We start from the raw sequence: 131,841 nt of genomic DNA, 5'->3' as shown, positions 1-131,841 counted from the left end.
AAAATCATGAAAACTAAGAGCATGGGCAACACCGATGAACATCCCTAACATTTGTATCTGAAAATTAGGACATCCCTTCATCAACAAAATAAAACAACAATGATCCTAATAAGTAAGTCTGCGATTTGACGAAATACAGGAGCACGAACATTTCTAAGTGGAAACCCTCCTAAAATACTAATAAATATGATGAAGGAAATGGAGATGAATCCGATGACATTTATAATAATTGCAAGCAAAGTGTTATTGCTCACAATCAAACGTATAGCAGCTAGAAACGCAATGGGCATTGCTACAAGGGCCAAATCAACGAAGGACTGAGCAAATCTATATGGTCCTTCTGCAAAACGAAGATCGCCAAAAGAAACCCATAGAAGAATGACAGAACCAATGGTGGAACTGTACATGGCAATAGTGTTGAAAGCCATGAATATTTTGAACAGTGTCTGATCGGCCAAAATTGCCAAGCCCCTTTGTTTTGGGATTGGCCCATCTGATGAGTAAAACCCACCTGGCACTGTGAAACCAGCAGTAAATGTCACTGTGGCTATCAGTATAGCCATTAGTGAGAGTGAATTGGCCGCATCTTTCACATTCCATTCTTCATTGTTGTATCTTGGTCGAGGTACACCCAGCATATTTGCCTTCAGAGGCACACCAACACTTTCTAAAATTGCATCTGCTAGGAACTGCAACGTAATCAAATCAAACAAGGGTATGTTTACTTGCTACTCCCTCTGGTCCCTAGTATAATTAAGTCGCTTCTAAATTAATTCACACGTATTAGGCACATATGGAGGAAAAAAATTATCTAACGCTTCTTGAAACTTGCAAGTTCTTTATATAAGGACTAAGAACACCTTCAAATCGATACCTTATAATAAGGACCAAAAGGAATATATTCTGTTATAAAATAAGATTCTAGAATAAAACCTCTTCAAATGCCATGAAAAAAAAAAAAGCAGAGTCATAGTTAATAGATACTTGTCAATCATACCTCTTGACGTGTCATTGGATGCTTACACTTTATCTGAACAACATCTCGAGCTGTGGAACCTTCGTTATTGACAATGTTAATATCAACCCTTTTGTTTTGTGATAGAAGGAGTAGAGTCCAGAGATGCAATTCTCTTGAAGCCAAATGTAAGGGAGTATCTCCATTTATGTCTCTCTCATTGATAATGTCATGATGAATCTTGGGGTGCCTCAGTAGATGTTTTATCGCACGGGTTTTTCCCTTCATTGCTGCAATGTGAAGGATGGTCTGACCTTCATTATTCAACCAAAGTCCAGCATTATTAGACCAATCCATTTCAAGCAACTTTTTGACCACTTTAACATTGCCTTTTTCGCAGGCGAGATGAATTGGAAGATTGCCATCTGAGTTTCGTTGAAAAGCAATCATGGGAGAAATTTCTAACATTACACAAACTCCTTCCATGTAACCAGCATATGCTGCATAATGAAGGGCAGTGTTGTTTTTCTCATCTCTTTGGTACAATAGCTCCATTCTTGTGTCACCTATCATCTTCAATAGATCTTCACGCGAAAAAAAAAAAGAAAAACAATAAACAAACAAGCAAGTATATATTAGGGGAAAAGTGAAACAAACACAAAAGTTGCATGTTAATTAATTATTTAAGGAGTATGCTTACCTTCATTTCGTTCAGATATAGCAGCATGAATTGGGGAGTCGCCATTTGACATGGCTTTGCCTGAGGGGATTGGAATTAACCTCAAGAGAAGATAAAGAATATCCTCGTCCCTTACCAGAACCGCTAAATACATTGGTGATTTACAACTAAAATAATAGTTCCAGGTCCAGTAGGTGGCCAGATCACTTCGCTTATGTGCAACTAAAAGGAAAAGAACCACAGAATAATCCTTACTCAAAACAGCTTCGTGCAAAGCTGTCCTCCCATAATTGTTGCGTAACATAATAAACTCCACTTTATCCACAGATTCAACCTCCACGGATGTCATGAAATGTTTTTCCATGTCGAGAATGTTCTTAATCGCCAGAAGATTCTTCGCTCTTGCTGCAACATGAAGCGGAGTATCACCTTTCATATTTGTCTTGTACAAAAGCTTAGGATAGTGAAAAGCAATAACCGATAAAACTTTCTCGCTCCCTTGTTGGGCTGCAACATGAAGCAACGAATCACCTGTGGGAGAGACCAGATTGAAAATGGTGGCCAAGTCAACCTTATTTTCTGCACATAATTGCTCCAGTACATAAACAAATCTATCTGCATCTGCATTTTTATCACAAGCCACCTCGTACAACTCATAACACATAATGTGTACCCTGTTTTCACAAAATGGCGTGTCATCAACCGATGAACTGAACTGCTTTTCCATCAGTTCACGAAATTGAAATTCATCAACTGATGAACTTTCCAGCATTGTGATCAGATTACGCATCTTTTTGCTGCGAAGAAATGCCATATCGTGGCGGGACTGCATTTCCAGAAGCTCACTAATCACTTTGCTGCTGAATGCACTGGACTCTCGGTTTGTTACACTGTTCATGTTCTCTTCCTCCTGCTTCGAGATATCTCCCATATTTTCGTCCCCCATCGCTTCATTAGCCACATCTAAGGTTATTTCAACGGAGTCCGAATCGCCCATTGCAGCTAGCTAGCGCTTCGATCAGATGCAATCCAAAACGTATGAGGAATCTCATAATCGATCAACCGGTTCAATTTAGTTTCAGCATTAGGGAAACCTTTATGCTTTATATGTATTAAACAATTCAAGCCAACAATGAAACTACACTGATAATGAGACAAATGATGGTTTGTTCGGTTAGGTTGGATCAATATGATTTTTTTTAATTGATCTTGCCACCGTCTCCTGCATGTGCGCCCGCGCAGTTCACACATTACGAGGAGAAAAGATGCGTGAACAGTTGCGTCAACTCATAAATAATTATCTATTGTATATTACCTTTAAAGCAATTTAATCTTGGAGTAAATAATTTGTTTTAAATATAACGTAACATTGCTTGTTTTGGGTAGTCAAATCCAGGGTTCATAAATGGAATCTTTTGATTCGTGGATTGGAGAAAACATCAACGTTACAATTCCTAGTTTCTCTTCTATGTTCACACTTGTTTTAATGAATTAAGAGAAGTACACATAATTTATTCGACATTTTTTATTTTCAAGTTCTTTCTATGCAGAACCAAATTTAAAAATATTAATTAGTGATTTCAGGATTTTCAATAATAGAGAGAGAAGTCCTTCCCAAATTAGAATTTTGAAATTCAGTGAAATGACAAAAATGACTTTTGTCTTCTTCTTTTTTTTAAAGAAAGGCTCAGCTCCTCACTAATTGTCCTCTTTTCTTTTGAATCAGAGTGTTTTTCTTCCTTTTTTCCTGATGTGTGATTGTGAAAAATTGGATGGAAACATATACACTCCATAGGTGCATATTTTAGAATTAAATAGGTATAAATTTAAAGATATATTTGATTAAATTTATGAATATTTAAAATTTTTATATTTTACATATCAAATTATTAAAACAATTATTTTAAAGTATACACACCAATAATGAAGAAATTAAAGTTGGAACATTTACGCCTTGGCTATATGTAGTAGTTTAGTGAAAAAAACTATTACATATCTTAGTGATGTATCGCTCATTTTAAATTAAATTGTTAATTTAAGCAGAAAGCCTTTGAAAATGGAAATTTATTAATTAATCTTATTTTATTTCTTCATGCTACAATAATGCATTTAATAATTTGATATGTTAAATGTTATATTTAAAAAAATGAAACAAAATTATTATAATTGGTAATAAAGAAATGGCAGAAAAAATGACATTGACTTTTAATGGTGACAATTATAGTCGCCTGACTTTTCAACAGCGACGGTTATAGTTGCTGTTGAAAGTATCGTGAATATTTTCATTTTAGTCTCACTTTTAGTGGCGACTTTTATTATTGCCGTTGAGAATAACTTTCAACAGGAACTATGTAAAACTGCCGCTGAAAGTTGCCATTTTCAGAAAAGTTAGGCTTTCAGGTGGTGACTTTTAAAATCACCACCAAAAGTCATCATCAAATTTTTTTTTTTTTGTAGTGCGCTTCACCACCATGTATTGCCACTTCAGACATGTGTCCATGTTACATGGAAGGATGAGGGGAAAAGTGAGGTGGGAAGGAAAATGTTTGAGGAGAGTGGAGTAGCGTGGAGAAAAGAGTGGGGATCAAGCACCAGGTGAATAGGTGGCTGCATTTTTTATAAAAAAAAAATTATTTAAAAAAAAAAAAAAGATACAGAACTCATTCTTGCGAAGAACAAGTCCCTGTATTGACTTTAGGTGCATTATCGTGATAAATAACTTTCATGGTGTAGTATCCCGATAATTAATTTTATTGTTTATAGCATTTGGCTCAAAAGGTCATTTAAAGATTTAATTATTAGTGCAACATAGACTCATGTAACTAATTGTAGGGGTAAAATAAAAACTTATCAACAGAAAATGAAAGGATCAAAACCCTATGAGATGATAGTATCGTTTAAGCAGCTGAATTAACAAGAGATACTGAGAATAATGGTTTCCACTTTCCAGTGCCAGCAGTAATATTTAAAGAAATAGAAATATGGATCATTAACAAGAAGAAATAGCGGCAGCAGAAGAAGAAGAAAGCAAGAAAATACAGAGCTCATGTCTATACAACACCAAACCCAGTAAAACTAAGCTTCCATTTCTTCAAAAACGAAGAGAGAGAGAGAGATCGTGAACCTGGAAGTAGACTCTTCTCAGAAAATGGCCTGTTGTGTTGGATGAGCAGTCTGAAATCTGAGTTGAAGGGAGTAATTTCCTTAACTCTGTAGAGAGAGAGAGAGAGAGAGAGAGAGAGAGGATCTTTAATGTGTGAAGAATTCTGAAGACGACACCATATGGTTCCTGGTTACTATATAGACCCATCTTGGTAGAGATAATGAAATAGTAGCTATTGTACTTAATATAATATAAGAGTTGGTTGACTAATTTCAGTAGATTAACGAAATTAGTTAAATTAATTATTTGTAATAAATAGATATTTTTTTGGGAGAATTACAATGAGGTCCCAAGCAAGAAAAACAATTGAAAAACAAGTCCTAGGGATTGTCACTCTCATTATAGGACTTGTCATTATAGGCTGTTGAGGTTGTTATTAGGACTTTTTAGTAATTATTTCTCTTCTGTGGGACTTGATTGTAATTCTCCCTATTTTTTCCTAAAATATCCTTACTGATCAAGTGTATTTGCTAAAACTACCATTATTACGAGAAGTACCTTGAGAAAAAATGAATAAATGTGAGAGATAAAGTAGATTGGAACATTATATTTAGGATCAAATAAAAGTCAAACAAGCTTTTATATTAAGAATTTGAGGTAGTACTCCTCCGGTCCTTAATATATGACGTAATTATTGGGTTGGTTTTGATTCTATATATAAAACCTATTTCTCATATTTAGTTAATAACTTACCTTATAGTTAAAGATTGGAGGAGAACTATTCGAGTGGGGAGATCCAGATACTTCACATCAGTGTTATTAGAGAGAAAGTCTAATATAAGGTGCTCGGGATTTGGTAAATGAAAGGACTTTTTTTTTTGGGGGTGTTGGAAGGAAGAGAAATATGAAAAAAAAACAAAAAACAAAAGGGAGGAAAGGAAAAGAAAAGAAAAGAGAACATGATTGATATGAAATGAAATGTTTAATTTGATTCAGCAAATTATGTTTGACGTGTTAAAAAAAGCGAAACATATATAATGACGTTAAATTTTTTTATACGCATATTTAAATAACGAAATGAAACTTTTGTAATAAGAAAAGAAAAATGAAATTCCTGGTTTAAAAATAATCTTTCATAAATGAATACCTATTAGCACTTCCCCGCATTCAAGGTTCAAATCCTCGTGGGAAGCAGTGCCCATATTTAGTGCATAATATTACCTCAGACACGATTACCTCCTATAAAAAAATACATGTACCTACCAAAAAAAAAAAGAACTATTAGCACGTCTTTTACTCGATGAGAGTAATTTGAATTGATGTGGAGGAAGAGAATGCAAAAAGTAGTTGGATAAGGAAAAATTCAGTTTGTCATTTGGAGCTTGATGAAGCAATAAGATAAAATGTGATTAGATATCAAGGGTATAGATTCTTTTATTGAGATAAAGAAAATATTAATGTCCTATTATGGAGTAATAGAAGAGATATGGGAGGTTAGCTATACCAAGTTTAAAGTTCCTGTCTTTAAATGTAAGTGGGTTAATAGTAATACTGTGCAAGTAAATGAAGAATTTAGATTTGTTTCGGTTGATCTTGAGAGGGATGGATATAGAGATGAGCTATTTATTTTAGTAAGTCAAGCGAAACAAGTGTTTCCCGATCTAGCAAAGAGAAAATTATCTATCGTGCTCTAAGGTAAGAGGCAAGGAGTTGGTGGAGATGACAATGACTCAGAGTTCAACCTTACTGAAACCCCGCCTTTCACAGCTACTCGACCTAAAACAGCTGAATTAGATTTGGTAGATGATGACTTTACTGCTAGGGATGATCATTGTGAAGGAATTTGGGAGGATAATCATTGTAAGGCCTAAACAAATTATTTGATGTTTCTTATTAAATTCATTTCATATTTATCATTTATTCATAATGTGATGTTTTTTGTTAAAATTACTTGATGTTTCTTATTCTTACATTTATTGGTTGTTCTTTGAATAGGAAATAGACGAATCTGGCCAACAGGGTTCTGACGATGACAGCTCCTTTACTAGCAAGAAAGGGGGTAGAGGACCAACCCGTATGAAGAAGTTGGTGTTATGTAATGAGACCACACAGCCCCTAAGGATTACAATAGAGTTTGATGATGATTTGAAAGCTGTAGGTCCTGAAGAGGCTCAATTTACTAGTTATGTGAGTTATCTAGCATGCGATAAGATTGGGATTGACATTCCTAATTAGAGGATGCTAGACAAGGACGTGAAGAATAACATTTGGGAGGATATTTTGGTACATTATGAATTCTTTTCTCTATTTGTTTCAATTATAATTGATTATTTACTTATAACTCTATTGTATTGTATTGCAGCTGACATTTGATATTCCTACAACTGAGAAAATGAAAGACCGTCTTTTAAAGCAACTTGATAAACAGTAGAGGGATTTTAAATCCATGTCTACAAGGGAGTATCTCCGTGAAAAAAGAAAGGATGAGTATCCTAAGGATCGATACTCCTTTATTAGTGACAAGGCATGAGAGAGGTTTGTGCAATAACGGGAAGACCTTTCATTTCAGGTTTGGTTTCTTCAAACTTAGTTTTTAATCAATTTATATTTTATTTAATTAAACTAATTTTGTTGAATTTGTTTCATTGTCATAGGCACTAAGTAGGAAGAACAAGCAAATATTTAAGCAGAATGTGTACCCACATACCATATCTCGTGTAGGGTATGGTGGGTTGGAAAGAAGTATGATGGAGGAGCATAAAAAGAATGCACATATGGCTACTGCTTTATATCTTACTGGAGTCATTCTACCCATCGAGCATCCTTCTCTCCAGGAAAAATAGAAAGTAGTGAGAGTTAGAAGGGGTTAATGTATCACTCCAGAGACTGCTATTGTTGCTGAGATGATTGTAAGTAATATTTATGCATTATGCTTCATTAATTGCTTTTTTCAATTATTTTAAATTGAATTTGTTGCTTTCATGTTATAGGATACACTTGAGGAACAATTATCTCAAGGTATATTCATTCCTCATGGACAGATGGATATCTTGGCCACTATGATTGGAAAGGCTGACCATCCCGGTAGAGTTAGAGGAGCCCCTAATAGGATAGGCATTCAACAATTCTTTGACCCTAGTTCGCGGAGATGCACTGAATCATCCCCTGCTGACATGGTATCTAAAGAGGAGCTTGACCAACGATTACAAGAAGAAACAGAGAAAGTTCAAGCTCAACTCAATGAAGAACACAAGGCGGAAATGCAAAATATGCATGAGGAGTTTGATGCCAAGTTTGCACAAGCTATGATGATGATGGACACGACTAGATTCCAGATGCTCCGAATGTCTGAACCTTTCCAGGTAATAATCACACATCTTCTCAAATCTTCTAAAGGTTTATTTCATCCATTTAAACTTATTTAACGTGCTTTAACTATTTTTTTTTATGTTTCACGGTTCACCTATAATGAAAAGTGGGAAGGGCAGTAATAATCAGACACAGGAGCTAACAATGTTTGACCCTGACCTTAGCCCTGACCCTGCCCAAGACAATGGAATGCCGTGTACTCTCTATGTGGACTTTGAAGATTCAACTATTCATGTCGCCAATGGTCGAGCAATCTCGAGCACAACGATCCATGGCAAGAAAGTTCTACAGGATCAAGTGAGGGTGACAGTGGATAAGATCTGTGGTGGTCAAGGTGGTACACTAGTGCCCAACCCTACTGATGAGATTTGACTACTGGCTCAGGCTAAAGGACATTGCATTTTGTGGCCAAAGAGACTTGTTGGAAAGCTAGTAACAAAGAAAGCAACAGCGAAAAAGGCGACAAAGAGGGCATCATCAGATCCTGTCCTCCTACCTCTTCCTAATGACATTGCCGTTATGTATTCCAGTTTGGCGCTTCTTCATTTCATGGTGGCAAATATAACATCCTAATTTTTTTGTTCGGGGACTTAATACGGGTAATGCTATATATAAAAATTATTGTAAAACAAAAGAGAAGGGAAACAATATATTTAGATGTAAAAATTAAATAAAAAATAAGAGTCTGAAATAATTAAAGAGGGCTACGTATAAATATTTAAAGATAAATAGAAGGGTGATAAAATGTTTAAATATATATATTTAGGAAAGAATGGTTTAAATTTTAAATTTACCATATCTGATAGGATTTTGATAATAATAAGAATAATAAGTTAAGATCAGATAAGAGAATGGAATTTAAATTTTATAAATTCTACAAATATCTAAGAACCTAGTTTCTACCTCATTTGTGGCTACTGCAATGCAAACCTGATCGCTTTGTAGCTACCTTCTCCTTGTCCTTCCTTTTCTTTTGTATTCCTTCTCTTATGTACTCTATACTTTTGAGCCAAACCATCAGTCTGCCTGTCTTTTGTTCTTTTTCTTTTTTTCCACAGCAATCTCGACCGACTTTCCTTGTCCTTTTTGCAATCAACAAAGCATTGGCGTTGTTTTCTCTCAAAGGTATATAAACATATATATTATTTTGGGAAAATGACAATAAAATACCACTTGAATTCCAAAAAGACAAATAAGGCACCTGAATAAGCAAAATGACAAATAGGGCACTGGGTACCAATCTGGAATTCATATTTTCAGCCAAAAGACCGAAATACCCTTAAGATGTTTGAAACTTGAGGAGATGGAGAAAAGGCAGAAACCGACTCCTCGGCGAAAACAACACCCCAGTCGACGAAAGAGGAACTGCTTCCACTTAGCGAAAGCAACCCTCTCCCCTAAGTGAAACAGGAATTGGAACTACCTCCCCCAGTCGGTGAAAGCAACCCGTCGACTCGACGAGAGCAACCCGCCGAAATAGAAAGTGCCCCCACTCGGCGAAACCAAATTGAAGGTCCTCTAGTAACCAAAAAGCGGTCACCGAAATCACGTTGCCACCGTCGCTTTTGAAACTAAACAGGTAGGGAACTTGAATATTGTTGTTCATAGAGCATGAATATCCTGAATAGTGTTTGATCAGCCAAAAGTGCCAAGCCTCTTTGCTTTCTGATCGGGCCATCTGATGAGTAGAACCCACCCGGTACTGTGAAACCAGCCATAAATGTCAGTGTGGCTATTAGTACGGCCATAAATGCGAGTGAATTTGGCTGCATCCTTCACATTCCACTCGTTGGTGTATGTATTGTGCGGTACGCCCAGCATATTTACCTTTAGGCCCACATCAGCACAATCTAAAATTGCATCTGCTAGGTACTGAAAGGTAATCAAATAAAAAAAGAATACTCTACTTGCTACTCCTCTAGTCTTTAATATAGGATCCAATTGTTGAGTTGATTTTGATTCTAAATATAAGACCCATTTCTCATATTTGTCAGTTTTCTCTAAATTATTCTTGTGGATACTCCCTCAACCATAATCAAGTAGAAAAAGGAGAGGGGATATTAAAAAAGATGATTATGGCATTTTAAGAAAAACATGTCATATTTTTTTATAATTAACTAACTTACCTAACTTTCTTAATCTAATCAAATTAGTTAAATGGATCTTATATTAAGAACTGGAGGAGTATATTTTATTATTAAAAAAAGATTCTAGAATTAAAGAAAACTCTTCAAATGAAATAATAATGAATATATAGTTAATAGATACTTGTCATTTGTCAATCATATCTCTCTACTACATGTCGTTGGATGCTTACTCTTCATCCGAACAACATCTCGAGCTGTGAAACCTTTGTTGTTCACAATGTTGACGTCAATCATTTTGACTTGTGACAGATGGCGTAGAGTCCAAAGATAAAGTTCTCTTGAAGGTAAATGTAAGGAAGTATCTCCATTTACATCTCTCTCATTTATCATGGTAATTTTGGGCTGCTCCACTAGATGTCTTATCATGGTAATTTTTCCCCTCATTGCCGCAATGTGAAGAACGTTCGGACCTTCATTATTCAAGAAAACTCCAGCATTGGACCAATCCATTTCAAGCAACTTTTTGACCACTTCAACATTGCCCTTTTTGCAGGCGAGATGAATTGGAAGATTGCCATCTGAGTTTCGTTGAAAAGCAATCATGGGAGATGTTTCTAACATTATACAAACTCCTTCCATGTAACTAGCGTATGCTGTATAATGAAGGGGAGTGTTGTTGTTCTCACCTCTTTGATACAACAGCTCTTTCTCTGTATCAACTATCATCTTCAATCGGTCTTCACGCCAAAAAAAAAAAAACAAAAAAAAAACAAAAAAAAACAAACTATATTAGAGAAAAGTGAAACAAACACGAAATTACTTATTTCAGTAATATGCTCACCTTTATTTCATTCTGATATAGCAGCATGAAGAGGAGAGTCGCCGTTTGAAATAGCCTTGCCTGAGGGGATTGGAGTTAACCTCAAGAGAAGATAAAGAATATCATCAGCCCTTACCAGAACTGCTAAATACATTGGTGATTTACATCCATAATAATAGTTCCAAGTCCAATAGGTGGCCAGGTCACTTCGCTTGTGTGCAACTAAAAGGAACAGAACCATAGAATAATCCTTATTCAAAACAGCTTCGTGCAAAGCTGTCCTCCCATAATTGTTGCATAACATAATAAACCCCATTTTATCTATAGATTCCACCTCTTCAGATGTCATGGAATGTTTATCCAAGTCGAGAATGTTCTTAATCACGAGAAGATTCTTAGCTCTGGCAGCAACATGCAGTGGAGTATCAACCTTTCATATTTGCCTGGTACAAAAGCTTAGGATGGTGAAAAGCAATAAGACATAAAACCTGTTCACTCCCATGTTGGGCTGCAACATGAAGCAACGAATCACCTGTGGGAGTGACATGATTGAAAATGGCGGCCACATCAACCTTATTTTCTGCACAAACTTTCTCCAGTACATAAACAAATCTATCTGCATCTGTATTTTTATCAGAAGCCGCCTCATACAACTCATAATACATAATTTGTACCATGTTGTCACAAAATGGCATATCATCGAGTGATGAACTGAACTGCTTTTCCATCAGTTCACGCATCTTTTCGTTGCCACAAAATTGAACATCATCATCAACTGATGAACTTTCCAGCATTTTGATCAGATTATGCATCTTTGTGCCGCGAACAAATGCCATATCATCGCGGAACTGCATTTCCATCAGCTCACTGATCATCACTTTGCTGCTAACACTGGACTGCCACTTTGTTTGTCTGCTCATGTTCTCTTCCTCCTACTCCCAAATATCTCCCATAACATCTAAGATTATTTCACCAGAATTCGAATCGCCCATTGCAACTAGCTCCCTCTTCAATCAAATGCAATCCAAAACCATAAACCTCTTAATTGATCACTCGATTCAACTTAATTTCAGCATTAGGGAAACCTTTATGCTTTAGGTGCATTAAACAATTCAAGTCAATGCAACCATATGGTTACGTGTATTAGTTAGCTTTCTTTTACTTAGGCATTTATGTCAACGTTACAATTCTTAATTTCCCTTCTATTCACACTTGTTTTTACGAATAGACAATAGTATGAATAACTTTTTCGACTTTTGTTATTTTCATGTTCGTTCTATACAGAACCGACTTGAAAAATATTAATAGTGACACTTTTCTAAATAAATTTGGTTAAAAAATTTTCACATTGGTTCTTTTAAGGACTGGACTTGGAATTATGTCGCCGAGAAAAAAGACTTAGAATTATGATCTCCATGTCAATTATATTCCTTGAGAAGCTGATGCGAAAATTACTTAGATTATAAGAAAATATTGATTTTTAAAAAAAAATTGAATTTTTCATCACTTGATTCCTTGAGAAATTGCCACGAAAGTTATTATTTATGCTATAACAACATTTATTTTCCCAATCTAATCGTCATGATACTTTTTACATATCACTATCAGCCAAAGTCTTTCTTTTATTCTTAATTCCACGTCAATACGAAAATGAAATACCAAACCATTCATAATTTAAACAAAATTATCACAAATAATACTAACCATCAATAAATATTATAACACGTGTTAGAGTGAGTTACTTTGAAAGCTAGTTTGATATTCAATTTAATTATAAATATAATATTTAAATCTACTTGTCTTATGCAACACCTCACTTTTATATACTAATAGGATCATTTTTAACGCTTGTGAAACACTAATGCCAGGTTTCCGTCCTGAAAAAAGACAGGGAATTTTTTTTTTTTAATATACACTGACGAGTGATTCACACACTTGAACCCTACTTCTGAAGCACGTATAACAGGCACACAGATTTAAAATAATACTACTAATGTATAAGTACTACCCTGGTCATTCAGGACAATGACCCTTACCTGAGCACTGAAAGTACACACCCCTTTAAAGAAGGATACAAAATAGTATAATTACTAGTAAGTGGGGGTTACTTGCTCTTAAACATCTAATAAGTCAGATAATTAAATATCAAAATAATTATTCTGTAGGTACAAAGGCAGCAGGCATTCCTGCTCTTCATACAAGCCCACCTTCAGCACTTATGACCTCCTTACTCTTGGAATTGCTTGCTCTAGCTGTATAATATAGGAAGGGAGGGTGAGATTCGAGCGAATCCCCGTAGTAGTAATTTCCATCAAACAAATGTGCAGATCACATAAAACATGCAAAACAAGCCATATGGAACAAAACCTTGCAAGCTAATACAATTAAGCATTTATGCGCAATGACAGATAGACAAGCTGAATAAATAATGCGCAAATAATTGGCAATCACTGCCCCATGTCTATCAGCTACACGTGATCACGGCTAAATAATCCATGCAAGGAATTAAGGATTACATGTTCTCATGCTTTTTGAATAGCAATATGGCACAAACAGACATGCAGCAATCATACACAAGTGTAAGGGAGGAAAGAACTACTACCTGAACCTTCTGCTTCAAAATCAAACCTTACTTGTTTCCTTTCTCTTAGCTTCTTCGGTGGGCTTTTGCAGATATCAAAACCTATTATTTTAGTAAGGGCAGGTTAATGCTTGATCCAACTAAAATTCATAAATTAGAAATCTCTCTTTAAATCCCAATCCTTTTTCAATCTCTATTAGCCTTTAATTACTCTTATCCCCTTGCCTTACAAGCTTACTAATCGAAAGTGTGTACACATACCCAAATATATACTTTATAGCACTTCCCATGCCAAACACCTAACACTTAAGCGCCTATGCTAGAGTATAAATTATTATTTTTGTACTTCTAACTTGCTTCTAAAATTGGCTTGGCTTAATTAACTTCATACTGTAATTTCCAAATCCATACAATTCTTCACTTTAAGTCTAAAAGAGAAATTCCAGATTGGATGCCAATAGCTAAATCATTCCACTCAACATTCTATAGATTCTTTTATCAATAAAATCCAATGATTTCTCAACACTTTGTAACAAAATATCCCTTGGTTCAAAGTTTCACATTTTAGAGTTCTAATCAATTTTCCTCTTAAAAATTCAAAAGTCCCCAAGCTTCAACCATTTCTATTCACCATTCGATCATGTAACAAATTAACTTACATAATCATCACTTATCATTCAAAACCTTAAGAACAAACCATACATGGTTCTCCTCCTAATAAATTTTTACCCTCAACTCAAAATCCTTATTTCAACATCTTGTTTCAATTGCTAACTTAAATCTGGAAATTTTCATGTTGGAGAACAATATTTAAAATAACTAGCTTAAAATCTTTAAACTTAAGTTCCAGATTTACAGCTCACACACCACTACTTCCTTCTTTCTCATATATCTCTCGCTACTCACATTCCAGCTCCCACGGTCACACTTAAGCAATTATATAAATATATAAAACCCAAACTCAACACCATTCAGCAGCAAAATCATCATCTTTCTTCATTCCATTTTAAACCCGATACATCCATGTATAAACATACATTTTCGCCACTTTAGTTTCTAAAATTTCAGTCCCATGACAGCAACATTAATCAACATATCAGTGACATCAAAATTGGAAGACCCGTAACCTCCCGTCACTAAATCAACCAGAAGATATATACTTATATGTACATATAACACAGGCCCATAAGCTAAACTTTATTCTGCTACAGATTGTGTATAATATTATATTATATTCTTCCTAACTTACAGAACCTGAAGCTACAAGTATCGAAACTATATATATACACACACACACAGAGTAGTCGGCCAACACGGAGCATATATATTTTGCATCTTCTTCCTCTATCCATGACCCGACTCCTCTCAACTCCAGAAACAAGACGCCTCTCAACTCCAGAAACAACATGCAGATAAGAAAATCAACATGCAACACTAATTTCTTTCTTCTCTTCCTTCCTTTAGCCATACCCGACGCGTTACAATGGGAAAAACATAAGCTCTGTTTCAGACAACCCAAAACAGAGCAGCAACCGAAAGTATACTTACACCGAATACCAATCTCTAGCCCTACAGATTTAACAGCAAGAACAATCAGTCAAACCTCTGATTTAGAAGTCTCACAACCCAGATTCGGACACACACACCACCACAGCGATCGGATACACACACCATTTGGGTATAAAGCAGAGGCAAAGAAAAAGACACGCAAGCTTAAAAACCAACATCAAACACTTCAATCTACCCACAGAATTCGAATCCATCGATCCATCTCTTCACTGGTTCATTTTCTCTCTCTAAGCTCATCTCTCTCTCTCTCCTCGACTTCGCCGGTAATGTGAACCAAAACCAGAAAATGAAGACAGCAATGAACTCGTGAAGCTCACCTTGTTCAGGATCCAATCTTGCATGCAATGGATACCACCTCCGGTCACTCCTCCAGTTCCGCCGAGCTTTGCTTCTCTCGTGCTCTCTCTACGGTCGCGGAAATGAAATGAAGATGGTGAGAATGATCTGATGATGTAAAGGAAGTGGCATGCGTGTGAAGCAGGCGTGGGTAGAAATGAAATGCCCATTTTGCCCTTTTACTCTATTTTCTTTCAATTTCATCCTTCCACTATAATTCTGAAATAATGAGATAAACCCAGAAATTATTCCACCATGTTTTATACGGATCTTTTTTATCCATTAGCTTCTTTGATCCATAAAATAATTTTCCTAAGAATTTCATATCAAAAGTCAACTCCTGACTATTTTTCTCTTAAAATTATCCATTAAAATTATTTAAGCCATTTTTGGGGAAATACCTTTTCCAAAATACCTCTAAACCTTAAAAATCATTATTCCATAATTTTCCCCCTTTATTTGGCAAATAAATAATTTTAATAAATTTTTCTCTTTTCTACTCATACTAAATCATAAAATTCGGGGTGTTACATCTTATTTATTTATTTATTTATTCATTCTTTTTTAAGGTATAGTAGTCATTGTAGTAGTTTTACATATTAAAGCTTTCATCAAATGGTAGTTTTAGCTAATAAACATGATTAGCAAAGATGTTTTAGAGAATATAACATTTATTTAATATAAATAACTAACTTGATTAATTTTTTTAATCTACTCAAATTAGTTAATTAGCTCTTATACTAAGGATTGAAGATAGCATAATTTTTGTATTATGAACATTCAGGAAAGAGAAAAGCCAAACTAGTAGTTTTCTGCTGAAATATTCGTATGATAATGACGACAATGTTTGATGAAATGCTGCCAAAAAAATTGAATTTATATGATGACTAAGAAGTTCTTGCTAAATATCAATATTCTAATCTCTCTATACGCATTAGTATCACACCGAGAACTGCCACATGAGACTGTTTAATGCACACGCAAATGTTGGACTTGGCTTAATGTCTTTTTTTCTTATTTAAAATTATTAATAAAATGTCAAGCTATTAAACAAATAAATAAATTCAAAAATACTAAATTTTACTCGTAATAATTTAAAATTACAGCAAGAAATATTTAAAAATAATTTTAAAAAATCAAATTTGGACCATTGAAATTTCAATCTAAGGGTAGAGATGGGTAGTGAAGGGGATGGGTAGAGGAGAGAAAACAAGTCCCAAGAAGAATCTTTAATACTACTTTGATCCTTAATATAAGAACTAATTAACTAATTTGAGTAGATTAAATATGTTAGTTAAATTCAAGGAACAAAAAACCGGACCAGATATTGAACCGGTTAAGGAAGTGGGTTAAGGGTTAATGGGTTAGACCGAGGTCGGACCGGATCAAACCGGTCATATTAAAATAATATAATTTAATTGACAATAACAAAACATAACAATATTAATAATCATTTGTAACAAAATATGAGAAAATAAAATAACAATTTAGTTACAACAAATAACAAAATAAATGAAAATATTATATTTGATATAAAAATATTGGATTATAAAATTTTTTAAATCAAAATAATATTTAAAAATATGCCTAGATGGCATAAGGATTGCATGTGTAATATATTAAAAAAACTCATTGGTCTCTTTTTCCTTTGCCAGATGTTCTTTTATATATATATATATATATATTATTACATAATATTCTATTTACATGTCATGAAAGAAAAAAAAATAAATCAAATATCAGGTTTTGGAAAGATGTTCTTTTTTTTTTATATTATTACATAATATTCTATTTACATGTCATGAGAAAAAAAAATAAATCAAATATCAGGCTTTGGAAAAACGAAAAAGGGAGAGAAAAAGTTACTCTAAGTCTGCAAAATAGAACCTATACATACATAGGGTCATTAACACTCTGCACCAACCTTTTCAGTTTTCACTTTGATATTATCCAAGACCAAGACATGGTAGCCTTCGTTCTCCTCTCTCTCTTTCTTTTTTAGAATTCTGCCCTAGCATTTTTCTCTTCTTCCTCCGCCTCTCTCTGAAAAACTCACCAGCTTTCTCTAAAAAACTCACTTCTTCGATGGATTTTAGTAAGCAAAACACAGCACAGAGGTGGCTCTCTACGGAAACAATCAGCAAGCTACTCTCCTTTTCTGTCTCTCCCTCTGGTCCTGGTCTTCCTCCTCCTTGCTTTCATACGTTTTAGTCAAATCTGAAATGTTTTACTGTCACTCTCCTCCTTTTCCTCTTCTTCCTCTCTGGGACATCAAAAAAAGAAAAAACCGGGCAACCCACTTCAACCGGCGGTTACCCGGTTTAAAACCGGTTTTTACCGGTTTAACCGGTTTGTTACCGGTTCATTTCATATCCGGTCTAATAAGCAAACCAGACCGGACTGAAGACCGGTTCACCGGTTTTCCGGTTGAACCGGCCGGTCCGGTCCTGTTTTTTTTACCTTGGTTAAATTAGTTAATATGATTATGTTTTATCTAAAACAATTTAAGCATTTTCTTTAATTTCCTCCCTCCCTTTTCCACTTGATTATTATTAGAAAATATCAATAGGGTTAATTTGGAAAGAAATTAATAAACATGTGAAATAGGTTTTATATATAAGACCAGTATTAACTCCCCAATTAATTATCTCCTATATTAAAGACCGAAGGAGAGTATTATGTAATATCACTCTATTTCTATTTATAAGTCACTTGTAGGGAAAAATTTGCTCATAAACACAAGTTGCTTAAGGGCTAATTAATGAGCTTTTTTTTCAATTTTACCTGTTGACTTAAATAGGTGAGAGAAAATATAAAACATATTCTTTTAATACCTTCCTTTAATAAGAGCAAATGTGAAAAAAAAAAAAATCAATCTAATGCATTTCTTGGTTTGTGAACTTGGCATATAAGTGACTTATAATTAGCAGTAGAGTGATATCACTACAAAAAAATTGACTTTCAGTGGCGACATATAAAAGTCACCACTGAAAGGCGACTTGTCACTACTGAAAAGTCGTTGCCGTAGTAGCCGTGGCTGAAAACTTTCAGTGATGACTAAAAAAGTCATCGCTGAAAGACACTTTCGATGGTGACAAGAATGTCATCGCTAAAAGACACTCTTTTCACTGCTAAAAGACACTTTTGACAGCGACATTCTTATTGTTGCTAAAAGAATTTTCAGCGGCGACAAATTGGGACGTTTAGCAGTGACTTTTTTGTCACCGCTGAAAGTGATGCCTAAGAAGAATTGGCTTTACGAACGCCACATCATCACTGCCGGTGCCACGTCATCACTAGCCACCTCCACCTCATCATCAACCAGGTGCCACGTCATCACTAGCCACCTCCACGTCATTGCCATATCACTCCTCCCCACCACATCATCGTCCAAATATTTTCACCGTAAATGTGTCTTCTTCAAGGTTCGAACTCGTGATCACCTCCTTTCGTGTCTAATCTTCTTACGGTTGAGCCGGATTGAATTTGTTTATTACTATTGTAAAATAAAATATATATTATTATATTAAACTTTTAGCGGGGATATTATAAAGTCACCGTTGAAAGTGAACCCAGTGATTACATCAGCTTCCGCTCAAAGGCATACTTTTAGTGGTAACCATAGAATGTCAACGCTAAAAGTGAATCCAATGATTACATCACCTTCTGCTCAAAAGTATACTTTCAGCGGCGACAAAAAAAGTCGCTGCTGAAAGTCTTAGTTTCAGCGGCAACTTTTTAGTGTCGTCGTTGAAAGTCCACTTTCAGTTGCGACTTTTTTTGTCGCCGCCAAAAATCATCGTCTAAAGTCTTTTTTTTTTTTTTTGCAGTGTGTGCTTTTTGCACTGTTAATTCATGCCCTTTTTTTTAAAAGCAATATTGAAAGAAAAAGTGGTGATATAATTGCAAATAAAACGTTTTAATCTCAAGTGTTTATGTTGATTATATTTTAAACTTACAAAGAAAATGAAACTACGTTGGTTTAAAACGCAACCGACATAAATGTCATTTTGTCCTAATTAAATTTCCGAATTTTCTTTGATGCATCAAAACTTAGAAATGGAAAACACCATCCTAGTATTCTCTCTGTTGAATAAAGTTACTCAAAAAGCAGTTTAATCCATTTGCGTTTCTGCACAGTTTGAGTAAAGAAGTTGAAATGTATGCGATCCACTATTTTAGGTTTGTACGTATCTGTGAAGCTTAATGTGCAAGCTTTGAACTGAACTTCTGGATTAATCAGGTGTAGAATACTTGGGATTTTTACTAAACCCAGATATTGGACTTTAAGTTGTGTACAGATGATGCTGAAATTCAGGATTATAAGAGCATAATATTTTTATCTTCTGTTCTATTTCTAATTTACCTTTTGTAGTTGGATGATACTGTAACAAAAAATTATAGATATGGTAATTTTCTCTTCTAATAATGTTTAATCTAGTTTTGTATCACCGTAATTAAACAAAGAAAAACTCTATTATTTTTCTCGTCTATTTTCTCTCAATTGTTTTTTCCCCTTGGTGTATTTGTTCCCATCAATTTTGATTACCACTTCATTAAAAAGCGGAAACTTCTCATCGAAACGAAGAAATACCCATACTTCATTCTCCTACTTGCTTACGAATGTAGAAACAAGAGATATTTATTCATAGTCGCATAAAATTACACTCGGATTACATGCACTATGCGTAAATGTATGATGCATAAATCATACGCAAGAATCACATAATTTCAGATCAACATCTTTAAGGCTGGCCAAAAAAATAAAAAAAGAGATCAACATCTTGAATCTAAAAGCATGGCCAACACTTTATTTATTTACCGGGCCTGAAGAGAGAACCTCCATTCAACTAAACGGGAACTACCAGAAGCAAAGTTCACAAACGCCATAACATAAGCCAAACGGCAGATACATGCACAAAAGAACAACGAAAAGCATTAACCAATCCCTTCTCGATCTTCTTTAATCTCAGGATCTTGACAATGAGCATAATCATCATGAGAATCTTAAAAAGCGTGGGTAACAATGATGATGAACATTTTTACCTGGACCTGAAAATACGATAATCATCTAATTTGATTCTTGGCATCATCTTGATCGACTTGGTCGGCTTTGCCAACAAGATCGGAGGCCCAAATGTCATAGCCTCCATAGAATAAAACAATAATGCTCCTAACAACTAAGCCTCCGATTTGACGAAGTACGGGAATGCGAATTCCAATTGGAAACAATCCTAAAAAACCAACAAATATCATTACGGAAATGAGCATTATGATGAATCCAATGACACTTATAGCGTGTGCAACTAAAGTGTTATTGCTCACGATCAAGTGTACAGTAGCTAGAAACGCAACGGGCATTGCTACAAGGGCCATAAAGACAAAGAACTGAGCATGCCTATATGCTCGTGTTGCAATACGAAGATCTCCAAGTGGGACCCACAGAAGAATGATAGAACCAATGGTGGAGCTATACATAGCAATAGTGTTAAAAGCCAAGAATATCTTGAATAGTGTTTGATCGGCCAAAAGTGCCATACCCCTTTGTTTTGGGATTGGGCTATCCGATGAGTAAAACCCACCTGGCACTATGAAACCAGCTGCAAAAGTCACTGTGGCTGACTATGGCCACGAGTATGGCCACAAGTATGAGTGTGTTGGTTGCATACGTCACATTCCATTCTAAGCGGCACGCTCAGCATATTTGTGGCCTTCAGGTCGACATCAACCATATATAAAATTCCAACTGCTAGAATTAAGCTACAAGGTAGTCAAATCAAACAGGCTTACATGTTATATTCTATTATTAAGAAAAGAAGTGTCTAGAATCAAAACCTTTTAGAAAGTTAATAGAAAGAAGACATAGATGGTTGTCAATCTTACCTCTTGAAGTGTCCTTGGAATTCTACGTTGCATCCAAACAACATCTAGAGCTGTTAAACCTTTGTTATTGACTAGGTTCACATTCATCCTTTTGTCTTGTGATAGAAGGAGTAGAGTCCAGAGACGCAATTCTCTTGAAGCCAAATGTAAGGAAGTATCTCCAATTACATCTCTCTCACTGATAGTGTCATGATGAATCTTGGGGTGCTTCGGTAGATATTTTATCACGCAAGTTTGTCCCTTCATTGTTGCAATGTGAAGAATGTTTTGACCTTTATGATTCAAGAAAAGTCCAGCATTAGCCCACTCTATTTCAAGCAACTTTTTGACCACTTTGACATTGCCCTTTTAGCAGGCGAGGTGAATTGGAAGGTTGCCATCTGAGTTTCATTGAAAAGCAATCATGGGGGATGTTTCTAACGTTATACAAACTCCTTCCATGTAACCAGAGTAAACTGCATAATGAAGGGGGGTGTTGTTGTTCTCATCTCTTTGATACAGTAGCTCTTTTCTTGTATCAACAATCTTTCTCAATAGATCTTCACACATAAAGCAAAATATATTAGGGAAAAGTGAAACAAACATGAACTTGATTATTTGAGGAGTATGCTTACCTTTAGTTCGTTCTGATATTGCAGCATGAAGTGGAGAGTCCCCATTTGATATGGCTTTGCCTGAGGGGATTGGAATTAACCTCAAGAGAAGATAAAGAATATCCTCATCCCTCATCAGAACTGCTAAATGCAGTGGCAATTTACATCCATCGTAATTGTTCCAAGTCCAATAGGTGGCCAGATCACTTCGTTTATGTGCACCTAAAAGGAAAAGAACTACAGAATAATCCTTGCTCAAAACAGCCTTGTGCAAAGCTGTCCTTCCATAATTGTTGCGTAACATAATAAACTCCACTTTGTCCACAGATTTAGCCTCCTCTTCGGATGTCGTGAAATGCTTATCCATGTCGAGAATGTTCTTAATCGCAACAACATTCTTGGCTCTGGCAACAACATGAAGCGGAGTATCACCTTTCATATTTGTCCTGTACAAAAACGTAGCATAGTGAAAAGCAATAAGACATAAAACTTGTTCACTCCCATGTTCGGCTACAACATGAAGCAACGAGTCACCTGCGGGAGTGACATGATTTGAAAATGGCGTCAACATGATTTTTCTCACACACTTGCTCCATTACATGAACAAATCCATCTGCATTTTCATTTTCATCACAAGCCGCCTGGTACAACTCATAATACATAATATGGACCATGTTGTCACAAAATGGCATATCATCAACCAATGAACTGAACTGATTTTCCATCAGTTCACGCATCTTTTCATTGCCACAAGATTGTGCATCATCAACTGATGAACTGCCCAACATATTCATCAGATTAGGCATCTTGTTGCTGCGAAGAAATGCCATATCATCACGTGATTGTATTTCCATTAGCTCACTCGTCACTTTGCTGCTAAGGCAATCCAAAACGATAAATCTCGTACTTGATCACCCGATTCAACTTTAGCGTTAGGGAAACCTTTACGCTTTTTATGCATAAAACAATTCATGTGAATGCCACTATACAGATAAGATACATGTGGTCTGGTGAGCGAGTGGAATATTGTGTGTCCTATCACCATGAATAATTTTGGTCATCTTATGAAGTCACTTTCTTAATAGCATTCCATAAGTATCTGTCTTTTGACCGTAAGAATATTTTAGCGGACTATATTAATTAAAACCCGCTTGTTCTTTTCTTTTTCTTTCTTTCTTTCACTTTTTTTGTTGTTACTTAGTGCTAATAATTGGGGTTAAGGCCTTCGTGGCTTTTGTATATCCTGTTCATGTTATGGCTTTCATTTATGTAGGGTGTTATGACAACGTTATGTTTTGGTTTATATTTAAATATTAATATGATGGAAAATACTTGAAACCATTAATTAAAATCTTCAATACGTTTAGTGATAACTATATGTGATAAATGTAAATGTAAATTTAAATTTATAAGAAATGGTATATAAAAGGGTCAGATTAGAACACTCACTCAAAAAGTTGAATACAATATTGTCTTTATTTCTCATACTAATCCAATATAGGATTGCTAGTCGAAACTTCAGTCCCCACACCTCCCCTCCGGTCACCAAAACCCACATGAAAGTTGTATTCATCTGGGACCTGTGTGGTAAAAGGAAAATAGGGGGGGCGGGGGAAGAACTTTAGTGAGCTCAACAGAGTTCAAAGCTTGTAATTAAATTTTTTCCCTTTTTTTTCTTACATCTTCTCTTTATCAAAATTTCATAAATCCACTTTTTAATATTTTAAATTTAACTCATTAAAATTTTTTCTCCACTCCAATTTTCTTGTGCCAAAAATATTGGATAAAAGACGACTCGACCTACCCTTCGGACCAGTCACTTGAAAGGTGCATTCATCGGGTCAATGTCCATTGTCCAGACGTTCGTCTGCCAACTCTCAGTCCATAAAATGGAACGCACGTGCCTTGAGTTTTTTTGATTGGGTTGTTTCTTTCTTTTCTTCTCCTCCGGGCCAAAAATTAGTAAGAGGAAGAATGACTTGTTGGCTTTTTTCGTCAAGTGAAAATTACTTGGCTAATTAATGTCCATTAGATCACAATTTTCTTTAAAATTATTAAACTTAAATAATTTCATAAACATGTTAGCTCTATTATGGTAGAAAAGAAGTAAACATGTTAAACACACTGCTCTAATAAACATGTTAGCTCTATTATGGTAGAAAAGAAGTAAACATGATCACAATTTTCTTTCTCTGTCTCTCAACTTCCTGCCAGAATTATTCCTCCCCATCTCCCCCCAAGTTTTCTCCGCTTTGGAATAATGTTACTTTGAATATTTTACTTCTGGGTTGTTGGAGGTCTTCCCTGTGATGTTTGAAGGGATTTGCTCACACTTGTGAGTTAACCAGGCCCCTCCAATAAGTAAATCAGTCTTGGCTTGAGAATCCTTTTCAGGAGATTATGAATTTCTCACATTTTGGTTGCACTTTAAGCCATGATTAAGTACATTCTTTGGTGCAGATGGTCTTATTGTAGGACATCTTTCTCTTTTCTTTGTTCAATGAAATCTTGTAAAATAAAACCACCCTTTACAAGTGTTCGCTCAGCAAGTGCGCGGGTCATTACAAGTAATAAAGTGATGAGTAGAGCATTGTTCCCACGAGGATTTGGTTATAAAACCCGATCAAGTATTGATTATCACACTTTCGCCTAATTTGAGTTACACAAATATATTAAGAGTGAAGGAAAACTATTTTCAAAATTAGAAATTAATAAAAAAGAAAAAGAAAAAGTGATTCTTCAACTCTGAGGACAAAATGGTTATCCCCCTTGTATTTCAAAAGCACTCAATTAAATCCCCATCATATACTTGCTTCTCAATTATAGGTTAAGCTAGCCAAGGACACTAAATTACCTACAAGTGCTCTCTCAACTCTCCAAATAGGTGTTTAGTTCAATTAGTTCATTAATCTCTCAATTTATTAATTAAACCCCAATTTTTATTACAAACCTTATATGACTATATGAGGTTAATGACTATATCTCTATCTTATTAACAAAACCATCCATTCAACTTGCAAACTTCAAGTTCTCACACAATTTTACTCAAGTTCTACACTCAAAGTAGCCCTCTCAAGCATCAATCAAGTGAACCCAACAATCTCATTGATGGCCAATCAACAAGAAGCATTAAGCATAGAGTAAAATCAACACAATCATATAATTAATCACAGATATAAAGGGAAAATGAGTACTTAATGCATACAAGGGTTTAAAATAATCCTAGAATAGAAGCTTAGCTACTTATGTTCAGAAAACAACCATAACTACAATGAACAACTACAGCCATATCAGAAAAATGAAGAGGAAAGAGGAAGGAGACAGCAAAACCAAAGAAAATGGGCTTGAATCTCTTTAAATCTTCAAATCTTAGCTTCCATAGCTCCAAATATCTCAAACCCTAGCAAAGCAACCTCCCAAAATGAGCCTTCAGAGGTGAAGAATGGTGCATCCCTTGAATTGTATAGCATATGGAGCCCTAAACACATGATGCCTTCAAAACGCAAAGCATCAGTAATTCTGCGTTGGCTGTAGCCAAGATTTCTCTTGGCTGCCGATCTTGGCTGCAGCCAATATTTTCCTTGGCTGTGGCCAATTGCTCTATGAAATACTGTTGGCTGAGGCCAAGAGATTCTGTTAGCTGAGGCCAACAATGCTCTGGTTTGCATCTTTTCTTTTCTTGATTTTTTCAATGTGTCATGGCTTCCTATGCATCTTTCCAACTTCATGGGACTAAAATCTGATTCAAATGGCTCCCTTAGTAAGCCTCAACCACCTAACAAAGCAAGAAAAACTATTAAAACCAAGTTGATGAACTAGGGGCAAAATATTCACAATTAACCAAAAAAGCATAATTTTAGCCCAAGTATCAACTATGCACATTTTCCTATCCTAAATGCTTGCAACTATGTATTAATGCACCAGAAAAAAATATGATAACTAAGGGAAAAGGTGCTGAAATAACATGAATTTCACAAGGTTAACAACAAGTTAGAGCAAATGACAGCTCAAGGGATGAAGTATCCCCCCTTTCCTCGTACAACCCTGTGAAAGATAATCTGCACAGAAGCTTTGGAAGTTCATTATCATTGCGTTCTTCATCAGCAAGATCTTTAAGCAGGGATCCTTTGGAAGGTTCTCGGATGAGTTTATCTTCACAAGTGGCACTTCCCCGACTCTCTGTGGCCGAGGTTTTACATGATTCTGCTGCTGGTGAGCTACATAAGTACCTGCAAATCAGTTTTAATGAAACTTGTTCTTTTTCTTGGAATAGGTTTAGTCCTGAAACTCACTGAAACTATCTTGTTTCTTAGTAGCCTCGATGAGAAGGTTTGCTTTGCCAAATAACAATTTATTGTTGAAATAGATGTCTTATCACCTCAGAAGTCATTGTCAATTGTCTCCTCAAGTCACCAACAGAAGTTCAGAAATCCTTTTTCTGCTGAAGAAGATGCAGGAGTTGCCTCTCCACCGGAAGCTGCAGCCATTAGCTCTGCTTCATGCAAATTCTTTGCATTTGTTTTTGTTTTCCAGTAATATTTTGTATGTTCGAGCGCCTTATTAGATCCAGCATGGTGATTTGAACTTGATCATTGATGATTTGAGACGTGTGGTTCATCACCAATTGAAATTTCAAATATCATATTCTATCTGCGAATCATGGAATCGCTGTAATGGTTGTAGAATTAAGTCCTATTTCAGCGATCTATGAAGAAAATACATTTCACTCTGGTTTTGCACCATATGATTGTGAGATTTACTAATTTCCTCAATTTTTTTCACAATTTTAATGTAAAATAATTAGCATGCCACATCCTATGGTTTTGATTTTATTCACTTTGCCGCCTCTTTATTTAAAAGTTGATATTCTCCAAACTGATATTTTCTCCATTAGCATAGTATTGCTGTGTAATCATAATATCATAAAGGACGGAGTTAGGCCCAATAAGTTAGTTAGATAAGGAGAAATATGACTGTTAGTTGGAATAGTGAGGCACATGATGTCTATAAATAGGTTGCCTGCTTTGGAATTCAGTTTATGATTGACTAATAAACAGTCGACTATACAGTTGCATTTTTTATATACTTTGGGCTCGAGTGAGAATTTTGGGAAGTATAGTGTCTGACTGGAAGAGAGGAGTTAGGGATTATGAAGTGGATGTGGGAGAAATTTGGGGATGGGGATAGAATTTTGGGAGTTTGGGCTTTATTAGGAAAGAGTTGAGGACTTTGAGATGAAATTGTGATAAATTGACTTGAATTTTCTGTTTGATATTTAAATGAATTAACGAACAACTCAGTGTAATGCTAATAAATCAAAGTCTAGGATGGCTGAATTTCGACTTTTGAACAGCAGCTAGAATATTATAATTTACCCCTTCTTTTTAAAGGGCAAAACTCAGGTTTAGGTTGCATCACATTTTTTCAATCATCTTGCATTGATTTCAGAGGTCACCTCGCTTTTTTTTTTTTTTTTATAAAGAACTTTAGATGAATGTTCAACAGTGATTTTTTTTTTTTTAAAATCACGTGACAATTTGCGTTAATTAATAGCTTGGACATTTGGGTATATGGCTATAATCAAATGACTTCACATGGTATGAAACATCTGTCATTAATGTCCTTCATTAATGTCTGCCACTTTTGCTTGACTTAATTTGCATGTGAAATATGCATGTCAGAATAATTTTACATCTTAAAAATAGATTATCCCTGTTTTAAAATGTAAGCCTTCTGCTTCGAGATGCAACAACTGTCTGGTTACCTAATTTTTTGCAAACATTTTCTGCAGCAGAAGGCTTCATTAGAGGAAGGTCATATAACATCAGGCTGGACGACCAAGTTCTGCTTAAATTTTCCCCAAAAAATTCCGAATCCAATTATTATTTCAGTGACACGGTAATAAAAATCATGGATGGTTTATATCAATTTTGTTGAAGCAAACGTTATAATAACCAATCCTGGACAATTTCATGTTACAGATAGGTGGGACTCTAGCTTTCTTTCATGAAGAGACAGCTAGGAGATGCCTTGAGGTTTGTCTAGAAACTGTGGAGCTTTAAGCTGTCTATGTTGTGGTTGATGCTTGAGATTTTCAAACACTATTCTATATGCTTATGTAGGTCTCAATAACACTGGAAACTTCAGCAACTATGAATCGGAGATTTGTCCACCCTTCTGGAAAGCATTCCCCTGCAATCACAAAGGTATTTACTTTTTGGTAACAACTTTAATTTAGTTGATGAACTGCACATTTTTAATTTCTCATGCTTGATGCCGCTTCTTTTCTGTGGTGTTGAATAACGCAATAGCCTTGAGGATTTCATTATTTTCTTGGAGGTAGGTTAGATTTTGTAGATAGCGCCTTCTTTTCTTTTCTTTTTTTTTTTTTTGGTGGTCTGGTTAAGAATAATTGGCATTATTTTGAAGCCTCTTCATGTTGCCTTAGCCGAAAGGTTCGTTCATTTAGCAGGGGGTTTTCCGCCTTTCCCCACTTCATGGTGAAAGTTCATCTAGTGTCTTTGTTGCCTTTGCAATGGAAACGTTAGTTTAGTAGTTTTTTTTTTTTTTTGCCCCCTTCTTCTTGTTTTCTTGCTTTTTCCCCCCTTAAAAATGAAATTTCTTTTAGCGTCCTGTGTCAAGTCTCTGTGAAAAATTGAAGATGAGAGCTGACACTGGATATCACCATTAAGTTCTTTCTATGTGCCTTTGCTAATGATGTTGGCTTCTGATACATTTGTTCTCACTTGTGTTTAGGTCCAGAGTGGCCATTATGAAGTGGTTCCAGATTTGGTGCAGACAAGTTTTCTTTTGTCTATCCCCAGGGTCCTTGCTTTGAAATGAAACAGGGCAAAACGGAAGGAGGGGGAGGGTCTTTGAGTCGATATTGGAGGAAGTAAACAAGTGTCAGGTATAAATTCATTCTGCTCCCATCTTGACCAGTGCCTTAATTTTTGGCTCATTTGTGACTTAGTCCCTTATTTTTTTTTTATATTATAATACTTATCTTATCCCATGTGGCAATGACACCCACAAAATTACTTCCAGCTTGTCTACACGGATTTTCTTATAAGATTTTTTCGTTTAAAAAACAAAAATAGAGTACACTCCGGAAGCCACGGTTGCCAGACTTGCCTCCTAGTGCGTACTAAAACTTTGCTGCACTTCGAAAATCCCCTTCCCGACCCATTTCTCCTGCCAATACTCTTCCATCAACTGGCTTCATCAATCATGAAGCACCAAAATGTGTGTATATCTATGTATGTAACTCCTTATCTCTCTCATCCATATATCCTAAGATTCTCAGGGCAGCAAAGGAGCGTGGAGTTCAAAATTTACCGCGGAGCAAACTTAAATCATATAGAGTTAGATATCCTTCCATCTCACTTCTCAAATATGGAACCCAATGCCTCTCACCCAAAACTTCTGATTTGTGATATACTTCCCCGGTTCTTATTTATAAGTTTCAAATTTGACAAGGAGTGCAATCTATTTTATAAGTTTTGATTTGGAATTTCTCTAAACATTTAATGCGTTCTTTTTTCAATTTTTTAATTATTTATTCTCTTTCTTTTGCCATATTCTCTTATGACATTTCCCCATATATTTTTTTATCTTTTTTTTATTTATTATAAAGGCATATTTGGAAACAAAACCATATTTCTAACCTATTTATTGTTTTTGAATAATTTTAACTAATTATTTGTTATCTATAAATTAGTTATCTGAAACTTATAATAAGAATAGGAGGGAGTATTTTGGAACCCCAAAATTGAAGCAAAAAGAAGAAGCCACTGGACGGAAGCACTGGACCATTTATTTATCCAGGTTGATTAATTACATCTTGTCGGAGTGACAGAGGAGGAGTTGAAGAAGCATTAATTAGTTGGGACAGCAGGTGTAATGAATTTTGAATGGAAAGCAGGTGTAATGAATTTTGAATGGAAAAGGCAAGAGAAATTTGTTGGCAAGGGGATTTTAGGAGTGCAGCAAAGTTTCGGTGGGAAGGAGGCAACCATGGCTTCGGACTCCTTGGCCTCTCATTTTTTTTAATTTTATAAAAAAAAACCTGAATGCAGCTGGGTTGAAAGTAATTTTATGGGTGTTATTACCACATAAGATAAGATGAGGATTATTATATAAAAAATAAAAAGATAAGGGACTGGATTATAAATGAGTCAAAAAGTTAGCGATTAAGTCGTACCAAGTTATAGTTAAAAAACTGAGTCATAATGAAGTTAAAAGTTAAAAGACCAAAAGATAAATTTTTTTCTTAAATATATTTATGTTTTTTTTCCCTATAAATGAAGTATTTCCTTAAAGGTCTTTTTAGTGCATCTACAATCACTGTACAAAGGTGAAAAAGATTTTTTTTTGAAAAAAATTAGTAATTATTTTTTATACAGGCTGTTCTTTTATTTTAACCGGTGCCAAAAGTATAGTTTACATGGCGTAACACATATTTTTATACACTGTATACTTACTTATTATTACCTCTAGTCCTAAACATAAGAGCATGCTTGTAGTGTTATTTATACTACAGATTAATTTTTATATTTAAAACCAGAAGTAATATAATTGTTTACAACAGAATTATAATAGGAAAGGAAGAAACCAATGGAGAAAGGCTACCATAATAGTAAAAGAAAAATTATGATTTGAAAAAGATTAATCGTAGTAGAAAAGGATGAAACTTATACTCCCTCTGGTCTTATTTATAAGCGATAAATTTGAAAAAAAGTGTTGTCCATTCTATAAGCTTTAATTTTGGTTTATCTTAAAATTTAACGTCTTTTTTCAATGTTGCCATTAATTATTTTTCTCTTATTGTATTTTTCCATATATTTTCTTTCATTCTTTTTCTCATTTATTAGAAGGGCATATTTAAAAATAAAAAAATATTTTTAACATATTTATTATTTTTAACTAATTTTAATTCATTATCTGTTATTTGTAAATTAGTTACTTAAAACTTATAATGAGCATCCGAGAGAGTAATTGACAAGTGACCATATCATAAAAATTGTCTTCATATAAATTGGCTACGTACAAGCTCGTTAACTAATTCTTGTACATTGAAGAACCATGGGATGATATATAAAGTCTCACTAACTAACAATTAATTTATAAAACATGTAAATCCAAAATACATTACACACACACACGTATACACGCACACATGTTCACAAATCATTCCAGATATAGAAAACAAATCCAGTCATGCTCTGTTTTTAAGCCAAAATCCAATCAAATTAGACTATTCCATTATTTATTTTATAAACGTTATGATTCAAATTTTAGGACTTACATACGGTTACTTAGACAATTAGTGTAGAAAATCAACAGTCACACTTCTTATTTACACAATTATATCACATCACACTTTCTTCTCTGTCTCCTTGGCAAAAATGCTAGCCTATTTATTGTAACACTCCAACCAACAGCCTTACACACTTAGCATTAAATTATATCATTAGCCACCCAAAAAAAAAAAGGGAAGAATGACATTGAAGACAAAATACTGCAAGAAAGTCTCTTCAAACTTGTTAACTGCAATAGAATCTTAAAGGGACTTGAGTACATTAATGAAAAAGGTGAGTTGACACAAATGCCCCTGCTAAAAGACACAAAACGCTGCAGAATTGATTTCCAATGTCTTCTTCATTGAGTTCCTCCATCAAAAAGAGAAACTTGCTACAAAGGAAGCAAAGTTGTGGAGCATCCTTCCTGTCATAATTAATCAAGTCAAAGCACCTTCCATCTTTATCATCATAGCCGATTTCGAGGTTCAAAACTTTCTTTCCTCTCATCTCCCAAAAAATTGTAGTTGGCAGATCAGGTTTGTAGAAATTCACTCTACCTATTAGTTATTGAAAAGCTTTCATTTTTTGTTTGCTATGAACAAGGAAAGAAATGCAAAGATTAGTTTTTGGTTTAGTGTGCGTTGGTGATTTAAATTGAGATTTCATTGTGGGTGGATAGGGTGATAATGAGTGTTTTGTTTTTGGGTATATTTTGGATGGGTTCATGGTGGATTTGCTCTGTTTGGGCATGTTTTAGTAGGAATGGATGAAAAGGATGAAGATTGGTGTGAATAGAAACCATTACACTGAAGTGAAAAAATGTGTTATCAATATAGACCGTGATATTTATCAATATAACTGCTTGACTTGTTAGTCATAACTATATTGTATAGGTTTATATTAAAGATGACGACTATGTACAAAAAGCATCTATTTTGTTTTATATATATATAGAAGTTTGTAAATAATAGAGAAGATTGTATGCGTTGTGGAAGAGCAAGAAATGTAAGTTTCGTTTCAACAAAGCTTTTATTATCATTTGTTACAATGTAGGTTGTTATTGAAGTACTGCTAAATTGTCAATGTTTTCACTATAATTTGTCATTTGCTATAGGATTGATCAATTGTTTGGAAGTGCCTATGGTGGGTTGTTACTCATAGGAGCAACTTGCATTGTGGCAAAGTGTGTTGTGTACTGTGTGCTACCAGGCAAAAGTTTGAGCAAGAAAAGAAAAGAGACACCTTCATTATTTATGTCACTTATTGCTGTAAATAGTATACGTAATATCTGATTAACTAAATGTTGGAATGAAAAAGTAGCTAATTAGATTGTGTTGACAATATAAGGGACCACTCTTGGCAATTATCAATGGCTCTTTTTTTTTTTTACCAGTGATGCTTCAGTGGCCAACAACACATTTTGTATAAAGGAAGTTGACAAGTGACATAATATTATTATTATTTAGTTTCATATTCATGTATGAATAATTTTCATATTGTTTGGTTATTTAAGCAAAAGCTAGAATACTTTTCAAAATGATATATCAACTAGAAAATTAATAAGTGATATATAGCACTATTATTAACAACTTAAGGTGTAGATATTAATAACTAATATGGGAAACATTGATAACTAAAATAACTATTAATTCTAAATTTGCAATTGAATTATATTTAATTGAAAACATAAACATTATATCATATGATATAACACATTATAGCTAGAATGTATTCCTCAAATTTATGTTAATTGAATCACAAACTTCAAAACTTCAGCAAATTCATATGAGCATATAAGGTGAAAAGGGACAATGCACTATTGACAAGTTAGGTTGTCACCATTAACAAGTTAAGGTGTAGTTAATGACAGTGCCATTGGAACTAGTTTCGGTACTCATTCAAATGATGAGCACCGTAATGCTCATCGTTATCGTGAAATCTGCACCATTCAAATACGATTTTAATGGTTCAAATTTAAAAATTTGAACTTATGATTTATAAATAAAAAATAATTTTTGAAAAGTTTATAGTTAAGAGATTACATTTATTTTGAATTATATATTTATTAAAAGCAAATATTTTTCAAAAAACAAAAATTTAAATCTTGGCCATCCATGTGAAATCTATACAATTGGGATTTGATGAGTATTATGGTGCTCATCACTATGATGAGTGTTGAAACTGGTTCCCAATACCACAATTGACAAGTTAAACTGCAATTATTAACTCACACAGCCACCATTGACAAGTGATAATGTAGTTAATAACAAGTGATTTTATAATTTCGTATAAGTGACAAATGACTTTTAATAATGATGTTATTTTGCATTATAACCAAAATGTATTAGTACAGAGGAATTGATGATATCATATGACACTATGTTATTTGAAATCATATTTTTTCAAACTCATATTAGCAGATAATTTGACAAGTGACAGTGGCATGAGTAATAAGTGACAGGGTATGTTGACAATGCAGGGGGTAGATAATGATAGTTGATTACATATCAGAGTCTAAAATATTAGTTTATAGCCAATTTTCATTTGCAACTTCATATAGATGAAATTACACCAATTTCACAACCCATCCAAAAAAACATAAGGGTTGTATGTATCTAATATCAAACTAGCTCTATATGCTTGAGTGTAGTTCAGTCACACTTCATGATAATCTTTTGTCGATTATTTTTGACAAATTTGTATGAAAGCATTTGTGATATGCACTTTCATTTTGTAGAATTCATTTGAGGTCTAGGTGTAGCCATCATTTCAACAGCACATGGTATTGATGGTTGCTCTTTAGTCTCATAAAAAAAAGACAGGTGGAGACATAGATAATCTATTTACACATCCAAATAATTGATCAGTCTTACAACAAATGACAAGTTATAATGCAAATATTGACAATTTGGCAATATTTCAGTAACAACTTACATGACAACAAAAGATAATAAACATAACGCATATAATCTTCTCCATTATTTATGAACTCCCTCCTATACAAAAAAAAAGATGCTTTCCACACATAGTTGCTATCTGTAGTATAAATCTGCATGAAATAGTTATGATTAACAAGTCAAACAGCTATATTGACAACTATCACAACCTATATTGATGCACATTCTCCCATTTTGCAATAAGGGTTTCTATCTACACCAGCCTTCATCCTTTGCATCTATTCCTATTAAACTATGCCCATACAAAGCAAATCTACCACTAACCCATCCAAAATATACCTAAAAATAGAGTACTTATAATTATCCTACCCACCCACAATGAAATCATAAATTAAATCACCAACACACACCAAACCAAATTACCAAAAACTAATCTTTGCATTGCTTGCCTTGTTCATAGCAGACAAAAAATGAAAGCTTTTCAACAACTAAAAGGTGGAGCGATTTTCTACAAACCCGATCTGCCAATCACAATTTTTTAGGAGATGAGAGGAAAGAAACTTTCAAACCTCAAAATCAGCTATGATGATGAAGACAGAAAGTGCTTCGACCTGACTAATCATGGTAGGAAGGATGCTCCACAACTTTGCTTCTTTTGTAGCAAGCTTCTCTTTCTCACAAAGAAACCCAAGAAATAAGACATGGAAAATCAATTCAGCAAGCCTTTTGTGTCTTTTGGCAAGTTTGAAGGGATATTTTTACAGTATTTTGTCTTTCATGAGACCTCAGTGTCATGTTTCAAAAAAAAAAAAAAACCACCAACCCAACTTAACAACAAATTATATCCAAATGACTCAAAATACCAATTGAGTTCTTAAGAATATTTTAGATAGCAAACTAAAGCAAAAAGGTCCTAGAGTCACAGTGCTATAAAACAATTCCAACTCAAGTCATACTTTGTTACTTCCTCAACATGTTTGAAAAATTTCAAGGAAATTATAAACGATTAAGTTACACACAAGCATGCTTGAAAGGTTTCAAACTAAGATATAAAAGAGTTCTAACATACACGCATCTTTTAATCCAGCTTACATATGTAAAGAAATTCAAGATTAATAGTATAAACGATTATAATATTATTATGATTACTAAGAACTTTAACTATTGTTAATATGGATTAATTAATATATTTATCCACATTATAAATCGTGAATACAATAAAACAAGCATTAAATTAGATTATGTATATAAAGACATGATTGTATAATTATTGAGTATTAAATTAAGAGAACCACAATACAATCACATGCGGTTCACATGTATATGAAAAAATTTCCAAAGTTACTTATTACTCCAGCTTATAGGTAATTACAGCGAAGTTTTCTATGAGCATCTACAAAAATCATACACATAACATATATTAAGATATAGCCCAAAAATTATTCTAGAGTTACCCTAACAACACTCCAAAACTTTAAAGCTATTTTCCAAAATCTGACCTTATATACAGATATATACATATATTTGTGTGTAGGTGTGTGTATATTTATATATTTGGAGATAGTCTTACAATTGAACAGAGAAATTACATTATATATACTTGTTCAAAGATGAAGATGAGGACTTTAAATATGTGTGTTGACGGTGACTCGGTAGAGCAAAAGAAGATGCAAGAAATAACACACACATACATGTATCGTGCGTGTCAGCCCATGGCCCATGGGACAACGTGCCCTCGGGGATTTGGTTCATTGAGGTTGACAAGGCATTATATATACCGCCTTTGATCCTAATTATAAGATCTTGTTTATAGTTTACAAATAAAATCTCATAATTAGGATCGGAGGTAGTATTTATCGATGGAGATGGAGCGAGAAAATGGATGAGAGGAAAATTAAAAGGTAAGCATGTATTGATGGGAAGAAGATGGGAAGAAAACGCAGTAGAGGAGATGGACAACAGGAGAGAAAGAAAGCAAGATGGAAACAAGAGGAAAGGCAGGGGCGCTGGTGCGGGGAAGTGAAAAGGATGTACACATATGCGCGCCGGCGAAGGTTTGTTTAAGTAGCTCAAGATAGTTGTTTTATTTTATTTTAAACATATCTTATTTACTTTCTAAAAATAAAATTGAATTGTATTTATTTTAAGGCATTCAAATATCAAAAATCTGATTAGATTCAAATATTATCTAAATAAATTTTTTTCAATCTTTCCAAATCTTAAAGGCTTTTCTAATTATTATTTACCCAAGACTACTTAAACCAAGCTGAAGATAATATCCACCCACCTATATATTTAAAATAATCATTTCAATGAGTTATCTCATTAGATATTCATTTACAACCTTTCTAATATCTTATTGATATGTAGAATAAATTTTGAAATAACATTTCTCATAAATTATTACTGCCTCCGGTCTTATTTATAAGCTTCAAATTTAGAAAGGATGTGGTCTATTTTATAAGCTATGTTTGTCTTAACGTTTAATGCATTTTTTTAATTTTGCTCTTAATTATTTATTCTCTCTTATTGACATAATCTCTCTTATCATATTTCCCCACATATTCTTTATAATCATGTTTGTTATTTTTTACAAGGGCATGTTCAAGAACAAAAATATATTTCTAACAATTTATTATTTTTAACTAATTTTAACTACCTATTTGTTATTCATGAAGTAGTTATTTGAAACTTATAATAAGGGCCAGACGAAGTACATACTCTTTAAATATATACCTTATATCACAACCGAGTCTTTAAATTAAAAAAAATGAGGATGTTACATTTACAGTCTTTAACTAATATTTCCAACAACGTAATTTGATTAATTGCATAAAAAGCAACTTGGGGAATATTTTTGTTAATACATCCCCCCCTTCCCAATGCTCATCCGTCCCAGAATTTTATTATCAGGTTGTTGCCTCATCAATTTGGTTTTCTACAGCATATGTCTCAGCTCATCTACGACTAAAACGTGCTTTATGCATCTGTAGCAGCCTATATAAAAATGTGTGTGTGTGTGTGTGGGTGTGTGTGATCCTCAATAAATAATGAAGATAACAACATACCGAAATGTACCAACAGAATTGAGAGCCTCATGAGGCGTACACGAAATATATATCCACGTCCTAGCTACCAACAGTCCCATTTATTGGAAGGGCATATTTACTTGGGTCCATTTAAAAAAAAAAGGAAGGTCATATATAATTAGCTAGGGACTACTAATTTATAAAATAAAAAATATTTTTTACTTTAGTTAATAATAGACAAATTACTTTATATTAGCTTTCCATTAAAATATACAACTTTTCAATTTTATCTTTATTTAGTATATATACATTTATGCCAATATTTAATGTTCAACAGTACCTCGAACGAGATTATCTCTAATAGGAGGATATCTATGTCTACAAATATATATATGCCTTTAAAAAAAACTAGATATCTACTCTTCTAGTTCTATTTATATGGTACTTTCAACATGTTTCATATAAACTAAGAAAAATATTAAAATTTTCTATTAAAACATAACAACTTTTTAATTTTATCCTTGTTTAATATATACATTTTTAAAAAAAACGACAATATTTATTCCTTTGATCCTATTTATAAGGTACTCTCAACATGTTTTACACAGAATAAGAAAAATCTTAAGCTGTATTAACTCTCTATTAAAATATGACAATTTTCAACTTTACTTCTATTTAATATACGTATTTTTAAGAAATTAACTATCTACACTATAATAAGTTAAAAACAAAATAGTACATTCATATTAAAAATTTAATGAAATGACTTATAAATAGAACTAAGAAAAATCTTCTCTATCTACCTTATAAATCAGACCAGCTGAGTACGCTATAATAAACAAAAATATATATATTTATATTAATATATTTATCCACATTATAAATCGTGAATAAAATAAAAAAAGCATTAAATTAGATTATGTATATAAAGACATGTTTGTATAATTATTGAGTATTAAATTAAGAGAACCACAATACATTCACATACGGTTCACATGTATATGAAAAAATTTCCAAAGTTACTTATTACTCCAGCTTATAGGTACTTACAGCGAAGTTTTCTATCAGCATCTACAAGAATCATACACATAACTTGTATTAATATATAGCCCAAACATTATTCTAGAGTTACCCTAAAACCACTCCAAAACTTTAAAGCTATTTTCCAAAATCTGACCTTATATACAGATATATACATATATTTGTGTGTAGGTGTTTGTATATTTATATATTTGGAGATAGTCTTATAATTGAACAGAGAAATTACATTATATATACTTGTTCAAAGATGAAGATGAGGACTTTAAATATGTGTGTTGACGGTGACTCGGTAGAGCATAAGAAGATGCAAGGAGATAACACACACTTACATGTATCGTGCGTGTCAGGCCATGGCCCATGTGACAACGTGCCCTGGGGAATTTGGTTCATCGAGTTTGACAAGGCATTATATATACTACCTCTGATCCTAATTATAAGATCTTGTTTATAGTTTACAAATAAGATCTTATAATTATGATCAGAGGTAATATTTATTGATGGAGATGGAGGGAGAAAATGGATGAGAGGAAAATTAAAAGGTAAGCATGTATTGATGGGAAGAAGATGGGAAGAAAACGCAGTAGAGGAGATGGAAAACAGGAGAGAAAGAAAGCAAGATGGAAACAAGAGGAAAGGCAGGGGCGCTGGTGCGGGGAAGTGAAAAGGATGTACACACATGCGCGTGCGCGAAGGTTTGTTTAAGTAGCTCAAGATAGTTGTTTTATTTTATTTTAAACATATCTTATTTACTTTCTAAAAATAAAATTGAATTGTATTTATTTCAAGGCATTCAGATATCAAAAATCTGATTAGATTCAAATATTATCTAAATAAATTTTTTTCAATCTTTCCAAATCTTAAAGGCTTTTCTAATTATTATTTTCCCTAGACTACTTAAACCAAGCTGAAGATAATATCCACCCACCTATATATTTAAAATAATCATTTCAATGAGTTATCTCATTAGATATTCATTTACAACCTTTCTAATATCTTATTGATATGTAGAATAAATTTTGAATAACATTTCTCATAAATTATTATTGCCTCTGATCTTATTTATAAGCTTCAAATTTAGAAAGGGACGTGATCTATTTTATAAGCTCTGTTTGTCTTAACGTTTAATGCATTTTTTTTATTTTTCTCTTAATTATTTATTCTCTCTTATTGACATAATCTCTCTTATCATATTTCCCCACATATTCTTTATAATCATGTTTCTTATTTTTTACCAGGGCATATTCAAGAACAAAAATATATTTCTAACCATTTATTGCTTTTAACTAATTTTAACTACCTATTTGTTGTCCATGAAGTAGTTATTTGAAACTTATAATAAGGGCCAGACGGAGTACATACTCTTTAAATACATACCTTATATCACAACTGAGTCTTTAAATTAAAAAAAATGAGGATGTTACATTTACAGTCTTAACTAATATTTCCAACAACGTAATTTGATTAATTGCATAAAAAGCAATTTGGGGAATATTTTTGTTAATGCATCCCCCCGTTCCCAACGCTCATCCGTCCCAGAATTTTATTATCAGGTTGTTGCCTCATCAATTTGGTTTTCTACAGCATATGTCTCAGCTCATCTACGACTAAAACGTGCTTCATGCTTCTGTAGCAGCCTATATATAAATGTGTGTGTGTGTGTGTGTGTGTGTGTGTGTGATCCTCAATAAATAATGAAGATGACAACATACCGAAATGTACAAACAGAATTGAGAGCCTCATAAGACGTACACGAAATATATATCCACGTCCTAGCTACCACCGGTCCCATTTATTGGAAGGGCATATTTACTTTGGTCCATAAAAAAAAGGAAGGTCGTGTATAATTATCTGGGGACTACTAATTTATGAAATAAAAATATTTTTTTATTTTAGTTAATAATAGAGAAATTATTATTCCTTTATTCCTATTTATCAGTCACTTCCATTAACATGTTTTACATAAATTAAGAAAAACTTTATATTAACTTTCCATTAAAATATACAACTTTTCAATTTTATCTTTATATATATACCTTTATGCCAATATTTACTGTTCAACAGTACCTTGAACGAGATTGTCTTTAATAGGAGGATATCTATGTCTACAAATATATATATGCCTTTAAAAAAAAAACTACATTTATACTCTTCTGGTTCTATTTATAAGATACTTTCAACATGTTTCATATAAACTAAGAAAAATCTTAAAATTTTCTATTAAAATGTAACAACTTTTTAATTTTATCCCTGTTTAATATATACATTTTTTAAAAAAACTACAGTATTTATTTCTTTGGTCCTATTTATAAGGTACTCTTAACATGTTTTGTACAGAGTAAGAAAAATCTTAAGCTTTATTAACTCTCTATTAAAATATGACAATTTTCAACTTTACTTCTATTTAATACATGTATTTTTAAGAAAATAACTATCTACACTATAATAACTAAAAAACAAAATAGTTCATTCATATTGAAAATTTAATGAAATGATTTATAAATAGAACTAAGAAAAATCTTCTCTATCTACCTTATAAATCAGACCAGCTGAGCACGCTGTAATTAACAAAAAAAACAAAATAATATATTTATGTTAAAAATTTAATAAAATGACTTATAGATAAGATTAAAAAAAAACCATTTTTTTCTGTCTCATAAATGGCATGGTAGGATTACATTCATTAGATTGTGCAATCAATAACAGCAATCAGCTGAACATTTTATGATTAGAAATTGGGAAGTCCCTGTTTCAGCCGAATTTTTTTATGAGGCGTTTGGTATGCTTTCATCTTCTTTATTTATGGAGGATGTTGAGATGCTACAAATACAATGATGTAAAACACAGTTTGACTTGTATCCAAAAAAAAAACACAGTTTGACTTTATTTCTACTAAAGGCTTTCTTCAGCATTCATTTTGAAATTATGCACCCTTCTGTCTCTCACCGTTTTGTTTCTTTCAGCGTTTGCCTTGTTTCCTTGTTTGTACTTTAAAACTTGGAGGAATTACTATTACGTCTTATAAAAGAGATTTAATTATTTAAAAATTTTTTTGTACTTTAAACGCTTTTTATAATCATATATTAGGGGCATGTCTAAAAACATGTTTTAGTTCTTCCCGAAGCTTTGAAAAGGATGTTATAAATAGGTAGGGACTGGGGAGTGACATCTTAAAAAAAAAAAATTGTTTTTTTCCCCAAACTACCATTATGTATTGAAAAGTTTCAACCTTTAAATGTCAATAGTGAGAGGGGTATTTTATGGAAAGGATAAATTTTTGATAGATTAAATACAAACAACCTGGTCCGGAAAAAAAAAAAAAAAACAAAGCAAACAACCACCTTAACTTCTTTGCTTGATATGTGTGCATATGAGAGGTCGTCTTACAATGAGGACCCAAAGTAGGATATGAGTTGGTAAATCAGTGGATAATAAATTTGGCCAAAACAAAAAAAAGAGTGGATAATATGCATAGGATACGATACACATCTCTTAAATAAATTAATTAAAATTATAATAAATTATAAGGACTGTAATTTGATCGTACCTGTGTGCATTAAATGATAGATGAATAAAACACCATATATATGGGTGTGTTAGCAGGCTATGCGATGCCATAAGAGACTGTAATATAATTTTCTTTTTGGAAGATATGGCTTCACAACCAGGCATTCTTACAGATTGGCCATGGAAGCCTCTTGGGAGCTTGAAGGTTTTGCTTTCTTATGCCTATCCTAATATAGCTGCTTTCAGCCTCTTTAACTTTTTTTTTCCCCAGAAAAATTGCTGAAAAATCTCTTATCACAAAATTCATTCTCAAAGATACCCAAAAACTTTGGTGTTTAACTTTTGTTCAGTTATGTGCAATAAATCTTCATGTGTGTGCAAATGTATACATAGTTAAAGTTATGTTATACGCAATTGAAAAAGAATTATACCCGCTAAGGATATAGGTTGCACTTGAGCTTTTAAATAAATTTTAGATACATTTGAACAATAAACTTTGCCAGGGGAATATTTTAAGCAGTTTTCTTTCCTTTTTTTTTCTCAGCCTATTGCTTTTTTCTCGTACTTTTAGTTGTATTTAATTTTCTTAATATATGATCACTTAGCTTTGATTTGCATTCAAAAAGGGGAAAAAATGCTCCATTCTTTTCAGTTACATGAAATATATATTGCAGTTTATATGTGACAAATTTAATATATGTTCGCTGAGGTTTTCTTTTTCTTTTCTTTTTGGGCAATGTTGTGGCATTATGCATTGATGATACTGTAACTCTTCTTCCCCCTAGCTTGCTAAAATTTTCCATCATGATATACCGTCTCTCTGCTCATTATTATAAGAACCCTCTAACTAATTGGCATACTATTTCTGGTCTTTAATATAAGAACTACTTGGAGATTAGATTTAGTTCTAAATATAAGATCTCAATTCATTTTGACTTTCAAGTTGATAATGTTTTCTCTAAAACATCCCTATTCATTATAGTTAAGGGTTCTCACTAAGGGATAATTTCAATGCACAAAATTAGAAAGGGTAGTTCAGGGATGTCAACACATATTGGTTACAATTAATCAACTTAACTAATTTATTTAGTCTCTTTAAATTAGTTATCTAACTCTTATATTGAGAATGAGATGAGGTTGTATGTTAAATGACAATGAAAAAATGTTGACAAATTTGCCCTTGTCTTGTTTATCATATGATGACGACGGACGATGATGGAAATTACTGAAGTACGTGTTACTGGCCCCATGGGTTGTTCAGACCATCATTCACTGTGCGACAGCGTCGCATGAGAGAGACCTCGCTTACTGTCTCATACTTCCAATGTTAATGGCGAGGTTGGTTCACAACCAGATCTGGATATCTGTTTCTCGCCATCGATCAGCTCAAGGCAAAAACAGGATTATTGACAGGGGCCTTGAATTCTCACAAGTTGACAGAGAAAGCAACTGGTTTGGTCCTTTCAAAACTGCTTATAATGTTAAAATTTGTCATAAATTAAAGTTGACATACTATTCTGGTCTTTAATATAAGAACTAAATAGCTAATTTATAAATATTAAAGAAATTAGTTAAGTCGATTATTTAATTTGTCACAAATATATGTTAATCTCGTTAAACCATCCTCTCCAATTATATGCACCGGATCATTAGAATTATCCCTTAATGGGAACCCTTGCAATTAATAGGGATATTTTGGAAAAAATGAGAGATAAAGAGGATTGAAGTTTTACATTTATGAACAGATGTAATCCCCAATTAGTTTTATATTAAGAATTAGAGCTAGTTTATTCTAATATACATTTTATTTAGTTTTAGAAAATAAAATTAGCTGTGTTGTGATTTTTGAATTAGTGCATCATCTTGCTATATACATTAATATTTTATTTTGTTGGTTGTGGAGATTCTTAAACATAACTTCCTTAATTTTTCGAAAATTACATTTTTTTTCAGAATTATACATATCTAACCCCCCGGGGGGGGGGGCCCAAAAACATGCAGAAACCTCTGCTCTTGAACCCCACAAACCTACCATAAGTTTAAACCACACATTTCTCCCTGGTAGTAGCTTGAGGGGGAAAAGTCCATGTAGTTTTAGAACAACTTATTAGAGATCTGTGTAATTTATTATTTTTAAGGAATGCTTGTGTTTTTTCTTAAAAAGGTAAGCTTATGTCAATTACCAAAGCTGAAGAGATGAAAAAGGTCTATGTACGTATGTTTATAAATAAATAAATAAAAAGGTCCAACTTAATTTTAGGTTTTAACAAAGCTAAGAAGAGCATACATTACAATTTAATTATTATAATTATTATACCTATATTTTATATTGAGCGATAATTTTAAATCCAAATCTCCAATTCACTTAACACGTATATATCATCCCCTAGCTACTCTTAAACGATTTCCATATTTGAAACTATATATTGGAGGAGATTCACATTTATGACCAAATTCTGATATAAAAAAGAACTTAGTTGTGCATTCATTTACTTATCGTAATTATATGGTCAAAGTGTACCTTTTTTTTTTTTTAACTTCACATACACCATATTTCATTTTGGTCCCTTAATTTTATAAAATGTTTTTTTAGTCATATAACCTTAACACTGTTAACAAAAGATACTGACATCAAACTTTTAAATATTGACAAAACATTTTCAAATCTTGCTGTGTTAAGTTTAATTTAAAAATAACAATAATCGGCACAAAAAATCATCATTTGAGACTAATGGTATTAGGTTTAAAGACTGAAAAGTTAAATCATAAAATTAACCAAATTAAAATCTTGTATAAAATCAAAAGACAAAAAGTATGCTTTTGCAGTCATATTTATTCATTATTTTTTTTTTTTTTTAATTCGTTTTAAATGCACCCTCTGCATTCACGTGTGAATAGGATCCGTATAATTAAGAATTAAGAATCAATAATATCTCTAAACTACAAATAGTCAAGTTAAAAATATTGATCTAGCCTTGGTTTGGAATGTATGATATATGCAGGGATGACTATATTTTGTTGACTGGACATATCATGTGCTTAGCATATACGATGCTTCCTGAGGTTGCTAATCACTTACCCGTATGGAGAGCAGATGGTGTGGTTCTCGTGGCTTTATCACATGCTGGTCCAGTGGAGTTTCTTTATTATTGGTTTCACAGAGCACTTCATCACCACGTTCTTTATTCTCGCTACCATTCTCACCATCATTCTTCCATAGTCACCCAGCCTATTACTGGTATCATACTCTTCATTCATAGTTTTCCTCATTTTCTTTTTAATTTATGTTGTGTTGTTGGGAAGAGTTGATATTTGCTTTGGATTGATCAATTTATCAGGGGAATGACAATTGGTTTCAAAAGGTCAATTTAATGATAATTAATCAATGCCAAGTTGCTCTAGTGGTAGTGCCACTAGCTATGCTGGGATAAGGTCATTGATTCGAGCTTAGTATTGACATGTTTGTATATGCGTATGTATTCAATTGTATATAATGAAAAATAGTTAAGTCTGAAGAAGTTTGCTGAAGGATGACACTCCCTCTAGCCTAAACTTAATAGTTAGTAGAGGTGTTTACTTTAGTTCTAAATGTAAGACCTCAATCTAGTTTGTCTTTAAAAGATAATTTTTTTCCTCAACTCTCGTTGATTGCACATATGAAGAGGGTTTTTATCTATGAATAATTTTTAATGCAAATAATTAAAAGGAGTACTTTAGAGAAACCAACACGTTTTATTACAAATAATGAACTTAATTTTCTTAATTCTTATAAATTAGTTATGTTGCTCCTATATTAAATACTGGAAAAATATCCAAATATGTAGATAGTTACAAATATAAATGTCTCATTTGCAAATCAAATTATTAATTTTCTTAAGTCACTCCTAATTATTTTCACCTGAGTTTATCTAAAGTTGTACGAATTGATATTTGCAATTCATCTTTCCACAAGATTTTCTTAGATCTCTGCCATCATCAAATTAATTTTTTGAGACATAAGTGTACATTCGCTCTATTTCTTATTTCTTATTTCTTATTTCTTTTACATACCCTTGATGTTATTACTGCGATTATTTTACAGCTGTTGCTCATCCATTCGCTGAGGTCTTAGCATATGTTGCTCTATTCGCAATACCGCAATTTGCAACATTGTTCACAAAGACAGCCTCCATTGCTTCGGTTTATGGTTACTTGTTTTATATCGATTTCATGAACAATTTGGGTCACTGCAACTTTGAGTTCCTTCCAGAGAAGCTCTTCTTGCTCTTCCCCTTTCTGAAGTATCTCGCTTACACTCCATCGTAAGTCTCCTCATCAATTCCTTGTGCCTTCATTATGAGAGCATGTTAAGTCCCACATCCACTAATTAAAATATAGACTATGATATATAGTTCGAGGTGGATATGCTTTAGATGCCCTTACAGTAGATCCTCCACAGATTCCCCAATTATTAAAGGGCTATTCTTTTGGGACTATTACAATTTCAATTTATCATCGTTCCCGCTATGACTGCAACTTACCAAAAATAGGGACTGCACTTCAATTCAATACTTTAGGTCTATAAGAAAATTAGATACAAAGGTACCGTGGGAAGCATTAAAAATGAGAGATAAGGATTGTGATTGATATTGAAAAAATAATGTTTAGCATGAAAAGTTGCTTGTTATATGGGATTAGGCAAACCCATGAAAGTAGGATTGAGCCTTAATTACTTATATGACAAACAATTACTCATGCTAAAGACTTTTTTAATAATTTTTTTCAATCGCAGTCCTAGTCCATATCCTTCATTTTCAATGCTTCCTACCAAACGGGACCAAAGAGATCTCAAGGAATTCAAGTTTTTATATTACTTCCGATTTCTTAATGCAATTAAGAGCTATTTATTTAATATGAATAGATTAGAGAAGCTAAATAAATTACTTAATTTTAGAAAATATCACATGATCTTCATAAAATATTCTTGTATAACTTAAATTATATATCAATTTATAAGTTAGATAAATTAATTTTAAAAAAATAAATATGAGAGATGAAATGAATTAAGGTTTTAGGACCGAAATCAACTCAACTAGCTCTTATAGATAGGATCAAAGGGGTAACTTTTATAACTAAGAGTTGTAAATGATGTATCCCGCCTAGTAAAATATGAAAGTTCAATTTGCATTGTAAATATAAATTGTTGAATTTGACTTGTAAATACGAATGTTTGGCTAAGAAATATTAATTATTTTAGAACCTTTTTGTACCATTTAATTTTCTTAATTGGCATTTATGATTATGCAATTATCATAGTGAATCAATAATTGAATAGTCGTTCAATCAACAATGACAAACTCAAGATCAATTTGTGGACCACAGGTTTCACTCACTGCACCACACCAAATTCAGGACAAATTACTCTCTTTTCATGCCAATATATGACTACATTTATGGCACTGTGGATGAATCCACAGATGAAACTTATGAAATGTCTTTGAAGAGATCAAAGGATTCACTTGATGTGGTTTACTTAACCCACCTAACAACACCAGATTCTATCTATCATCTTCCTTTAGGCTTCGCTTCCTTGGCCTCCAACCCTCAAACACCAAAATGGTATATTTGTTTCATGTGGCCCTTCACTTTTGGTTTTATAGCAATGGCTTGGATCTTTGGTCGAACATTTGTTTCAGAAAGGAACACTTTCAACAAGCTCAATTTGCAGTCATGGGTCGTACCAAGATTCACAAAACAAGTAAGAATTTTCCATATTATAATCTATTGCTTAATCGTACCTCAATCTGGGAATGGTTCAGATTATAAAAAGGTATTGTTGTTATTTTAAAGAACTATAGATTTAACTGTGATAGCTGTGGGTTGTAGAATTTATCTAGTTTGAAGGGCTTTGAATTGTCTCATGTTCTTTATTTTCTTAAACCCGAGAATAGGCTGTAGAGATCTTTATTTTCTTAATGATTGTCCTTTATTCTCCGACTTTGTAACTTGAACTTCTTGTTTTTGAATGCATTTTGACTTTATATCAAAAAGGAAAGAATTGTCTTATGCTCAAGAAACTCTAAAGAATCTGAAATAATGAGGCAATCACACTTACATGAAAATGATGACTAAGATCCTAGACAAGATTGAAATTGTTTAGTCACTCAAATCTTAAACATAAGAGCTGGCACAAATATTTGTTTTGATTCTAAACATAAGATCTAAATCTATCTTATCTTCCAAATCTATATAATTTTTCTCTCAAAATCCTCTCTATTGATTGCACATATTAATTAAAGTTTTCAATTAAAAAAAATTAATATCTAATGCAATTGATTGAAAGGTGAGCTTTAGATAAGCCAACACACATTTTTTCACAAATAACCAAATAATTTTCTTAATTTTTTATATTAGTTATCGATTTAACTCTTACATTTAGGATAAGAACGAATATTATATATGGGATCCAGGACCTATCATTGATGTTCTGATTGTGTGTTATGCAGTATTTGAAAGGACAAAGCACATCAGTGGACAAATTAATTGAAGAGGCAATATTAGAGGCTGAATTATCTGGAGCTAAAGTTTTGAGTCTTGGGCTTCTTAATCAGGTAATTAGAAATAAAAAATATTACACAAACCTTCAGTATATAGGTTTTTTATGATGCAAAATCATGTATACATTGGCAGCAAGAAGAGTTGAATGGATATGGGCAACTTTACATCCATAAGTTTCCAAAGTTGAAGATAAAAGTTATAGATGGAAGTAGTTTGGCTGCAGCAATTGCAGTGAACAGCATTCCCAGGAGCACAAGTCAAGTGCTTCTGCGAGGCAACTTTAATAAGGTTTCTCTGGCTATATCCAATGCTCTCACCAAAAGAAATGTTCAGGTAATTAGTTTCATGCACTTTTGCAGAATAAGGGCAATGCAATTATATAAATAAGGTTTTCAATGCACTCCTTTTATAAAATCTTGTTCTTTTTTATTTATACTTTATACTTGCTTACTGTAAAACTGCATTTTTATAATAAAGGGTGAGGTAGCATCTAGCACCCTGATATTTTTTTCTAGGGCCATATAGCATCCTAATCTGATAGTGTGTCTAACACGCTGATACTTATTTCATACTCTTCCAGTTCTAAATATAAGACCCTTATACTAGTATGTATAAGGGTTTTATATTTAGGACCGGAGGAGTATTATGTTAATCACAGTTGAAAAACTGCCTTTGAAGAAGAATCATGCCGCTGTTCCAAATTAAAACAGCACTCAAAATTTGAGTCACAAACTCAAATTTTGGGGGTGGTATTAGTTTGATTCCGTTTAAATTTTGGGAAGAATTCTGTAAGTACAGAGAAAAGTGGCTGGGCAAATTTAAGTTAACAATTTCCTTAATTTTTTGTGAAAATAATAGAATTTTCAAGAAAAATTATATTTACTTTTTCAAGTTGCTGGTGATTACAAGCAGGTAACTATATTAAACAAGGATGAGACGACGAAGCTACATTCAAGACTCGAGTCCAAAGTAGATCTTACTCTCACTGCTACCTTCGATGCCAAGGTAAATATTGTTAAGAATCAAATGACTTCCTTTATCGCCATATTTCTCTCATAACGGATGGTTTATTCAGTTATATTATATAAATTTATGAATTTGTTTTTCTTATTTATTAGAGAGATGAGTAATACTAACTTGAAATTACAAGTAGATCAAACCTGTGGCTTTTTAAAGGAGTTTTTAAGTCATTAGGCTATATATATAAGGCCATTGACAACCTATAAACATGTTTAAAATACATTTTGCTCCATCAACCGATTCACAAGACGTACCAGAAAAACATTTTAGTGGTAACCGCGAAAGCAGCAAGCTAATGAAATAGTTGTGTTTAAAAATGTGGCAATGTTGCCTCAACTCATTAACAAATTGAAGTTAATTTTGATCGTTAAAAATAATTAGCCACCTCAATATAAATAAGTCAACAAATGGTTAAAATTAACTTTATTAACGGGCTGGAGTAATATTGGTATATTTTTAGACCTTTGGGGCAACATCGAGTCTAAAAAAGAATTGGGGGCAACATCACTTTTGAGTGAAAATATATAGATAAAATTAGACCTCCATCCTTAATAAAATTAAGGGATTATTGAATTGAAACTTGAAATGTTTAAATATATACTTTTGTTTTTTGAAGATATGGTTGGTAGGAGATGGATGGGATGAAAATGAACAGATGAAAGCAGCAAAAGGATCGATTTTCATACCATTTTCTCAATTTCCTCCGAAGAAAATGCGAAAAGATTGCTTCTACCACTATACTCCTGCCATGATGGCTCCTTCCTCATTCACCAATACGCATTCTTGTGAGGTTAGTAGTACGTATAGCCACCATAGTTTTTTTTTATAATAATTTTTAATTAGATCAATATAAATTGAAATAGAATGGATGTTCTAAAAATAGATGGAAGGTCTATATAATGTTAGCAAAATTTAAATAAGCCCAATTAATGTCTTGTATTCCATTCATGAAAGCCATCATTTAATATCAAATTGCTTTAATCTTTCACTTCCAAATCACAGAACTGGCTGCCAAGGAGAGCAATGAGTGCTTGGCGAATAGCAGGAATAGTGCATGCCTTAGAAGGATGGAACGTACATGAGTGTGGTTCTGCCACTTTCGATATCACTCAAATATGGCATGCAACCATTCGTCATGGTTTCCAACCTTTGGAAATGGAAAGTCCCTTTTAATTTGATCATTCCCATGAATCTAGATATGCATGAATTAAATAAATTCGAAGCTGCTTTATATTGTTATAATGAACTATTGCTTTGGTTGCCAGTGGTGTGGCGACTGGCAGTAGTGTGATATCTATCGCAATCTGTGGGTTTTTTTTTTAAATAATTTGTCTACTATTTATTATTTAACTGGATCCCCATTTCGGTTTTAGGGTTTCTGTTATGGGTTGGATTTGTTTGTGTTGATTATTTCATGTCGATATGTAGGTGCTCATCTATCTGCTGTCTTGTTTGAATAAAACTAGCTTTCTTTTGGCTAAAAGAAAAAAAATGGCTGCTCTCTCTCTCCCCTCTATGCACCGACACAACACGTCATTGTTTGTCCTCTTAATTTGCTTCCCAATTTTAGGGATGGGGTTAATAAGATGCAAATTTGTCCTATTCAAGAGCATTGACTGCCCACAAGTTTTTTGGATATAAATTTATTATTCCAAAAATTTAAAAACATACCAATATAATATTGTTCCCTACGGTTAAAAATTTAATATTAACCATTAAAATAATGGCATTAATCAATAATATTTTTAATGATAAGGAACAATATCATCATGATTTTCAACTTCCAATACAAATTTGCACTAAAAAAACTTTCAAGTGCTCAACGGTTCTTAATAAAAAATTTTAGAACAAATTTACATCTTAACCCTTCATATATGTGTGTGTGTGTATATATATATGAACCTCGTAAGTATGATTATATTTTTCATATTATTCTCTTCTTCTAAATATATAAATATGTATAAATGTAGTGAATCTATAATTTATGAACATTTTAGATTTAAAAAGGCTGTTTAATATGTGGAGTTGATAGTCAACGTCAATGTTCATTAGTCCACAACATTATTGATCTCTGCAACTTTGACACTCGAAAGGTGATATTACTCTAATTAATAGATTAATGTTTTTATCCAAAATTCAATAAATGTTGGAATTTATGTTGCTATAAATATTAATATATCAGAAACATGTAATTGTCTCCAAACTAATTTATCTGATTGCATAACTGATGGTATAAATGATAGTACAAATATGCAGTCGTACGTATTATAACATTTGTCGAGTAATTTTGGTTACTGCAGTTCACACTTTCGATTATGGTTATTTATTTTTTATATATATAATTATTCAAAATCTGATAATTTTAGGTTAGATTTAAGTATATATAATGAGGTCTAACCAGTATCTGTCTCTTTGAACTCAATAAAATTGGAATCCATTGCACTCCTTACGGCCAATTCTAATATGATATACTCTCTCCAATCTTTAGTGTATATAAAAACCACTTAATTAATTTAAGTAGATTAAGAAAGTTTAATAAATTAGTTAATTAATCTTCCCAAAACAACCCAATGTATAAAACATATCAGTTTATAATTTACGTAAGTCAATTTGAGAAAATTAAAAAATAATAAATATAAAAGATAAAGTGAATCGATACATCAAATGTTATGTTAAGAAACGGAGGGATTATTGTTCTTTATATATATATATATATGTATTTTTTTTCTCTTGAAAGTTCTATATATTCCTCTAATCCTAAGTACAAGACTCATTTTATAATGCAATTTGCTCTATAAAATAGATATTATATTTATGACCACAGGATTATTATGATATTTCACGACCAGTGGGCATCAAAGGTGATAATAAAGAATGCGATGATGGATGAAGTTTCCGTGTCCTTCTCATATATAATACTATCTCCGGTTCTAATTATAAGACATCATTTATAGATTATAAACGAGATTTTATAATTAGAATCGGTGGTAGTATATAGAACCATAATTATCAAGATCGCATCTAAAATTCCAGTCTTAAATAATAAAAAAAAGATCACAGCTAAAATTGTTTCACATTTTGTGATAGACGATGACAAAAAAAAAAACCACCACCACGTCCCCAAAACATGCATATAAAACATTGATAGAACACAGCAAAAAGGTAATAAAATAAAAGTTTGAAGTGAGATACGGAGATGCATAATATAAATTTGGATAAACATATGAGGGGTAACTGATGTGGCATAATAATTGGTAATACTTCCCTTTGTTCTATATATAAGAGTTATTTCACCTCTAATTTTAAATATAAAAATTAGAAGAGCTAGTTAGCTCTTATATTTAGAACTGAAGATAGCAGTAAAAATTGACTAAAGTTGATCATAATTTTAAGACCCAAAGCTATGTTACTTTTTTGCCAAATTGAACAGTAAATTTTGAAAAATACTTTTTTAGTCCTTAATATAAGACATATTTAACTAATTTGATTAGATTAAAAAAATTAGGAAAATAAGTTAATTATAAGAAATATAACATATTTTTTTCCTAAAACACCATAATCATCTTCCTTAATATCCTCCATCTTTCTCCTATTTTATTATAGTTGAGAGAGTATTAATAAGGATAATTTTAAAAAAATAATATCAATTCAATAATTTAAGTTCTATATTAAGTACTTGAGGAGTAAAAGTGGAGTTTCAACACGAGAGGTTATTAAAAAAAAAAAGCAAAACTTGGGAAATGAGAACACCGGTTAAAAGGTTTACGTTTTGAATTTCTCAACGGATGTCCAGCACTAGTAGCAGCTGACTGGCTCGTTCGGTTTGCGGCAATGTAGGCCCTCAATTGGGAGGAATCTCGTTACCATTGAGTAATTATCGTAATGGGATTAGGACTAGTAGAACACGTTAGTTCCTTGTAACATGATAAATTAAAATTCGAATTCCCATCAAGAGAGTTTCTCATATTTAGCGCATGTCTTAAGTAGAATTACCTCTAATAAGAAGATAATTATACATAACCCAAAAAAAAAATATCGTGTTGCACATCCAAAATTGGAGGCTGCAGATTAAGTTGGAATAACCTACAGCTCAAATATGGTAAAAATGACTTGTCCGAATCAGTTCTAGAAACAGTTTGAACAGTTGTTTTTGACCATACTGTTTATTGTTGAGTTGTGGCTGGTTAATTACTCTCCACACTCTTTCAAGTGATTCTGACGACTATTTTTATATTTCACGATTATTATTATTACATTAAAAAATATAATTGCAAAATCAACTAAGAAAAATTTATGGCATTCACATGTCTAATTAAAGCTCAAATGATTCATGGGAAGAATTTCAACTTGTTCCTTAGTCACTAGGAAGAATGTTATTGGACAGTAAAAAAGGAGTACAAAATTAACAAAAACAAATAATTAAATTAAAAAAAAAACCTTATCTGACCTCACTCAACAACAAGATCCGACAGTTAGTTATATCCAGGTGCGATCAGTTTCCCAATAAAAAACTGCCATATGGATATGTTAGATTTTTGGGCTTGGATCCGCCCTTGATGGGTCGGATTATTTGACCGGGTATAAAGAGAATATATCAGTCAAATATCCAAGCGATATCATGATATGTTTGACTTGGTCAAACATCCTGAATCATATCCAATCGGTTACGATATAAATCTAATTAATTTATATTTAATTAATTAATTTATATTGTATAGATTAAATATATATTAAGTATATATATTTAGAATTAATTGTGATTGATTCTGGATTTGAATTCAAAATATCATGATATTATGAGATAAGGATATATTATCTTATCTCAGATTTTATCTGATGGGCTCAGTGGATATTTTTATGCTACCCAAAATATCCCTGACAAAAGCTATAAATAGAGGCTTCCCCCCATCAGTTCAAATCACTCCAGTAATAGAGTTTTCCTACTATCTCTCTCTCTCTTATTTTCTTTCTTGCAAAAGTGGTGCTCTGCTGTGCACTTAAAAGCTCAGACTTTTATAGTCTAGCTTAAGCGTGAGCTAAGGAGATCCGACCGACCCGACCCGAGATCCGACCCGGTATGTTTTCGATCCATTCTCCAATTTTTCTCACATTGGTATCAGAGCCGAGATGTTCTTGAGGCTCTCAATATATGTGTGCATATATATATTACACGCTCATTTTTTTTCCGCTGCATCGTGAATATGCCGTATGCCATTCGAACTGAATATGCTTGTGTTTTAAACTCAAATACACACTCCGTTTATATAAGTGAAGTTCGAAAACATTACTTGTTACTCCGTAAGATTTAAAAACGTGATCGAAGTCTATTTTCTGAAGCTTCCAACGTCGGCCGTTCGAACCATTTTTTTGGGTCTTTAAAATTGATGTTTTTTAAAGAAAATAAACCCATAGAGTTGTAGAGCACGAAAATACGAGTCCATAGACACCTAAAATGCATAAAACGGAGCTCGGAGGAGGAAGATACGGCGGTTCGAAAATGGCGGGTCGCGACGGACCCGCCGGAGCTCCAGCCGGATCTGGGGCGACCCGGCTGGAGGTCAGGGACGACCTGACCAGCCCAAAACGGCGTCGTTTTGGGCTGGCCAGGACGCAGCGTTTCACTTAAGTGAAACGCTGCGTTTCGGGTCTGTGGACCCGGATCCTCCCTGGAAGTCGGGTCGGTAGACCGACCCGACCGAAATTTATTTTTTTTAAAAATTTTTTAAAAAAAAAGGTTTTTTTTTGGACGCGCCATGTGGGCGCGTGGGGTCCACCTAGGGACCCTTTGGTCATAAAAAGCACATATATAGACTCCTTGAGACGTGAGGAATCAGATGGAATAGGTCAGGTGACGGCGAGAGGCCGGAAAGGCGGCGCGTGTATGACACGCGCCGGTCCCGAGAGTGGGCGAACCTAGCCCTTAATTAAAAAATTTTTTTTTTGCTTTTGGGGCGCGTGAGGGCGCGTGAGGGGCTATTTTTGAGCCCTGTTTGACCTGAAATATTTCTAAAATCATGAGCTATGAATTAATATATTATGTGCTGTTTTTTATGACTTTTTGGGTATGAAAAATAGCAAATAAATGTTTTGAATATTTATTTATATTTTTCTTAACTTGTTCTTTTTGGGTTTAGGAAATGGCCAACTCAAACTCAAATTCTAACTCCTCTTTTGGAAAATATCCAACTTATTCTCCTCTTTCTGATGCTTCGAAATCTTCAAATTATTATGCTGCCGAAAGTACAAATAAAAGAAAAGCGCCTCAATCACAAGTAAACTCTAATGTACCTGAGGGGAGCAGTGGTAAAAGGAAATGTGTTCCTGACCAACAAGAGGAAGAAGTCTGCAGACCCAAGGACATAAATTTAATAGAAAAGATAGCAGAAAAGCATGCTGATGAATACAAGCATCAAAAGTGCCTATTTTCAAAATTGAGTTATTATGCTAAACAAATTGTCAATGAGCAAGACGCACTCTTTTTCTCAAATATTGCAATCCAATACAGAGAGGAACTGGCGAGGAGGGGACACATATTTAGTGAAGCATTTTTTAAACAAAGTCTCTGTAGATGCTGGAAAGGTGTTAAAGAGAGTTTGAGAGAACCCATGATAAAATATATCATGAACGAATGAGTTTTTGTTCACATTTATTCTTTTCATTTAATGTTTACTCTTGAGACTTCATTTTTGGGATTATCCAATTTTTGTAAACATTTATGCTTCAATAAATAAAGTTTTTTTTATTTCAAATGCTTTATTTGAGTGGGAGTTTCATGAGGAAAACTCCAAATTGGGGATATGTTCAAGGAAAGTCAAGGTAAGAAAGGTAAGAGACTAACCAGGAGTAATGGGATGGGAGCCAACCTAGTTGTCTCCTGATCATGAAAATGGTGAGACTCTTACCCAGACGACCTATGACCTACTTGAATAAAGTGTGTATATTGCATACTGTACTAAAATGCATTGTTGTCTATGTGATAGCACGATGTCTCAAAGAGGAATCAAGTCCATTATAGCTGACCTCGTAGGAGGTGACAAGATGAACGGAGACAATTACAGCATGTGGCGTCGTAAGATATCGTATGTCCTCGAAGAACAAGAAGTCACTGATGTGTTGACTACTTTTCTTCCAGAGCCTGAGGCAAATGCATCGCGAAGGGACCAGGACGGCTACGCGGCCTGGAAAAGAAGGGACACTATCGCCAGAATAACCATGCTGAGTGCCATGACTGACGATGTGTTGGTGCAATTCGAAACACACCCTTCCGCCTCTGCCATGTGGGCAGCGCTGAAATCCGAATTTGACGGTACCTCTGCTGCAGGCTTAGGAGACTCACCGTCAAACTTGATAATTTCAAGCTGGGTCCTAACACTCCCATAAGGCATCACCTAAGGGCAATGCAGAACTTAATCAGGGAGCTTAAGGAAGCCGGAGGCGCTCTATCTGATGAGCAACAGATTCAAGCTGTCATGAGATCTCTCCCAGCAAGTTGGGATACCATGAAGCACACCATTACTCATAATGAGAGTATAAAAACCTTTGCTGATGTAGCTCGCCACCTCCAACTGGAGGATGATCGGATGGAAACTGTGAAGCCTGTAGTAAGGCATATTTAACTGAAGGAAAGGGAGGGACAACCTCCCAAAACCAGTCCAAGAGAAGCAAAGGCTCTCAAAATAAGAAAGGCGGCCCTAAAGTGAAGAAGGGAAAGAGTTCCTTCAAGAAAGGCAAGAAACCTGCAAAGAAGCGGAACATAGCAACCATCAAATGCTATGCTTGCCAACAAAAGGGACATTATGCCAAGGACTGCCCTGAGCAGAAAAAGGTATTGGATTCAGATTCAATACATTTCTCTTATGTTTCTAGCACTGCGTTTATTGCTGAAACTAATCCTGTTTGGGTTATAGACTCAGGGGCCACAGACCACGTGAGCAAGGATCGTGGGAACTTCACAGAATTTCGTCGGTTACCAGCAAGAAGCAGATGGCTTTATGTTGGGAATAACGCGAGAGTAGAAGTCAAAGGGATCGGTACTTGTGAGCTGACCCTGCATGGAGGAAGGACCTTAGTCCTGCAGAATGTCCTCTACGCTCCGGAAATCCGACGAAATCTTGTGTCTGTCATTTCCTTAGTTAAATTTCGTTTTAATGTCTTTTTTCATGATTTCACAGTAGACATTTCGTATGGGACCAACTTTTCAGTCTTTGGTTATGTTTCAGATGGTTTCTTTGTTTTAGAAAATTTCAATGATAATTTTTCTAGTTCTTGCTATGGACTTTCTTCCGATGTCAATTACGATATATGGCACGCTAGATTAGGACATATTGGTCAAGAACGCATGACCAAACTGGCAAAAGAGGGTTTGCTAGGAAACGTGTCCAAAAAGGAAATGTCTCTGTGTGAACATTGCCTTGCTGGCAAGAGTACAAGGAAGCCTTTCGGAAAGGCAACCAGGGCTAACCATCCTCTTGAATTGGTATACTCTGATATTTGCAGACCAATGAGTGTTAGGGCACGTCACGGAGCATGGTATTTTATTACCTTCATCGATGATTCTTCCCGATATGGCTATACTTACCTGATTTCCCACAAATCTGAGGCATTAGAGTGCTTTAGAAAATATCTCAATCTAGTGGAAAATCAGCTAGGTTCAAGAATCAAAGCCTTAAGAACTGACCGAGGCCGAGAATACCTCTCTGATCAGTTCAAGGAGCTCTGTGAAGAAAGGGGCATTGTTAGGCAACTAACAATCCCTGGCACTCCTCAACAGAACGGAGTTGCTGAAAGGAGAAATAGAACTCTCCTCGATATGGTTAGATCAATGATGGCACAAGCTGAGCTTCCAACCTCATATTGGGGAGATGCTCTTTTAACCGCCACATTCATACTTAACCGAGTGCCTTCTAAATCAGTCACAACAACCCCTTATGAATCATGGACAAACCGCAAACCGGATCTAAGCATCCTAAGACCATGGGGGTCAGCGGCCTATATTCGTGATTCTTCCCATAAATATGACAAGCTAGAACCGAGGGGCAAAAAGTGTATCTTCATAAGATACTCTGAGAACTCTAAAGGGTATGTCTTCATTGGTGAAAATGATGACGGCTCAGTGACTGAGATAGAGTCAAGGGACGCAACATTCATAGAAACCGAATATCCTAGCAGAGGGAGTATTGATCGAACAAGCCGTCTTTATGAGGATGATGGCAATGAGGTACAACAAAGTGTTCCTCAGTCTACTGATCCGAGTGGGAGGGTTGAACCATTTTCACAACAAGGTTTAACCCAGTCACAGGAAGTAAGTCCTACAACAACCCCACTTAGGAGAAGTAACAGAGACAAAACTCCTAAGAGACGCTTCTCAATTGAAGGAGCAACCTTCATCGTTAGTCCAGAGCACGATGAAGAAGACCCCGTAAGTGTTAAAGAAGCACTAACAGGACCTGCTAAGGAAAAATGGCAAAGGCCTTACAAGAGGAAATGGATTCCATGGAATCCAACCAAGTATGGGAATTAGTTGATCTACCACCTGGCCGAAAGGCAATTGGGAGCAAGTGGGTTCTCAAGTACAAACGTAAGGCTGATGGATCAATTGATAAACCCAAAGCAAGGTTAGTTGCCAAAGGGTATACACAACGGGAAGGAGTGGATTACGCAGACACCTTCTCACCTGTTGTACGTTTCAACTCGATACGACTGATACTGGCTTTAGTAGCAAGTTTAGACTTAGAGTTACATCAGATGGATGTAAAAACCGCCTTCTTGAATGGAGAACTAGATGAGAAATCTATATGGAACAGCCTGAGGGCTTCATACAGAAAGGGAACGAACAAAAGGTTTGTAAACTATTGAGATCCATTTATGGACTCAAGCAATCATCTAGGCAGTGGTACTTAAGGTTCCACAAAGCTATAAGCTCCTATGACTTTGAAATGATCGAGGAAGATCACTGTGTTTATATCAAGCGGTTTGGAGACAACTTTGTCATTCTATCCCTCTATGTCGATGACATACTACTGGTTGGTACCAATCTTAAACTAATAAAGATGATCAAAGAGTGGTTATCCTTGAACTTCGAGATGAAAGACATGGGCGAAGCAGAATATATCTTAGGCGTTAAGATAAGAAGAGATCGTTCTAGAAAATTGCTGTCATTATCACAAAAGGCATACATAGCAAAGATTCTTGAGCGTTTCAATATGAGAGATTGCAAGCCTATGGATACCCCTGTGGTTAAGGGACATAACCTAAGCGAGGAAATGCGCCCTACAAAACAATGCGATATAGAACGCATGAAGAGAGTCCCATACTCAAGTGCCGTTGGCAGCCTAATGTACGCCATGTTGTGTACCAGGCTAGACATATGCTTCGCAGTCGGACTTGTGAGTCGATTCCAATCCAATCCAGGAATCAAACACTGGGAAGCTGTAAAGAGGATTATGAGATATCTAAAAGGAACCATGGACTATGAGCTATGCTATCAAGGAAATGGCCTTCGTGCGGAGGGTTATTCCGATGCTGATTGGGCAGGAGACCTGGATGAGCGACACTCGACGTCAGGCTATGCTTTCCTACTGAATAACGGAGCAATCTCCTGGAGCAGCAAGAAACAAACGTGTGTGTCTCTTTCATCCATGGAAGCAGAATATGTAGCCTGTTCTGCAGCTGTCCAAGAAGCTGTGTGGCTCAAAAGATTCTTAGTACGATTGGGAATCCATGGTGGGAGTGAGGGACCAACTCTGATTCACTGCGATAGTCAAGCAGCAATAGCCTATGCAAAGGACCCTAAGTACCACAATCGTACTAAGCATATAGACATAAAGTATCACTTTGTAAGGGATATGATCGCTAAGAAACAAGTGACAGTTCAATACTTGTCCACTCATAAGATGTTGGCAGATCCCCTAACCAAGCCTATAGCTAGAGATCCTTTTCGTTAAGCATGTAAAGGCCTTGGGCATGCGTAGAGCATGATGTATTGAACTCCTTTTTCTTTTTGATCCTTTTTGTTCAAATACGCAGGCACAAGGCATGTTGTAATGAACCTTTTTCTCTTACTTAGTAATTCAATGCATTTTATCCAGTTCAAAGAAATTTTTCTTGTATATTTGTGTATTTATACATGCATAGGCACAAGGTATGCAATACAAATATGTCGTACAGGTCACAAGGTTGGCTCACTCACACGAGCAACTGCCTCGCTATGTTCTCATGGGATATAGAAGGTTTGACAGCAGATGATCACCATGAGATGGTAGAGAAGAATCACTGCACGAATGTCACCTCAGCTAGACTGAGATGAGACCCATAAAAGGTTTGGGCCGAATCATGGATAATGTGTCATCCATGAGACCTGTAGCCAGACAAGGAACTCTTTACTAGTGAGACGTCATATATAGTTGTGATGAAAGAGCTCCTGGTTCAAATGTTGGAGTACATTTGGAACTTAAGTCTGTACGGTGCTATTAAAACCAAAAGCGACATACTCCACTTAGTGGATTGAGCACCGTAACATGCAATTCATACTGCATGAGCTCACTTAAATCCGCAACAAGGGACGTAGATGGAAGATCCCTGATCCATTACGATGTGAGTCCCAGAAAGGAAATAAACCTTTCATAATGCCCTTAAGACTTAGACAACATCACAAGGTTTTGGTTTAGTGGCAGCTACTCTAGCCTAAACCCCATGGTCAAGAATGATGCGATCTAACGGGTCAAGACTGAGAAAGCGACTATGCCAAATCTAAATGATGAACAGTCAGAAGGAAGATTTATCCTAAAATACACATCTACGTTGGTGTCTGTGACATGTCCCTTGCAGGTTGAACAGAACAACTAAGCAAGTGTGGATACCATACGTATGAAAAAGGCAATCTGAGTAAACAAAATAACTCGAGAGGGATTAGATATGCCACAAGTAAAGTGTATGGATAAAACTAGGGCATTCGAGGCAACAAGCATACAATTTGCAGGTACACCAAGGGTATTCTTGTGTACTGGTCCTGCATAAAGGATTCCTAGTGCACAGGTGCCCGAATCGATGACGTCATGCCCACGCGGTCACGGCAGACACCTAGTATGAAGCAATGAAAGATTTAGCTATCGCACGATGGACAGCCCATCAAGTGCGAGTGGGAGATGTTAGATTTTTGGGCTTGGATCCGCCCTTGATGGGCCGGATTATTTGACCGGGTATAAAGAGAATATATCAGTCAAATATCCAAGCGATATCATGATATGTTTGACTTGGTCAAACATCCTGAATCATATCCAATCGGTTACGATATAAATCTAATTAATTTATATTAAATTAATTAATTTATATTGTATAGATTAAATATATATTAAGTATATATATTTAGAATTAATTGTGATTGATTCTGGATTTGAATTCAAAATATCATGATATTATGAGATAAGGATATATTATCTTATCTCAGATTTTATCTGATGGGCTCAGTGGATATTTTTATGCTACCCAAAATATCCCTGACAAAAGCTATAAATAGAAGCTTCCCCCCATCAGTTCAAATCACTCCAGTAGTAGAGTTTTCCTACTATCTCTCTCTCTCTTATTTTCTTTCTTGCAAAAGTGGTGCTCTGCTGTGCACTTAAAAGCTCAGACTTTTATAGTCTAGCTTAAGCGTGAGCTAAGGAGATCCGACCGACCCGACCCGAGATCCGACCCGGTATGTTTTCGATCCATTCTCCAATTTTTCTCACAGGATTCATTAAATAACCCATCTAGCGGTGTTTATCTTTTCTCCTCCTCTGTTCATGAGAAAATCAGTTTGTCATCTTCTCTGCCTCTGTTCACGAGAGAGCCAATTCGTGCTCCACATTTTGATTGAGATGGAGGCGATCACTGTCACTGGACTTTCATCACAAGCCTCCTTCTCGCTTCAACCCTTACGTAGCAAAGAGAACAGCAAGCAAGCAGTACAATCCAAGCTCTCTGACCATCTTCACCACTGAGCTCTGAGTCGACACCACAACCTTCTTGACTATGGCTTACATCTTAGCCGCCACTGCCTCCATCTTGATTGATTTGATCATTCTTGCTCTGTTTGTTACTCCGTCTTTCTCTTTTGACCATCCCCATTTCGAATTGCAATGGCACGTCTTCATCGAAGGTTTGATCTTCTTGCTTTTTCTCAAAGGTTTGCATGCTAAACTCATCCCCAAATAGGTCCGAATCATCTCCTTTGCCAGAATCGGACTCTTCCTTACAGTCATCAGCATTCAGAACAATCAAGTTTAATTGGGTACAGTCCATCCACCCTACTCGGCATGGTGGGTTGTAGCTTCGGTTGGGGGATTTGCGCCTCTTGAACGGAGGGAAAAAAGAAACACCGTTAAATGATGACCTGTTTAGTGAATCCAGATCGCGGTTTTTAATTGGAGAATTTTGTCCTTTTTTCAAAGATACTCAATTCTTTTTAATGGTGTGCTTTTAAATTCAACCCAATCATAGGATCATTGACCATACAAAATCTTTTTGAGCTGATGCATATTTTTTCGATAGAACAGAAAATTTTGCATTAAAATATAAAAATATGATAAACAAATCTACTTAGCGTTTTCAATAGAACATCCTATTATGATGTAGTATCTTAATGTTGGAGAATTCAACAATTTTACAGAACATGGGATCCTAAGTGTTTGGATTAGCTTTTAGAAATATTTGAAATACATTAAGATGAAAATTTTTTCACATATTTATTTCGTATATCATAAAATTATTTAAGAAAAAAAGCTAATCCAAACACATTGTAAAATTTTATTTAAAAAAGCTCATCCTATTCGAGGAGACTTTTTTATGAAAAATCTAATCACCCAATCACTATATGTTTTCATCTGAAAGTGATGGAAATGATAGTTATACATACAAGGCTGCATAAAGATCAGGTTGAACTGGGTTACGACCTAACTTGAAGTTTAATCTGAAAAATGATGGGTTAAAAATTTTGGTCTGAAAACTGGTTCAGTCTTGTTACAGACACTTAGACCGGGTTGGACTTAGTCTACCGGGTTACTAGACTGATCTATGTTGCTTTTCTCGTTATATATACTTTTAGGAAAACGTATTCTTTACTACAAAAATAATACATGCTGGAAGCTAAAAAAGAATTGACCCACATTGAAAAAAAGCTGAAATATATAAGAAAAATTGAAAAGAAATAGGAAAGTGACCATAGAATAATAGCCACCTTGACACGAATAAACCCAAAGATGATGGCAACGGAAGAAGTTGAAGCAAAAACGGCCAAACAACAAACATGAACTAGAAAGATGCTCATGCGAATTTGAAGACCATGGCAAAGGAAGACACGAATTGATTTTTTTTCTTCTTTGGGGGGGGGGGGGGAAGCAAAAGATGTGAATTGAAAATGTTATTTTATGGCAAGCTGCGGTAGGAACTGACGGTAGAAAGGGATGAGCAGTGCCTGTGTCGGAGAGAAAGGAAGCAAGAGAAGGACTAAGGCAAACACAAAATTAAGTACATATTTTTTTTTGGAAAAAAAATCCTACCTAAGTCGGGTCAAACCACATGGTCTGAACTATTAGTCATTAACCTAGTCTCATCCGATAGTTTAGTGTGAAATGATTGGTCTAGTCTTTTTATCGGGTTGTATTTTTCAAAACTAGAGTGGACGGGGTTGTGTCAGATTGGACCAGGCAGATTGGGTTTTGAGTATTTTTGCATGGCCCTACACACATATATACATATATACATCATAGTATTGAAAATGAGACCGAACCAGCCGGGTTGGAGTGAAAATTGGCAAACCGGTCGCTTGAAAAACCAGCAGGCGGATCCACCCCATGTGACCCGGTCAACTCGAGAAAAAATCAAGTAACTCAACCGCTTTGGTGGGTTAATCTGGTTATGTTTTTTTTTTAAATTCTTTTAATGCTAAAAAATTATTAGTTAGGGACTAAAGGATTGCAGATCGGAGTATTTTACTGCGATAAATCTATTTTGATATTTTGCTTGAATAAATAGTTAGTCATTTTAATAATATGATACTATGATGTCATTTTGTCAAGGGAATTGTAAGAAAAATGAAAAGAAAATATAAGTGTATAATTTTTTTTGGTTAGAAATTCAAGGTATTAAATTGATGTTTAGTCCTTTGGATGGCATAATGAAACTGTAAATTAATTTTTTTATTTTTTATTTTTTTACTAGTTTGACTTCGATCTAACCCACTAACTCTTGACCTATTGTCTTGACTGATTTATAAGTCGATCCGGTTTTCAATATCTTGGTATATATCTATCTAATATCTTAAATTTTATGTTATAAATAAATACTCAAAAATTTTATAATAATTTTTTTAATTTTTACATTTATGCAAACAATTTTAAGCACACCGCAGTGTGTGTGGATTTTAGTGGAATAATGTTTTTTTTTTTTGAGCTACAGAGACAAACTAAGCTTGAAACGAAGGAAAAAGAAGATAAACACTAGACGCCAAACTAATAACTAAGGAAAAGACAAAAAAAGAAGACCGTCAGCTAAAGCCATTTGGCTTATCCTGAAGAATCAAATCAGCATAACTTTCTGGCACATCTACGATCAACTTGACGCCGAACGCTTGTTCATGTCCTTCCTTCGCCAGGTAGTCAGCACACCTTATAGTATCACGACTAGCATGGTGCAGTTCTATTCCCTCCTGAGCAAATATGGAATAATGTTTTCTAATTTTGGAATTTGGATCAATCTCATGCAAAAGCGCAAATATAGATATATATACCCGTCGCATTTCTGACTTCACTTTCAGTGTGATAAATTTAAACTTAAAATAGAAGAAATACAAATTAAAAAAAAAACGAATTTCTTCCTTCACTATTTTTTCATTATTGCATTTGCGTTCCGTGTCGTAGATCTGATCCCGTGGGAGAAGATCAGGAGATCTGATCTTGTAAGGTCAGGCTATTTGCTGAAGAATATCGAAGGAGTAGTATAATTGAAAGGACAAGAATTTCACACGAGAGCAATGCTATCGAGTAGATTTTCCTTTTTAGGCGGTCGAGATTCGGGTAGGGAAGATCATTCTCCGAAGGTCAAACTCCTTCCTATATTGAAACTCGAAGCAGATAAAGAAGTATATCGTCCTGGTGATCCAGTTGTGGTCACCATCGAGATCTCCAATCCATCTACTGCGTATTCATTTTTAGTTGAAAGACTGAGTTTTGAGATTAAAAGCATTGAGAAATTGGATGCTCAATGGTTTGCCACACAGAAACCGTTGCTAGGTTCAAAGCAAAAGAGAGGTTCGTTTCATGAACTTGTTCTTATTGTTGGTCTATTGTTGTTTGCTTAGCCTTCTAGCAACCAACAAGCATTGGTACTATTATGTCAATTTTTGTGCTTGGGGGAATATGTTTTCATGGACGGTTCAACAACTGCCATGGTTGCCGTTGGATTTTGGGCTTGGATCTGCTCTTGATGGGCCAGGTTATTTGATCCGGTATAAAGAGAATATACCATTCAAATATCTAAGCGATATTGTGATATGTTTGACTTGGTCAAACATCCTGAATCATATCCAATTGGTTACGATATAAATCTGATTAGTTTATAATAAATTAATCAATTTATATTGTATAGATTAAATATATATTAAATATATAATTTAGAATTAATTGTAATTGATTCTGGATTTGAATTCAAATATCATGATATTATGAGATAAGGATATATTTGTATATCCTATCTCAGATTTTATCTGATGGGCTCAGTGGATATTTTTGGCTACCAAAAATACCTTTGATAAAAGCTATAAATAGAGGCTTCCCCCCATCACTTCAAATCACTCCAGTAGTTGAGCTTTCTTACTCTCTCTCTCTCTCTCTTGTTTCTTTCTTGCAAAGAGGTGCTTACTGTGCACTTAAAAGCTTAGACTTTTATAGTCTAGCTTAAGCATGAACTAAGAAGATCCGACCGACCCGACCCGAGATCCAACCCGGTATGTTTCCGATCCATTGTCTAATTATTCTAACATTGTTGTCAAAGCCATGATGATCTTGAGGCTTTCAATATCTATGCATATATTATTCAGACTCAAATTTTTTTTTCGCTGCACCGTTAGTATGCTCCTATGTCATTTTAATTTCGAATGAGCATATACTTGTGAGTTAAATTCGAAAATATACTCTGACTATATCATTGAAGCCTGAAAATACTATATGTAATGCCATGAGGTTCAAAAACGTGGTCGAAATCCATTTTTCAAAGGCTCCAACATCAGCTGTACGAACCAGTTTTTGGGTCATTAAAAATGATATTTTTTAAAGAAAATGAACCCATAGAATTGTAGAGCATGAAAATACGAGTTCATAGAAACCTAAAATGCGTAAAACGGAGATTGGAGGTAGAAGATATGGAGGTTTGAAGCTGGCAGGTCGCGACGGACCCACTGGAGCTCCAGCCGAATCTGGGGCGACCCGACTAGAGGTCAAGGACGACCTGACCAGCCCAAAACGGCGTCGTTTTGGGTTGGCCAAGACATAGTGTTTCACTTACTGCGTTTTGGGTCTGTTTAACTCGAATCCTCCATGAAAGTCGGGTCGGTAGATCGACCCAACCTAAAAACAAAATTTTTTTGATTTTTTAAAGATGCACCAAGTGGGCATGTGGGATCCACCCAGGGTCCCTTTGGTCATAAAAAGCACATGTATAGACTCCTCAAGACGTGAGGAATCAAATGGAATGGGTCAGGTGACGGCGAGAGGCCGGAAAGGCATACACGCGCTGGTCCTGAGAGTGGGCGACCCTCCCCCATATTTGTTTTTAAAGTTTTTTTTGGGAATGCTTATTGGGGCACATGAGGGCGCATAGGGCTTATTTTTGGACCCTGTTTGACCTGAAATATTTCTAAAATCATGAGCTACAAATTGATATATTATGTTCTTATTTTTTATGACTTTTTGGGTACGAAAAATAGCAAATGAATGTTTTGAATATTTATTTTTATATTTTTCTTAACTTAATTTTCTTTTTGGGTTTAGGAAATGGCAAACTCAAATTCTAACCACTCTTTTGAAATATATCCAAGTTATTCTCCTCTTTCTGATGCTCCAAAGTCTTCAAATAATTATGCTGAAGAAAGTACAAATAAAAGAAAAACGCCTCAATCACGAGTGAACTCTAATGTACCTGAGGGGAGCAGTGGTAAAAGGAAATGTGTTCCTGACCAACAAGAGGAAGAAGTTTGCAGACCCAAGGACATAAATTTAATAGAACAAATAGCAGAAAAACATGCTGATGAATACAAGCATAAAAAATGTCTGTTTTCAAAATTGAGTTATTATGCTAAACAAATTATCAATGAGCAAGACGCACTCTTTTTCTCAAAAATTGCAATCCAATACAGAGAGGAATTGGCAAGGAGGGAACACATATTTAGTGAAGGATTTTTGTAAACAAAGTCTTTGTAGATGTTGGAAAGACGTTAAAGAGAGTTTGAGAGAACCCATGATAAAATACATCATGAACGAATGAGTTTTTGTTCGTGTTTATTTTTCCCTTTTCATTTTATGTTTACACTTTGAGACTTTATTTTTGGATTACCCAAATCTTTGTAAACATTTATGCTTCGTTAATAAAGTTTTTTTATTATAAATGCTTTATTTGAGTGGGAGTTTCATGAGGAAAACTCAAATTGGGGATATGATCAAGGAAAGTGAAAGATAAGAAAGGTAAGAGGCTAACCAGGAGTAATGAGATGGGAGCCAACCTAGTTGTCTCCTGATCATGAAAATAGCAAGACTCTTACCTGGACGATCTATGACTTACTTGAATAACATGTATATTGCATACCATACTAAAATGCATTGTTGTCTATGTGATAGCACGATGTCTCAAAGAGGAATCAAGTCTATTATAGCTGACCTCGTAGGAGGTGACAAGCTAAACAGAGACAATTACAGCATGTGGCGTCATAAGATATCATATGTCCTCGAAGAACAAGAAGTCATTGATGTGTTGACAATTTTTCTTCCAAAGCCTAAGGCGAATGCATCACGAAGGGACCAGGATGGCTACGCGGCCTAGAAAAGAAGGGATACTATTGCCAGAATTACTATGCTAAGTGCCATGACTGACGATGTGTTAGTACAATTCGAAACACACCCTTCTGCCTCTGCCATGTGGGCAGCGCTGAAATCTGAATTTGATGGTACCTTTGCTGCAAGGCTTAAGAGACACACTGTCAAACTTGACAATTTCAAGCTAGGTCCTAACACTCCCATAAGGCATCACCTAAGGGTAATACAGAACTTAATCAGGGAGCCTAAGGAAGCCGGAGGTGCCTTATCTGATGAGTAACAGATTCAAGCTGTCATGAGATCTCTCCCAGCAAGCTGGGACACCATGAAGCATACCATTACTCATAACAAGAGTATAAAAACCTTTACTAATGTAGCTCGCCACCTCCAACTAGAGGATAACTGAATGGAAACTGTGAAACCTGTTAGTAAGGCATATTTAACTAAAGGAAAGGGAGGGGCAACCTCCCAAAACCAGTCCAAGAGAAGCAAAGGCTCTCAAAATAAGAAAGGCAACCCTAAAGTGAAGAAGGAAAAGAATTCCTTTAAGAAAGGCAAGAAACCTGCAAAGAAGCAGAACATAGCAACCATCAAATGCTATGCTTCCAAAAGAAGGGGCATTATGCCAAGGACTGTCTTAAGCAGAAAAAGATATTGGATTCAGATTGATACATTCCTCTTATATTTCTAGCACTGCATTTATTACTAAAACTAATCTTGTTTGGGTTATAGACTCAGGGGCCATAGACCATGTGAGCAAGGATCGTGGCAACTTCACAGAATTTTGTCGATTACCAGCAAGAAGCAGATGGCTTTATGTTGGGAACAATACAAGAGTAGAAGTCAAAGGGATCGATACTTGTGAGTTGACCTTGTTTGACCTGAAATATTTCTAAAATCATGAGCTACAAATTGATATATTATGTTCTTATTTTTTATGACTTTTTGGGTACGAAAAATAGCAAATGAATGTTTTGAATATTTATTTTTATATTTTTCTTAACTTAATTTTCTTTTTGGGTTTAGGAAATGGCAAACTCAAATTCTAACCACTCTTTTGAAATATATCCAAGTTATTTTCCTCTTTCTGATGCTCCAAAGTCTTCAAATAATTATGTTGAAGAAAGTACAAATAAAAGAAAAACGCCTCAATCACGAGTGAACTCTAATGTACCTGAGGGGAGCAGTGGTAAAAGGAAATGTGTTCCTGACCAACAAGAGGAAGAAGTTTGCAGACCCAAGGACATAAATTTAATAGAACAAATAGCAGAAAAACATGCTGATGAATACAAGCATAAAAAATGTCTGTTTTCAAAATTGAGTTATTATGCTAAACAAATTATCAATGAGCAAGATGCACTCTTTTTCTCAAAAATTACAATCCAATACAGAGAGGAATTGGCAAGGAGGGAACACATATTTAGTGAAGGATTTTTGTAAACAAAAATCCTAGCCCTGCAAAATGTCCTCTATGCTCCAGAAATCTGACAAAATCTTGTGTCTGTTATTTCCTTAGTTAAATTTCATTTCAATGTCTTTTTCATGATTTCACGTAGACATTTTGTATGGGACCAATTTTTCAGTTTCTGGTAATGTTTCAGATGGTTTCTTTGTTTTAGAAAATTTCAATGACAATTTTTCTAATTTTTGCTATGCACTTTCTTCTGATGTCAATTACGATCTATGGCACACTAGATTAGGACATATTGGTCAAGAACGCATGACCAAACTAGTAAAAGAGGGTTTGTTAGGAAACATGTCCAAAAAGAAAATGTTTCTGTGTGAACATTGCCTCGCTGGCAAGAGCACAAGGAAACCTTTCGGAAAGGCAACCAGGGCTAACCACCCTCTTGAACTGGTACACTTTAATATTTGCAGACCAATGAGTGTTAGGGCATGTCACGGAGCATGGTATTTTATTACCTTCATCGATAATTCTTCCCGATATGGCTATACTTACTTGATTTCCCACAAATCTGAGGCATTAGAGTGCTTTAGAAAATATCTCAATCTAGTGGACAATCAGCTAGGTTCAAGAATCAAAGCTTTAAGAACCGAACAAGGTCGAGAATACCTCTCTGATCAGTTTAAGGAGCTCTGTGAAGAAAGGGGTATTGTTAGGCAACTAACAATCTCTAGCACTCCTCAACAAAACAAAGTTGCTGAAAGGAGAAACAGAACTCTCCTCGATAGGGTTAGATCAATGATGACATAAACTGAGCTTCCAACCTCATATTAGGGAGATGCTCTTTTAACTACCACATTCATACCTAACCGAGTGCCTTCTAAATCAGTCACCACAACCCCTTATGAATCATGGACAAACCACAAACCGGATCTAAGCATCCTAAGACCATGGGGGTCAACGGCCTACATTCGTGATTCTTCCCATAAGTATGACAAGCTAGAACCGAGAGGCAAAAAGTGTATCTTCATAAGATACTCTAAGAACTCTAAAGGGTATGTCTTTATTGGTGAAAATGGCAACGGCTCAGTGACTGAGATAGAGTCAAGGGATGCAACATTCATAGAAACCGAATTTCCTAGCAGAGGGAGTATTGATCGAACAAGCTGTCTTTATGGGATGATAGCAATGAGGTACAACAAAGTGTTCCTCAGTCTACTGATCCGAATGGGAGGGTTGAACCATTTTCACAACAAGGTCTAACTTAGCTACAGGAAGAAAGTCCCGTAGCAACCCCTCTTAGGGGAAGTAATAGAGACAAAACTCTTAGGAGACGCTTTTCAATTGAAGGAGAAACCTTCATCGTTAGTCTAGAAAATGATGAAGAAGACCCCGTAAGTGTTAAAGAAGCACTAACAGGACCTGCTAAGGAAAAATGGCAAAAGGCCTTACAAGAGCAAATGGATTCCATGGAGTCCAACCAAGTATGGGAATTAGTTGATCTACCACTTGGCCGAAAGGCAATTGGGAGCAAGTGGGTTCTCAAGTACAAACATAAGGCTGATGGATCAATTGATAGGCCCAAAGCAAGGTTAGTTGCCAAAGGGTATACACAACAGGAAGGAGTAGTATGGAGACACCTTCTTGCTTGTTGTACGTTTCAACTCGATACGGCTGATACTGGCTGTAGTAGCAAGTGTAGACTTAGAGTTACATCAGATGGATGTAAAAACTGCTTTCCTAAATGGAGAACTAGATGAAGAAATCTATATGGAACAGCCTGAGGGCTTTATACATAATGGGAACTAATAAAAGGTTTGTAAATTCTTGAGATCCATTTATGGACTCAAGCAATCATCTAGGCAATGGTACTTAAGGTTCCACAAAGCTATAAGCTCCTATGACTTCAAAATGATCGAGGAAGATCACTACGTTTATATCAAGCGGTTTGGAGATAACTTTGTCATTCTATCCCTCTATGTTGACGACATACTCCTAGTTGGTACCAATCTTAAACTAATATATATGATCAAAGGGTGGTTATCCTTGAACTTCAAGATGAAAGACATAGGCGAAGCAGAATATATCTTAGGTGTTAAGATAAGAAGAGATAATTCTAGAAAATTGCTGTTATTGTCACAAAAGGCATACATAGCAAAGATTCTTGAACGTTTCAATACGAGAGACTATAAGCCTATGGATACCCCTATGGTTAAGGGATATAACCTAAGCGAGGAAATGTGCCCTATAAAACAATACAATATAGAATGTATGAAGAGAGTCCCATACTCAAGTGCTGTTGGCAGCCTAATGTACGCCATGTTGTGTACCAAGCCAGACATATGCTTCGCAGTTGGACTTATGAGCTGATTCCAATCCAATCCAGGAGTAAAACACTAGGAAGCTGTAGAGAGAATTATGAGATATCTAAAAGGAACCATGGATTATGAGTTGTGCTATCAAGGAAACAGCCTTCCTGCAGAGGGTTATTCCGATGCTGATTGGGCAGGAGACCTGGACAAGTGACACTCGACGTCAGGCTATGCTTTCCTACCGAATAACGGAGCAATCTCCTGGAGTAGCAAGAAACAAAGGTGTGTGTCTCTTTCATCCATGGAAGCAAAATATGTAGTATGTTCTGTAGCTGTACAAGAAGCTATGTGGCTCAAAAGATTCTTAGTATGATTGGGAATCCATGGTGGAAGTGAGGGACCAACTCTGATTCACTGCGATAGTCAAGCAGCAATAGCCTATGCAAAGGACCCTAAGTACCACAATCATACTAAGCATATAGACATAAAATATCACTTTGTAAGGGATATGATCACTAAGAAACAAGTGACAGTTCAATACTTGTCCCCTCATAAGATGTTGGCAGATCCCCTAACCAAGCCTATAGCTAGAGATCTTTTTGTCAAGCATGTAAAGGCCTTGGGCATGCGTAGAGCATGATGTATTGAACTCCTTTTTCCTTTTGATCCTTTTTCTTGTTCAAATACGCAGGCACAAGGCATGTTGTACTGAACTTTTTCGTTTCCTCTTACTTAGTAATTCAATGCATTTTATCTAGTTCAAGGAAATTTTCTTGTATATACATTTGTGTATTTATACATACATAAGCACGAGGTATGCAATACTAATATGTCATACAAGTCACAAGGGTGGCTCACTCACACGAGCAACCGCCTCGCTATGTTCTCATGGGACATAGAAGATTTGATAGCAGATGATCACCATGAGATGGTAGAGAAGAATCAATGCACAAATGTCGCCTCAACTAGACTGAGATGAGACCCATAAAAGTCTAGGCCGAATCATGGATAATGTGTCATCCATGAGACCTGTAGCTAGACAAGGAACTTTTCACTTGTAAGACATCATCTATAGTTGTGATGAAAGAGTTCCTGGTTCAAATGTTGGAGTACATTTGGAACTTAAGTCTGTACGTGCTACTAAAACCAAAAGCAACATACTCTACTCAATGGATCGAGTACCATAGCATGCAATTCATACTATATGAGCTCACTCAAATCTGCAACATGGAGTGTAGATGGAAGATCCCTGATCCATTACGGTGTGAGTCCCATAAAGGAAATAAACCTTTCGTAATGCCCTTAAGACTTAGACAGCATCACAAGGGTTTGGTTTAATAACAGCTACTCTAGCCTAAACCTCCTGGTCAAGAATGATGCGATTTAACTGGTCAAGACTGGGAAAGCGATTATGCCAAATCTAAATGATGAATAGTCAGAAAGAAGATTTATCCTGAAGTACACATCTACGTTGGTGTCTGTGACATGTCCCTTGCAAGTTGAACAGAACAACTAAGCAAGTGTTGATAAAGGTACACCATAAATAAAGTAAACAAAATAAACTCGAGAGGGACTAGATATGCCATAAATAAAGTGTATGGATAAAACTGGTGCATTCGAGGCAACAAGTATACAATTTACTGGTACACCAAGGCTGTTCTTGTGTGCTGGTCCTGCATAAAGGACTCCTAGTGCATAAGTGCCCGAATCAATGACGTCATGCCCATGTGGTCACGGTAGACACCTAGTATGAAGCAATGAAAGATTTAGCTATCGCACGATGGGCAGCCCATCAAGTGCAAGTGGGAGATGTTGGATTTTGGGCTTAGATCCGCCCTTGATGGGCTGGATTATTTGACCGAGTATAAAGAGAATATACCAGTCCAAGCGATGTTGTGATATGTTTGACTTGGTCAAACACCCAGAATCATATCCAATTAGTTACGATATAAATCTAATTGGTTTATAATAAATTAATCAATTTATATTGTATAGATTAAATATATATTAAATATATATATTTAGAATTAATTGTGATTGATTCTGGATTTGAATTCAAATATCATGATATTATGAGATAAGGATATATTTATATATCCTATCTCAGATTTTATCTAATGGGCTCAATGGATATTTTTGGCTACCCAAATACCCCTGACAAAAACTATAAATAGAGGCTTTCTCCCATCAGTTCAAATCACTCCAGTAGTTGAGATTTCCTACTATCTCTCTCTCTCTTATTTCTTTCTTGCAAAGAGGTGCTCTGCTGTGTACTTAAAACCTTAGACTTTTATAGTCTAGCTTAAGTGTGAGCTAACAAGATCCGACCAACCCGGTACGTTTCTGATCCATTGTCTAATTATTCTAACAGTTGCAAAGCAGATCGTTTCTGCTGGCACCAGCAAATCATGTATGCCTAATCCTATATATTAAAGAATCCCGCCTATCTATTGAGTTCTTGCATTTGCTCAGGGGATTAGCATGCTTCTGAAATTTGCGAATTCGAATAATTCGTTTTAGCTAAGTTAACGGGCCCGCGTCGGGAATTTCCTCGTTAGTCATTGTACTTTTTTCTGGGGATATTACAACGGGTATTTCAGTTAAACTAGGCTTGTGAGTCCTGCAGTTTCTTATAGTTTATATATACACATGTGTGTGTGTCCACGCGCGCGCGCTCCCTAGATTGTACCTTCTGCTAACTTATAGAGACAACAAAAATTGTTGTATAGTTTTCACCAAAAAAAAAAATTTGTTGTATAGTACTTGTTGAGACTGGAACTAGAAAATATTGGTAAGGGGCGCGGAAGGTAAAAATAAAATTTTTACGGGGCCAAAGTTAGAAATTTTTCAAAAACTCATCTGATCTACATCTAATATTACAAAGGAAGTAAGGTTTAGGGGATGCGGCTTCCCCTGTTTGGGATAGCCTGGCCCCCTTCCTAAGTACATGATACTCATTGTACATCTGAGGGAATAGCTGCACAATTCTTAATCCATATATTTGTACGATGGCTTTAATAATTGGCATTAAACGGTGAAACTTTTACAGTTAAAATGCCCTGTCTATGAACACTTGATAACGGTTTGAATCACCAAAACAAAAAGAAAAACCAAAAGCAAAGATGTTAGAGTTTTACATGCTGCTTGTGGTGCTTGAGCATTCTAGTATGACATTTCAACTACAGATGTCTCTGGATTTATTTTAGTAACATTTGTGCCTTTTTCATATCTAAAGGAGAAGTGTAACTATTGACACTCGAGGAGTTTCATTTAATTATGTCTAAATAACGGAAACTAAAGTTAGGCCAGTAGGAGAATAAAAGAAGTACCTATGGTGACTTGTCAGAGTTGGAAAATATTTTATTCATTATGTCAAAATGGAAGCGAGTGCCTTATGGAGTTGAAGTTTGACTAGGCGTGATGCGCTGCTGTTAGGAAAATAAAATTGACAAGGGAAAAATGTGTTTGTAGATCACTGCAATTCGGTAGTGCAAAGCATGAGCAGTTGATACTGAGTATGCTCCACTTGAAGTAAAAACACAAGCTAAGCAATACGGCAAACGAAGGGAAGAAGTGAAAGTTCCTAAATGCTAGTAATCTCATTAAAAGTGCTCTTCAATATCCATGAGATTTATTTCACTTGGGCATGTGCACCTTTTGAATTGTTGACTTGCCCATTCATTACTTCCTCTTGCTTTGCTCAATTATAGGTGTATAGCTTACTGCTTCATTAGCTTTGTCTATATAAGTGGCCGTGTCCAGGTGACATAAGTTATTGATCCTAGAAGTAAATTATATCATCTATCCATTTAGGGGGTTGTATTCCGAAAACACCAGACAATAAATAAAACCAGCTTGAAATTTTTCTACAACTCATTGCCATTTCTAGTTTAAATGGTTTTCTTGCAAATTTCCTGCATCTATCAGTTTGGTCATCATTCATTGTGTTGCATGTTAACTTGTCATACTTGTATTTTATCTATTTGTATAAATACAGATTTGACTATGTAGTCTATCATTTGCAGATGTAGTACGAATGCTTCTGCCTAGCATTGTTCCACCATCTTACAAGGGTTCAACTGTTCGCTATTTTTACTATGTTAAAAGTGCATTAATGGGAGAGTGGCTAGTGATGGAAAATGGGCAATCATTTGCAGAGTCTGTACAAGATGTTACTAATATGGTTGGTTTTCAATAACTTGTGCTAATTTATGATGCAGTGTATTTTAAACAATTTTATTTTCATATTAAGGACTTGTAGTTCATTTTCAACTTGAACATATATATTTTGTCTTCGTTTCCTATATTTTGAGATTAATGCCTATAAACAAAAATTAGTTGAGGAGCGATTTTGTGACCTCTCTTTGGTTATTTGCTCAGTCTTTTCTAAGGAATCATTTTGTCTGGTTTAAGAAAGTTTGACACACTCTTGCTTTGTTGAGATTATTAAACTATCCGTTTCTTATAGATTTTCTCTTCAGGAGGCTACCATTTGTTGCTTCTTATGTTATCAATAAAAAACTTATCAAGTCTAAAACCTTGGGTTCTATAAATGGCTCATACTATTTGAGATATTTTTGTGATGAATGTCACAAAATGTTAAAGTAACATCTTGGTAAGTTACGTACAAAATTCTTGAAGAAAATGATCCGTCATGTGATTTTCTCTGTATAAATGGGAATATAGATCGTTGGCAAAGTAATAGAAGAGATTTTCTGATGCAGGAGCTGAGAAAAGACCTGTTTTGAAGTTATGGCAGATACACTCAGCTTGAGAATTTCCATTGCCTGATTTTAAAGGCTTTTTGATGGAACTTGCAGGATTCCTCTCACATTCCATAGAACTTGCTAGGGCTGCTCCTTCTGTATATTTTCCTTTTCCTTTCGAACTTTAGCTGTTCTATTGGATGTGTGCTTCTTTTAATACTTAACTACTGCTGATCCTGGAATGACAATCTATCCTAATTGTGGATGACACAATAGAACCATTCCAGATCAAGTTAACGTGATATACACCAGCTAAGAGGTCAAGACAACATCAAAGCTTAAACCTCTCTCTTGAAGCCATGGGTACAATATAAACAAGTTTTCTAAGAAATTGTCTTTCTATTTTTAGTATATACATGATGATGACATGAATGATGACGATATCTTCATTAACACCAACTCCACATATATATCAATTTATTTTATAATTAAAAATGTTTTTAAATCATTATATTCTTAATTGTTATTATATAAATTTTTGTAAGATTATAATTTAAAATAAAAAAATTTAAAATTAGTGACGGAATTGCGACGGAATAGAACTAGCGACGGAATTAGTGACAAAAACTTCTGCGACAAACAATTTAGTGACGGAAATCTCTGACGGAAAAAATTCCGTCGCTAATTCCGTCACAAATATTTATTGACAGATTTTCTAACGGATTAGCAACGGAATTTAGCAACGGACAAAAATTCCATCGCTAATCCATCGCTAATATTAGCGACGGGATTTCCGTCGCAATTCTGTCAGAAATTAGTGACAGAATTTGTTTCCGTTGCAGTTCCGTCAGAAATTAGTTATGGAATTTGTTTCCGTCGCAAATTAGCGACGGAATTTTTTCCGTCACAAATTCTGTCGCTAATCAGCTGTTTTTTTGTAGTGTTAGACTTTTTAGAGGACTTTGACATTGAATTTTCAGAATATTTAGGAGATGTTTGAGCTGCAATTGACATGTGTCATCAGTATTTGGTGGGTTAATGTAAAAGGGGAAAAAAATTGTATGATAGATTAAAATTACAAAGTGACAAAACCATCAAAATACATTTTTCTCCTAAAAATGTTATAACTTACAGAATTACTGGTTTTAAATAACTTTTATAAATTTCCTAAAATGTTCTAAAGTTGCTTATGATAAAATAAATTCAAAATTTAACAAAATTATGAAAAATATTTAAGATTTATATCAGATTATTTATCATTCAATTTATGCTGTGAAATTTACAAAATTGAAAGCTATATGAAAGTAGGGACATCAGTATCAAAACTAACCAAAATTTTTTACTGAGCTTAAAATTAAAAAACCGATAAAACCATCAAAACATATTTTTGTCCCAAAAATATTATAATTTACAAAACTACTGACTTTAATTACTCCCTCTGTCCCTTTTTATAAGAAACAATCTTTCTCATAGTGGTGTCCTTAAATATAAGAAACCAATCTTCTTTGTCTGAAATTTTAAACTGGTTTTTCTACTTTTACTCCCATTAAATATATGCCACTTATTATCTCTCTGTAATAAATTTTCACTCATTATCTCTCATACACTCTATTTGCAAACAAGGGTATCATCGGAAAAATGTGTGTGTGTATATATATATATTACACATTTATTGCTTTTAACTAAAACATTTTAAACATCATGATTTTAGTAGTTGTTTCTTATAATAAGGGACGGAGGGAGTATTTACTAAAATGCACAAAAGTTTCTTTATGATAAAATAAATTTGAAACGTAGCAAAATTTATGAAAAGTGTTCAAGATTTATAACAATTATTTAATATTAAATTTACACTCTGTAAAGTAACACAATCATAAGCTACATAAAACTGGGGTATCACAACTAAGCTGTTTGGGACAATTTTAGTTTAAACAATATCCAGGAGATTGGATCAGAATAACTTTTAGATTGACCATTGGAAATTCATTTTTCCACCTAATTATTCTCGTCATCTAGTAGGTTTAGATGCCAAGGTTGGTACACCTTGAGTTTGAGAATATCTCTCAGCCTGGTTCATTTCTGTCTCTGTCTCTCAACTTCCTGCCAGAATTATTCCTACCCATCTCCCCCCCAGTTTTCTCCGCTCTGGAATAGTGTTACTTAGAATATCTTACTTCTGGCTTGTTGGAGGTCTTCCCTGTGATGTTTGAAGGGATTTGCTTACACTTGCGAGTTAACCTGGCCCCTCACATAAGTAAATCAGTCTTGGCTTGAGAATCCTTTTCAGGAGGTTTTGAATTTTCTCACATTTTGGTTGCACTTTAAGCCATGATTAAGTATATTCTTTGGCGCAGAAGGTCTTATTGTAGGACATCTTTCTCTTTTCTCTGTTCAACGATATCTTGTAAAATAAAACCAACCCTTACAGGTTAGAGCAAATGATATTAATGATGGTTTAGAGGAAGGATATGACAGCTCAAGGGATGAAGTATCCTCCGTTTCCTCATACAACCCTGTGAAACATAATCTGCGCAGAAGCTTTGGAAGTTCATTATCATTGCGTTCTTGATCAGCAAGATCTTTAAGCAGGGATCCTTTGGAAGGTTCTCGGATGAGTTTATCTTCACAAATGGCACTTGCCCGACTCTCTGTGGCTGAGGTTTTACATGATTCTGCTGCTGCTGAGCTACATAAGTATCTGCAAATCAGTTTTAATGAAACTTTTTTTTTTTTTCTTTGAATAGGTTTAGTCCTGAAACTCACAGAAACTATCTTGTTTCTTAGTATCCTTGATGAGAAGGTTTGCTTTGCCAAATATCAATTTATTGTTGAAACAGATGTCTTATCACCTCAGAAGTCATTGTCAAATTGTCTCCCCAAGTCACCAACAGAAGTTCAGAAATCCTTTTTCTGCCGAAGAAGATGCAGGAGTTGCCTCTTCATCAGAAGCTGCAGCCATTAACTCTGCTTCATGTAAATTCTTTGCATTTGTTTTTGTTTTCCAGTAATATTTTGTATGTTTGAGCGCCTTATTAGACTCAGCATGGTGTTTTGAACTTGATCATTCATGATTTGAGACGTGTGGTTCATCACCAATTGAAATTTCAAATATTATATTCTATCTGCGAATCATGGAGTCCCTGTAATTGTTGTAGAATTAAGTCCTATTTCAGCGATCTATGAAGAAAATACATTTCAGTCTGGTTTTGCACCATATGAGTGTGAGATTTACTGATTTCCTCCATTTTTTTCTCACAATTTTAATGTAAAATAATTAGCGTGCTACAACCTATGGTTTCGATTTTCTTCACTTTGCCGCCTCTTTATTTAAAAGTTGATGCAAGAGTGTTTCTGTGTAATCATAATATCATAAAGGACGGAGCTAGGCACTATAAGTTAGTTAGATAAATAGAAATATGACTGTTAGTTGGAATAGTGGGGCACATGAAATCTATAAATAGGTTGCCTACTTTGGAATTCAGATTATGATTGAGTAATAAACAGTTGACTATTCAGTTGCATTTTTGATATACTTTGGACTCGAGTGAGAATTTTGGGAAGTGTGGTGTCTGACTGGAAGAGAGGAGTTAGGGATTATGAAGTGGATGTGGGAGAAATTTGGGAATGGGGACGGAATTTTGGGTGTTTGCGCCTTATTGGGAAGGAGTTGAGGACTTTGAGATGAAATTGTGATAAATTGACTTGGATTTTCTGTTTGATATTTAAATGAATTAACGAACAACTCAGTGTAATGCTAATAAATCAAGTTTAGGATGGCTCAATGTCAACTTTTGAACAACAGCTAGAATATTATAATTTACCCCTTGTTTTTAAAGGGAAAAACTCAGGTGTAGGTTGTATCGCATTTTTTTAATCATCTTGCATTGATTTCAGAGGTCACCTCGCTTATTTTGTTTAAAAGAACTTTAAATTAATTTCAGCAGTGAATTATATTTTTTTAAATCACGTGACAATTTGTGTTACTTAATAGCTTGGACATTTGGGTGTATGGCTATAATCAAATGACTTCACATGGTATGAAACATCTGTTATTAATGTCCTTCATTAATGTTTGCCACTTTTGCTTGACTTAATTTGCATGTGAAATATGCATGTCAGAATACTTCTAAAAATAGATTATCCCTGTTTTAAAATGTAAGCCTTCTGCTTCCAGATGCAACAACTATCTGGTTACCTAATTTTTTGCAAACATTTTCTGCAGCAGAAGGCTTCATTAGAGGAAGGTCATATAACATCCGGCTGGACGACCAAGTTCTGCTTAAATTTTCGCCAAAAAATTCCGACTCCAATTATTACTTCAGTGATATGGTAATAAAAATCATGGTTTATATCAATTATGTTGAAGCAAACGTTATAATAACCAATCATGGACAATTTCATGTTTTAGATAGGTGGGACTCTAACCTTCTTTCATGAAGAGAGAGCTAGGAGATGCCTTGAGGTTTGTCTACAAACTGTGGAGCTTTAAGCTGACTATGTTGTGGTTGATGCTTGAGATTTTTCAAACACTATTCTATATGCTTATGCAGGTCTCAATAACACTGGAAACTTCAGAAACTATAAATCGGAGATTTGTCCACCCTTCTAGAAAGCATTCCCCCACAATCACAAAGGTATTTACTTTTTTTGCAGATGGAGTGCTCACAGCTTTAATTTAGTTGATGAACTGCACATTTTTAGTTTCTCATGCTTGATGCCGCTTCTTTTCTTGGTGTTGAATAACCCAATAGTCTTGAGCATTTCATTATTTTCTTGGAGGAAGGTTAGATTTTGTAGATAGGGCTTTTCTTTTCTTTTCTTTTTTTTCCCCGGTTTGGTTAAGAATAATTGGGCATTGTTTTCAAGCCTCTTCATGTTGCCTTAGCTGAAAGATTCGTTCATTTAGTAGGGGGTTTTCCGCTTTTTCCCCACTTCATGGTGAAAGTCCATCTGGTGTCTTTCTTGCCTTTGCAATAGAAACGTTTAGTATCCTGTGTCAAGTCTTTGTGAAAAATTGAAGATGAGAGCTGACTCACGATATCACCATTAAGTTCTTTCTATGTGCATATGTTAATGATGTTGGCTTCTGATACATTTGTTCTCGCTTGTTTTTTCTTAGGTCCAGAGTGACCATTATGAAGTTGTTGCCGATTTGGTGCAGACAAGTTTTCTTTTCTCTATCTCCATGGATGGGCCAATGTCGTTCTCCACTCCACGTGTGTCAGTGCAATGGGTTCTTAGATTTGAATTTTATGCTACTCCAAAGAATTTGGATTGGACCAAGTATGAATTTCGACCTTGCCTCTTTTTTTTTTTTTTGGTTTAAGCCCTAAAACACAAATTTCCATTCCTTTATGCATCTGGTTTTTACGTGCACTTGTCTCTACGGCTGGATCCATTTTATCGATCAGTCTAGGCGTTGTGTTCATGTGATGTTGAACCATCAATTTTCACATCTTTATGTAATGTTGAGCATTCACGTATTAAATTGTAGTTGGCAGCACGCCCGGCACACTTGTGCTAAGGGCTTCTGGTGCCAGGGCATGCCGACTTTGTCACTGCAATATTCATTGGAACCAATTAAAAGACATATCCCATGCACAACGATTTAAACTGCTAGTAAAACTCAACCATTTTCTATATATATATAGACAATATGAGGTATTTCTCACTTTCTCATGTTCATCACAAATTCACAAATAATAAAATAGCACAATCCACATGCAAAGAGTATAGAAAGTTATCAAGTCTCTCTGATTCTGTCCTACATAAATTGTTCAAAGAGAAAAGAAGGATAATAATGATGGGAAAACGAGACTTGATCTGAGAGAGACAAAAATAGCGAACAGTGGTTGGAGCTGCTGCCTACTGAAGGGAGGACATAATCAGAAAGATGGAAAGGAATAATAAGGGATGAAATATAAGAAGTCAGGGTTTTTTTTTTTTTTCCTTCTTTTTTTTGGGGGGGGGGGGTGACAAGGGGCTGGCTGAGTGAATGGGGGAATATAGTTGTAACCGCTATAAAAATACCAAGAAATACCCCCAAGTTCACACCGTCGCAATTTTACTTGGGTTCATTGTGTTCTGCAACTGCAGAACTGGCCAGTTATCTATGGCAGTTGACAACAGGCGTTTGTTTGCACGATATAGAAGGCTGCCCTTTCATCTGTTTCCATATCTCATGGGATGAAATAAGAGGGTTTAATAGCATTCTTAGTTTTAAAGCACTTTAAACTTTTGAATTAGCCATTGATTGTATTTTAAGCCTTATGGTTTCTGAACCTCAAGTATGAACATCCTCTTCTGATTGAGGGAAGAGAAAAATGTGAATGGGTTCTTCCGATTACAGTGCACGCACCTCCATCTAGGACTTCTGGGACAAGACGCGAGAAACCTGTCTCTCTGGATCCCTTGTGGGTGCATAATTAAAGGCATAAAAAAATGTTTGTTCACTCTGAGCTCTCCCCTACCAATGCTATAAGTAGCTTGGTTCTGTCGCAAATCGCTACATCAAAATTCTGTTTGTCCTAATCCAATTTCCCCTGATACATTTGTTCCCATCAATTTTTATTACCACTCTATTAAAAATCGGAATCTTCTATTGAAAAGAAGAAATAACTTTGTTCTCCAACTTGCTTGCAGATGTTGAAACAAGAGATAATTATTCATAGTCACACGTATATAATGCATGAATCACATGCAAGAATCACATAATTTCAGATCACCATCGTGAAACTAAAAAGCTAGCCTTAAGAGGGAACTTTCATTCCACCAAACGTGGAGTACCAGAAGCAGAGTTCATAAACGCCATAGGCCAAACGGCAGAGGCATACACAAAAGAACAATAAAAGACATTAACCAATCCCTTCTCGATCTTCCTCAATCTCAGGACCTTCACAATGAGCATAATCATCACGAGAATCCTCAAAAGCGTGGGCAACACTGATGATGAACATTTGTAAGTGGACCGGGGAATGTATGATGATCAGTTGATTTGATTCTTGGCATCATCTTGATTGACTTGGTTGGCTTTGCCTACAAAATCGCTATACCAAATATCATAGCCTCCATAGAATAAAACAACAATGATCCTAACAACGAAGCCTACGATTTGACGAAGTACGGGAAGGCGACTCCTAAGTGGAAAGTCTCCCAAAATACGAATAAATATCATTAAGAAAATGGAAATGAATCCGATGACACTGATAATGTCTGCGACTATAGTGCTATTGCTCACAATCAAACGTATAGCAGCTAGAAATGCAACAGGCATTGCTATAAGGGCCCCATAAACAAATAACCTAGGGAGGCCATATGCTAGACATGCAAAACGAAGATCTCCAATTGGGACCCATAGAAGAATGATAGAACCAATGGTGAAGCTATACATAGCAGTAGTGTTAAAAGCCATGAATATCTTGAATAGGGTTTGATCGGCCAGAAGTGCCAAACCCCTTTGTTTTGGGATTGGGCCATCTGATCAGTAAAACGCACCTGGTACTGTGAAACCAGCTGCAAAAGTCACTGTAGCTGTGAGTATGGCCACAAGTATGAGTGTGTTGGCTTCATCCTTCACATTCCATTCTTTATTGATGGATGTTGTGAGTGGCACGCTCAGCATATTTGCCTTCGTGTCCACACCAGCATTATATAAAATTACATGTGCTAGAAACTGAAAGGTAGTCAAATATAAAAGGATCAGATTAGAACACTCACTCAAAAAGTTGAAGACAATATTGTATTTATTTCTCATTCTAATCCGATATAGGATCGTTCGTCGAAACTCAGTCCCCACACCTCCGCTCCGGTCACCAAAGCCCACATGAAAGTTGCATTCATTAGGGACCTGCGCGGTACAAGAAAAATAGAGGAGGAAAAAAAACAGAGAGAATTTTAATGAGCTCAACAGAGTTAAAAAACTTTTAATTAAATTTTTTTCCGCTTTTTATCAAAATTTCATAGCTGCACTTTTTAATTTTTTAAATTTAACTTATTAAAATTTTTTTCTCCACCTCAATTTTCTTGTACCAAAAATATTGGCTAAAAGACGACTCGAACCACCTTTCCGGCCAGCGACCCGAAGGTTGCATTCATCGAGTCAATGTCCAGACACTTATCTGCCAACTCTCAGTCCATAAAATGGAACGCATATGCTTTAGTTTGTTTCGATTGGATGAAAGCGTTGTTTGTTTGTTTCTTTTTTTCTCCTCCGGGCCAAAAATTAGGAAGAGAGAGAATGAGTTGTTGGCTTTTTCCCATGGCCATTAGATCACTAGCTATAAATCTTGACCCACGCAATCCTTGTCCTCAGTTTCTATTGGTTGAGAGTGTGCTTCTTGGCCGCGATTTACAAGTTATTCTCCCTTTAATCTTGGCTCCACATTTTTTTGAACACTTTATGGGGTCTTACTCAATGCACAAGAAAAATCTGTTACTCCGTCCCCCTTTTACAACCTTTGAAATAAATCATACGGATAAAAAAATTAGTTAAAATTAGTTAAAGATAATAAGTGAGTAAAAATTGAAAGTTTTTTCTTCAAAATATCATTATTTATGGGAAAGAGAGTATAAAAAAATAAAAATTATTATAATAAAGAAAACCATAAAAAAGAGAGAATATGTGATGGAGAAAGATTATACTAAAATATAATCTTCAAAACATTTGTTGTCTAGAAAATGATGTTTTGAAAAATAAAAAATAAATATGTTAACTATTAAAAAAAATAATGTATTAACTATTAAAATAAGTCTTTAATAAGGGCAAAATAAGAAATTTGCTACAAAAATCTAAAATAACTTACAAATGTTAATTATATTAGGGGATAAGGAGAGAATGATGGCTGCTGCTTATATAAAAAGACAGAGGGATTATAACCTTCATCCTTTCTTAAAAAATAAGGACTAAATACGCAATTAAGGTTGGATCAACGGTCAAATAAAAATATAAAATACTAGCTGCAATATTTAATATAAAACCCGGTTGATTTATTTGAGGAGATTAAAGAAGTTAATAAATTAACTTAAAATATTTATATTTATTATTTTTTTCTGAACTAATTTTTTATAATTTAATGATATACGTAAGTATTTTAGATTAATACTTATAAATTAATGTATCATTTAGATATTTTTAATTAATATATAAATTAATATCATGTAATATATACTGTAATTAACTAATTTAGTAGCTTTTTTAATTTTTCTAAATTAATTAAATGAGTTTTATAATAATAAACAAACCTATGTAGTATTGGATTACTCCCGTCTCAAGTTATGGCAAATCGTGATTTTCAAAAGTTATGAGTAAGGAAGGGTAATTTTGAAAAATATGCATCACATTTCAGAAAAATAACCGTATGCTAAGAAAAATAGAGGCTAATGGCTAGGACCAGATTTACGGCTTAATTGAGGCATAACTGAGAAAAATTACCTCAAAATTTTTTTAAATAATTATTAAAATTAAAGGATGATTAGTCAAACTCAATTGCAAAAAATTATAAGGAGGACTCATAAAATTAGAAAAGAAGAAAAATTATTTTCAAATTAATATGAATTTATAAGAATATTTTCATGCCATAGAAATGGAAATTTTAGCTAATTGAATATTTTATATGGTTTTACCCAAAAATAGGGCGATTTTTGAAAAATAAAGCAACATATTTAGAGATCCAATTTCAGGTTAAAAAAAAAAAAAGGCTATTCACTTCCTAAAAAATGTGAGTTCTTTATAGTTTCACAGTGATCATATGGCCAAATAATCTCCCAAATGCATTTGGAGAAGATTAATAAGATATTAATTGAGGAGTAAAAGTTTGTTAAAATAAGTTGTTGTGAAGAAGGAAACTCCATGAGTTTCTAAAAGTACAAAGGGGGCATGAGCTTACGCATGGAGGGAAGGAAGAAGAAAGGGAGAATTAGAAAGAAGAGCCAATAACAAGTGATATTTATAAAAGAGGACCATGAAAATTAAATTATTTAAAAGGACCAAATATTTAAATATGAATTTAAAAATACCATATTGTCCCTATTCAAACTTCCTACACTTTCTCCTATATTTCCTCATATATTTTATTTTTAAAACTAATACGAATTAATAACTAAATTAAACCTAATTTCTTAAACAGTTTACGTTTACAATCTATGTAAAAATCAATCAAAAAAATATGCAAAATTTTTTCAGTCAAGTAAAAATTAAAATTTTATTTTCTTTATAAAAAATAAAATTTTATTTTTAAAATTATCACAAATTTTAATTGAAAATAAAAGTTATATAATTTTTAGATTATTATATAATTTGTTATATACACATACTAAAAAATTCAAAGAAAATTTGTATAATTTATTTTTTATTTTATAAAAATTTATATAAGATTTAGAAATAAAAAATTTATGTAATGTTAAGAAGTTTAAAGAATTCAGATATCTATTATAATTGTATGCAAAATTTGTAACCACAATTATCTTTATGAGAGAATACTCAATTGTAATAAAAAAAATATTGTCAATACAAAATTTCAATCAATACCATAATAAATCACAATATAAACAATTGATAATAAGGTTTTTATTTTATTGTTTGTGTGGAGAATGATGCTTTTTTAATATCTTAATCTACTAATTACTAGAATATTAGGTAAAAATTTAGCGTATTTAAAATTAGTTTTTTTAAAAAGAATTATTTGCTAGGGATATATCCCTTTGTTGTAATTCTTTTAAGTGAAGTACAATTCCTTTTATTTTTGTTAATTTTTTGTATTTATATTTTATTTATATTAATATATTATGTAATTAGGTGACCTTTGTTAAATGATTTTGAGGAGGGGTCCTATAAAATTATAATAGATTGTTTGAATTCTTTAAATGTTTTATCATTATATGAATTTTTTATTTTAAATATGATATAAATTTCTTATAAAATAAAAATAAATTCTACAAATTTTTTGAATTTTTAGAATTGTGTATATAATATACTACATAATAATCTAAATTTTAGTAAAATTATATAAATGTTATTTTCAATTAAAATCAGTGTTGGTTTGAAAAATAAAATTTTAAATTTTTATCAAAAAATAAAAATTTAATTTTTACGTCACTGAAGGGTGTTTGCATTTTTTTAATTGATTTTTATACAAGTTGTAAATTTTCAGAGAAATCAGGTTTAATTTAGTGAAATTTATTAATTCATATTAGTTTAAAAATAAAATGTAGGGGAGAATATAGGAGAAAATGTAGGTTTGGATATGCACAATATAATATTTTTAAATTTATATTTGAATATTTAGTCCTTTTAAATAATTTTAATCTTTGTGATTCTCTCCTATAAATATCATTCCCCGTCGGTCCCTCTCTAATTCTCCCAAGAAGAAATTGTGGCCATTGCACGGAAGTCATCAAAATAATCATTTTTGAAACGAGGTGCGTCAAGCCTTATTATAGGGTCACTTATCTATAAGTTGTTTAGCCATTCAAGCATAATCCTAATAAGCATGGAGGAAGGGAAGAAAAATTACTCTACGAGTCATTAAAATAATCATTTTTAAAAGTAGTTGTGTCACACCGTAATCTAAATCCATTTATAGAGCTGTTTAGTTATTTACTCTTAGATCACATGAACTATATATAATTTTTTTCTGTAGTGAAGGACAATTTTATTCTAATAAAAAGGTAAAAAGATATATAAGTACATATTGGACTTCATCAACTAGAAAACCATGCTGAAGAACATAAAAGTCCTAGACATTAAAATTATTAAGGGAAAATCATAAAAATTGCAAAATCACAAATTGGGACCAGTTTCAACACTTTCATAGGTTTTGATAACAATTACATTGCAAATGACAACACATTTTTGACAAAATATGTTATTTGCAATTTCGTAATTTTCGTGGTCTTTTTTGTGATTTTTCCCAACATAAACAACAAGAAGGAAGACAGAACCATGACTCAAGAAAAACCAAACTTATCATCAATGAAAGTAAAACCTTTGACAATTGGAGGGATAAAAGAATACAACAACTAGTTCCAACATCATCATCAGGACATAAGTAGGTAGTACATCTTTTGAACAATCTTCATACTGCACCCACATTCTGAGAAAACCATCCAGAAGGAGTTGATGATGAACAATATATAATTGATGTATCATACAAAAATCACATGGAAGAATCACATAATTTTAGATAAACATCATGAAACTAAAACCGTGTAAGCATAACGGGGTGGTCAGAAGGGAAGCTACTTCTAGAAGTGTAGCCACTTCCATCTGAGTCGATTTCGCTTCTTGCAGCATCAACTTTACCAACTGCTCGGTCAACAACATCACTCCCTCCATAGAACAAAATAATAATGATCCTAATAAATAAGCCTGCAATTTGACGAAACACGGGACGCCGATTTCTAAGGGGAAAGAATTCCAAAACACAAACGAATATGATGAAGAAAATGGAAATGAAGCCATTGACACTGATAAAATCTGCAAGCAAGGTGTTCTTGCTCACAATCAAACGTATAGCAGCAAGAAACGCAACGGGCATTGCTATAAGAGCTACATAAACAAAGATCTTAGCAAGTCCATATACTCCTGCAAAACGAAGATCACCCAGTGGAACCCATAGAAGAATCACAGAACCGATGGTGGAACTGTACATAGCAATAGCGTTGAAAGCCATGAATATTTTGAACAGTGTTTGATCGGCCAAAAGTGCCAAGCCCCTTTGTTTTGGGATTGGACCATCTGATGAGTAAAACCCACCTGGTACTGTGAAACCAGCCGTAAATGTCACTATGGCTATGAGTATGGTCACAAGTATGAGTGTGTTGGCTGCGTCCTTCACATTCCATTCTTTATTGGTGGATGTTATACATTGTATGGCCAGCATATTTGCCTTCAAGGACACACCAACATTTTCTAAAATCGCATCTGCTAGAAACTGCAAGTTAATTAAATCAAGAGTTAATATAATTTTTGGTCCTTGAAATTTTGGTTTATTTTGGTTTTTGTCCCTCAAATTTCAAATTCACAGTTTTAGTTCTTGAAATTTAATCTATTTTAAAATTTTAGTCCCTAGAGGTGTAACAGTGTTGAAATATACTAACATGCCATAAATACTGTTAAAGTGGTGATATGAACTCACCAGATGACACCTAACTGGATTTTGTATGGATGTGGATAGTAGAAGGAGAAGAAAAAGTAAGTCCTCAAAATATAACTGTTTAGTCCCTTCTTTTTTTAATTCTCATTGTTTGTTTTAAGAGCTATTCACTACACTGCATTTTAGAACTTATCTCCCTTTATATAATCATTCTCTGTGTTGCATTTTGAGAACGTATTCTTTGTTTTTTTTATCTATTTCCAAACAAGTCTAGTTAAGTGCTATTTGGTGAGTCAATATCATTACTTTTAATGTTATTTATGAAACTTTAGTGTATTTTAACATTGTCATACTTCCAGGGACTAACATTTTAAAATAGACTCAATTTCAAGAACTAAAATCACGGGTTTAAATTTTGAGAGAACAAAAACCAAAATAGACCCAAATTTCAGTGATCAAAGATCATATTAACCCCTTAGATCAACAACAAGGATGTGTTTAATTACTTATAAAACAAGATTATATTCTAGAATTAAAAACTATGTAAAAGCCATGAAAATAGACTGTGTGGTTGATACATATTATTCGAATCATACCTCTTGACATGTCATTGGATGTTTACACTTCATCCTCACAACATCTCGAGCTGTGAAACCTTCGTTACTCATAATGTTCACATCAAACATTTTGTGTTGTGACAGAAGGAGTAGAGTCCAAAGACGCAATCCTCTTGAAGCCAAATGTAAGGGAGTATTTCCATTTACATCCCTCTCATTGACGATGTCATGATGAATCTTTGGGTGCTTTAGCAGATGTCTTAACATATTAGTTTGTCCCTTCATTGCTGCAATGTGAAGAACGTTCTGACCTTTATGATGCAACCAAAGTCCAGCATTAGGCCACCTTATTTGAAGAAAACTTTGACCACTTCTAAACTTCCCTTTTTGCAGGCTAGGTGAATTGGAAGATCGCCATCTGAGTTTCGTTGAAAAGCAATCTTTCGAGAACTTTGCAACATTAAAAAAACTCCATCCACGTAACCAGCATATGCTGTATAATGAAGGGGAGTGTTCTTTTTCTCATCTCTTTGATACAATAGCTCTTTTCTTGCATCAACTGTTGTCATCAATAGATCTTCACGGAAAAAAAATCAAACACATATTAGGGAAAAGTAGGTGTGTTCATGAGACAGGATGAAACAGACAATTCCATCCTAGTCCTGTCTGATAATTAGGACAGGACGGCTTTTCCATCCCATGTGCCATTCTGTCCCAATCGAGATGGGACATAATTGGGTACAGGACAAGAATGTCCCATCTTTTTTTTTTTTTTGCATTTTTTTCCAGTTTAAAAACTAACTATACAATAAGTATAAGAACTTATAATAAAAACTATAGGAAGAAAATAGGAAAAAAAAAACAAAGAAAACAATGGCAAAGAAAAAGTGTTGTAATCTTGAGAATAAAAAATAAACAAACTTAAAATGTTCACTGCAAACAATATCATGTAACACACATAAAACAACTTATAAACAAATAAAAAAATAACAATTGATAAATATAATTACCAAAATGCTATTACAATGATAAATAAAATAAATTTATAACAATTAAAAACAAAGATAATATATTGGGATGGGACTGGCACGGGACATCCCATCCTGTTCCAAAAAAATTTTGTCCTCTTCCGCTTTCGTCTCAAAATGTCTGGAATGGAGACAAGACATTGAGATAGGACACAGTTGAATGTCCTTGGGAAAAAGTGAAACAAACATGAAATTAACTACTTCACGAGTATGCTTACAGGTATCTCTTTCTGATATAGTAGCATGAAGTGGAGAGTCGCCATTTGAAATATCCTTGCCTGAGGGTATTGGAATGTCCAAGAGAGAACAAAGAACATCCCTAACGCTTGTTAGGGCTGCTAAATACATTGGCGATTTACAGCCATAAGCGTAGTTCCATGTGGTAAGATTACTTTGCTTATGTGCCGATAGAAGGAAACGAACCACAGAAGAATTCTTGCTCAAAACAGCTTCGCGCAAAGCTGTCATCCCATAATTGTTGCGTAACATTATAAACTCTGCTTTATCCATAGATACAGCCTCCTCCTCCTCATCATCATCAGAAGTCAACATGAAATGTTTTTCCATGGCGAGAATGTTCTTGATTCCGACAAGATTCTTAGCTCTTGCTGCAACATGAAGCGGAGTATCGCCTTTCATATTTGTCTGGTACAAAAGCTTAGGATAGTGAAAAGTAATAAGCCTTAAAACTTGTTTGCTCCCATGTTGGGCTGCAACATGAAGCAACGAATCACATGTGGTAGTGACATGATCGAAAATGGTGGCCAAGCCAACCTTATTTTCTTCACATAATTGCTCTAGTACATAAACAAATCTATCTGCATCTGCATTTTCATCAGACGCCACCTCGTACAACTCGAAACACATAACATGCCCCTTGTTGGCATGAAATGGAATATCATCCTCAATCGATGAACTGAGCTGCCTTTTCATCAGTTCATGCATCTTCTCGTTGCCAGGAAACTGTACATAGTCGGACTGACGCTTGGTCTCTACCCTCTGCTCTGAAATATCCCCCATCATTTGGTTGGGCATCGATCCGTCAGTGGCCACAACTAAGGTTATTTCACCAGAACTTGAATCGCCCATTGCAGCTAGCTGGCTAACAGCTTCAATCAAATGCAACCCAAAGTGTTATTTCACCAGAACCCATTTAATTATGAAATTGGATCATCCTTCAATTTTAATCCTTACCGTTCACAGTACTATTCACTCGTCATTGTACTCCCGTCATTATTGCATGCAATAATAATGCATATGCAGGGCAATAATGTATATATGGAACTATATGATCGGTCATCATCAAGGTAATTACTGAAGATGTACTGAAATTTTAAAACCCCATCAGAACTGGTACTGCCACTGGCGCGGAAATGCACAAATTTTCTTTGCCCTTTTTTTTTTGGGAATAAAAGAAATGCGCAACATCAATAATGGGTTGACTTGATATACATTAAAAATTGCCAAATATCTGAAGTAAATAAATGTATTCTACTTGCTACTCAAATTTGTCCATTTTTGTGCTAAAATAGACATCGTTGTTGTAAATAAATGTTCACTTAGAGTTTTGGCAGCGGCTTCTTTAAACACTTGAATTTTTCTTCCAAGTTCTCTGCCTTCATCACCTTCCATTAATATTTTCACAATTCTTGCAACTTCCTTTCTCGTTACAATCCCATTCTTATTCTCATCACCTTTCGGCCTCACTGCAACCTTAAATTGCTCAGTTAGCATCAAAGCATTCATCCTCTACTCTGCAAATAATGGCCACACGATCATTGGCTTGCCATAGACGATAGCCTCAAGTGTTGAGTTCCAACCATAATGGGTCAAGAATCCACCAGTAGTTTCATGTTTCAAGAACTTCAATTTGTGGGGCCCATGATGGGACCAAAAGGCCTTGACTTTTGGTTCTCTCTCGAAACCCTTTGGGCAAGTAGTTGAGTGGGTCCTCCTCTTGTGCACTTAGATAAGCCTGTAGAGATATGATATGATTTGATATGTAAATATTATGTAATTATGATTAGGATTTGATAGGATATGATATTATCATAATGGGCCATTAATGCAGAGGCTCCTCTCACTTGTATATATATGTGTATATTCTGATCAATGAAATACAAGAGAATTATTTTCCATCTTATTCTATTTCCTACATGGTATCAGAGCGTGGGAATTTTCTCTCTAGGTGTTAATTTTCTCTCTAAGTGTCCGTACAGTCCGTACACCTGCACTGTTCATCGACTTTCCGGCGGCGTCCGTACAGTCCGTGCGCTCTGCACTGTTCACTCGGCGTCCGTACAGTCCGTACGGTTTATTACTTTCTGGCGTTCTGTTTCGTTTCTGGCGCATCTCCGGCACGCTGTTTGTGCAATTCAGTTGTGTTTGCAGCTCCTTGTGTAGCTGTTGGCCTTTTCACTGCCTTGGTATTCATTAGGTAATTCAGGTATCGTGCTTTGTGTTCCTGTGTAACACTCTTTCGCATTCCCTTTGGTTAGTGCACTTCATCTATGGCGGAAGTTAAATCTGTCTCGGAGCTTGTCCCAACTATTACTAAAATTACTGATCACAAGTTGACTTGGGTAAATTATTTGGATTGGAGTAAAACCATTCGCCTCTATCTGCGGAGCATTGAGAAGGAAGACCATCTGACTGATGATCCTCCAACAACTGATTCCAAAAAGACCTGGTTGCGGGATGATGCACGGCTATTTTTCCAGATCCGTAATTCCATTGACAGTGAGATTATTCCCTCTATTAATCACTGTGAATTGGTTAAGGAACTAATGGATTATTTAGATTTTTTGTATTCAGGAAAAGGAAATATCTCTCGTGTTTACGAGGTCTGCAAAGCTTTCTATCGTTCTGAAAAACAGGATCGTCCTCTCAAAGCCTACTTTATGGACTTTAAAAGGATGTATGAAGAACTGAATGTGTTAATGCCTCTTACTGCTGATTTGAAGGTTCAGCATAAGCAACGGGAGCAAATGGCTATTATGAGCTTTCTTACTGGTCTCCCACCTGAGTACGACACAGTTCGGTCTCAAATCTTATCCGGATCTGAAATTTCTGACCTTCAAGATGTGTTTTCCAGAGTAATGAGAGCTGAGAATCTCTTGCCACCAGCTGCTAGTATTCCTACAAGTGCCTTGCTCAGTAAGGGCACCTATGAGACTCGTAATCCTATTGATAACCGCGGGGGGCCTACCCGTGGTGGTTCGAAGCAAGGGGGAGCCCCTTCTGACTCCAGTGGGGTAGTGTGTTATTACTGCAAAGAACCGGGGCATACAAAACGCACATGTCGAAAACTTCAGAATAAACAGCAACGGAATAACTCTGCCCACGTGGCTACACAAGCCAGTGACACAGTCACGATTTCTGCTGCTGAGTATGCCCAGTTAAAATCTACTACACCGTCTGTGAGTGCCGCAGCTACAACAGGTAATAATGCTACTGCCCTTGCTTCTTCTTCCTCAAAGTGGATCATAGATTCCGGGGCTACTGATCATATGACAGGTAACAGCCATCTCTTCTCCTCTTATAATGCTTTTGCCAATCCGTCAAGTGTTTCCATCGCTGATGGTTCCCAGTCTCAAGTTCTCGGTTCTGGCACTGTTAATCCCACACCCTCTATCCGTTTGTCATCTGTGCTAAATGTTCCTAAACTTGCTTTTAATCTCCTATCTCCCAGTAAACTCACCGTCAACTAAACTGTTGGGTCTCACTTTTTCCTTCTCATTGCTTGATACAGGATCTTTTGACGAGGCGGATTATTGGTAGAGGTTATGAATCTGGCGGGCACTATATACTGGATGATCGGGTGTCTCATGCGGTAGCTTGCGCTAGTAGTCATTCTCCCTTTGAAGTTCATTGTCGATTGGGTCATTTGTCTTTATCTTCTCTTAAGAAAGTTTATCCTCAATTTCAGCATTTGTCGTCTTTAGATTGTGAGTCATGTCAGTTTGCCAAGCATCATCGTCTTCCTTTAGTGTCTCGTGTCAATAAACGGGTTTCATCCCCTTTTGAGTTAGTCCATTCTGATGTTTGGGGTCCTTGTCCTGTAGAGTCCAAAGCAGGGTTTAAATACTTTGTTACATTTGTTGATGATTATTCCCGAACAACTTGGTTATATTTAATGAAACATCGTTCTGAATTGTTTTCCCATTTTTGTGCCTTTTGTGCTGAGATTAAAACTCAATTTAATGTTTCTATTCGCACCTTACGAAGTGATAATGCTAAAGAATATCTCTCTGCTTCGTTCCAATCTTACATGCTTCAAAATGGTATACTTCATCAGTCGTCTTGTGTCGATACACCAGCTCAAAATGGTGTTGCAGAAAGAAAAAATCGCCACCTACTTGAGGTAGCCCGTGCACTTTTGTTTCAAATGCAGGTTCCTAAACCATTTTGGGCTGACGCGGTCTCCACTGCCTGCTTCCTTATTAACCGAATGCCTTCCTCTGTTCTTGATGGTAACTCTCCTTTTTCTACCCTCTTTCCTTCTAAGCCTTTGTTCCCTATTGCTCCTAAGATATTTGGGTGTGTCTGTTTTGTGCGGGATGTACGGCCATCTATTTCAAAGTTAGACCCAAAGTCTCTTAAATGTGTCTTCCTTGGATACTCTCGGGTCCAAAAAGGTTATCGTTGTTTCTCACCTACTCTCAATCGTTATTTAGTATCTGCAGATGTCACCTTTCAGGAGTCCACACCATATTTCTCGCATTCTTCCCCACCTGCTCCACCTGCGGAGGAGGATGACCTTCTAATATACTCTGTCACCTCACCATCACTGTCGTCGCAAGCACCCGCTCCCGCACTCGTTCAACCCTTTGATCGTGTGTATACACAACGGTCAACGGAGATTACTACCGCCACGCCAGCTTCTATTCCTCCCTGGTCCGCCTCGCCCTCAGATCCTGAGTTGAGCAACACTGAACCTTGTTCTGACCCTAATCCTGAGACACCTCCTGTTCCAGACCCGGATGCCTCTCTTGATCTACCCATTGCCCTTCGCAAAGGTAAACGTACTTGTGCCCATCCTATTTCGTCCTTTGTTTCATATGACCGCTTGTCTCCTGTGTCCAGTTCCTTTGTTGCCTCCCTAGATACTATCTCTGTGCCCAGAACTATTCGTGAAGCCTTGGCCCACTCAGGTTGGCGTGCTGCAATGGAAGAGGAGATGGCGGCCCTTGATCGAGCTGGTACATGGACCCTGGTCGATTTACCGGCGGGTAAAAAGGCCATTGGATGTAAATGGGTGTTAACTCCGAAAACTAAGGCTGACGGCACACTTGACCGCCTTAAGGCTCGCCTTGTGGCTAAAGGTTATGCACAAACCTATGGCATTGACTATTCCGAAACCTTTTCTCCTGTTGCTAAGCTCTCATCTGTCCGTCTGTTCATCTCTCTGGCTGCTACTTATGATTGGGATCTACATCAATTAGACATTAAAAATGCATTCTTACATGGTGATCTTCATGAAGAGGTCTATATGGAGCAACCACCTGGGTTCGTTGCTCAGGGGGAGCATGGGAAAGTATGTCGCCTTAAGAGGTCCTTGTATGGTTTGAAGCAAAGCCCTCGTGCATGGTTTGACCGGTTCAGTACTGTCGTACAGAAATTTGGCATGAGCCAAAGCAAGTGCGATCATTCTGTATTTTATCAAAGAACAGCGGCTGGCATGATTCTCTTGGTGGTATATGTAGATGACATTGTGATCACAGGCAGTAATGGTTCGGGCATCTCGTCCCTCAAGTCCTTTCTTAATTCCCACTTTCAGACGAAGGATCTGGGCTCTCTGACATACTTTCTAGGTATTGAAGTTATGCGAAGCAAGAAGGGCATATTACTGACACAGCGCAAATATGTTCTTGACCTCCTGAAGGAAACTGGAAAGTTGGGAGCAGCACCGACCAAGTTTCCTATGGTTCACAACCCACTCCTTGACGCTGATGGGAGCATACCACTCGATGATTCTCTTGATGATGAGAAACGGATGCTTGAGGCTCAGAAGAGCAAACCATTTGAGAATCCTGAGAGGTACAGGAGAATGATTGGCAAGTTAAACTATCTCACTGTAACTCGTCCGGATATTACTTATCCAGTCAGTGTACTAAGCCAGTTCATGGCATCCCCGACTGTCAGACAGTGGGAAGCCTTGGAGCACGTGTTACATTATTTGAAGGGATGTCCAGGTCGTGGGATATTATACAAAAATCATGGCCATACAGACATTGAGTGCTTCTGTGATGCAGATCATGGTGGATCAAAGGCCACGAGACGGTCTACTACAGGATACTGTGTCTTTGTGGGCGGGAATCTGGTGTCCTGGAAAAGCAAGAAACAAAATGTGGTGTCCAGATCGAGCGCAGAGGCAGAATACCGAGCTATGGCACAGTCTGTATGTGAGATAATCTGGATATATCAGCTATTAAAGGAAGTTGGCCTCAAAACCACTTTGCCAGCAAAGTTGTGGTGTGACAATAAGGCTGCCCTACATATAGCCTCCAATTCTGTGTTCCATGAACGTACCAAACATATTGAGATTGATTGTCATTTTATCAGAGACAAGCTTAAGGAGAACTTCATCTCCACTGGATATGTGCGCTCTAGTGATCAATTAGGCGACCTTCTCACTAAAGCTCTAAATGGGACTCGTGTTGACTATCTGTGTGACAAGTTGGGCATGCTTAACATTTATGCTCCAACTTGAGGGGGAGTGTAGAGATATGATATGATTTGATATGTAAATATTATGTAATTATGATTAGGATTTGATAGGATATGATATTATCATAATGGGCCATTAATGCAGAGGCTCCTCTCACTTGTATATATATGTGTATATTCTGATCAATGAAATACAAGAGAATTATTTTCCATCTTATTCTATTTCCTACAAAGCCGAACTAGCCACTTCATTTGGAGCCCTCAACACCCACAAGAACTTGTGGCCACTCATTTCTAACTCAAAGGCTAGCTCTTCAAGCTGCTCTTGTGATAATGTTCCACCACTTCCAAAAGAGACGTATAGAACTGAGTTTCGCGGCTGATTTTCCAGCCAAGTTAAACACTCTGAACTAGACTCATTCATGTTTGTCGATCTTGTCTGTATAATAGGCCCCACAGCATAAACCAAAGGCCAGTTTTGATTATTTTCTTGTGGAGCTGTTAGTACCTCTTGTTCCAGATCTGCGAAGCTGTTCACTAAGATTCCATTTAGCAAATTAAACGAGCTTTTTTGCATCCATGGAGGACTGTTTTGTAAGCTCCACTCGATCTTTCTTGAAATTGATCTGGGAGATCTTTGCCTTGAAAGCTTATGCAACCTGCAGAAATTTTTAGACGTTAATGCAATCTTCAATTCAACATAAATTTTTTGGCCAAAAAAAAAAATTCAACATAATTTTACAATGCACGCAGAATAAGTATGTGAAACAGATCTCAATTTACATGAAAATGCTTTTAAAAGTATTTTTTGAGTCATTAAAACACATTTTTACTTGCTAATCAAATTTATACATGCTTGTGCTAAAATAGACAGCGTTGTCTAGATGAACCGTCTTCACTTAGGGCTTTAGCAGCAGCATCTTTAAACACTGGAATTTTTGTTTGAAGTTTTCTGCCTTCATCACCTTCCATTAATATTTTCACAACTCTAGCAACTTCCTCTCTCCTTACAATACCATTCTTATTCTCGTAAACTTTCGGTCTTATTGTAACCTTAAATTGCTCAGTTAGCATCACTGCATTCATCCTCTGCTCTGCAAATAATGGCCCCATGATCATTGGCTTGCTACAGACCATAGCCTCGAGCGTTGAGTTCCGACCACAATGAGTCAAGAATCCACCTGTGGATTCATGTTTCAGAACTTCTATCTGTGGGGCCCATGATTGGACCACAAACCCGTGGCCATTGGTTTTCTTTAGAAATCCTTTAGGCAAGTAATCAAGTGGATCATCCTTCCGTGCACTCAAATAACCCGAATTGGCCACTTCACTTGGAGTCCTCAAGACCCACAGGAACTTGTGGCCACTCATCTCTAACTCTAAGGCTAGCTCCTCAAGCTGGTCATTTGACAAAGTTCCACCACTCTCAAAAGAGATATAGAGAACTGGGTTTCGTGACTGATGGCCCAACCCTGTTAACCCTGTTAAACACTCTGAATTCGACTCATTTATGTTTGTCTTTCTTGTCTGTATAATAGGGCCCACGTGATAAACCAAAGGGTGGTTTTGATTACTTTGTTGTAGAGCTGTTACTACCTCTCGTTCCAAATCTACAAAGCTGTTCACTAAGATCCCATCAAGTGAACAGTACTTTTTGCATGCATGAAGGATTGTTTTGTAAGCTTGACTAGATCTTTCTTGAACTGGATCCATAAGATCCTTTCCTTGGAGGCATATGCAACCTGTAGAAATTTAGATGTTAACACAATACTCAATTCAACTTGAAATACCTCCCACCAAATTAAAAAGATGTCTTTTGGTGTGAGAATTCAGCATAAATTTATTTTGCAATCTGGAAGTTTCAAAGGTTGTGACAAGTTTTGGAATCTAGTAGGAACCATCTCGTGATTCTCATCAAGTTCTAGAAAATGGAGGCAGAAAGACAGTAAAGTCGTTGAACAAGGAAATAAAATATATGACTTGAGTTTGAGTTCTTTTGCTACGTCTATTGCATCCATTGAGAAGAAATCAACAACCATCGCCACAAGGTGATGAGTTGCATAATATAATGAACTCAAAGCATGACGAAGAAATGGAAGAGAGAGTGTGACAGTGTTGTAACTTTGTGTTTCTGTGTTTTGAGCTTTGAGGTCTTCCATGTTGATTTGTGGAAGAATAGTAAAGTCTATTTGTGGTGGGATAGATTCGAAGATGGAAATGATAGCTGGAGAAGGAGGACCAAGTGTAGGGATGGAGAAGGCGAGGTGGAAGTGAGGTTGATGAACGGCGAGTCGTTTTGAGAACTCAATAAGTGGATGGAGATGGCTAAAGCCTGGAGCTGGAACCATGGCTATGCAAGGGCTCTTTCCCTCCATTGAGCTCTTTCGAAGTGATTGAATATGGATTTCTTCTGATGCCTTTTTATAGGATCTTTTTAGCTAAATTTTTTGTACATAGAAATATTGATGATGCATATTCAAAGTTTTACCGACCAAACAATGAGAGACAAAATATAAGACCCGCGTAATTATTCATAAGATGTGTCATACTCATAAATCTCTTTCGTTCACTTTACGCGTGTTCCTTGTAATTGATACTCATCCAATCCTTAATATAATATTTGATTAGCTAATTTAGATAGATTAAGGATGTTAGTTAAATTAGTTAGTATGATATCTTATTTTTAAAACACCTTAAGCATCCTTCTAATTTTCTCCCTATCTCTTCTACTTGATTATTGTTAAGAAAATATCAATATAATTTATTTAAGAAAAAATTGATAAAACATATGAAATATGTCTTGCAAATTGGACTCATATCAACCCCACAATTAAGTCCTATAAGGACTGGAGGACTATTATGTTTCATTCGTTTCTATAATTCTTTTGGTGCACTGCAATATATATTGTGATAGCTTGGATGCGAACAAGAGATCAGGAAGATCAAAGATGTTGAGTAGATGGGTATTTTGCCTCGTCAATATGTGTGTGTGTGTGTGTGTGTATTCCACGGTTTATTTTCGAGTGTGCCCCTCTCTCCCCGATTAGGTGTGGTTTTCCTTTATTATCATTTATTTATTCATTTTATCTTCTGCGTGGAAATATTCTAGAATTAGTTAATTCTGTTTTATTAATATTAATTCTAGCACATTTCCATAATCTGTTCCTTAAATTGACGTCTCTACATTGTTAGCTTGCCAATCTTCATATGGAATTGAGTCCTCACATACTCCGAAGAGTCATCAAATAAAGAAAAAGAACACATTTTGTAGGATTTGAATATACAGATGCACAAAATTATTCTGTGAAGAACCTAGCAGGATAACATCACTCACTCATGAAGGAAAAACTAATGTTACCTAAATCTTTTTCATTCATACGCTAAGTTAGAAAGCATCCTCGTAGAAGTTCCTTCTTCACTAATGGCTTTAGCAGCAGTTTCTTTAAGCACTCGAATTCTTGTTTGAAGTTCTCTACCTGCCTCACCTTCCATTACAATCCTCACAACCCTCGAAACTTCCTCTCTCACTACAATCCCATTCTTATAATTCTCATCAACTTTTGGCCTCACTGCAACCTTAAGCTGCTCAACTAACATAACTGCATTCATTCTCTGCTCTGCAAATGGTGGCCACACAATCATTGGCTTGCCATAGACCGTAGCCTCAAGTATGGAGTTCCAACCACAATGTGTCAAGAACCCACCAGTTGACTCATGTCTCAAAACTTCAATTTGTGGGGCCCATGGTGGGACCACAAAGCCTTGACCCTTGCTTCTCTCTAGAAACCCTTTTGGCAAGTACTCAAATGGATTCTCCCTTTTTGCACTTAAATAAGCTGAACTAGGTGACATACTTGGAGCCCTCAAGACCCATAAGAACTTGTGGCCACTCATCTCTAACACCAAGGCTAGTTCATGAAGTTGGTCATGTGAAAGTGTTCCGCCACTAGCAAAAGAGACATATAGAACTGAGTTTTGTGGCTGATTTCCCAACCAAGTTAAACATTTTAAGTTCGACTTGTTTATAATAGTTGAGGTTGTCTGCAGGATGGGTCCTACTGGATAAAGAAAAGGGTATTTATTACTACCTCCAGTCCTTAATATAAAATCCTGTTTGACATTTATTTTGGTCGTAAATATAAGACACCAATCCATTTTATCTCTTATATTTACTCAATTTTTTCCAAGATAGTCCTTTTAATAATTATAGTTCTAGTTAATACACTTGATTAGTAAAGATATTTTAGGAAAGACAACACATATTTAGGACAAATAACTAACTCAACTTACTTCCTTAATCTCCTCAAATTAATCAACTGGCTCTTATAATTAGGACCAGAGGTAGTATTGCTTTCCTGCAAAGCTTTTATTGCCTCTTGTTCTAGATCTTGGAAGCTATTCACTATGATACCATCAGCAAAACGGAGTCGTTTGCTTGCATGAAGGAGTGTTTTGTAGGAGTCACTCGATCTTTCTGGAACCGGACGTGGGAGATCCTTGCCTTGAAAAGCTACACAACCTACAAAGTTTTTTTTTTTTTTTTTGAATTAGAGGATAGGCGCTAACGTACAATCTGAGATTAATTAAACCTATAACCTCATTTTTCATGTCATTAGACTACAAAATTATTAGTAATTTTTATGTGAGCAAAGACGACTCTTCTCACACACTTATTTTAAACATCATAAAATCACTTCTAAAAAAATCAATACAAACACCCCTTTACACTAATTCCCAATCCTATTATAAGTTCACTTTTTGAAATTTCTTTTAATTTATATATGTCAATATGACGACGAAAGTTGTTTACTTTTCATAGGGGGAAAAAAACAAAAATGATTACCATACGAAACTAAATTTATCACTGTTAAATACATATTACTTAACCTAAGATCACTATCTATGTGATTTTATGTTTTGAAATCTGTTGAACAATCAAGTCATGGCTAATACCATTGACTTATGAAGACAAATTATTTTTATAATTTTTTTTTTTTTTGCCTTGGCACGTCACAAAAAGAAAAGTATAAAATGATTCACATGTGAAAAGGTCAAAACGTAACCAAAGCGTACGAAAAACAAAGAATATCTTTCAAAAAGTTACCAGAGCGTTAAAAAAAGGACGCACAGACACAAACACAAAGTTATCTCTTTTTAAAAAATAATATATAAATTCATTACATCCACATCTAAATTGCTTCAAATAAAAGTTTTGCAACCTGGAAGTTTCAGAGGTTGTGATGACTCTTGAAAACCTGTGGAAACCATCTCGTGATCCTCGTCAAGCTCTGGAAAACGCAGGAAGAAACACAGCGAAGTAACAGATGAAGAATGAAAAACATATGACTTGAGGTTGAGTTCCTTTGCTATTTCTAGCGCATCTGCTGAGAACAAATCAGCAACCATTGCAACAAGATGATGAGTTCGAGAACTAATAAATGAGCTTAACTCATGACGAAGAGAAGGAAGAGAGCGAGTCACAGTGAGATGGATTTGAGTTACTGGCTCATTATTGTTAGCTTTGAGGTCCTCGTCCATGTTGATGTGTGGGAGAATAATGAAGTCTATTTGTGGTAATAGGGATTGGAAGATGGAATGTGTTGCAGGATAGGGAAGGCCAAGTATGGGGATGAAGAAGGTGATGTGAAAGTGAGGGTGGAAAACGACGAGTCGTTTTGAGAACGCGATGAGTGCTTGGGGAAGGCTAAAGCCTGGAGATGGAACCATGGCTATGCAAGGGTTCTTTTTCTCCATGGAAGATTGTTGATAGCTTTGGGAGGTTACTATTAAACGACGCTTTTCCTGAAGATGGACAGATTTGGATGGATCAGTCTTTAAGTCGTTTTTTTTAACCCTTATGGGTATATATGTACACATATACGCACACATTTCTATGAACACATAAAAAGCTGGAGTCCAAAAAGACAAGAATGCTCTCTATATTGCTGCTGTTGTTTTTCACCCACTGAAAATGGATTTGACGAGCCATTGGCAAAAACTATGAGATGAGCAAAAAATATATATAATATAAAATGAAAAAAGAAATGCAGAGCACAGGTTGGGATTTAAAATTATCAGCATCAGCCCATCGATTCCCAAAACCGGTGCCAATTGTAACTTAGCTTGTATGGTCAGCAATATATTACACATTTTTTATCCTATGGGTATATACACACACACATTTCAATGAACACATAAAAAGCCGAAGTCCAAAAAGATAAGAATGCTTTCTAGTGAAAATGGATTTGACGAACCACTGACAAAAAAAATATCAGCTAAAATAAAATAAAATACAAAATACAAAATTGCAGACCACAGGTCGGGATTTAAAACTATCAGCATTAGCCGATCGTTTCCTAAAGCAGACGCCAAGGCTAACTTGTATGGTAAGCTATGTATTACATTCTTTTTATGATAAACAAACTCGTATTAACAGTAAAAAAGTAAAGTACATAATTATGGTTTGTTAACTGAGGAAGAAAAAGGCGAAGGATACAGAAACATATATCATCATGGAGTGCAAAAACTTCAATAATGACAAAAGACTGAGTAGAGAGGAAAAATATGAACGGCAATGGTTCCATTTGCTCTAAAAGAATTTCTTGACAATGTTTTTTTTTTTAACAAATTAAAGGTGAGACACTAACAATACAAAATTACAAGCGAAATTGTAGTTACAATCTCCCATTCTTAAGAGTTTTCGTGCCATAAGGCTGTATGTAGCACAAAGTGCTAAAGCAATTTCCCATGTGAGACACTTTTTTTTGCTTTTTAGGTAAGTTAGGTCCTGATAGCTTACTAGGACTAGGGTATACTTCCAAGCTCAAATAGTGCTTACAAAGGTATGCTTATAGATTGTCCACCAAGTCTTTACACGAATTTTAAGCTCATAAATTTATGGGTTATGAATTAACCCCTTACCAACCAACCAACTCTTGTTGACTCCTATGTGAGAAACTAATTATAAAGTATTGAGTTTGCAACGCCTAGGGCTTGGAAATATTTCACAATGGAGGCCTAATGGGATACGGAGTAATAATTAATTGGGATTTTTAGATATTGTAGTTATTTAGTATTATCAGGGAATATTTGGTTTTAATTTTAATTTGATTGTTATCTTTTATCATTAATTGTTATTTGCATTTAAGTTTGAAATTCTAGAATGCTCTGTCTAGGGTTAGCTTGAGGCTTAAAAATAGCTACGCCTTTAATTATAGATTAAATAATTTTGAGTATTGAGTTTTCCCCTTCTCTCTCTATTCCTCTTGTTCCTCCCTCCTTTAGTCTCTCTCCTCTCCTTCTCTTTCCCTCTTTTCTCCCTTTTCCTTCCCCTTCCTGCATCAATGGCATCAAAGCCTGGTTCTCACGATTAATATAATGGGCCTGAGTATTGGGCCCTAAGCTCACTTTTTGTTACGAAGTTTGTTTAATTCACTTAATAGCATCTAATTACTTGATTGAGTTATAAAACCAAACCTAATGCACATTATACATAATTTGAATCTTTCATCATAGTGAGAGGTTGATCAGTTCTCTTTGAAAACTTCTTTCTCTTAATTAAATCTATATTTGTGCATGGTATTAGAGTCAAGTTATGATGCTACCTGGGAGAAGATTCTTCAACCACTCCTTATTAGCACCCCCTTTTAATGAAAATGGAAATAATCATAAGTATATTGCATCTTTAGATGCTCCATTGATCTTAAAGTTGAGCACAGTTGCAAAAATTCTCTTATGTGCTCATAAGGATCCTTTGTTTCATTGCCTTCAAATTAAAATATTTTTATCAACATAATGACGGCCAAATTAATCTCAAAATGAGTAGTAGGAATCAAAGGTAGTACAATGCTTGACTGAATCACATCAATTGAAGGCACTAGCTTTGGCTGAGGCGTCTCCATCTCTTCTGAAGTGTGGGACACGTGTCTGACTTCAAGTAGAAGCAACAGAATCACGAGAGAGCCTTGACGGAGCGAGAGCGAGAGCCCTATGTTGCTATGTCATAAGCCACGTAGGTATGTCATAAGCAACGTAGGTAAGTGATCTAGCCAAGGCGTAAGCAAAAGCAAAAGCCAATAAACAAGAGGATAACTAAGCAGAGAGATAGAAGCTTCAAACCTTACAGAGTTGCTTCTATTCGGAGAGAAGAGCGATGCTAGCGACGAGGCTGCTTCTTCGTCTAACACGCAACAAGCAGTGTACAGCAAGAAAATGGAGGCCCAGTTTTTGTAAAGGAATTTTTTTAGTTTACTTAACAACATCTGGTTACACGATTGAGTTATAAAACCAAAAATAATGCTCATTGTAATGTCAATCTTTCATCATAATGAGAAGTTAATCAGTTCTGTCTGAAAGCTTCTTTCTCCTAAATCTATATTCATGCATGGTATCAGAGTCAGGTTTCGATGCTGCATGAGAAAAGATTCTTTAGCCACTCCTTAGCACGTTCAATGAAAATAAAAATAATAAAAAAATGTATTGTATATGTAGATGCTCCATTGATCTTAAAAGTCAAGTGATGTGTTCAATTATTTATATATATTAATTGATGCATTTTTGAGCTCATTTGGTATGTTTAATGGTTATAAATTATATTATTGATGAATAAATTTTATTAAGAATTAATGCATGAGTTATTAGGAAAATGGGTAAAAATGTTATTATTTTGATGATTATTTAGATATATGGTATTACAGTGTATTTATATGACCCGCATGACATTTTGGTCATTTTGGAGAGACCGGAAAAATCATAAAGGAGGACCTTAGATTTATTTTAAAAAAAAAAAGAAGAAGGAGAAGATGCAAAACGCAGTGTTGCAACTTAGGGTTGGGATGAGCATCATCATCTTGAGAAACCACCATATACACACCCCACAATCATCATCATCATCCACATCTTCTTTTGGAATGACCTTCACCATCTGCGAGAGAGAGAGAGAGAGAGAGAGAGAGAGAGAGAGAGAGAGAGAGAGAGAGAGAGAGAGTGACAGAGTTGAGATAGCGAACACCAATGGTTAAACCAGTGAGACCCTTCTTTCCTTTTTTCTCCATGGGCGCGATGCATAGTGAATTTGTTTTAGCAAAATTCAAATTCGTGTAGCTAATTTCATCAAGCTTCTTGGAGATGGAGGATTGGGTTTGAGCTTCAAAGTTAATTATGGAAGTTTTTTTTTATAATTCTTTTGATCTAATTAAGCAATGGATTTTCTGAGTTAAAATTGATATTATTTGATTAAATTTTTTGAGAGTACTAGTTGTATTTCTTAGTTTGGGATTGAATTTTTGTGATTGGGATTGGAATTTTGCGATTTGAGATTAACACACACATTCACACAAACACACACACACACACACACACACACACACATATCCTGTTTGAAGTTCTATGCGGATATATCTTTCTTTCATAGTTTGGATAAATTTTATAATTGCATGGCACTTGTCAAATATCTCAAGAGAAGTGTTCTTTGTCTAGAGACCCAAATTGTATTAATCTAATCCTAATTGCACATTAATCAGTTTTCCAGAGTATTTTTAATTAGTGGTTGTAGCTAGAGTTCTAGGACATTTATAAAGTAAGATTACTTGACTTAATTAGTGATTAAGGTTTTAATTTTAAATTAGTGAACAAAATAACTCCCAGATCATTTTGAGTAAAGATAACCCAATTTCTATTTTCCAAAAAGCATTCTCTAATATTTCCCTAAATCCAAATTTTATCTTTTTCTATCTTTTGAGTTAATTTAATTTAATTTGACCCCAAAGTGACATTGAGATCATCAAGCACAACTGTAAAAGAAAAGAAAAGAAAAAAATAAATTAAAAAATAAAATAATAAAAGGGGGGAGCAAAACGCTGCGTTTTGCTCCACCCCTAATATATATTATTACAATCTTCTTCTTCATCTTGGCGGAAGCTGAACGAGGCGGCACGCACAGAGCTCGACGGCGACGAATAGGGAGAGAGAGCTGACGACGGGGGCTCAGTTTTGAGCCATTCTCTCCCATCCCCACCGTCTTCTTCTTCGCTGAATCTCCTGGTGGCAGACAGATCAGCGACGGCAGCAAGACGAACACGGGAGCTGGGCGGCGGCAAGGAACACAAGACCCACGAACGAGCAGAGGAGACGTGAGAAAAACAGGGGCGGCTGGCAGTATTCGAATAATAACCTTCATTTGGCGGAAGAGGAGGCGCACACGAAACACGCACACACGACAGAACCAGCAGAACGAACAGCACGAGCACGACAGATTCACCGTGAACAGTGTTCTTCCATGGGATCCTGTAGCAAAGTTCTGAATATGGCATTTCTCATGACAAACCGTGGCTAAGATCCTCTAATTCTCCAATTTAACAACAATGGCAGGAGCTTGGATCTTCAAATGGGAGTTTTAGTTGCTTTAATTTCTTACTCAATAATTGTTTAACAATTCCTAGATCTTAGGAAAGTTTTTCTGATTGTTGGGATAATTGTATTGCTTAATCTGATTATATTTGGAGATTATTGTGACTGGATTATTGCTTAGCATTTGCCATTGGGCTGTTATAGCTTTGATTTCAATTATAATGTTGTGGTTATGACATTTGTATTGATTTTGGAGTTAATATATTGTGATTTTCTAAGGTGGCTTGGAATTTTGGATCATATTGTCTCTTGCTAGCTTTAATTCTGTTATTTTGGATTTAAGAGTTCTAATTAAGCATTGGTTTTTAGCATCCTTAATCCTATTTTACTATTCTGGTTGCAGTTAGTAAGTTGGGATTTTAGGAAAATATTTTGTGGCAACTCGAGGTGGCTCGGTTGTTGGATTAAAAGCTTAATTATAATTCTTAATTCATTGTTTTAACTCCCACATCTTTTAGAGTGATGATTGCCTGCATTGTTGAATTGGAGGATTGATTATTATCATTGTTATTTGTGTGTTCATTTTCATTTCTTTAATCTTCATTCATTTTAATCATTTTTATATAAAAACAAAAAAAAAGTATTTTAATTTCAATTTAATTCAAGGTGTTTACTTAGCAATTATCAAATCAAAAATTCTTTTTATAGTTTAGGTTACTTATATTTATTTACTAGGATTTAATTTCGTTTTCGGCTCCTCAAAGTGAATACGACCCGGATTGTGCACTATATTGCATTAATTCGGTTAATTGTTGGAGTAACCCCAAAGCGACAAATTAAGGGCAAGTTAACTTCAACTGGCGTCGTTGCCGGGGAGCCAAGAAATTGGTTCCCTAGTAATTAAGTGTCAAGTAGCCTTGATTGGGGTTCATTTGTTGAGCTTTTTTAGTTTTTATTTTTGTTAGTTTTTGCATTTTCTTTAGTAGTTTGCATTTGCTTCTTTTGATTTTTCATGGCTTTTCTTTCATTTGCATCAAAATTTTCAAAAATACAACCAAATATTTTGATTTTTCTTTGTTTTGCATATAGATATAGACACTTGCATGCCTTTGCATCATAATGTTGGATCTACATCCAAAATTTGGCAAAAATCTGAGTTTTCAAAAAAAAAATCAGTTTGCTGGAATTAAAAAAAAATTTTCGCCCAGAAAATTCTGAAAATTGGTATTCTAAAGATTTTGGGCATTTTAAGCAAGACTAATGTTATTAGCCCTAGCAAATTTTGGCCAAATTCAAACGTTTTCCCTAATTTTTCTAATTTTCTTTCTTTTCTGGAATTTTTCCAGATTTTTCTGTTTATGTGTTTTTGTGTTATTTTTTTGATTTTTCTAGCTTTTTAGGATTGTTTTGAGTTTCTTTAGATTGGCTTTTGTTAGGAATTGATTGTGTGACTCATGGCTTGGTTTAATAGCAATCATGATTTGCCCTTGCATTCTCACTTTTTTGCAGGAAATAGTACATGGAATGAAGTACCTTCTAATTCAACATGCTCTCAAGAGATTGAAGAGTTGTTACAACAGTTGGACTCCTTCCAAGCTCAGCTAGAGTCTCAAATGCCTAATCACATCTCTACCCATGACCCTTCTTGGATGAACCATCCTCCACATCAATCACCTAACCCATCACTCCAACCTCATCAACCATACTTTAATCATATATCTCTACCATATGCACACCACCAAGAACCACCTCCTTTTCCATATGAATACTGCCAGCCACCCTTAGACAATTTAACTGATCTAGATTTGGTGGTTGACTTAGGTGACATAATGGAAACAGTTAATAATCCTAATGGTAACAACAATGGCGGTAATGACAGAGGGGGCAATGGACATAATGGGGAACATGATAGAGTAGGAGAGAATAATGGAGATAACCCTAGAAGAAGAACCATTAGGGAAGCCACTACTTCTGATGCAAATTATGATCCTTTTAATGTTGCATGCCCTAATGTTGATGTTAATTTTGAGATTAAAGGTCCACTGCTTGATTCTTTGCCTAAATTCTATGGTTTGACAGGTGAGGACCCGTACAATCATCTGAAATCTCTCTCTATGGTATGTGCTAGCATGAAGCTAGTTGGGGCTAATCTGGATGAGGTTTTTTGGAAGGTATTCCACTTGTCTCTGGAGGGCAAAGCGCGAGAATGGTACATGAGCTTGCCTAGGCATATGGCAGATGCCTACCATAACTGGAACAACCTCAGAAAAGCATTCTTGGAGAAGTATTTCCCTGCTTCCCGGACTTCCACATTGAGAAAAGAGATCTACTCTGCAAAGCAAGATTATGATGAGTCACTTTATGACTACTGGAACCGTTTTCAGGATTTGCTTTCTAGATGTCCACACCATCAGATTCCAGATGAGCAGTTAGTCCAATACTTTTATGATGGACTTAAGACCCAAGATAAGGGGATGTTGGATGCTGCTTCTGGGGTTCTCTCATTGATTTAACTGCTGAGGAGGCATGGGAACTTATCAAGAAAATGGCCTTGAACCATCAACAGTACAACATCAGGGAGTCTAAAAATATCAATGCAATGCATGCTAATCCTTCTTCAGTCCACATTCCTCAATTGGACACATTCACTTCTCAAATTGCTGCTTTGACTACACAGTTGAATAAGCTTGCATCTCACACTCCCCCTACTGACACCCAGAATCCTAATTCCATGGAGATGACTGCACCTAGTTGTGAGCATTGTAACTCTGTTATGCACATCTCTGCTGCTTGCCCTCATAGATATGAGGAAGTTTCCGCCATGTATCAAGGAAGGGCCAATCAATCTAAGCAATGGAACCCATACTCAAACACATATAATGAAGGATGGAAAGCTTATCCAAATTTCCGATGGGGAGGAGGTGACAATAGGCAGGTTCAAGAGGGGTTTCAAGGGAATATGGTTCCTCAAGGGCAATCTTACTATGGAGGGTTACAAGGAGAATCTTCTAGAGCCATGTCTACCCCACAGCAATCACAGTCTAAGGATGATGAGCAGTTCTCTCGAATACTCAAGGGCATTGAGGCAATGACTGAACAAATATCTAAGTCTGAAGCTAAATCTAAAGCTAGATTTGCAGCCCTAGAGAATAGAATGGAGCAATGAGAAACTAGAACCTCTAATTTGACTTCTTATGTCACTAAGTTGTCAAATGGTGTGAGTGAACAGCAAGCTAAGGCTAGTGGTTCAATGCCTTCCAACACGGTGATAAATCCTAAATCTTTGAATGCAATTACATTGAGAAGCGGTAAGGAAATTGGTGCTAAGACAGTGCAATTCAAAGATGATGAAGAGGGTGAAGAACTGGTTGATGAAGAGATAGAAGTTGAGTCTCCTCCTTCTAAAACCACTCAAGACATTCCCAAGACTACTCAAGAGACCTCCATTCAATCCAAAGAGCCAATAGAGAAAGGATTACCTCCCAAAGGTGATGAGGTAAACATTTCTGACTTGCCTTTTCCTCATTCATATCTCATAAGTAAGAAAGTTGTTGAAAAGAAAGATAATGATGAGCTTTTTGAAATGTTTAGCAAACTTGAGGTTAATGTGCCATTACTTGATTTGATTAAGAAGATGCCTAAGTGTGCTAAGTTTCTAAAAGATCTATGTACAAACAAGAGGAAGTATAGGCATAGTGAGAATCCAACTGGGGTCTAGTGTTAGTGCTATCTTCAAGCCACAGCTACCTATTAAGTGTAAAGACCTGGGTTCCTACACTATTCGTTGTACCATAGGCAAAACAAACATTTCACATGCCTTACTAGACTTAGGTGCAGCCATAAATGTTATGCCTACCTCTATCTATGAGAGTTTGGGTATTCATGCCTTGAAAGACACCAGTGTTGTACTAGGTCTAGCTGATAGGACTGTGAGACACCCTAAGGGCTTTATTGAGGACGTTCTTGTGCAAGTGAAGGGTCTTGTGTTCCCAACTGATTTTATGTGTTAGATATGACTGATGAGATTAAAGCCAATAGCACTTTGATTCTAGGAAGACCTTTTCTTAGAACAGCCCAAACCATAATTAATGTAAAAGATGGGGTCATTACCATGGGCTTTGGGGACCAACATATTACCTTAAACATTTCTGATGCTATGAGTCAAGGTTATGCAGATTGCTCTTACTTGGGTGTTAATTTGATTGATTGTGCTGTTAATGATGTTGATGATTTGCATGAATCTGAGATGCATGAACATGATTGGTATGGTGAGATTGTTGAGCATGATGATGCATTTACTTGTTTATCTACCCCTCATTCTTCTTCTTTTTGCTCATGTTATGGTGACGTGGTGTGTGTTAGCTGTTTAGAAGTTGATCACCTCTTTTCCATCTCTCATGATTTTGATGCATCATCTTGTCTTAACTGTGATTCTACCTTGAACATTACACTTGATGATAGCCTTGAGAAAGGCGAGTTTGTTGATTCTGCAGGTACTGATGATAAAGGAGCTGTTACACAAGCTACACCGGTAGCTTCTCCTTTGAGTGGTGCTGGAACATTAGAAGAGGCTAGCAACAAGCTTGCTACTGACTTAGTCACTTCTAATCCCACTCTTTCTTGTGATTTACTTGATGTTTCTGTTGATAAAATTGATACTGATCCTTCTTTTTGTAAGTTATCCAAGAATGGCACTGAGTTTGGGAAGTGGAGGACATACACATCATGATGAGCTTATATCTCCTTCCCCAAGCCATATGGACATGCCGCTTGCATTGAATGCACTTGACATAAAAGAATTAGTTCCTTCTGTTGTGTAACCTCCTGATTTAGAACTGAAACCCCTCCCCTCTAATTTGAATATGTCTTTCTTGCTGCTGATTCTAAATTGCCTGTTATTATTTCCAGTTCTTTGAATAGTTCTGAAGAAGAAAGATTGATTTCTGTGTTGAAGAGTCATAAAGGGGCTATAGGATGGTCTTTAGGGGATATTCTAGGAATTAATCCATCAGTTTGCACACACAGGATCCTTTTGAATGAAGGGTCCAAGCCAGTTAGGCAACCACAGAGGAGATTGAATCCTCTCATTCTGGATGTGGTTAAGAAGGAAGTCTCAAAGTTGTTGAGTGCTGGGATCATCTATCCCATATCAGACAGTGAGTGGGTAAGTCCAGTACAAGTAGTACCAAAGAAGAGCGATATCACAGTAGTGAGAAATGAAAATGATGAACTGATTCCAACTAGGGTTCAAAATGCTTGGAGAGTGTGTATAGACTATAGGAAGTTGAATGATGCTACGAGAAAGGACCACTTTCCATTACCTTTTATAGATCAGATGTTGGAAAGAATTTCAGGAAAGTCTCACTATTGTTTTCTTGACGGTTTTTCTGGCTATTTTCAGGTGCCTATCGCTCCTGAAGATCAGGACAAGACTACCTTCACATGCCCTTTTGGTACCTTTGCTTATCGAAGGATGCCATTTGGGTTGTGTAACGCTCCAGGCACCTTTCAAAGGTGCATGATGGTGATATTTAGTGATCTTCTAGAGCAAAACATGGAAGTTTTTATGGATGACTTCACTGTTTATGGTGAGAGTTTTGATGAGTGCTTGAATAGCCTAGAGCAGGCTCTTGAGAGGTGTATCGATAAGAAATTGGTTTTAAACTTTGAAAAGTGTCATTTCATGGTTGATAAAGGGATAGTCTTAGGTCACCTCATCTCTCAAAAGGGGATTGAGGTTGATAGGGCCAAAATTGAAGTTATTTCATCCCTTCCTTATCCTACTTGTTTAAAGGATTTGAGGTCTTTCTTAGGGCATGTAGGTTTCTATCGGCGCTTTATTAAGGATTTTAGTAAAGTTGCTCTGCCTCTTTCTACCTTATTGAAAAAGGATACTGAATTTAAATTTGATGATAAGTGTAGACATGCTTTTGACACTTTGAAATCTATGCTTGTTTCACCTCCTATTCTCACTGCACCTAACTGGAATTTACATTTTGAGTTATCTTGTGATGCTTCTAACTTTGCAGTAGGTGCCATGCTTGGACAGAAGGAGGAGAAACAGTCTAGAGTCATCGCATATGCCTCCAAGACGCTTGATTCCGCTCAAGTGAATTATACCACTACGGAGAAGAACTGTTTGCTATTATTTTTGCTTTGGATAAGTTTAGACAATATCTAATAAACTCTCGAGTGGTTGCTTTTACAGATCATGCAGCGGTTCGGTACCTATTTAAGAAGCCTCAGTCTAAACCTAGACTGCTGAGATGGGCTTTGCTGCTACAGGAGTTTGATATCGAGATTAGAGATCGAGCTGGAGCGGAGAATCATGTAGCTGACCACCTTAGTCGGTTACCTGAAGGCACACAGGGAGTTGACTCTTCTGATCTTGTTATTGACTCATTTCCTGATTCTGCACTTTTTGCCTTGGCTGTTCATGAGCCTTGGTACTCTAATATAGTTAATTATCTTGTCACTGACCTTATACCTCCTTCTATGTCTAAATTTCAGATTGATAAGCTGAAGAGGGAGGCAAGATACTATATCTGGGATGCTCCAATCCTGTGGAAGCAATGCAGTGACCAGATCATCAGACGCTGTGTTCCAAATAATGAGATCCACTCTATCCTTACCTTTGCACATTCTTTATCTTGTGGGGGGCATTTTAGTGCTAATAGGACTGCTAGGAGGGTTTTAGAGTGTGGTTTTTATTGGCCTTCTCTATTTAAGGATGCTTATTCTTTCTGCAAGTCTTGTGATAAGTGTCAGAGGTTTGGGAGTTTGGGTAGGAAGCATGAGATGCCTCTAAGACCTATGCATTTTTGTGAAATCTTTGATGTGTGGGGCATGGATTTTATGGGTCCCTTCCCTTCGTCTTTTGGGTTTTCATACATATTACTTGCAGTAGATTATGTGTCTCGATGGGTAGAGGCAGTGCCAACTAGGAAAGATGATGCTTCTACTGTTGCCAAGTTTTTACGTTCTCATATCTTTTGCAGGTATGGCATTCCAAGAGCAATCATCAGTGACCAAGGAACACACTTCTGCAACAGGACCATCAAGTCTCTATTGGCTAAACATGGAGTCAATCACAAGCTGGCCACTCCTTATCACCCTCAGACGAATGGGTTAGCTGAAGTCTCTAACCAGGAAGTGAAGCGAATACTTGAGAAGATTGTGAAACCATCACGTAAGGACTGGAGTGAAAGGCTTGAGGAAGCCCTTTGGGCTTACAGGACTGCCTACAAGACCCCTATAGGCATGTCCCCCTTCCGGTTGCTCTATGGCAAGGCTTGCCATCTGCCTATGGAGATCGAGCACAAATCTTATTGGGCAATCAAGGCATGTGATGCAGATCTCGAATCTTCACTTGTCAATCGGAAGATGCAACTCCAGGAACTTGAAGAAATGAGACTTGAGTCCTACGACAATGCCAAAATCTACAAAGACAAACTGAAAATGATTCATGATAGACAGATTCTGAGGAAGCAGTTTCATGAAGGTGACAAGGTTCTAAAGTTTAAAGCCCGGTTGAAGCTGATGCCTGGGAAGTTTGTCACCAAATAGGAAGGTCCGTTTAGAGTTACTAAAGTATATCCCTTTAGCACGGTAAAGCTCGTAGATGAGGAGACCGGTATAACTTCACAAGTCAACGGCCATCTACTGAAGCACTACCACGAGGATCAAAGACCCCCCTGATCACCCGGTTGTTCCCTTCCACCCTACTCTTTTACTTTCTGTTGTATTGCTGGTGATATCTGTTTGCTGAGATAGTTAGGAGTAAGTGTGGGGGAGGGAACTTTTCCAGTAGTTGTAGTTGTAGCTGTTTATTTCAGTTTAGTAGTTATGTGTTTTGCTTCCTCTTGATTCTGCCATCTCTTCTGATCACTTGATTTATACTTGTCTATTTTCATTTCACATTATCTTATCCTACCTCTCTTTCTCTCTTCTTCGTGATAGTGACATGTTGTGTTTCGATTTCAAATCAGGCTTCACAACTTCACTTCACCGAGAGTTTAGGTTAAGATAATGTTGTTTTCTTACATTGAGGACAATGTATTGATCAAGTGTGGGGAGGGATTATTGTTGAGTTGTTGAGCTGTTTTGAAAAAAAAAATTTGCCTTTGGAATTGCTCATGTTTCCTAAGTATTGCTGCTATAATTGCTCTCTTCTCTGCCTTATTGGTTGATTTCTGAATTGCATCGCATGATTTGAGAGTGATTCTTGCTTGGGAATTTTGCTGCTAGTTTCTATGTCCTCCTGTTTTCATTCTCCTCAGTGTTCTACACTGCTGTATGGGTGAGTTGCTATTTTCTCTGTTGCTGAATTTTGACTTTTGTAATCCTTGGGCATCTCTTTTAAAATCCTTTTACACAATGCTTGTGAATATTGCACGGCTGAGTTTGATTGCATTTGATTTGAGTGATTTTTGTTCTTAGTTGATTAGCATAGTAGAATGCCTTTGGTGCAGTGTTATTAACTTTGTTTCATAGCTTGATCCTTAAGGAGGAAACATCTTGGAGAAAGCCTTGATGAAAGGATTTTTGAGCCATGTATTCTTTCTCATCTTGTGTGATTTTCACCTAGTTTTGGTTAACCTCTAGAACTTGTCTAGATTCTTTTTCAAAACTGCATTAATACCTAGATTTATGAAGATGATAGGGGCATTCATTTCTAAACCTTTACCCAAACACAAACCACTTCATTTAACCTTTGTTCACTCCTTTGAGCCTTCACTTTCATTCCATTCATTTTTTTAAGCAAGTGTTTTGCATGAGTTACATTTGGTTTTTTCATTTTGAAAAGTACATCATTAATGTCTATATCTTTGCCTTCTTGGGTTTGGATGTCAAAAAAAAAGAAAAAAAAAAGCAAAAAAAAGAAGAAAGAAGAAGAAGAAGAAGAGAGAGATAGAAAAAGGCAAGAAAGAGAAGAAATGTTTAGAAAAAGCCAAAGAAAGAAAGTTATTAAAAAAAAGAGAGAAAATAAGTTGCAACAAAAGAATAAATTTGAAATAAGGCATTCCATGGTGGTTTGAAGAGTAAGGATTTCTGTTTCAAAAGTTTAAAATCTGCACTTTGGTGTTCTTTTATGATTGTACTTAAGCTCACTTTGGGTTGATTTTTTACTACTCATGCATTTCACTTGTTAGTCCATTCATTCATTTGGCCTTGTTTTTCGACATTACAACCCTTCAAGTCCCCTTGATCATGAGTCTAAGGTATGTTAGTGGTGGAGATATTAGAATTTCTACAAGCTTATGGTAGGTGCTAATCTAGGTGGATTGAGTGAAATTTTTCCCATTTGAGAGATGAGTGAAACACTTGTACCCTATGTGAGCTCTATTATGTTTCTCTTCTTTTATCCAGCTATGTTTCAAGTGTTAATTTCTTTGCACTGAAATATTCTATAATTGTTGATTGATTAGGAATAAAGGTTGCTTGAGTTAATTGCACATTCATGCTTAGTTAGTTTTATGTTTGCTTGCATTGAGTGTCTCTATTGGATTCTTCTTTAATGATGTTTTGCCCAGGAGTGCAAAAGGCTAAGTGTGGGGGAGTTGACAAACTCAATTATTTTTATATATTTTGATATCTTTTATATGGGTTTTGTCAACTTAATTAGTCCCTTTTGACCTTAATTGATTGATTAGTTGATTTAATATGTTTTATTTTGAATTATTATTTTATAGGGGCAAAATTATCATATTTTGGTTTAATTGTGACTAATTAATTTTTGAGGACAATTAATACTACCTTATCTTTGAATTTTTGCTTGTAGGTTTTTGGAAGATTTTGAAAATAAAAAAATAAAAAAGAAAAAGAAAAGAAAAATAAATTAAAAAAATAAAATAATAAAGGGGGGAGCAAAACGCTGCGTTTTGCTCCACCCCTGATATATATTATTACAATCTTCTTCTTCATCTTGGCGGAAGCTGAACGAGGCGGCACGCACAGAGCTCGACGGCGACGAATAGGGAGAGAGAGCTGAACGACGGGGGCTCAGTTTTGAGCCATTCTCTCCATCCCCACCGTCTTCTTTTCGCTGAATCTCCTGGTGGCAGACAGATCAGCGACGGCAGCAAGACGAACACGGGAGCTGGGCGCGGCAAGGAACACAAGACCCACGAACGAGCAGAGGAGACGTGAGAAAAACAGGGGCGGCTGGCAGTATTCGAATAATAACCTTCATTTGGCGGAAGAGGAGGCGCACACGAAACACGCACACACGACAGAACCAGCAGAACGAATAGCACGAGCACGACAGATTCACCGTGAACAGTGTTCTTCCATGGGATCCTGTAGCAAAGTTCTGAATATGGCATTTCTCATGACAAACCGTGGCTAAGATCCTCTAATTCTCCAATTCAACAACAATAGCAGGAGCTTGGATCTTCAAATGGGAGTTTTAGTTGCTTTAATTTCTTACTCAATAATTGTTTAACAATTCCTAGGTCTTAGGAAAGTTTTTCTGATTGTTGGGATAATTGTATTGCTTAATCTGATTATATTTGGAGATTATTGTGACTGGATTATTGCTTAGCATTTGCCATTGGGCTGTTATAGCTTTGATTTCAATTATAATGTTGTGGTTATGACATTTGTATTGATTTTGGAGTTAATATTGTGATTTTCTAAGGTGGTTTGGAATTTTGGATCATATTGTCTCTTGCTAGTTTTAATTCTGTTATTTTGGATTTAAGAGTTCTAATTAAGCATTGGTTTTTAGCATCCTTAATCCTATTTTACTATTCTGGTTGCAGTTAGTAAGTTGGGATTTTAGGAAAATTTTGTGGCAACTCGAGGTGGCTCGGTTGTTGGATTAAAAGCTTAATTATATTCTTAATTCATTGTTTTAACTCCCACATCTTTAGAGTGATGATTGCCTGCATTGTTGAATTGGAGGATTGATTATTATCATTGTTATTTGTGTGTTCATTTTCATTTCTTTAATCTTCATTCATTTTAATCATTTTTATATAAAAACAAAAAAAAAGTATTTTAATTTCAATTTAATTCAAGGTGTTTACTTAGCAATTATCAAATCAAAAATTCTTTTTATAGTTTAGGTTACTTGTATTTATTTACTAGGATTTAATTTCGTTTTCTGTTCCTCAAAGTGAATACGACCCGGATTGTGCACTATATTGCATTAATTCGGTTAATTGTTGGAGTAACCCCAAAGCGACAAATTAAGGGCAAGTTAACTTCAGGTTCCCTCTCATTTCTTATTGTCCTCCCTCCTCTAATTTTTCTCCTCTCCTTCTCTTTCCCTCTTTTCTATCTTCCCCTTCCTATATGAAGGCCTCTTTATGAAAAAGGAAGGTTGGAAACTACTCAGCCTAAGAAGTAGAAGCAGCAAGAATATATATTTTAAAAATCTACTTAGGAAACTAAATACATGCAAATGTACACCCAGCATTATGCATAATATTCACTCGGTTGCAAAATTCTTGTGAAGATTTTAAAAGCATGCAAAAATATCATCATCGTTTATTTAAGCAAATGTCCCTAATTACTTTTTAATGGTGATCCTCATATATGTTTATGTTCTTAAAGTTAATAGACATTTGTTTGATTTAACAAGTATAGTATTTTTGCACCCTTTGTCCATGGGCATTTTTACACTTGAGTGAATATCATATGATGTTTGTACGCATTTGCGAATACTTCTTAGATAGATTTGTCCTGAACCCTTTTATTTATACTATTCTATTTTGGCCTAATTTACACTCAAACCACATTTTACACTAAATTTTATAATGTATTAACCCCTCAATTAGTAGTTGCATGGATGGATGCAAAACATTATAATTAAAAAAAAAGTTTTATGTAATATATGTTTTGATTTCCAAAAAAATTTATATAGATTTTTTAAATAAAAGAGAGACCTCTGTGATTTAGGTTTGAATAAAGAAGAGGTCAGTGTATTACTCTAATTTTTTTATATGGTAATTAATAAAGTATCATTGTCAGGAAAATAATTATCATCAAACTATAGACAAGAATTAATATTGCCACCATCAAATTAAAGTTTCATACCCTTTTTTGCCATCAACCACAGTTTCATACAACTATCATAGACCATATGAACACGAATTATAGATAAATTTATTTTTAACTTACAAGGAAAGATACACTAATCTATATGGATTTCAGAGACACGAAACTGAGTGCAACTCTGGAAAAGCAGTTTGTCAAAGAGATATGCAATGATATCAATAGGCTGACACAATAAAAGGCATCCAAATGATCATCAAAACTAATGCCAATTAGTTGAAGTCATAAAATTTTCTACTTGCCACTTAAATTTGTCCATTCTTGTGCTAAAATAGACAGCGTCATTGTGGATGAACCATCCTCACTTGGAGTTTTAGCAGCAACATCTTTAAACGGAAACTGGCGATGGATTTCTATTGAGACCTTTTTATAGGATTTTTCCTTTTTTTAGCGTTTGAACTTTTAACTTTCTAAATGAAGAATAATCTTTCATCATAATAATATTGATGATGCCTGTTCACAGTTTTACCCATAAAAAAGTAGACAAAATATATGGGACCCACATTTTTTTTTTCAGTGGAGGGACCCACATAAATTATCAATAAGGAGCGTCATCCTCATAAATCTCTTTCGTTCTCTTACACCATGTTTTCTACAATATTTTCTCATCAATATCTTTTTGTCTTTTTTAATAAAGGTATTTTATTACGTTGTTTAAATATTGGGAAAATACAACTTTTCGTCCATCAAATTTAGGCCCATTTAGGTTTTGGTCCCTGAAATTTGGGACCCGAGGTATTGGTCCCTAAAATTTATCCCGTTACAAACTGTTAGTGCTTGGGAGCCAGATGCTGTTACATTTTGCTGAGTTGACACAAATGGTGTCAGCTATGTCCATTTGGCTTTTGACTTGTCCACATGGCACGGGGAGCTGGACATCTGCCTAGGAAATTTTTTTTTTTTAAATAAGACGACCTCTGTTCAAAACGCACCTACACGACACTCATGGGAGAGAGGGAAACAACGATGCATGCTGAGTAGCTTCCCTCTGTTCAAATAAGAGATGGGGCTACCGAGTAGGGCATAAAAGAAGGAACAAAGGGATTTGGTGAAGGGCTAGTGGGCGGAGGGAGAACGAGGTCTGGTGAAGCTACATTCGCCGAAGGAAAGAGGAGATCGGGCAAAGGTACAGTGGGTGAAGGAAAGCTCGGTGAAGGGAAGTGGAACATTTTGCGAGGGGAAGAGAAGCTGAAGTAAAGGCACAAAACCGAGACAGAGCTCAAGCTGGACAAAATCAATTTTCCCCCCATCTCTGGTTCGACTTGTTTGGCACCTTCAAATAGTCTTTGGTTGTGGTGTTCATCAATGGCTTCTAGAAGAACTTCATCTTCACACACTATCAGCAGAAGGTTGGGTGAAATGGGTGTCCAAAGATGCAAATGTGGAGATGAGGTTATAGTGCTAACTTCATGGATAGAGCAAAATTATGGCACAAGATTTGTTAAATGTCCAAATTACATGGTTAGTGAACGATAATGTTGTTTACAAATCTGATTGAGTTTCTCAGTTTATGGGTTTTGTTGATTGAGTGGTCATGGCTAATGGTTTCTGTTGATTTTTGTTTTATTTAGGAGAGATGGACATGCAAATACTTTGATTGGATTGATGGACCAGTTGAAAATCCAATGTTAGATGGGATAAACAAGCTGAAGGAAGAGAATGTTGAGTTGAGAAGGAGGATGAGGAAATTGGAAAGGCTGATATATGTTGTGGTTGCTATAAATATATTGCTATGTAAAATGATGATGTAGCTGTAAAATGATATGAATATATTGTTGCCAAAAGTTTTTGTTTTGATCAGCAGCAAGTAGCTATCGCAACTTTGTTCATTAGCCTCTGAAGGAGTGGATGATGCTCTTGTTTCATCCACACTGGTGGATAGTATATCTAATCCAAAACTGATTAAATATTGTATAAATTACTGCCATGGAATTAAAAGGGAACAGAAGCAGAGCAAGGTGATAGGTTGGTCACTGTAATTGGAATTAGAGGTTTGGGTTATAAATCCAGAAATGAAGCAGTAATAAAATGATGATGAATAGAGACATCTAGAGGAAAAACGGAGGAATTGGGGCACCGATCATGGTGGTGTGTGTATGTATTAGAGTAGAATATTGTGAAGTAGAAAGCTACTTACCCCACCTGCCTCCCTCTCTTCAGTACCAACATAGCACATTACAGTCACGAAACACCAAAGCTAAAGCGCTGCAGTATTATATTTACATCTCATAGTAAGCTATGCAGGTTCCAAAAAAAAAAAAATGAATCCCTTTTGTTTCTTGAACAAGTCAAATGGCATTATATTATTCTAGTGTTTTCGCAGCCCCCACACTGATTAACTAATTAATTAATTAGACCAAATCAGCTGGCTTATTAATTAATTAATTTCTTCCCTCTACCTGTTGACTTGTAATGCGTTACAAAAATACTAAAAGAAATAGCCTTGTAATTGAGTGAGAAAATTGTAGAACTACAAAAAGAAGAAGAGGGAAATTAAAACAAAATAATAACTAGAGACTAGGCAAATTATAGAACAGAAAAAATTTCCTGTAATGGAGTAAGAAAATCATCATGAACCACAGCTTTGCTTTAGGCACCAATTGAACATAATTGATAATTTGTCTTTCAAAATAATAGTAGAACAACTTACAAATTGTGCAAAATCTATTCCAAAATCCTATCATTCCCTGACTTCAATATAATTAATTTACAAATTGCATCACTAAGTTGAGAAAGTAGAAATCATTGTTTTCTTTCCCACAAAATACAAAAGTGACAAATAATTATATCCAAAATATTATGAACATTATAGCCAAGTTTGTTAGTCTATTTGGCTAGTAGTCACAAGATGCATAAGTTTGAAAATTACAAATACATAGTATAATTAAGAAGGTTGACTACTTCCAAGAGGCTTTGCAACAATTGATTCCTGAGTAGAAGAAGCTTCTCTTCTTTTTCTTTTGATTGGAAGCTTGTCAGGCCTCTTGGATTGCTTGCAAGACCATCAGTTGTGACCTTGTTGCCCACAATTAGAACATTGGAAAACCCGATGTTGACGCTTCTCATTTTCTAGCTCGAGTATTTGTTCATCTCGTCCTTTCTTTTGTTTATTCTTAGGCCTCCTAGAATGCCTGTGATAAACTGGAGTATCAATAGCCTCACCATATGCTTTCTCCCACATATTCCCACCATTCATAGGCTCAATGACAGAAGAGTAACAAGCAACATATGACTGCAATGTTAGGTACTTGTCTACATAGTCATGTGGATCCTCCCTCTTAGCAAATATGCAAGCAACTCCATGTCTGTAAAAAAATTATTAAACAAGTTATGAAGATCAAAGAGTAAGATAGTTATTTCAATTGAAAACAACATCACGCATCTGAGTCAGTTTCCCCCAAAACTTGAAAGATCAATTCATTACAAGTTGAGGGGGGTTTCATTTAGAATAGTACTCAATAGATTCCATAAAATGGTGTTAGTTGATAATCTATAGAGCATCACATATAGAATAGTATCAATGGAATTGAATGAATACCTAAGCAGGACTAAATTTCATTTTTCAGTCATCAATCACCACATGTTTATTTTCCATGACACTAAAGGAAAACCAACATATTCTGAGTTCATAAGAATAAAAGAGGAAAGCTTCGCTGTATTATGAGGGTATGATTAATCTACGTTAAACTGTGAACAGAACCAATGAACAGAACCAGCGACCAACAGATTATTATCCTCCTTCTCACCTCACATTGATTTAATAACAGAACCAGCAAAGAGTATATTAACTAGCAAACAACAGATCATTATCCTCCTTCTCACCTCACATTGATTTAATAACAGAACCAGTCGATAATTGAATGGGAACAAAAATTAACCAAACAGTATATTATACATACATAGTCACGTGTTCATGACATGTAATATACATAATAATAACAGAACCAGCAAACCTTACATTATAATAGAATCATATAAATTGTAAATATTTACCTACAAGGAATCCCATTAAGTTGCCACCAGAAACAAGTGCATGTTTTGTTAGTAAGGTCAACCCTAAACTTATGAGCATTGAATGACACCTCAAATCGATTGTCGCCTGCATATCTAACCTCCCATTTCTGACATTCTTGCTTATTTATCCAATCTTTTCTGAGGTCGTGGGCAAACAATCCCTTTATCACGATACTTATCGGCCTTGACACGATTTTCTGCAAAGCGAGTCATTAGATATGTTTGAATCCAATCAAGTAAGCTCACAATTGGAAGTTCTCGTGCTTCCAACAATCTTCCATTGAACAACTCGGTGATGTTGTTGGTGATCATATCACACTTGCAATACTCATCAAAATGAGACCTTGCCCAACAGCTTGCATGGATTGCCATCAAGTGATCATAATCTCCACTATAGACAGCATTCAACTCATTCATTCGCCCCTTCCAGTCAGTTTTTGTTGTTGCCTTTACAGGTCAATGGACTAAATTGCGAATCACAATCCCTCCTCCATATTTGGTCTTGATATTAGAGTACAAATGCCGAACATAAAACTGATGTTCAACTCTTTCAAGCAGCTCTTCATTGCTGGCACAAGACCCTACAAGTCATCAAAGACAAATATTCAATAATCCAAATAAACATATATTCTAATTACGTACAAAAAAATGTTACAACTCACAAATAGTTAAGTAGTTGATGTTTTGTTGAACTGATATAAAGACCCATCTTTCTTGCATACTACCGATATCATCAAATAGATTATTCAAAAACCAAGTCCACGAGTCTCTATTTTCTCTCTCTACCATAGCCCACACTAATGGACAGTATTGATTATTAGTATCACATCTCACGGCTACAAGCAACATCCCTCCATATGGACCCTTTAACAAACACCCATCCAACCCAATAATAGGTCTGCATCCCGCTAGGAAACCTCGCTTAACGGATCCTATGCATTCATATATTCTCTTGAATACGGGAGGGTGGTCTGAGTAAGGTTTATCAGTAACTAAGGCAAATATTGTCCTTGAGTTACATTTGCTCACTTTATTGCAATAATCTCTCAATTTATGATATTGCTCCTTCTAATTGCTGTCAATCATGGTCTTCGCCCTTCTCCTTGCCTTAGAGGCCTTCCATACAAACACATCAACCATATAGTGTTCCCTTAGTGATCCAATTATATCAGGCAGCTTAATATTTTTGTTTCTGTTCATTATGTGAACTATCTTTTCTGCCACCCACTTGTCGCTAGCATTCTTTCCCTTTATTGACACCCCACATGTATGCTTTGAACAAAGTGTCTTCAAATGATATGTTAATTCACCTCTTACTTGGCTCACAAACATTAACCAATTACATTCCTCTTGTGCACATTTCACTCGGCACCTAACCTTATCATTCTTTATGAATTTTACTTCATAGCTGTAGAGCAATGCGTACTCTCTGATTGTATCCTTAAACTGACCAATTGAGGCAAACTCCATCCCCAACATAAACTTAAACTCTTTGCACATCTCCGCTGGATTATATCTTAGCTTATTCACTATCCCTGCTGTCTTATCATCTTCTTCACTTGATCTTTCACTTACATCAATTTTCTCAGACTCATGATCTGATAATAGACCTAACATATCCTTCTCTCTTGTCTCAAACACATTATTCTGCCCTCCTTCTTCAACTGGCACTCTCATAAATTGAGAACTACCAACAACTTCTTCTTACACATCACTTACTCCCACATCTACATATCGTGAAAACTAATCATCATCAATGTCCTCTTCGTCACTATTCTCAAACTCTAAGAATGCATATTCGGAGTCACCATGTGTCCCTTCCTCCCTATTACTTTCACTAATATCACTATTGTATTCTTCCTCACTATTATCACTACTCTCATTCCTCTCTTCATCAGCATCCATGTTCACTCCAGATACCAAATACTCAACTAAAATTGAACATAATGCATAGTCAGTTAACATATAAACAATGAACATAGTACCGACCGCAAAACAGAGCACAATTCAACAGAAGCAAACAAAAACCTAGCACACTCATTGTTAAAAAAGGAGAAGACGAATGCTCAAAACTGACAGTCAATGCTCTACAATACGATGAAATCAAATAACTGCCCTCTTGCTGCTCATGCCAACAACTTCCAGAAAGAAGTGAAAACAGAGCATGCACGACCACACAACATTAAAGAAGATGAAACACCGATCACCTAAATGGGTTAAAATCTAACAACAGAACCAAAAACACTAAACCATTATATGGCTAACTAGAGCAAACAACCTAAATCATTCATGCACTTGATGGATTAATCACCATTCCCATCCTTCCCCTTCCACAACCAACTCCTCACTTTTCTCAAACATGGCTTAAGCAACTATATACCAAAACACACATTACTTTAAACCTTTCAACAAATTATTGAGGAAGCCAATGACGGTTTGATTTTGTCACACCCCGGCTATTGGAAATGCTACTATTCTGGTGACGGCCATGTCACTCTTCACCAGCAAGTGTGGGTCCTTCTTGGCCTAGCGCCTTTCCAGTTTGTCCCTTCTACTCATCATGCATTGTCGTTTCCCTCTCTCCCATGAGTGTCTTATGGGTGTGCTTTGAATAGAGGCTACCTTTTTTCTTTTTCTTTTTTTAAATTTTCCTAGTTAGATGTCCAGCTCCCCATGCCATGTGGTGGACAAGTTAGAAGCCAAATGGACATAGCTGACAGCTAACACTGTTTGTGCCAACTCAGCAAAGTGTAACAACATCTGGCTCCCAAGGACTAACGGTTTGTAACAGGGTAAATTTTAGGGACCAATACCTCGAGTCTCAAATTTCAGAGACCAAAACCTAAATGGGCCTAAATTTGAGGGACGAAAAGTTATATTTTCTCTTAAATATTTCACGAGGAACAATTGATATCCTTGAGTTTCAAACAACAGTATAATATGTAGATTGGACCCGCTAAATGTCAACATGTGGCATGCCTATGTAGAAATATCTTTGAGTCAAGATGAACACCGCTTATATTGTTAATATATGAATTAGATAATTAATTTAAAGATATTAAAAAATTAATTAAATTAATTATTTATCATAAATATGTGTTGATTTTTTAAACTATCGTATTTAATTATGTACATTAGAGTCACCCTGAGTGGGAACTAATTACAACTAATAGTGATATTGTAAGAAAAAATTATAAATATTTGGGAGACCAAGTAACTTAAGGTATTATATTTAGGATTAAATTCAATATTTGACCTGCTCATATACTAAGAATAGGAGGTTACAGTAAAGTTAATAAAGTTAGGAATGTTTGGATCAAATGGTTATGTTCACACGTAAATTGAGTTGACTTATATGTAGATTTTTGTTTTGGTGGGCTTATCGAAAATTATTATGTTGGTCTTAGAATGTGCCCTAACCCACTCTCTCACAATTAAGTTGAATTTTTCCATCATGGCATAACTTTTCTCTATAATGGTATAGTGTACTTTTGAAATTCTATGATCATAGATCGTTTTCTATTTAACCTTGGTTAGTATTTAAATATTGAGTTGTTTTTTCCTTTTCTATTACGTTTGACGTTTGGAACGTGATTTTCAAGCCTTGTCCCATGAGAATCACTATTCTTTGAGTTTTTAAATCTTTTTTATTACCGTAATAAAGTACTTGAATAAATTATTTATACACGGTTTTAGGATGGAGAAGATTGATGTAGATGAAGAGGGTAGTAGAAAAGGCAAAGGAAGAAGGACGGCCATGACGAAGGAACGTCAGTGAGCTCGACGCCGGCGATATCAAACAGGATTAGTTGGAATACGGATTTCATTTGGATTTGGGTCCTCTCAAAATCTTTTTTTTCACTTTTTTTTCTTCAGAATTCTTTCTCTGTCATTAGGTCAACACATATGTTGAGATGTAATATCTTATAAAATATTTGTTAGATTTTTGGGCTTGGATCCGCCCTTGATGGGCCGGATTATTTGACCCGGTATAAAGAGAATATATCAGTCAAATATCCAAGCGATATCATGATATGTTTGACTTGGTCAAACATCCTGAATCATATCCAATCGGTTACGATATAAATCTAATTAATTTATATTGTATAGATTAAATATATATTAAGTATATATATTTAGAATTAATTAAGATTGATTCTGGATTTGAATTCAAAATATCATGATATTATGAGATAAGGATATATTATATCTTATCTCAGATTTTATCTGATGGGCTCAGTGGATATTTTTATGCTACCCAAAATATCCCTGACAAAAGCTATAAATAGAGGCTTCCCCCCATCAGTTCAAATCACTCCAGTAGTAGAGCTTTCCTACTATCTCTCTCTCTCTCTTAATTTTCTTTCTTGCAAAAGTGGTGCTCTGCTGTGCACTTAAAAGCTCAGACTTTTATAGTCTAGCTTAAGCGTGAGCTAAGGAGATCCGACCGACCCGACCCGAGATCCGACCCGGTATGTTTTCGATCCATTCTCCAATTTTTCTTACATTGGCATCAGAGCCGAGATGTTCTTGAGGCTCTCAATATATGTGTGCATATATACATTACACGCTCATTTTTTTCCGCTGCACCGTGAATATGCCGTATGCCATTCGAACTGAATATGCTTGTGTTTTAAACTCAAATACACACTCCGTTTATATAAGTGAAGTTCGAAAACATTACTTGTTACTCCGTAAGATTTAAAAACGTGATCGAAGTCTATTTTCTGGAGCTTCCAACGTCGGCCGTTCGAACCTTGTTTTTGGGTCTTTAAAATTGATGTTTTTTAAAGAAAATAAACCCATAGAGTTGTAGAGCACGAAAATACGAGTCCATAGACACCTAAAATGCATAAAACGGAGCTCGGAGGAGGAAGATACGGCGGTTCGAAAATGGCGGGTCGCGACGGACCCGCCGGAGCTCCAGCCGGATCTGGGGCGACCCGGCTGGAGGTCAGGGACGACCTGACCAGCCCAAAACGGCGTCGTTTTGGGCTGGCCAGGACGCAGCGTTTCACTTTAAGTGAAACGCTGCGTTTCGGGTCCGTGGACCCGGATCTCCCTGGAAGTCGGGTCGGTAGACCGACCCGACCGACCTTTTAAAAAAAAATTTTTTTTTAAAAAAATAATAATAATAAAAATTTTTTTTAAAAAAAAAAAATTTTTTTCTGAAATTTTTTGGACGCGCCATGTGGGCGCGTGGGGTCCACCTAGGGACCCTTTGGTCATAAAAAGCACATATATAGACTCCTTGAGACGTGAGGAATCAAATAGGACAGGTCACGTGACGGCGAGAGGCCGGAAAGGCGGCGCGTGTATGACACGCGCCGGTCCCGAGAGTGGGCGATCCTAGCTCTTTAAAAAAAAAAAAAAAAAAATTTTGCTTGTTGGGGCGCGTGAGGGCGCGTGAGGGCTATTTTGAGCCCTGTTTGACCTGAAATATTTCTAAAATCATGAGCTATGAATTAATATATTATGTGCTGATTTTTTATGACTTTTTGGGTATGAAAAATAGCAAATAAATGTTTTGAATATTTATTTTTATATTTTTCTTAACTTGTTCTTTTTGGGTTTAGGAAATGGCCAACTCAAACTCAAATTCTAACTCCTCTTTTGGAAAATATCCAACTTATTCTCCACTTTCTGATGCTCCGAAATCTTCAAATATTATGCTGCCGAAAGTACAAATAAAAGAAAAGCGCCTCAATCACAAGTAAACTCTAATGTACCTGAGGGGAGCAGTGGTAAAAGGAAATGTGTTCCTGACCAACAAGAGGAAGAAGTCTGCAGACCCAAGGACATAAATTTAATAGAAAAGATAGCAGAAAAGCATGCTGATGAATACAAGCATCAAAAGTGCCTATTTTCAAAATTGAATTATTATGCTAAACAAATTGTCAATGAGCAAGACGCACTCTTTTTCTCAAATATTGCAATCCAGTACAGAGAGGAACTGGCAAGGAGGGGACACATATTTAGTGAAGCATTTTTTAAACAATGTCTCTGTAGATGCTGGAAAGGTGTTAAAGAGAGTTTGAGAGAACCAATGATAAAATATATCATGAACGAATGAGTTTTTGTTCACATTTATTTTTCTTTTCATTTAATGTTTACTCTTGAGACTTCATTTTTGGAATTATCCAATTTTTTGTAAACATTCATGCTTCAATAAATAAAGTTTTTTTTATTTTCAAATGCTTTATTTGAGTGGGAGTTTCATGAGGAAAACTCCAAATTGGGGATATGTTCAAGGAAAGTCAAAGGTAAGAAAGGTAAGAGACTAACCAGGAGTAATGGGATGGGAGCCAACCTAGTTGTCTCCTGATCATGAAAATGGTGAGACTCTTACCCAGGCGACCTATGACCTACTTGAACAAAAGTGTATATATTGCATACCATACTAAAATGCATTGTTGTCTATGTGATAGCACGATGTCTCAAAGAGGAATCAAGTCCATTATAGCTGACCTCGTAGGAGGTGACAAGCTGAACGGAGACAATTACAGCATGTGGCGTCGTAAGATATCGTATGTCCTCGAAGAACAAGAAGTCACTGATGTGTTGACTACTTTTCTTCCAGAGCCTGAGGCAAATGCATCGCGAAGGGACCAGGACGGCTACGCGGCCTGGAAAAGAAGGGACACTATCGCCAGAATAACCATGCTAAGTGCCATGACTGACGATGTGTTGGTGCAATTCGAAACACACCCTTCAGCCTCTGCCATGTGGGCAGCACTGAAATCCGAATTTGACGGTACCTCTGCTGCGAGGCTTAGGAGACTCACCGTCAAACTTGATAATTTCAAGCTGGGTCCTAACACTCCCATAAGGCATCACCTAAGGGCAATGCAGAACTTAATCAGGGAGCTTAAGGAAGCCGGAGGCGCTTATCTGATGAGCAACAGATTCAAGCTGTCATGAGATCTCTCCCAGCAAGTTGGGATACCATGAAGCACACCATTACTCATAATGAGAGTATAAAAACCTTTGCTGATGTAGCTCGCCACCTCCAACTGGAGGATGATCGGATGGAAACTGTGAAGCCTGTCAGTAAGGCATATTTAACTGAAGGAAAGGGAGGGACAACCTCCCAAAACCAGTCCAAGAGAAGCAAAGGCTCTCAAAATAAGAAAGGCGGCCCTAAAGTGAAGAAGGGAAAGAGTCCCTTCAAGAAAGGCAAGAAACCTGCAAAGAAGCGGAACATAGCAACCATCAAATGCTATGCTTGCCAACAAAAGGGACATTATGCCAAGGACTGCCCTGAGCAGAAAAAGACTCAGGGGCCA

The 131,841-nt window shown here is 35.5% G+C and overlaps 7 protein-coding genes and 1 pseudogene across 7 annotated transcripts; 3 read left to right on the top strand and 5 right to left on the bottom strand.

The window, feature by feature from the left end:
* Nucleotides 1–20,566: 20,566 nt before the first annotated feature.
* LOC114743301 (ankyrin repeat-containing protein ITN1-like) lies at nucleotides 20,567–22,829 on the bottom strand (annotated as a pseudogene).
* A 19,064-nt stretch (nucleotides 22,830–41,893) lies between these two features.
* On the top strand, nucleotides 41,894–50,478 carry LOC114743300 (very-long-chain aldehyde decarbonylase CER1-like). The gene is made up of 10 exons (XM_028931502.1): nucleotides 41,894–41,953; nucleotides 43,103–43,200; nucleotides 44,751–44,986; nucleotides 45,830–46,049; nucleotides 47,110–47,485; nucleotides 48,234–48,338; nucleotides 48,418–48,618; nucleotides 49,198–49,290; nucleotides 49,922–50,095; nucleotides 50,308–50,478. Exons 1-10 carry the CDS (start codon nucleotides 41,894–41,896, stop codon nucleotides 50,476–50,478), a joined length of 1,734 nt encoding a protein of 577 aa, XP_028787335.1.
* Nucleotides 50,479–65,314: 14,836 nt separating this feature from the next.
* LOC114743299 (uncharacterized) lies at nucleotides 65,315–83,218 on the top strand. Its single transcript, XM_028931500.1, has 11 exons — nucleotides 65,315–65,591; nucleotides 76,109–76,266; nucleotides 79,218–79,350; nucleotides 79,534–79,589; nucleotides 79,681–79,762; nucleotides 81,012–81,118; nucleotides 81,198–81,251; nucleotides 81,340–81,423; nucleotides 81,909–82,072; nucleotides 82,886–82,920; nucleotides 83,055–83,218. The coding sequence occupies exons 1-11, from the start codon at nucleotides 65,315–65,317 to the stop codon at nucleotides 83,216–83,218; spliced, it is 1,314 nt and encodes a 437-aa protein (XP_028787333.1).
* A 5,765-nt stretch (nucleotides 83,219–88,983) lies between these two features.
* Nucleotides 88,984–93,817, bottom strand: LOC114743298 (protein ACCELERATED CELL DEATH 6-like). The gene is made up of 4 exons (XM_028931499.1): nucleotides 93,694–93,817; nucleotides 91,684–92,574; nucleotides 90,477–90,748; nucleotides 88,984–89,718 (listed from the first exon to the last, which is right to left on the bottom strand). Exons 1-4 carry the CDS (start codon nucleotides 93,815–93,817, stop codon nucleotides 88,984–88,986), a joined length of 2,022 nt encoding a protein of 673 aa, XP_028787332.1.
* A 4,543-nt stretch (nucleotides 93,818–98,360) lies between these two features.
* On the bottom strand, nucleotides 98,361–100,482 carry LOC114743297 (hydroquinone glucosyltransferase-like). Its single transcript, XM_028931498.1, has 3 exons — nucleotides 100,257–100,482; nucleotides 99,025–99,876; nucleotides 98,361–98,671 (listed from the first exon to the last, which is right to left on the bottom strand). Exons 1-3 carry the CDS (start codon nucleotides 100,480–100,482, stop codon nucleotides 98,361–98,363), a joined length of 1,389 nt encoding a protein of 462 aa, XP_028787331.1.
* A 1,021-nt stretch (nucleotides 100,483–101,503) lies between these two features.
* LOC114743295 (hydroquinone glucosyltransferase-like) lies at nucleotides 101,504–102,028 on the bottom strand. The gene has a single exon (XM_028931497.1). It carries the CDS (start codon nucleotides 102,026–102,028, stop codon nucleotides 101,504–101,506), a length of 525 nt encoding a protein of 174 aa, XP_028787330.1.
* Nucleotides 102,029–102,420: 392 nt separating this feature from the next.
* Nucleotides 102,421–104,004, bottom strand: LOC114743255 (hydroquinone glucosyltransferase-like). Its single transcript, XM_028931454.1, has 2 exons — nucleotides 103,354–104,004; nucleotides 102,421–102,653 (listed from the first exon to the last, which is right to left on the bottom strand). Exons 1-2 carry the CDS (start codon nucleotides 103,886–103,888, stop codon nucleotides 102,421–102,423), a joined length of 768 nt encoding a protein of 255 aa, XP_028787287.1. The 5' UTR covers nucleotides 103,889–104,004.
* Nucleotides 104,005–121,846: 17,842 nt separating this feature from the next.
* Nucleotides 121,847–122,292, top strand: LOC114743294 (uncharacterized). Its single transcript, XM_028931496.1, has 2 exons — nucleotides 121,847–122,002; nucleotides 122,113–122,292. The coding sequence occupies exons 1-2, from the start codon at nucleotides 121,847–121,849 to the stop codon at nucleotides 122,290–122,292; spliced, it is 336 nt and encodes a 111-aa protein (XP_028787329.1).
* The last annotated feature ends 9,549 nt before the right edge of the window (nucleotides 122,293–131,841 follow it).

The sequence above is a fragment of the Neltuma alba genome, unplaced genomic scaffold (assembly GCF_004799145.2).
Source record: "Neltuma alba isolate B1F8T4 unplaced genomic scaffold, ASM479914v2 tig00003988_pilon, whole genome shotgun sequence".
Classification (NCBI taxonomy): Eukaryota; Viridiplantae; Streptophyta; class Magnoliopsida; order Fabales; family Fabaceae; genus Neltuma; species Neltuma alba.
The sequence above is the reverse complement of the archived record's forward strand: the minus strand, read 5'-3'. Positions and strand labels throughout refer to the sequence as shown.

What these genes read in the sequence shown, in the direction of transcription:
- LOC114743298 (XM_028931499.1), bottom strand. Translation starts at nt 93,817, where the DNA reads ATGCGCCAGAAACGAAACAGAACGCCAGAAAGTAATAAACCGTACGGA. An exon ending in AAAGTCGATGAACAGTGCAG is followed by an intron (nt 92,575 to 93,693) that starts GTGTACGGACTG and finishes ATTTGATTGAAG; the next exon opens with CTGTTAGCCAGCTAGCTGCA. An exon ending in ATCCAATGACATGTCAAGAG is followed by an intron (nt 89,719 to 90,476) that starts GTATGATTCGAA and finishes ATTAACTTGCAG; the next exon opens with TTTCTAGCAGATGCGATTTT.
- LOC114743299 (XM_028931500.1), top strand. Translation starts at nt 65,315, where the DNA reads ATGCTATCGAGTAGATTTTCCTTTTTAGGCGGTCGAGATTCGGGTAGG. An exon ending in AGGTTCAAAGCAAAAGAGAG is followed by an intron (nt 65,592 to 76,108) that starts GTTCGTTTCATG and finishes TATCATTTGCAG; the next exon opens with ATGTAGTACGAATGCTTCTG. An exon ending in ATTCCCCCACAATCACAAAG is followed by an intron (nt 81,424 to 81,908) that starts GTATTTACTTTT and finishes GTTTTTTCTTAG; the next exon opens with GTCCAGAGTGACCATTATGA.
- LOC114743297 (XM_028931498.1), bottom strand. Translation starts at nt 100,482, where the DNA reads ATGGTTCCAGCTCCAGGCTTTAGCCATCTCCATCCACTTATTGAGTTC. An exon ending in TCAAAACACAGAAACACAAA is followed by an intron (nt 99,877 to 100,256) that starts GTTACAACACTG and finishes AAATTTCTACAG; the next exon opens with GTTGCATATGCCTCCAAGGA. An exon ending in TAAAGCCCTAAGTGAAGACG is followed by an intron (nt 98,672 to 99,024) that starts GTTCATCTAGAC and finishes ATGGAATCTTAG; the next exon opens with TGAACAGCTTCGCAGATCTG.
- LOC114743300 (XM_028931502.1), top strand. Translation starts at nt 41,894, where the DNA reads ATGGCTTCACAACCAGGCATTCTTACAGATTGGCCATGGAAGCCTCTT. An exon ending in TCACCAAAAGAAATGTTCAG is followed by an intron (nt 48,619 to 49,197) that starts GTAATTAGTTTC and finishes GATTACAAGCAG; the next exon opens with GTAACTATATTAAACAAGGA. An exon ending in CCAATACGCATTCTTGTGAG is followed by an intron (nt 50,096 to 50,307) that starts GTTAGTAGTACG and finishes TCCAAATCACAG; the next exon opens with AACTGGCTGCCAAGGAGAGC.
- LOC114743295 (XM_028931497.1), bottom strand. Translation starts at nt 102,028, where the DNA reads ATGAGTGGCCACAAGTTCTTATGGGTCTTGAGGGCTCCAAGTATGTCA.
- LOC114743294 (XM_028931496.1), top strand. Translation starts at nt 121,847, where the DNA reads ATGGCTTCTAGAAGAACTTCATCTTCACACACTATCAGCAGAAGGTTG. An exon ending in TTAAATGTCCAAATTACATG is followed by an intron (nt 122,003 to 122,112) that starts GTTAGTGAACGA and finishes TGTTTTATTTAG; the next exon opens with GAGAGATGGACATGCAAATA.
- LOC114743255 (XM_028931454.1), bottom strand. Translation starts at nt 103,888, where the DNA reads ATGGAGAAAAAGAACCCTTGCATAGCCATGGTTCCATCTCCAGGCTTT. An exon ending in ACAACCTCTGAAACTTCCAG is followed by an intron (nt 102,654 to 103,353) that starts GTTGCAAAACTT and finishes AAAACTTTGTAG; the next exon opens with GTTGTGTAGCTTTTCAAGGC.